Genomic DNA, 144,179 nt, shown 5'->3' on the forward strand with positions numbered 1-144,179 from the left:
ACATTAGAAATAAATTATGTCATATTATAGACTGATTTAAAATATTGTACAGTATTTTTAGAAATAAGATCTTAGCACTGTGAATTTAACAGAAGCATATAAGCTTCTATCTTAAGTCATAATTATTTTACTCAAAAAAAGTGAAGTTTCTAATAGATGCTCAGTAGAGGTCCAAACAGTAGTTTCTGTGGGGGAAGTAATGACCAGGAGGGGGCAGGAGGGGGCAGGAGGGGGCAGGAGGGGGCAGGAGGGGGCAGGAGGGAGCCAGGTGGAGCCGGAAGTGTTTTCTGTCTTGATCTGAGTGTATGTAGTTCATGTTGACACAGGTGGAGCGGTATGAAAAATTAATCAAGCCAAATTGCAAGATTTGAAAAGTTTATTATATGTAAGATATATGTTTATGGAAAAGAAAGCCTCTAAAAACATAAGACAATGGAGCTTTAAAAAAGGTTAGGTTTTACATCTTTAAAACTCATTAATAAGATACCAAATTCAAGAGATTATAGTTACATTGTAAAACATAATCCTCTTTGAATAAAAGCTAATAAGGACAAACTGATGAATTACAAATGCACTTATTTATTGGTGATTAAAAACAATACTTAAGAAGTTAAGCAGCTTGAGTAGTAGTTTAAGCTAGACAGAGCAAAGAAAATTCTTGTTTAATATATATATTTTTAATTCCAGTAATATTTTCTTATATTCCTGTTAAAAATATAATCAATATTATAGTCAGCAAAATGCCTTTGACTGACGCCTGGATTATTTTACCACTTAACCTGGTTACACAGTGATTTTTCTTTCTGTTAGATGTAGCTGACAACCAGTTTAGTCTTTAAGATAAATGAAGTGATAACTCACATTGCAGCATCTTGTGGAAAATATTCAAACTACATTTAAAATGCTTCTGTAAAATGGAGAACTCTATTGCTCCACAAGAAATTGTATATGTAAAACTACAGGTTGGCTATGGTAATAGCAACTAAACTACATCCAACCCTGAAGGTAGAAAAATCCCTGAAAAGAAATACACAGCCTAGTCATAATATATCATATAAAGGTTATTTTCTTATTTTTAAAATTCTCCCAGTTTGGAGAGATCCAAACCTTTCCATAGTTCCCTTACTAGGCAGTGCCACATAAAGTTATTTAGTTAACATTATGATCATGGCTTACGATTAAATTCCATATGACAAACACTTATATATAGCAGCCGTCATTTTGGATGTTGGTTATGACAATATTTGCAGTTTGATTACAGAACACGCGTTCATTAAATTTGGTACAAAGCATGAACACTCAGGACAGATTGGCACAATACATGCAGTTCGAGAATTCTCTTATCTCAAGCCAGTCATCACTGAATAAGCCATAGTCTCAGTTCCGTTTTCCAAATCTTTCTCATATTGTAACTGACATTTAAAATGCTTCTTAAAACATCTTCCAGAATACGAAAAATACACTTTAAAAATCATTTATCTGAATGCATGATGGAAATGAGGCAGGATGGCAGAGCCAGTGCCAGCTGAGAACACATGAGGGATGGGGGGCAGGGGGAGCTGGCCCAGGCTCACAGTGCCCATGGCAAGTGGGGGTTCTTGCTGCTGCTGCCCCAGACAGCTTAACCTGTGGGGCAGAGATTCCCCAGGCCCCAGGGCAAGAGTGCTATTCCCAAAGGTATTTTGGGTAGCAGGAGGGGGCAGCTGCCAGAAGCCCAACAGGGGGGACAGGTCCAGAGAGGCAGGTATTGTTAGGTTCACAGCATCTGCAGGCAGCTCCTTGGGCAGGTTTATTTTACCAGCATTTCCCTTAGCCAGATCAAAACCTGGGTTGAGCTTTTGAGGTGACTGAGGCTCTTGCAGAGGCAAGTCCTCAAACAAACTGATATTGCAAAAACCTTTAGTATCTGCTTTGAGAGGCAGGCTTGCAAGTGGGGAGTATGAGGTAGAAGTGGTGTTGTACTTGTGATTGGGAAGGGGTGGCGGAGGAGAGCTAGGGGATACCGAGGGGTGGAGGGAGGCCAGGGACTCTGGCAGCGGCTGCATAGGCTGCGCGGCTTGTTCTGGGGGACTGAGGGTGAGGCTATGGACCTCAGCTGGCAAGCTACTTGCAAGCCCGTTCTGGGCAGAAGCTCCTAAAGGGAAAGGAGGCAAGGCAGCAGCCTTCAGTTGGAATGAAGTCGAGATGGTGTGGAAGGTGCTCAGAAGGTCTCCGGTCTGCAAGCTCTCTTTCATCAGCTCTTGTGAGTGGGTCTTCTTGGTATGCCGGGTAAGGTGATCCTTGCGCCCAAATCTCTGGGCACAGAACTGGCACAGGAAGTCCTTGCATCCTGTGTGGACCACCAGGTGGCGTCGCACATCCTTCCGGGTGTAGAAGCATCTTTCACAGTGGTCGCACTGGTGCTTCTTTTCCTTGGTTGCGCTAGGGGGCTTCTCTTCCGCATGGGATTTGAGGTGATCCAGTAGCACCTCGGTGCTCCCTAGCTCCAGGGCACAGACCCCACAGGTGAGGTCCCCACTGCTGGCCGCATGGAGGGCCAGGTGCCTCTTATAGCCCAGCATGGTGTTGTACTTCTTCCCACACTCCTCACACCCAAAGGCCATTTTGTTGGGGTCGTGGGTCTGGAGGTGGTTTTTCAGGTGGTCTTTCCGGTTGAACGTCTTCTCACAGTGAGCACACTGGTGAGATTTCTGGGGAGAATGGGTAGCCATATGCCTAGGAGCAGAAGGAGAAATTTCACAATACAGAGTTGTTTTAAAGAGCTGAAGAAAGGTGTAGAAACAATATTATATCAAAATGTTAATAGTTTTCTCTGGGTCTTGGTATAATTTTCAAAATTCTTTCTTATATTTTCCAAATATATAAACTTTTATAATTAAAAAAGCAAGCAATACTAAAGCCATAATACATTTTTCACACCTATAAAACGTTTTATGAGACAGGATCTCACTCTTTTCCCCAGGCTGGAGTGTGGTGGTCCGATCATGGCTCACTGCAGCCTCAACCTCCTGGGCTCAAGCAGTCTTCCCACCTTAGCCTCTCAAATAGCTGGAACTACAGGCACACACCACCAGGCCTGGCCAATTTTTAAAATTTTTCATTTCTTATTTTTTTTGTAGAGACAAGGTCTCACTATGCCCATGCTGGTCTCAAACTCCTGGGCTCAAGTGATCCTCCCGCCTTGGCCTCCCAAAGTGTTGGGATTACAGACAAGAATCACCCTGCCTGGCCAGAATATTCTTTAAGAGAACATGTTTTTTAAATGTATACAGATTTCTAAACAAAGTATGCAAGTATTTAAAAATATGTGACCATGAAAAATCTTTTTCAGGAAGGGGTTAAAGGGGTCTTTTGTACTCTGGAAATTCAAGTGACTCAATTTGCCTGCTACCCAGAACCACATAAAGCCCCAGTTTTAGGTTATCACTCCTAGTTCCTATGTTTCTGTTGTTTGAGACAGAAAGTTCAGGCCATGGACAGGTAACTCTTAGGAGCCTCTTAAAAAGTCCATCCTTAAGCTCAGAAAAGTGTCTAATAGGACTGTGAACATCAGCCTGCTGCCTGTGCTTTCAGCCTCAGCCTCTGCCCACCGTGAGATCTCACCACTGTCTTGATTTCCTTCATTCAAAGCTTGCCTATCAGCTCTTATCTCTGATGCTGCTGCCTGTCTCCATTACTTCAAATTTTCCCTCTAAGACACCTTCGACTTACTTCTTAAAGGTCACTGGTAATTTAATTGGCAAAATTCAAAAAGACTTTCTTCTTTAAATATGAAGCTGCTACTCCTAATAAGAGTTGTAAGTCTGTCTTCAACAATGGCTCAGGGACAAGCCATAGTCCATCTAGTCAATTTGGAATTTCAAAATAGCTATTTTATGTTTGTGAAGAAGAAATTGTTATGGAAAGCCACCACAATTCCATCTTTTTCACAGTTCCACTGAATTGCTAACATCTAAACTCAACATTGGCTTTTAAAAGCTCAGTGCATAAGGAAACCCTGAGTTTGTCATCCTTGAGCTTTAAAAGGGTTCATTTTAATAACTAAAACACAGAGCACTATATGTTAGCATCTCCTATAAAACAATCCTTCATTACAACTTGTAGCTTCATATCCCTCAGGGTTACCTCCTTTACAGGTTTTGTCTTGAGAGGCTAAAGCTTGTCCTGACTGACAATTTAAGTGCAGTTGTACCCTGTGAGCTTTCACGTTAGATACAAAAGAATTTCTAACAACTCATTCCGTAAAAGAGATAGGATCTCTTTAAGACAGTATGTTTAAGTCAAAAGTATGCTTAATTACACCTTTCAGCCAACATCTGCCCTATACTGTTTATTCCTGCTCCTCTTGTGGAGCCAGAATTGGTGAGGGGTCTACAACAGCAGCTGTTGAGTGGAGGCCCCCACCTAGAGGCCGACTGGAAGCCAGTTCAAAAAATATAAAGCTAATCTGAATCAAACTGTCATTTTCTTAAAAAATAAAGTACAACCTCATGCCTCCCTCCTGTCTCTCATTAAAAATAAAAAATAAAAAAGCCTGCTGTGTGCATCCCTTCCCTTCCCTCCAGGACACCACGGCTGGTTCGCACATAAATGATAACATGGTGGGTACTGTAAGGCAGGGACAGGAACCAACACTATGGGCATCTGAGAAATCAGATTGTGCTAGTGTCTCCACGTTCTAGGTCTATCTAAATAAATGCACAGGTTGGAGAAAGGGTTTTTAGAGCATGTTAGAGGGCAAATAGCCATGTTGTTCTACAAGATATCTATATGTATATATATATCGCAGGAATAAATATGAAGTGGGGCTGGCTTACACACTTGGTATTTAAACCTTTTTTTTTTTTTTTCTTGGCCCAGTACTGGTGACCCACAGCTCTCGAGTCAGTTTGTACCTCTCTCTTTTCTTTCATTATAGAGGATTTTCATTTGATTTGATTTCATTTATCACCCATGGGTAGATCAATACCAGGTTAATGACTTCACCTGGTTATCTCCTACCCACTCTTTCCTGTCCTGCACCTGTACTACCTGTAAGTGGGGTGCAAGCTGACACCCCAGTAGTACTTGAACAAGACCACTGCCTTCCAAACTTCACTAGCTCCCACACTTCTGAATTTCTTGACTCTTTCCCTTGCCTGGCATCTACTTCTTTCCCTTTTAATTTATCCCTTACTTACTTATGCAACAATCCTGATCTAGAACATTCTCATCCTGTAGCTGAAATTACTTCAACGACTTGTTTCTTTCCCTCAGTTTTTCATCTTACCTTATAACCCATGAAAACAGCTTTAGTATGTCCTAGAGTCAGTACCCAATGCCACCATATTTGGGTATCATCTGGATCATATCAGTGATCTCAGAATTATTTAGAGGTTGATTGCTCACATTAGGACCTCCAACCTTGCCAAATCATCTTTTCTTGCCTGTTGCTGTCTCTAACTGGTTTCATTATTTGCTGCACTGGAACCCACATTATGTTTTCTGGTTAATCAAGTCAGTTATTTTTTCCTTCAACCTCTGTTGCCCCATCTTTTTTTCTTTTTTTTGAGATGGAGTCTCGCCCTGTCATCAGGCCGGAAAGTGCAGTGGCTCGATGTCAGCTCACTGCAACCTCCGCCTCCCAGGTTTAAGTGATCCTCCTGCCTCAGCCTCCCGAGTAGTCGGGACTACAGGCGTGCACCACCACGCCCAGCTAATTTTTTATATTTTTAGTAGAGACAGGGTTTCACCATGTTGACCAGGATGGTCTCTATCTGTTGACCTCATAATCCACCCACCTCGGTCTCCCAAAGTACTGGGATTACAGGTATCATCCTTTTTTTAAAAGCAAAACCGAAAGCATCCTGCCATCTCACACTCTTCCAGTCCTTTATTATATCACTGCTTCAGGCAAGAGAGGCAAGACATGCTGGGGGCTGAGGTAGGGAAGGCAGTTCGTACATAAAGTACACTGACAGCTCCCCTTTTTGCCTCTCTTTACGCCCTTAACTGAACAAGCCATTTTCCTTGCTCAGAACAACTACCTTCTAAACATGACTTAAGACTTCTTTTTCAGTGCAGTTTACCATAGTAAATTATTTCTCGGAACATGCAGGATACTGATTCTACCTGTCATACCCAAATACACGTATACTCAAGTCCTGCGGTCCACCCTGTGGACCACGTGTGTATGAAAAGTCAGCCTTCAGTATACACAGGTTTCACACCCTGCAAATACTGTACTTTCAATCTGCATTTGGTTGAAAAATATTTGTGTATAAGTGGACCTGCGCAGCTCAAACTCACGTTGTTCAAGGGTCAACTGTCATTCCAATAGTTCTACCCCACTAATGCTTCTTTTCTAAACATTGGTCTCTTGTATGTGTCTCAGTCTTTATCTACAGTTTTAGTGTCCTCACTGTGACTCAGCTACAGCCAGCGCTGCTCTCATGTTTGGATAAGGACCCTTACCCTACGCACACGCAAGAAGCTTCATGCAAAACAGGGAGCCTCTGCAACAAAATCATGCACATGATCGGCACTCAGTACTTCTGCTCGTGACAGCTAGAGGGGGGCCCATGTACAGAAGACATTTGAATTTTAAAATACGTAAGCATTTGCAGGCTAACTTTTAAAACCAACTTATTACATTACATTATGTATAACAGTGGTATTCTTAAGGGCCAGGAGCATAATTTCCATCTTTTCATTCTTTCAAGTGCCTTCCTCCAGGGTCACTCCAAGATTTCATAATGTCTATGGTAGTACCAGTCAGATGCAAAGTCTCACTTGCTAAAGCCTGGCTCTCTCCAGGCGTTTGTATGTGAACAGTCAAAGTTGAAACTTCAAAGTTTATTTCATGAAATTAAGGGCAAATGGTGCATTTTCCTTAACCAAGTATCAAAAGCAGCGCGTATGAGTGGGCGTGGTATGTGTGTGGCTCTGAGTGCACAGACACAACACACACCATGCTCATTACCAGTTCCGGTACTGTGCAGCACAGCCACTGCATGTACACGGAGCCTTCCTGTGATATTAAAAAGATCCTCTGGGGGCAGAAACTACATCAAATGTATTCATATCCCTCATGGAAGTAGGTACCTAACAGGCATTCAATAAATAACTTAGATTAAATGTGATTTTTTTTTTTAAAGACTCGTCCGCTAAAACAGTGCTTTTTATCCTTGGTGTGTCATGGATGCCTTTAAAACTTTGATTAGATGCACATGCTCCTCATCTGCATACCACCTGAACTCCACTTACTAGGGTGGCTTTCTACCCAAGCTGAGAAACTGTGTTCTAAACATTTAAACTTGGAGATGTCTCCTCCTAGCTTCACTCTCAGGACCCGGACCAGCTCCCTACATTTCATCCCTGGACTCTGAGAGCAGGTTTCAAATCAGCCTACCTGCCACTTCTTCAAATTATTATCAGAGTCCTCTTTCTAGGATACTAAACAAATCATATTACTTCACTACTTACACACTTGAATGAGACAAACCCTCTCAGACAGAGGTAAGGCCTGCTATATGTGGCTTCCTTCCTGCCTGCACTTTTAGCCTCATCTGCTCCTCCGCGGGTAGTACCCTCTGAACATGGGTGCTTTAAGGCCAAGACTTACGGCTTTCCCAGAACATCCTCTCTGCCTCCTCCTCTTTCATTGTGTCACAGCTTAAAGATTGTCCCCATCTGAGAAGCCTTCCCAGGTTTCATCAGGCAGTGAAGAACAACTTCTTCCACCTGTATAGCTCTGTCAGAGCAGTGAGGTTGTGTTTTAATTGCGTTGTCCTAGTTCTCCAGCCATGGGGAGAGGCCTGGTATATTGTAGGTGCATAAGAAATCTCTGTTGAAAGAATGAACTGACGCTACGTAACAAGACTGTCACATAAAACCACAGGAATCACTGGATGCAGATTTAAAGAATCCCTCAAAGGCTAAAATGCATCCGGATCCTGTGTCCCTTTCCCCTTGCATCGTGTGGTCTGAGGGCTAGAAAAGCCATTTAAACATACTTCTAAAAGTGCATACCTTTGCTAAAGCCTCTCACCTCATCAATTTATATCTGGAAACAAACGCTTTGCCACAGTCAGGCTGCACGCACTTGTACGGCCGCTCCCTGGAGTGGGAATAATTGTGAATCGTGAACTTCTCCAGGGTGAGGAACGTCTTGCCACATAATTGGCAGGGGAACGTGGCCATGGGCTTTGCTTCTCACACCTTCCTTTTCAGATGTGCTGACCAAATGCTGTGCCATTTAAGCACAAACAGAAGGATGGTGCTGGGCACATCAGCAGAGTCCCTGCAGCTGAACTCCAGACCACGGGAAAGGCAGCATCGTGGGCCTGGTTCTACCCAGACATGGGCCTCTCAGCTGTCACTAGCTTTGCTTCCTGCTTTCACACATCCCAGTTTACATGCAGTCTCAAGCTGGGGGGAGAAAGTCTGAGGCACAGGTGCGATTCAGGAGCAGAAAGGTAATCTGCATCACTATAGCTGGGGCATGTCCTGGGTCCCCGGATTGGCTGTGGAGAGAAGAGGAACAGTTTTCTTGCATTAGCCATTTGAAAACAATGCTTTTCCTCCCTGACCGCTTCAGAATCAACTACCCACAATCACCACGTTCCTTTAAATGGTGCTCATGGAACATAATTCTCCCTGCGAGAGGGCCGTCTGCATATAAATCTACACATCTGGCTTCTGAGAGTGTGAGGAGTCAAGCACTGATGGCCAGTGGAGCACACTTTTCCTCTCATAAGGACAGTTCTTTCCACAGATCCAGTATTGTCTATTTCAGGTCACTGTGAAGCTCAGTTGACCAAAGAGGAAAACAACAACAACAACAACAACAACAACAAAAACCTCCCTCAGTGTGTTCAAGTGTTTTTACTGGTCCATAAACAAAAATCACCCACGCTTATTCAAACCATGGGCTCTTCCTCGTCACTCATTGTTGGCATAACATTAGTTGCCTATCACACCTGTTTAAACTTCCAGAGGATAAGAAATAATTTGTATACACCTAAGTTAATTTGTTTGTAAGATTACTCTGCAGAAGGGCTGATATAAACAGAATGTGCATAAAGCTAGTCTAGTCTGTCTGGTTGCACTGATGTGGTGGCACAAAGCTGATAGCTCAGGAACCAGCTCAGGCCACATTCAGATTTGTAGGCACCATCCTCTAGTAAGTTCTACTAATCTCTTCCTCTTTTGTTTATGGACCTTTCTTCATTCCCTGGCCCTACCCTGGAGGGCCCATCCAGCTACCTGCTGGTAGGCCACTTCCAGGAGGTGGGCCTACTGCCTCCTCAAACCCAACTTGTCTCAAACCCAAATCATTATCACCCTTCTGACTCAGCCACAGTCACCAAAAACCATGTTCTTTTTCTACCAATTGGCCATCATTGGAGGAACCTGAAGTGTCTGAGGCTACATCATGAACAATACTTCACTTACTAGGGTGGCTTTCCAGCCTAGTAACTGTTCCAAAAACTTACACTTGGAGATGTCTCCTCCTAGCTGCACTCTCAGGACCTGGACTAGCCCCCTACATTTCATCCCTGGACTCTGACAGTAGGTTTCAAATTGGCCTCTACCTGCCACTACCTGCCAGTGTAAGGCCCTGGATCACTATCACCCTGTGCTATTCTAGAGAGAGATTCTCAGGTGGGTAAATGCTCACCTTTCAAGTGCCAATACTTAAAAAAATTAAGAGTACTGTATGCTTAGGTGAAGTACACTTGAGTAGCTTTTGTCCACAGGCCAGCATTTGCTGAACTTTGCCAGTAAGCAGAGCACTCATGGTAAGCTGACCAATTGCAGTGAGTCTTTAAAACCCTCCCTGCTCCTTGCAGTCATTTATTGCCATGTCTCTAGAGTTGCTCTTTATTGTTAAAAGTTAATTTTTACTTACCTTTTTGGTTACTTTCAGATCAGAAAGTATGAGTCTAACTAGATGAAACTTTATTGCAATAACAGTTTAAGCATGTTTAAATATAGTATTACGTAGTACACAGGCATAACCAAACACATACTCCTTTTCTAACCAGCAAAAATTCCAGGAAACTTGTAGAGTTCCTCATCTTCTGTTGTAGATGTTTTCAGTGTCTGGACAGAGTTCACAGTGCCAAGCAAATGCCCCTCACCATCCTGCCCCACCCACTTGGAAACTTGAAAGCTGACTTAGGCACCTTTGGTCAGCACTAATCCAAACCAGGGGACACACAGGCATCCTCGGCCAGCACCTTGGCACCACGCCTTCTTTCTGATGGCTTTGATTCTAGCAGCACGCACAACCTCTGCAATTATGTGTGACTTTAACTAACTACCTGTCTTGGCTCTGTCCAAACCCCTTTCCCCCAACCCTTGGTTCCCTTCCAGTATTCTAGTTCATGCCTAAGGCCCTACCTTGAGGAATCTTCAACAGCCCTGGTCACAAACAAAATAACTCCTTCTAGGAATTCTATTCCGCCTGCCGAGTTTGCTCTGCTAGGTATCATGATCTGTTCTACTTCTCATCCAGCCTAAGTCTGGCCATAATACCGGCCCAGCTATAAAACACACTCATTCACTTGGAATTGCTCTGTGTTCTTTTTTATTAAAAAAGACTAATACACACAGAGTATGAAGTTTGAAAATGCATCTTTTTCTCCTCACCTTTATAGCTGAACTCAAAATAGCCTTCATCCCACTTGCCCCTTCAGAGAAGGAGCTGGTTTGTTGGGGAAGGTTTTGTATTTCTCTCACCTACTTAAGGCCCTGCATATATACTTTTTCCAACTTATCTCAGTAAGCTGATTCTCCCCAACTCTTGCTTTGTGAGATGACCAGTATGTCCAACAGAACTTTCTGCAATATTGGAAATGTTACAGATGTGATGGCTACAGAACACTCAAAATGTGCCTCTGAGAAACTGAATTTTTTACTTTAACTTTAATTTAAATTGCTACATAGAGCCAGTGGCTCCTGTACTGGATGGCACAGGCAGACTCTTGGTATCCCCATGAAAGGAGATGAAGGCAAGGCTGTGTTTTCCTTGCACACGACTGTGCTACTGATTCAGCCTCAGGTGTTTACCTTGAAGCTGTAAATCCAGCCACTTGTTCTGTGAATCCAGTGGAAAGATTCCCCAGTTCAAATTCCAGCTTACCCATGTTATCTGTGTCCTGAGTTTTGGTTTCCTCAATTGTGATAGTTACCTGATGGATGTAAACAGGCTGCTGGGACAATTGACTGAAACAAAATGGATCTGAAAGCACACTGTAATCTAAATGAACACCCTACAAATATACAGTATTTATGAAACACTGGGATTAAAAGTACTGTAGAACCACGTGTCAATGTACAGCTCACGTTCTAACCATTTAGCTATGGATGTAACCGGAAAGAGACACATTCTCTCCCTATGGATACTATACTGTATCAATTGTACCGAAAGAAGCGGCAGTTTGGACAACACATGTGCAGAAAGGACACAAGAGGTGGCAAGTAAAACGCTGGCATTCTTTCTCAGCAGATGTAAACCTTGACTAATTGCTTACCAAACGCACTAGGAGTACAAAGAAAAAAATAAAGCTTATTCAATTGAAAAACTTGCCCTTTGGCACTGAATGAGGTTTTCCAGATCTCTTTCCAGCCACTTCTTCTCTAGATTCAAAACGCCAGCAGTCATGGACATCACCCATGCATACATTTCCCCTGAGCCCTCAAAGATGAAGGGGACAGTCTGAGCGTTAGACATGGCCATGGTTTATTTAAAGATGAGACACATTTCCTCCAACTTCAAGTTTCCCTCAAAGACCAAAACATTTCCCTCAAAGACTAAAACACAAAGCCTCTCGTTTTTATGCTTATTTCATGAATATCTTTTCCCAAGGCTTTATCTTGAGTTCCAGATTCGTGTGTTTAATATACCTAGCCTAACACTAAGTGCAAAGTTGGTCCTCAGAACTAAATTAGTTATATGATAGTGAACATTCTTTAATTTCTTCAGAGAGTCCTTATTGAACTCAAATTCATAGTAATTTTTAATCACTATAACTATGTATTTCTTCAATATGGGCCTTAGAATAAAATAAATATTTGTTTTCATGATATAATAATAAACTTCTGTAAAAATAAGACTGTCTTCCCCAACAGATTATAAACTCTTTGTGGCTGAGGGTCAAAGCTTAGTTATTAAAAAAAAAAAACTGTGTGGATATATACAACATCTCTCATCACCATGCACTTGATCGGCTCTGGCTGTTTACTGATGAGCCCAATCTTTGGTTGAAACCCGATGCACTTTCTGGCCACATCCTTAAAACAACTTAGGACAGCTTTCTATTATCTGGCAGACCACCATCGATCCTAACAGAACTGACAGAGCAGATAGTAAGTCTTACCCCAAAACGTCTCAGGACATAATTTTCAGTCCCCTTGATTCTAAAAATACTGAGTGAGTGATACAGATCTGCCAGTATGCCAAAGAAGGCTTGTGCCATCTGCTTCGTTGTGCTCATGTTGATTATTTTGGGGATGAGAGAGGATCAGACTGGAAGAAGAACATATATATATGGTAACAGCCAGGAAAGACTGTGTTCCCAGGGGACAGGGGTATACGAGGGTGGAGGGGGAAGTCAGAACACACGTGTAGTTCCAGGACTTCCCCAATGCTACATAACACAATCATCTAATGGGACACAACTGCTTTACAACATTCTTAAAATAAACTGTGACTTCTGGCTTCTATTTCTATTGTCCCCACTGACACAATCAATGCAAGACCCATTTCTGAGAGGAAATTGAATTTCCACTTTTGGTCTTCCAACACAGTTGTTTTTCTCAATATCAGTTCTTTGAAGGACTTTGGTAGCAGTCTCTATCAAATTTTTAAAAAGCTATTTAGAAATGTCATCAGTAGAAAGATGATGTCCAGAACCTCCAGGTAGTCATGGCTGCCATGTCTGCAGACCTCACTCCCATCATGGCCTAAAGGCAAGGCCAAAGATCTATCTACTTGTTGTTTCCTTCTAGTGCTACTTTCTCTCACGCTTCTGGCTTTCTCCCTCCTGGAATGTCCTGGGAACCCTTGTCTACCTGGCAAATTTCTACTTTTCTCTGTCACTCCCAGGCAGAGGCATGAGTTCCTCCTCCACACAGTGAGGCCCAGTAGAGATCTCCACCTTACTGTGTTTGAAGAGCTTTCATTCTAGCTTATCCTCATTGTAGGAGACACCACCTGCCCTTCTATTCTCTCTGAGAGAGCCACCTGCTGAGCCATCAGGCTTGTTGCCTATAGGTTCTTTTCAGCTGTCACCTTGAGACACTGAATTTTGTTAACCCAGTGACTAAGCTCTTACTTTCTAAGAAATGAGGCTTAAGATAAACAAGAAAGACAAAGTGAATTATTTCTTCAGTATTCAGGGAGAAAATTGAGAAAGCTGTCCAGATGATGATGCTACAGCTTTGGAACATCAAATCCACATCCTAGCCAGAACATCTGAAAAGGGACAGGGTGTGTTCTGTTTACAAATAGTGTAATATCTAGTTAAAGATGGCCAATTGAATAAAAGCATGTAGCTCTGGTCTCTCCAAAAATTCTACTAAAACAGTGATGGTGGGATTTTTCTAAAACACAGCCTAATATAAAAGGGGGAGAACAACAAATTTTGGAAGCTGAAAAGCAGGTAAACAAACAGTGATCGACTTGGTCATCCTAAGAAAGCTAAACTTTAAGCCAGCAATAAGAGGCAACAAAACAACCTGCTATACCCTGCAGCATCTACCATACGTCTCCGCAATTTGGTACAGTAAGTACCTCTGGAAGTGAGGATGGAAACAGGTAGGAAAGCAGCAGGTGAAAGTCTGTTAGTGAAGCACTGAGCCCTCCTGACCTCTCCTGGTGCCTGCAGTGGGGCACCTGCCCTTCCTTCCCCTAGCACAAGTGCTCGCTATGGAGAGTGTATGAAAGTGGGGGAGTATTCTGACACAGGGTGAATGTCCCCTCTCTCAGGCCAGGAGGATGGAGGAGTCTTCCCTGGGAAGCCGACGAGCCCAAGAGAAAAGAGCAAACCATAAGGACAAAGGGGGTTCCTCCAGGGGTCGCCACCTTACCCTATACAAGGCTCCAGCTGACAAGCCCCACCTAAGTATACAAAGCTCCCATCAGCTCTTTACTGGTTCGACTCACAAATTAGTAGGCCAAGAATCACCAGAAATCAGAGGAAGGCACTTAATAGGGAAAGCGGACACAAAAACTAACGGGGAAAAAAAGACTATGGAGGGAAGAAAACTTCAAAAAAAGAATCATGAATATCCTAGAGAGAACAGAGGTCCTTAAAAGAGCAGGATATTATTTTTTAAAGAGAACACCACCAACAAAAAGGCAGTGGCAGTGCAAGACCCCAGGGGCTGGGACAGGCATTTGAGTCAAACTTTCAAGGGGAACACTTGAGAACCCAGAGAGCATCTGAGAGTCAACACCATGAAGCAACCTGTTATAACTCAGCTAATATAATCCAGTGACTAACATTCATTGACGAAATGGTTAAAATATGTATCATTACACCAAAAAACATGAAAGGAGAGGGGATGATTTTTAAGGCAAGCCCCTGACTGCATCTACATGGAGATGGAGTGAGGTGGTAGAGGTAGGTAGAGGATGCCAATAAAACGTTCAAGAGGGAAGGGATGACTCCGATGAGCAGGGAGCTGGAATGTGACACCACAGAAGTGCTTCATCTCTCACAGATCTGGGGCCACTTCCACCACTGGCCTTCCTCATTCGTACAGCATGGAAGCAAGGGGCTGGGACAGCCAGGATCCCCATAAAAGGGCCAAAGGCCTTCTTCCAGATGGGTCATCCAGTATAGTACCCACCAGGGGGAAAAGAGGAAAAGAAATACTGTTGCAGACTCTTGGATCTTTAACACACCTCCTCACCTCTCCCTACCATATGCATTGTATTTTTAAATAGAAACATTCACAAAAAAAAAAAAAAAATAGACAAATGTCCACAAGTAAGTAAAATAGATGTGTGCATTGAGAAAGGCAAGGGTTAAGCCCAGGCCTGGTTCTCAAGCTGAGATGGGACTGCCTTGTTTGAAGAGGACTATTTATTAAAGAAGACTCTCAGTAGCCTGGTGGGGGGTGAGGGGTGGAGAGCAAGTCCCAAAATCCAGACAAGAGCCTTTGGTATTAGGGGAAGATTTTCTAATCATTATAGTCAGGAACGGGGATCATTCCTTTATGACAGCTGAAAATATATCCCCCTCCTCCCTCCCTAGAAACACTTGAGTCTCACCTTTAGGCCCTTTTAGGGTCTAGTCTACTTCTATCGCTGATGGCGGTGATCTCTTTTCCTGGGACTCTAAGTATAGGACATGGAGGAACTGCAGCTCTAATTAGCAGCAGGACCTATTATTTTTCCAATAAGGTTACCATTCAAGGGAAAGAAAAGCCTGTTTCTTTCTCAGGAAGTATGTGAAAATATAGGCTCACATTGAGAAGAGAAATGTGAAAAGCATATTAGTTACATTGCCCATGGGATGCCCGGTTTGTGCGTTAAAATGACCTGAATGACCTTGAAGGATCTGAGATCTAGAAAGGATGCTCAAGACTTGGGTGGACTGTTTGATCCTAAAATAACATTCACTAAATAAACAGAAAAAGGCCTTGAAGTGCAGATAACTACATGGCAGCAGGGCATCTTGACAGTGGAATTATAGATGACCTCATTTTTTATTTTTATTTTTTGAATATCTGCACTTTCTAAAGTTTAATAATGACTATTTAGGCTGAGTCTAGGAGTATACCAGGGAGGAGGTATATTGCAGATGCAGAGGGGAGAATAGAGAAGAAGAGCTCGGAGTCAGGAGCAGTATGGGGCATTGTGGAACATGTGGTGCAGACTGGCTGGGATCAACAGGAGAAGGGCCCGTGTCAGAAAACCAATAACAGGGATAGCGCACCTGGCAGGGGACATTGGGTTTATCCTATAGGGAACTGGGAGCCAGTGAAAGTGAGGATGTCCCATCTACAGATGAATTGCAGAGAGGAAAATGTTACATATAATCACTTATCCTTCCCACATGGTAATTCAGTTACCTGGAGAGAACAGCAGATTGAAAGGTACTATTCTGAAATGCTAACTGGTTCTTTTTACATGAGATGAACCCAAGACCAAATCGGATTACCCTAGACACAAATGTGATGGACAGTTTTAAAGTAACATGCAGTATTTTTTTTTCAAGCTCGATGTAGAACTATCCAGAACTTATAGTAAACTGTGTACATGCATGGTTATGTGAGAAAAGTGAAGCTGCTGCACCTGTTCCAAAGCTCACTCGGCTTCCTCCAGAAGCATGCCCGTCTGCCTCTCGGGACACAGGCCATATTTTATTAGACACAATTATTGCCAGAAGCTTGAGAATTTTCTTTTTGCCTTTCCGTGTCATGTCCAATAAATTCAAAGGATGCAAAGCAAATTGTTCATCCAGGAATACTTAATTTGAGAAATAAAAATATTTATCACTAGTCCTTTAAGATTATCCTGGTTCTTGATTTTTTCTTTTTAAACTGATTAACATTTCATCAGGTTTCCATTTTAAAAGAAAATGGCACTGAAGGGACAAGGCAAGTTTTCCAAGCGACAACACTGGCTTTTCTGAAAGGGGAAAGGAATGTTAAGGAAATGGGGGAGAAAGCTTAAAAAGAGTGGAACACTAGCAAGCAGGGCCTCTTCTCCTTTTCACCTTAAGTCTTTTTTCTCTCCCATTCACAGCTTTAGGTCCTTTGTTTGTTTAACAAACCATTACAATCATACCCAGTTCACTGGGGGAGGAATGTGAACTCTCTGAGTAGCTGTCCTTGCAATCCACATGTGTGGTCCATCTTCCGGCTCATCCGCAGGCGGCTTTCATGTGCTGCTCTGCGCTCCCCGTCACCCTGGAGGCCAGCACCTTGCTCACAATAAGCCTCAATTTCCCACCGCTGCCTGCTCGCAGCTCCTCCCCAGCAGCCGAGAGCAGTGTCTCAAGTGGCTCTTCCTCCCCTGCTTGCCTTGCAATCATACTGTCCACCCTGCTTTGGCTGGCCCCCTTCAGCTCCTGAGACAGACAAGGCCTGCTGTGTTAGCCACCCCCCACCTGTTCGCAGCCCGTGGACTCGCCACTGAATACTGGGCAGACACATTCCAGGATCTTCCTGGCTAGCACTCCTAGTCTTCTAATGTCAGGCGCACTGTAAACAGAAGATACAGTCAAGACTCTCCCCCACTTCACCCCAACTCCCAGCCCTAACTAGAACTGCTAGTGCCTCTCTCAGGTCCTAGTAGATATGTTGGCCCTGTTGGGATTAATTTCAATTTCTTGGTCAATAAATCAAAATATTTAGTGACAATATTGTATTTCAGTAGGAGTCAGAATACTATTTAATAAACTGTTTCAGTTGAGCTCATAAAGCTTTCTCATGCTATTCTAATAATTCCCATCTCACAGCCCTAAGAGATAGGTAGAAAAGCATCATTGTCCCCATTTGACAAATGAGGAAACTGAGGCTCAGAGGATTTAAGTTTACTGCCCATAAGCATGGACTAATGAGATACTGCAAGTAATACACTATCCCAAGCAAAGCGCCTAGCACAGAGTGAGTGCCCCAAAGGCATTAGCTTCCATTAATATCATTATTGGATGATCATGATGATGAACAGAGGTTGCTCTCAGGTGTTCTGAACTAAGCCAAGTGCTCTTTCAACTTATGCTTTGCCATCCCTTCTAGCCACGCTGTCTACATGAGCAGTGAAGTTCAGCAACAGCTTTTACAACAGTGTTTTCAAATAAAGCCTCAGGAAGTATGACTGGATTGCCTTGTGTGGCTGGGATGTGACCAGCATCTTTCCCAGGCTTATCTTTCAGTCTACATCTGCCACAAAGAGAGGACAACCTCTTACAAATCCTATGTATACAAGTTAGGAGTGTTGGCAGGGGCAGCTTTCTTCTTTTGAACTGATGGGGTTGTCAGCAGAAAATTCCATAGATCTATGTGTATTACTAGGCTGTGGATGTGGGACAGCAGAGGTAATGAAAAGTTGCTAACTGCATCATCAAATTCCCTGAAACGCATGTGCACTGAGCTTTAAAAAATGAAAGGGCTAAAAGAACCCTGTTCTCGGGTATTTTGCAGTTTGTGGAGGAAATGTGTTTATTTTCTACTAGAACCTTTTTGAAGTACCCTGAACCTCCAGCATGTTCTTGCCTATGATGTGTTTCCAAGCAATCATTAATAAACATGCCCAACTAGAAATAATCTTAAAACATGCGCACCTACTGAGTGACAGGAAACATCTGCTGCGAGGCAGGGACTGAGTCCTCCCAGAAGTTTGTCTGAAGATTCAAACCTGTGAGAAAAGACCTTGTACATCGTCAGGGAATGAAGCTAGGAAAACATTCCTCCATTATGCTACCCCCGAGCTTCACTTCTAGAGCACACACACGACTGGCGACGTGCAGAGGAGATTTTCTAGTGTGTTTTCATGCATTTTAATAGATGATCTTTAAGTACTTATATCCTTTGTCCTACTTGCAACTGGATTAAGAAAAACTCTCAACTTTTCCCCTGCTTTCTGCAAGTGGAACAAAAAGAACACATGAAATTGCTTACATAAAATATTCAAAAGAGCACTCAGAGGAAATGGTATTTTTTTAAACCAACAGTATTAAAATACCATAAAACAGGTATGCAAATCTATGCAATAACAGAACCTAAAACAAATTCTGAATTGAAAGAAAGTCAGCAAATAACCAGTTGGCACTCAACAAAGGGGCTTCATATAAATAAAGATTTATCAAATTTGCAGCGCAAGAAGGTTGAAGTCTCCACATTGAATATTTAATTAAATGGTTACTAAACCTGGCTATGCATTAGAATCAGCAAGGAAAACTTCTAAAAATACAGATTCCTGGGTGGCCACAGGGCAAATCAGTGCAGACTAAAACAGCATCACTGGGACCCCAAGAATTTATGTTTTTACCAAATCTACAGAAGCCAAGTCTACAGCCAGCTTTGTGCCACTGAACCCTGATGAGCATTTGGAAACCAGCATTTCTGTTCACCAAGTAATTATCAAACTTGGTTTCTTCCTTCCAAGACTATTCCAATCAATTGCTCCTCTTACAGGAAAGCTTTTCAGGATTTTCTTCACTAGTACAAAGGCAAATCTGTTATGGAACGAAGCCAATTAATATCTCACCTAAGTGATTTATTCACTTGCCTATTTTCTTCTGTGAATTTGATCAAAAAGGCTATGTCCATTTATTTTGTATGATAACATCCTTTGAAGTTAAAAATGGAAAAATCAAGGCCATTTTTGGACAACTGTTTTAAAAATAATGCATCACAATACAGGAAAAAACTGGAGGTGAGCAGGTTATTTGTCTGAGTCATTTAGGGAAATTGTTTCCAACGTATTCCTTGTTTTGCTTGTATAAACACTTTACAAATCATCTTCATGGTCCATCTCTTTTCTCAAAATGCTCAACATTTATTGTGGTGGTTTAATTGGGTGGTCTCCAAAGGCTTGTATAAAAATTTTTTTGAAAGAGCTTTAAAAAGACATTAAAGCAAAAGAGTAAAATTCTTCCAGATGATTCTTCCTTTGCGCCTACCCATCTCACAAACGAACAATACCAATTTATGTATTCAAAGAGGCAGGGGTTCTTCTGCTTCCCAGGAAAGGGTGCACATAACGTGAGGTACGCAAACCAGGCAGTGAAGTAGCTTAGCTTCATTGTGAAAATATTCAAATTATCACAAAAAGAAAGCGATTCCTTTCTGAATTCAACAATACTCCTTGGCCTCCGAGGGCTCACACAGGAGCTTATTCTTAAGCTGTTCAATGTAAGCAGCACTCGTGAAAGAGGAGAACTCTGGCAGGGAGGAGATCAAGTCCCTCAGCTTTTCCCACCTGCCATCTCTGCGCCAGTCTAATGCTTAAATAGTTAACAATACAACAGAGAGCCCGAGGCAGGCCCGACCTGCGGGGAAAATCATGTGCAGTATATGACGATTTAATAAAGCAGAGAAGAGACAGGAAAAATAACACATCTTAGTTTGACAGGATGCTACTTGCAGACTGCTTTTCAGGTCAGAATTTAATTTCTAAAGCAGAGGGAAAAAAGGGTTTTCATAACGTCAATTATTCTTTTTTAAGTATGTGGTTAAAAATGACCCTATAAAATTAAACAATCCTACAGATAAATGTTTCCGAGTTCCAGAGTAACAAGAATCACATTTTTCTAGGAGTGAAGACTGGCAGATGCTAAACAGATTAGTTAATTGTTTTAAATGAAGGGGGAAATATTTTTTGGTAAGTTTATTTATTCGTTGATGACAAAAACCAAAGTTTCACAGATCTAGGGTTTATGAGTTCCAGGATGTGTTTTTGCTGTCACAGTATGTTTTTCTAGGCATTTGCTTCTGAGAACAGCATTTAAGAACATGTCTTTTTCTCTCTTAATGAACTGGTTTAGCCGCCTGCTGGGCATTCACTGAAACCCACATTGAACAAAGGGATTTCCTTCCAGTTTCAGCTCATTCACTTCTAGCGACTCCTGATTTTACTTAAGCAAATTCTCCAAACTGACTTTTTTATTTCTAATGATTTGAGTGGGAAAGAATTGGGCAACCCTCAAACACTGGGAAGTCTGCCCTGGTTCTCAGTGAAAGAATCCTCTAGACTGACCATGTACAAGGTTTGTTTTTGTAAAGTCTCTCGAATGTGTTTTAGTTTCCAGATGGAAAGGAGCCCACCCGGTTTGATGGATTACAGACAACTAAATTTTATTTCAGCAAGACGGATCATGGTGAACAATGAGACTGTATCTTTGAAATGAAGACCCTGAGTGGGATATTCAGATTCACCTCCAAGCAATGATGTCATTTTAAAGGTGACACTGAGGGGCATGGTATTAAGGGGTCACTCGACGTTGGAACAGATTTGTGGGCCTGGCAGCTGGTCTTCTACCTTCTCCCATTATACATGATCTCCCTGGGGGACCCCATGCATAACCCAAGGTTACCATTACTCCTTGAAGTCAGAAGCCTCCCAAATCTCTATCTTCAATCCCGAACTTTCTTTCAAATTCCAGACTAATACATCTGCCTCCCTCCTGCAACTCTTGGATACCTTGCAGTGCCCCTTCAAGGTCACATGGTGGGCTTCAAACGTTAACCCGCAGACTTGCTCCTCCTCCAGCACTGCCTGTTCTAATGGCACCGTTATGCAATAGCCATCAGGGCTCCCGGATCCTCACCAGGTGATGGCTACTGTTTTACGAACTTTACTTAATACCCTTAACAACCACATGAGTAAGTAGCATTAACCCTATTTGACTAATGGGGAAACTAAGTCTTAGAAGTTGTGCTGATTTGCCCATGATCCTACAGCCAGCAAGCAGTTAAGCTGGGCTGTGAATCCAGGGTGCATGTCAAAAGTCTACCTCTTCCCATGTCACTTTCCAGCCTCTCCAAACTTAGAAGCTCTGCAGTCTAGATTGTTCTCAGAGATTAAGCTTTACAACCTTATTGTCTCTCAAATCTGTTTCCTTCTCTTAATTCCCATAGCTACCTACTGTTCGAGTGATGTTTTGCCTTTATTAGGGCCTCCAAATTGGGATAGCACGACAACTTTGGAATTTTACTTTGTTTGAATTCCCAGTGATTTTCCTTTCTAGCTCATTTAAAACAGGTGGCAGCCTTTGTAATCCCTTGTATTTTCATCCAGCTGGAGACAGAAGCATCCTGAAGAAGTCTGTCTTTGTTAACAATATCTAAACCTAGAGAAGAAATTCTGCTGGACTTCTGGGAGGGGAGAAGGAAAAGCAGAGGAGAAGCTGCCAAAATGACACTCTCCCTACCATCTCCCCATGGCCAACCCCCCCATCCCAGGGCCTGATAAGGAGATATGTCAGCCCCCAGCAAGAGAGGCCCTTGCAACCCTCTGTTCCCTAAGGCAATGAGTAGAATCCTTGAGAAGACAGCTACGTGAAGAGTGTGCCTCGGGAGGCCAGAGCTGAGGCAGGAGGTTTCCAGCCCTCACTGGCGACCCTGAGGCAGACAGCTACAAGGATTCAATAAATCACTACTTTGATAAACTGAAGGTCAGAGGTGGGTTCCTCATCTTCCAGAGGCCATGAAAATCTCCAGGTCCTAGGACACACTCCATGGGGGAAGGGGAAGCACCTAAAACTTACTGACATGAAATTTCCTCTAGGTTGGCAGAATGCGAACTGGAGTCCGTTTTCATTATGGTGAATGAAAACAGTAATGCTCCTTGCATACTTGACGATCTGAGGTGAAATGCAGACTTGTGGGGTGCCTCAATAAAGTGCAGAATCTTAGAACAGCACATATCTGTGCTATAGACTAGCTGCAACTGCTGGAACTGGAGCTGATCTAGTTTTCAAAAAAAGCCACCGCTCGGTTAGAGAGACGAGCACGGACTCTGCTTAGGCTCTGGTGACCTAGGGCAGAGGGGTGGGGTGGCGGGGAGGGCAGCAGGCTTATGCTTTAAAACCCTGAGGCAGATAGAGAAGGAAGGAAGGAAACAAGGGCAGATGTTAGAGTATACTCACAAGATTAACTCCTCTGATTCCTATGCAAATACCTAGAAAGGGAGAGACACACAAAGTTATCTTTAAGGTCTTTATCATCAACTCTGAATTGCTAAAATAAACAAAAACACCCAAGTAGCAGGGGGAGGGGGGAACGGAAGTCGACTTGGAAGAGGAAAGAGAGCAGCTGGTGCTGCTGAAGTCATGAGATCCAGGACACCCCTGTTTCCCAAGCCTGGACGTGCCTCCCAGCGTAGCATGCTGGCACGGAGCGGGAGGGATGATTTCCATAAGATGGAAATGATTGCGTGCTGGAAAATGAGGTGCTTTAGGGGAGAGAAGATTCCTAACCCAGAGGAAAGGATATAAATCTTTAATATGTCACATTTGTTGACTGTAAGATGTTGCAGTAATGGTCGGTACTTGCAGCACCAAATGGGCACGTCTAAGGGGTCCGGGCTTTGAAATCAGTCATGTTATCCAAACAAATTCCACTTGAGCTCCATGGCTGAATGTCTGAGACCTTCAGAAGAAGCTTATAAAGGCCCTGGTGGAAACTGAAGAGGATTTTAGATACGCCAAAGATGTGCTGGCCATTACACAGAGACTAGAACTTTTAGTGGCGAGAGCTCTGGCTGGGAGAACCTCACATTCCTAAGAATCAGCAACCAGGGACCCCATTTTCCTGCCAAGTAGGCACACTATTAAATCTGATGGGCATGTCCAGGGGAAAGATGACCTGGGAAAGGAGTTGCTCGGGGAGCAAGTGCCCTGTCGCAGAGGCAGAGATTGCCAAGATGGTCTGCTAGGGATTGAGGCACAAAGCCCCCTCTATCTACTTTAGTTATAAGGAGGTGGGAATGCTGTGTTAAATTGTACCCAAGAAGATAACTCATAAGGCAAGGAACATGGAAACTAGGGTGTGTTGGGCAAGTAAGCAGAGGTCGCTTGCTTTACTGAAAGTGGGGCTGCTCTGGTCTCTCAAGGGTCTAGCCTTGGTTGGCACATGCTTCCTTTGTCACACCAGACAGGTGAGACCAAGAAGGGAAGACAGAAAGAGACAGTCAGTGAACACCTGCATGGCCCAGCCCCAACCCCACCACTTAACATGGCAACTACGTACAGGAGGCTACTTTCCAATCTGTGGTGCCCAGAAACTTGGCAGGGATAGGGGGTTTGCATGGGGAGGGATGCTAGAGAATGGAGAACAAGCTCACTCTATTGTCCCAAACTCAATTTTCGTGTGGCTTCCTTTAAACAAGCCACAAGCTCAATGTGTCAGTTAGGTCAGTGGAGAGAGAGATTTCTGCATGCTAGAGGCAGATCCATATTGCTTCCCCAGTCTCTCTGTTTTTGGATGGTTCCCCTTCATTCTAATCACAATGCTGCTGCCAAGGTGATTCTTCTAACATGCAGATATTTTCCTGTCACTTGCCTGTTTGGAATTCTTCAATGGTCCCCTTAGGTTTCTGTCGACTGCAACGAAAAGTCTTGTCTAATCAGAACCACTGAAAGTTTTTAATCAAGAGAGCAATATGTTCAGGCTTGTGTTATAGAAAGAAACTGAGAGAGCAGACATACAGATTATCCTCCTGGATTTATCAGTTATATACATTAAAATGGCCAAACAGTAATTCACATAGCAAAACAAACAAAAAACCCAACTGTGCAGACACACATACACACACACAAGTGCAATAACTGAACTCTGAAGTTCAGTATACAGCTGTTCACAAAGCATTCTAAATCTTCCCTGACTCAGAACAACATCTTCGTGCACTCTGATTTGAATATGTGGTGCAAATGAGAACCATTTTAGGGAAACAACATAAGATGACTATGATCTTAAGGTGGTTTCAATTTACATGGTGATTGTGAGTTTTATGAACCACCTCTAATTCCTACTCCTGGAACAAAAAGTGAAAAATTAACTTGGTAAACGCCACATCATGGATCAATTAAGTTATTCCCCAAATAAAGTATCCTTTGTTATAGTATAAGCCTGCATAATTTCTAGCATTTTAAACATTGATAGAGAAATGTACTTTTTTTCTAATTTTAATGTTTAACACTCCTATGTTATGATCCCCAACTCCCTTCATCCCACCACTGATTTCATTTTAACTTTTGTTTGTTCATGGAGGGAAGTAAGGAAATTTTAATGATATTCCTTAGATAACACATTTTCTTACCTAAAAGTAGTACAATAATGAGTTTTATTCTACCTCAGTCCACTATGCGGCATGCACACTCTACTTAATACTAGGTTGTGTTCCTACAGTTAGTTAAAAAAACCAACTAGCTGGTAGAAAGACGGTGTGGTCTAGTGTACAGGAAACTGGCTTTGGAGTTGGATGGATCTAAGTTCGAATGCTGGCTCTGCTACTTGGAAGGTGTGTAACCTTAGGTAAGTTGCATAACTTCTCTAAGCCTCAGTCTCCATCACCATAAAATGGGTATATCTATATATCTTGCAGAGCTGCTCTACAATTATGCATAACACATGTATATTTAGAGGCACAATGACTGGTACCGAGTCCAAAGTACATGTACGAAGTAGATGTGGCCTGTGAATAAAAAGTGTTAGGGCTGATTTTACACGATGGGTAAGCTCACAACTAGGAAACATGAATAACTTTTTTTGGAGTAACATATATATATATAATAGAAAGTCAGAGTATACATGATGGATTCGCTTCAATCATGTTTCTTTAATGTGGATCATCATGACACAATTCCATCTCCTGGCATGTGTTTATAAAATAAATTTCTACTATCCCTGTGCTTTCACATTTTCTCACATATTTGAGAAATTCCTAGATTCTTAAGCAGTGTAATCCTATTTACTGAGATTTTAATGGCAATATCATGTTTAACTAGAGAAAACAGTTACAAATGGGCCTGGCATGAACTGGTCCTACAGGTGCCATAAAGTTACCCAAATGGTATAATGAAGTGATTGAGGGCGTTTGGGGATTTTGCTACATTTTTTTCCTTCTGAACATATTGGTGGGGGTAGTGGACTAGTTTTAATTAGAATCGTTTGGAGAACAGGAATCCAAACACACGACCTAATATTCTCCTAGTTAGCCTTCCGCCTGAGGCAGCTGTGGACAGCCTTCCTAGAAGTCAGCCTCACGATAAAGAATAGAGCGAGAAGTGGTTTATCTAGTGGGAGGTTTGTGGGGGAATCGAATGTAAGATGGGATATAAGAAAACTTACAAAGACAACTGGAATTTTTAAAAAATACACCATTATGACCTTCAAGGACATTTTGCAAAGAAAAAAAGAAAGTCTGGAGAGAGGCCAAGAGTTATGGTTAAGCAACAGCACTGCAGCTGCAAAACAAGTGAGGGCTGCTTTAGGGTGACATGGCCTTGAACCTAGAATTAATGTATATGACAGGGAAAAACAACAACCATGTTAGATATGAAATTTAAGGCTGGGATTTGGAATCATTATCTTGAAATAGGCGGTTAAAACAAATCCTAATCTTTACATGAGTGGTAGAAAATAAGAAATAAAAGCTTCTGACATATAATGGGCCCCTGGCAACCATGAATTCCCTCAAATAAACACTGGATTGAGCGACATAACCTATTTTATAACTCTAGAAAATTTGGCAAGCTGAGAATCATCTCACATTATGATTTTAGAAGAGTGGTTTAGAGACTCTGAATTGTAACATATGTTACATTCTGGATATCTGATTCTAAATGGTGGACCCTATCTCAGTTTTTTTTCCTAATATTTCCTTAAGATAAAACCATTTAAAAAACACCTTTTTAAAATATAACAGAAAGAGAACAAGAAGTTTCTAGTGAGCAAGTCATGATAAGTAAAAATCAACTGTACAATGCCCATGATTTCTAATTTAAGACAAATAAATAGCAATGATCATTCTTAGCGTGTCCTCTTGATTTTTTTAGAGTGAAAAACAGGCTTTCATTTAAGACCACATCTTAATCCGCCAACCTTATTTTCCCCTCAAAGCCTGAAGTTCCTCAAATGTAAATTCTCTCACAGAGTCTCTTCTGGGACATAAGCCCCTCTCCTGTGGAGGAGGCCAGGGCTCTGGTTTGTGCTGCAATGCGAGGAGAGAATGAGAACAGAGCCATGACTGATGGTGGGAGTGCTGGGGGGCAGGAGTTGGAGGGTTCGGCACAGACATATTTACCTTTCTAAGTGAGGTACAGATGAGTTTCAGATGTGACACGAGACAGAAGCCACATTAGACGTGACAGCAATCCTAAAGAAAAAAACAATATCAAAAGTTTTTTTTTTTTAAAGCATCAAGAAAAAAACACATTGGTACTGTGAATACTGAAATTTACCTAATCAGAATATGAGTTCAAGGATACCAGGGGTCAAAGATCTCTCTCCATCAATATGCTGTGCTATAATGCCATATCCAAGCATTCCAGAGGCACACATTTAACTCCTTAAGGGATCTTTAGTTTTAGAGAGGCTATACAGTGATGTGGTTAAGACCACAGTATGGTGCCAGAAAGCTTAGATTCCAATCTTGGTGCCACCTGGAGCCACTTAGAGACCTCATGCAATTGGTTTTCTCTCTCTACCTCAGCTTCCTCTCCTGTAAAATGGCAATAATGATTACACCCACATCACAAGACCCTTTTGAGAATTAAATAAGCTAATTTGAGATAAATGCTTGACACTGTCTGGTAAGCAGGGAGTATTCATGTATTTGTATTTATTTTTCAGAGACCCCACGTAAAAATACCTCACAGCTTCAAGCAGAAATTACAAGATAATCATGGCTGGGCACAGTGGCTCACGCCTGTAATCCCAGCATTTTGAGAGGCCAAGGCAGGAGGATTGCTTGAGGGCAGAAGTTTGAGACCAGCCTGGGCCACATAACAGGACTCAGTCTCTACCAAAAAAAAATTTTAAAGATAATCAGAACCTTTTTAAGAGTGTCAACTAACCTTTTTAAGAGTGTCAACTAAGAAGAACACTATTCCTTTGGGTAAGGGAAACAAGAACCTCAGCAGGGATGAGGGTGAAGAGGGGGAGGGAAGTAAACACCACTAAAAGACAAAATATGGGGGAAAAAAACACCCCACTTTGGCTTGACTTCAATTTTTTTAAAAAGTCAAGACCACTATTATCAGCAGAGGCCTGGAGACAAGAATTTGCTGTGCAGACCCAATCATTCACCTTGAGATAAGGAAAAGGACAGAAACTGGACAGCAAATGATGAGAGGGCAGCAGCGAAATGTTTACAGACTGAAAAGAGATGGAAATATAGCTTTCAGTGAAAATAATGAAGACAGGAAATAGATCAATAACTTAAACCCATCAACCCTCACCTCCACAGATATAAATTCATTACTGATTAGCAGTGTAATCCAATTGGATGAATACTTGAGCACCAACCCTAAGTAACCTCCTTCTCTGAGTAGCCCACATTTATGCCTTGAACAAAAAGGCTGCTGTTGTATGTGTTTTTAAAATAACAAAACGATATGAATTTGAATCTTACTAATGCAAAAGGCATAAACTTTTAGGTATAAGCTGAGTTGGGATTTTTCCTCCTGAATTGAGGTTTTTCTTTCAGAAAAATGTCTCACTAAAGGAGACAATACGTAATGTTGCAAAGTAAACATTTAAACTACTTAAAATGTACTAAGTATTTTAACAACCTCATTAATATACAAATGATTCATTACAAATGATTAGGTATCTAATTATTACAGATGATCTTTATAATAGTCATATCTGATCTTATACAACTGACACATTAATTTTAAATAGTTCTGTATTTCAGAATAGCTTTCTTGCAACTAAATCTAGTGGTAAGGAGGATATCTTGTTTTCAACGGCTAGATAAATGTTTATTAGGGCTGCTTTATTTGGTCAGTCTGGGTGGATGGGAAACTGTCTAAGAGGGAAATATCTGGTATTTTTCTACTAGGAAGTTAGCTTACATAGATTAACACACATGTAAACAAACAGACATAACATATGTCCATTCCCAAACTTATTTTGAGGGTTTGACTCTTAAGTTACTTGAAATTATTCTTCTGGGATATTACAGCAGTCTTCAGTCTAAAGAAAAAGGCTCTTTTCTGAAGAATCACATAGTTGAAGTTATCTGATTCTACAAGCAGAGCAAGAACAAAATTTTTAACTGCAGTTACTTCCCTGGCCTGTCTGTAGTTCTTTTTTTATTAATGTAGACAAAGATATGCCTCACTGCTGAAAGCTGAAACATCAAATGGAAAAGATGCAGTTTGATTTCCTACATTCCCTCCACTCTCTGCCTCTCCCTACTTCGGTATAAGTCACACAAAATTACTTCCAGAAACTAGGAGGATTGAGCAGCCAAGTTATGAAGCCTAAAGTGCTATGCTTAATGCTTTTTTTTTTTTTATCTTCAAGTTAATACTTATCAGGGTGACAGTCTACCAATGATCAAAGTCATGGTAATTTTTCTGTTTCATGAGAAATCTAAAATCTCAGAATCACAACCCGCTGACTCGATCTTATTTGTAACAACCCACATAAGTGCCTCTTCCTCTAGGAGATTCCTCCTGCAATTCACAAATGTGAATTTCACCTCTACTATTAATCAAAACAGAAATGCAAATAAGTTTCTTTAAAAATAATCTTGGTAGTGAACATAAAACAAAAATAACATGGAGAGTAAAGTATTAGCCCGTTCCTGTACTTGTCTGCTTACTTACTCCCTCCTACAACACTTTCTAAAAATTTCCATTTGATTTTAAGACGTTATTTTCCCAAAAAATGTTGACAATAATTTCCCACTTCAAGCTCTGGCTTTAAAAAGAAATAGGTTATAAGTTGAGAATAGCTAAAAAAAATTGGGTTCGTCCTAGGGTTCTGTGACATCAGACTAGTCAGTGCTTTAGAATCAAAATTTCCCTTAGACTTTTCACTAAGAAGCAAAGCTGTTTGTTTGCTTTATCTGATAAGGAATTCAAAACATGCAGTGGTAGTAAATCTGGTTAAAGAAATTGTCAAGGGAGGTTTTGAGTTTTGCCATTATTTAACATTACATCATAGAATTAAATCATGTAAAATGGCAGCCTTATCCATCTCAATCACTAAATTTGGTCAAGTGAAAGTCTACAAAATTCTAAATGAAAAGCTTTTTCATCTTCTTAATGGAAATATCTAAACATTATATTGAGGTTTATTTTTAGGAAAGAATAACAGAGAAGAGAGCTTGGATCTGAAAAAGAAAAATGCCACACACTGGTGATGCTTCCTTCTAGAGGCTGTGAACTGCCTGACAAACTTGCTAAAGCAAAAAAGGGCGTAATAGTTCTCCACAGAGGGAGAATTTTAAAAAGCAGTAGCAACAATCAGGTAACAACAGACCAATCAGGTCTTCCCAAAATTTAGTATTTGCAGTTGAAACTGGGATAAATAATTACTTTCTAAGGAATGTAGAGAGAGCCAGCAATCCCCATTCATTCAGCCCGCATTTACTGAGCCAAGAGCTCTGCTAGGCTTGAGATATAAAAATGAATACAACACAGCTGCTTTACTTCCAGCTAAAAGAATACACCTAAATAAAGAGCTACAGGGCCATGTGTTAAGTGCTATAATAGAGGTGTACACAAAGGGCTGGGGGCCAAAGGAAGAAGCCATAAATTCTTCCTGGGAAATCAAGCAAGTGAGGGGAGATGTGAAAGAAGGTATCTCAGAGATGTTTCCTTGTGATAAACTCAAGACTTTTTCTTTAGTGTGTACTATAAAGGTGGTAATTTTAAGACTGATCAACTATTGCAATGCCAGGCGCTAATCTTGGTCTACAAGCCAGTTTGTGTTTGATACACACTTCCAGTTACAATATCTCAGGAATATAAATATTTTAAAATAAATATATATTGTAATATTCCCATGCAATGCACACAATCCAGAATGGCATGAATCACTGGCTTGAGTGGCACATAGCTTCCAAGTTCAAAGATGTTTTAAAATATAATGAATGAAAGATGAATTTTAGAGAGTTTCCATATAATATCAATAATGCTTACTGTATCACTGTTTTCTTTTCTCTCAAGGCAAAAATAAAAGAATCACCTGATTATATCATGGTTAATATTTGTTTTTCTCTACTTCTGTGTTTAAAAAAAGAGGGAGGGTAGAGAATCAACTTCTACTTAACATTATTTATTATGCAGACCATATTCCTACTTATAACATAGTTGTGACAAAACCTCCATTGTTCATTACACACTAGCCCCAAACTTGAGTAATTCTAATGTAAGCATGAGAAACTCCCGTCTCCTTTGGGGTGAATTTCCCAATTCCTCTGTGTTAAATTGAGGTCTAATTTTCCCTGTGCCTGGTTTTCACAAGAAGGTCCATTCCACCCCATGTGCTCCTTTTCAGCTGTCAATAAACAGAGGCAGTGAATTCCCCACGGCTTCACAAAGCTAGTTAGGCAGAGCCATTCATTCCTTCAGGAAAACAGGGCATTGATTTCAGCGAGTTCCCAGGGAGCAGCTGCAACAAAGAGATCAAAGGCCCACCTCTCTTTCCCTCCATTGCTTTCATTAGGCCCAGCCCAGACAAACAGCGACAGGTTTCCTTGAGACAAGGAGAGGGCCCAGCAGACCACCTCATGGTTCAATTCAAATTCATCCGTTTCCTACATTCCAGTGACAGTCCAGAATGCTAACCATGACAAACCAGCACAATCACCCGGCATAATATACTGCTCGCTAGTTCATCCAAGGTCAGAGGGAGAAAACAAGCACGGGGGGGAAGTCCTCTGCTTCTAGGGCCTGCTGAGCTTCAATGGCCCCCTGACATTCCATAAATAAACTTCTCCCTCTCACTCTCCCTTTCTTCCTCCATCCTACAACCCTACAAGCGACGGTCTCACTGAATAATCTGCAACTTCTTTCATGTCACCATATCCAAACTATATGGAAACTTTATTCTCAGTTGAATAGTTCGTTCTAATAGTCAGAGGAAGATGGCTATACATGCAGCCTCTATTAGTTCACTGCTGTGCTAAAGCCAGTCTGCTACACCTAGTAAGCTACTACAACGTGATGAATTCAGAGCTGCAGTTTCTAGGGTTACCTTAGTAAGGGTTGATCTCCAGAGGTGCAGTTTCTAGGATTACCCAAGGGGTGATCTCCAGGGAAGGCAACACAACTTAAAGATGGAGTTAGTTTGCATAAATTCTGTTTGTACAACAAAAGTGTGAACAGAGATATAACAGTTTTTTTTTTTTTTAATTGGATCCAGGTAATCACCCAAACTGGTTAATCCAAGCTCCTGTGTATAAATGAGTTGTGTGTTTGTTGGGGTGAGGATGGTTAGTCAAGGGGAGAGGAGAGAGCAAGAGGGACTATGAAAGAAAATGAATTATTCTGACTGGTTTACCTACACGGAACAAATATAATTAAGAGGTTTCCAAATTCACCATTCATTTCTGAATTGCTTATTTCACACCTTCATGGAAGTCTATGACAAAATGCCTTTATTTCATTGTGCTCATTCCATTTGTCACTAATCCTGAGTATACATGGGAATCGGTGGGTTAAGTTTCAAAATTGTGAAACCAAAAATAAAATAAACAATATTGGAATGAAAGGCATGAACCCACTGGGTGAGGCAGAACACAACCTTCCCACGTGCCCACAGGCGTCAGTACTGACCTCGGTAGTGGGGTGGAGGGGAGGTCACCAGTGACCTCCAGGGCCATCTATTCACCAATTACTCACCTTGAACTGTCAAAGATGCTATTTTGTATAGAGAGCTGAACAGCCCTCAAGGAGTAAAGACATTCCTTATATTCAAATTAGGACAGAAATGGACTTTGCATATACAGAACTCTCAACTGCACAGGAAAGGTAGCTTTGACAAAAATGGTGTGACAATTAATTAGGAACCTTAAAGCTAACTCTGGCAATGACTTGCTTTGGGCCTAGGGGACACCTTTAATCCCTCTGTCTTCCCACTCTTCCCAAATGATGACAGAAATATCTGTGAAGAATTCTTTGTGGCAGTCCAATGAAATAACCATTCCTCAAAAACTATGTATCTTGTCAAAGAAACCGGCTTATGAGTAGAACTTCCTTATATAATGATCACTCTGTAACTCAGTAGAGATTCTCTGGAAACTCGCTACATTTCTCTAAATCAAATTGTTTTTTGTAAAGCACTCAGGAAAAATACTACTGAAAGAAAGTCTATGGCAAATGACCAAAACCACTTATCAATCCATTTATGTATCTTTCAAAAGCATTTACAAAACACTGAGAAATATTATCCACTGGATCTCTGCCTCAACCACCTGAGAGAGATGGTTTTATTAATCTATTTTTGAATGAGGAGATATTAGGCTCAAGAGAGGTAAACTGACTTGCCAAAGTCATGGAACTAATAATCAGCAGTTAAAACTTTAAATTCAAGTATTCTATCTTTGAGTCTCATGCTGTTTCCATTATACCAGCTACCATGTACTGGGGATACAATTATTCACTGAAGTTCTCTTACCAAGGCTATATTAAATAAGTCATCCTGGTTTTTGAGGCCAATGCATTGTACCACTTCCATTCAACGAGATAGTTGCTTAAGCGTATGGACTCCGGAGTCAGATCTGTATTTAAATTTTAGTGTCACTTTGTAATAAGTTCATAAATTAAACAATTAACAATATATTTGGAACCTTAGTTTCCCTATTTGTAAAAGAGGACTAATAACCTCACAGGGTTTGTGGAGGATCAAATTAGATAACTTATATAAAGCTCCTAAAACAGTGTTGACATACAACAAAAGATCAACAATTATAGCTATTATCAATGCTGAAAATCAAAACAGTGTAAAGCTTGTTAAAAGGAAAAATTTCTTTTAAAGAAAAAGACATAAAATTTAACATCCAGTCTCTAGATTGCATGATTCCTTGCATTAAAAGTTTAGCTTTCAAATCTAGGATTTTATGGGGGGCAACTAATGAACTAAGATCAAACTATTATAAAAGAGAAAGAAACTACTATACAAAACAGAAACACTAATTGAAGTGTCGTTTTAAAAGGCTAATTGAGGCAAATCCTTGCTACTATAAAGCAGCAGTGTGGTTTTTCTGCACAATTCAGCTTTACTTCTTGCCACTTAGCCATTTCAAGTAGAAATGTATTGGTAACAGGAAGATATTCACAGACTGTTACCACTTGAAGAGAAAAATACACACAGGGATATTTGTTGTCTGTAGACAGTGCTTTCATGTTTTTAAAGAACTAACACACATCTTACTTCATTGACCCTCACATTACTAAGAGAAAACAGATTAATTTTCTAGCACAAGAGAAGACTGCCAGTGGTAAACAGCAAACCTTATTTTTTATTCCTTGTCTCATTTTTCATGACACCCTATTACTGGGTGGTGGCATAGAGATGCCACAGTACAGGGTGTACAGAATACTGTGGGAAGACAGAGGCCACTAAAACTGGGAGAACCAGAAAAGGTTTTGCAGAGAAGGTGACATTTATCCAACCTTTTATCTAGTACAGACATACTTCTGGAATATTCCTGGTCGCCCTTGAGCCTGAGATTTCTTTTTTTTGTTTGTTTTGGTGAATTCTGAATATCTCATTCAGTGATTTAGTTCTCCTTATACTGCTTTTTGTTCATTTGAAAACTTAAATGGATGCCCTCACCCCCTTTTAAAAATTTCATCCAAGGCCTTGATATTAAAGAGGCCAGGAGCTGAAGCCACTATTGTTTGACTTAATAATATTAATATGTAAGGCACCTTTTGATTCTACAGTTCTGTGACTTTTAAAATGACTGCTTGTTCTGTAATAAGTAGTAGGTATACTGCATTCTGTAAGTAGGTATATTGCATTACCTACTATACAACACATCACTTGAAATGTGCAATTTACTTCCTGTTAATATTTTAGAATATTTTCTTTATTACCATTTATATCAGAAACAGTTTAAAAGAACTCTTATGAACATCTAAAGGACTATGTCTAGCTAAAGAAACTCAGCCCAGAGTTAGTGAAGTATGACAACTGTTTCTGTCCTAAGAGCCGAGTTCCTTTTTGTAGGTAACCACCCCTAATTCTATCTTCTCTCACAACATGAAAGAAACATATTTTTTTAATGAAAGACATTCAGACGTTTGAAGATGATTATGACAATCCCTGATGAGTTATTAATTTGAGACCATTCTTCTTTTCGAACATAGGCATGTAGTGCTACAAATTCCTCTCTGAGCCTTGCTATAAGTTGCATCTTAGTCACTTGAAAATTTGGTTTCATTTTCATTCAGTTCAAAATATTTTCTAAATTCCTTTTTGATTTTTTTAAAAAATAGGCTACTTTTTAGAGAAGTTTATGTTCACAGCAAAATTGAGCCTGTTACAGGAATTTCGCATATACTCCCTTCCCTCCCAACACACTTAGCCTCCTCCATTATCGACATCCCCCACTAGAGTGGTACATTTGTTACAACTGATAAACCTCCATTGACACATCATTATCACCCAGAATCCATGGTTTAGAGGTCACTCTTGGTGTTGTATATTCTATGGGTTTGAAAAAATTTATGACAGTTCTCCATCATTATAACATCATACAGAGAAGTTTTGCTGATCTTTTTCCTGTCTAATTCTGCATTTTCTAAAATGTCATATAGTTGAAATTATATAGTATGCAGCCTTTTGAGACTGGCTTCTTTTACTTTAGTAATATACATTTAATTTTCTTCCATGCCTTTTCATGGCTTGATAGCTCATTTCTTTTTCTTTTTTCTTTTTCTTTCTGAGACAGAATCTGGCTCAGTCACCCAGGCTGGGGTGCAGTGGGGCAATCTCGGCTCACCGCAACATCCAGCTCCCAGGTTCAAGCAATTCTCCACCTCAGCCTCCCGAGTAGCTGGGACTACAGGTATAGTCTGTATACCTGAGATTACAGGTGCCCACCACCATGCCAGGCTAATTTTTGTATTTTTAGTAGAGACACAGTTTCACCATGTTGGCCAGGCTGATCTCGAACTCCCAACTTTCAGGGATCCACCTGTCTCGGCCTCCCAACGTGCTGGGGTTACAGGCGTGAGCCACTGCACCCAGCCAGCTCATTTCTTTATGGTGCTGATTGATTTCGTTTGTGTCACACTTGTTGGCTAGTAGAGTTCACCAGTACAACCATCTGGGTCTGCTGTCTAGAAGGTGTTTTAGTTTATATGTGTATTTCAAGGAACTAGTCTATTTTATCTAATTTATCAAATATGTGGGTGAGAGCTTATTTATACTTTTCTCTTACTAATCCTGTATTTTATCCACGGGATTAGCAGAATAACACCTCTTTCATTCCTAATATTGGTTATTGGTGTACTCTTTTTTTCTTTGGTTGCCTGGCTAGAGATTTATCATTTTACTGATCATTTCAAAGAACCAGCTTTTTATTTTGTTGATTTTCTCCATTGTTTTCCTGTTTTCAACTTTGTTGATTTCTGCTCTAATTTTCAGTATTTACCTTCTTCTGCTCACTGCAGGTTTAATTTGTTCTTCTTTTTCTAGTTTCCAAAGGTGGAAACTGAGGTTATTGATTTTAGGTTCTTTTTCTTTTCTAATACATCATTTAATGCTGCAAATTCTGAAGCACTGTTTTAGCTGTATCCCACATGCTTTCATAAACTGTATTTTCATTTTCAGTTAACTTAAAATATTTAAACATTTTTTCTTGAGATTTTTCTTTGATCCGTGGGTTATTTGGAAGTATACTGTTTAATTTCCAAATATTTGGAAAATTTCCAGCACTTTTTCTGATATTAACTTCTAGTTTAATTCTGTAGTCTGAGAAGGTATTTTGTATGGTTTCTATTCTTTTAAATTTGTTACGATGTTTTTAATGTCTCAGGATGTGTCCCTGGGTTATTTGGAGGTGTGATGTTCAGGTACAAGATATTTTTCCAGATTCCTTTCTAATTAAATTCCATTATGGTCAGTGAACACTCTTTGTATGATTTAAATCCTTTAAAATTAATTGACTTATTTTCCCACCCAGAATATGGTCTATCTTGATAAGTGTTCTGGCTATGCTTGGAAAAAATGTGCAGTTTGCTGTTGAGTAGTGTTCTATAAATGCCAATTAAGTCAATGTGGTTGATAGTGTTGTTCAAGCCTTCTATAGCCTTATTGGTTTTCCAACTACTTGCTCTATTATCTATTGAAGGAAGGGTGCTGAAATCTGACCATAGTTGTGAATTTGTCTATTTCTTCCCATGTATACTGAAATTATTTTACTAGGTGCATAAACATTTAAGATCATTTCTTCTTGATGAATTCACCACTTTATCATTATGAAATAACCCTATTTATCCCGGTAATATTCTTTGTTCTAATTTCTACTATGTTTAATATGAATATAGTCACTGCAGTTTTAAAAAATTAGTACTAAAAATGATTTTTTTTCATCCTTTAGCTTATAATATATTTGTGTCTTTACATATGAAGTGCATTTTTTCTGTAGGCAGCATAGAGTTAGTTCTCAGGGGGTTTTATATGTATTAAATCTGACTGTGAACAATCAATTGAGATAACTCACTACCTTCGGACTGGCCAATGTGTATATTAAATCTGACATTCTTTGCCTTTTAATTATGATAGTTAGACCATTTATGCTTACTTAATGTGCTTACTGATGTGATTAGGCTGAAATGCACCATCTTGTTATTTGTTGTCTAACGGTCTCAATTATTCTTTGTTCCTTTTCTTTCTTCTTTTGGATTGATTATCTTTCTCTAATTTTATCTTCTTTGGCTTATAACTATGTTTTGATATCTTAGTGGTTGCTGTAGAGTTTATAGTTATATCTTTAACTTACCATGGTGTACTTTCAAGGGATATTATACCAGCTCATGTAGAGTACAAAAATTTTATCTTTTCCCTCACCTGACCTTTGTGCAATTATTGTTGTACCTTTTGCTTTTATAAGTTATACACCCCATTTGCTACTATTTTTGTTTAAACCATCTTTTTAAAAATAATAATCATCATCATATGTATTTACCTAGGTGGTTGCCATTTCTGGTGCTCTTTACTGCTACCTGGCATTATTTTCCTTCTTTATTAAATCATAATAATAAATGTGAGAGTTTTTAAAAAAAAGATTTCCTTTAGTATTTCTTACACTGTGGGTCTACTGGTGATTAATTCTTTCAGCTTTAGTACATCTGAAAAAGTCTTTATTTCACCTGTTATTTTCCTACCAAAGAAAGTGCTTGCATGTTTCACCTTTTTAAAAATATGTTGTCACAACTCTAGATTTCTAGATGAACAGTTTTAGCTTTCGGTACTTGGAAGATGTTTTCCACTGTTTTCTGGATTACATTCCTTCTGACAGGAAGCCTTCTGTCATGCTTGCTCCTCTGAATGTATAGTCTTTTTTCTCTGCTTTAAAATCTGTCTTTACTACTGGTTTTAAACTATTTGATTACCGTGTCCCTTGGTGTAGTTTTCTTCGTGTTATTGTGTTTGCTTGATATTTAACTTAGATTTGTGGATTTATTGTTTTCATCAAATTTGGCAAGTCTTCAGCCATTATATCTTTATTTTCTGTCCTCTCCCTCCTTTGGGGACTCCAGTTACATACATATTTGGTCATTTCAAGTTGTCCCACAGCTCACTGATGTGCTATTCAATTTTTTCTAGTTTTTTTTTTTTTCCATTCAGTATCTCATTTGGTATAATTTTAATTGCTATCCAGTGTATTTTAGGATTTTAATCCTATCCAGTGTATTTTTCACCTCAGGTGTTATCTCTAGAAGTCTAGAAGTTCAATTTAGGTCTTTTTATAGCTTCCATCTTTTCTTAACAACCCTATGCTTTCCACTACCATCTTGAGTATATAGAACATAGTAACAATAACTATTTGAATATTCTTATTAAATCTATTTAATTTATTTTAGTATCTCCACTTATTAGATGTCTGTCAATTCTGGGTCTATTTCTATTGAGTTTTCTCTTCACTATTGAATTTTCCTGGTTCTCTGCATGTTGGTAAATTCTGATTGAGTGCTACATATTGCATACTTTATTAATGGGTGCTGGATATTTTGTATTTCCTTAAATATCCTTGAGCTTTGTTCTGGGATACAGTTAAGCTACTTGAAACAATTTGATCCTTCAAACCAAGTGTCTGCAAACTAGGCCCACAGGCCAAATCTGGCCCACTGCCTATTTCTATAAATAAAATTTTATTGGAATACATTCTGATACATGTAAATACATTTGCTTACAAATTGTTTATGGCTGTTTTAACAGTAGAAGGGCAGAAGTGAGTAGTTACAACAGAGACCACATGGCTCACATATCCTAAAATATTTTCCATCTGGCCCTTTACAAAACAGTTTTATGACCTGTCTTGAACGGCTTAATTTTAAGATTTTTTAGGCAGGATCAGATTAGACTAGTCTAGGGCTAATTTTGCCTCATCGCGGAAGCATTAGTCTTCTGAGTACTACATCTAATCCCACTTATATACAAGGTTTTTCTACTATGAATGGTGGGAGGGTGGGAAGGGGCACACTCTTCTCTGCCCTACATGAGCTACTTTTTTCTTCCCAGTGGCTCTTTCCTCATCCATGGGTAGTTCTCTTACGCATATGCACTAATCAGCACTCGGCCGAAGCCTACAGGAGAGCCCTCTGAAGATCTCTGGAGCTCACTCTCTGTGTAACCAACTCTCTCTTCTCTGGTACTCTGTCCTTCAAATTCTAGCTGCCTCCGCCTCCCAGAATTCCGAACTCTATCATCTCAACCTAGGATAAGCTGTGTTTGGGTTCTGCTTTCCTGCATTGCAGCCTGGGGCAAATCATTTGTTTTTTCCTTCTCTCAGGGTTCACTGTCTTGTGCCACTTGTCCAATGTCAGAATGCCTTTGTTTCATATATTTTATGGGCTTTTTGTGTGTGTCTGTTTGTTAGGCTATTTTAGGCGACAGAATAACTCCAGTTCCTGTTATTGCAAGATGGCTGGAAGCAGAAGTCCTCTCAGTACGAAGTTCCAATTCTTTATATTTGCCTTAGTGCTTTATAGTTACAATAAACTGTCCCAGCTCAAGCCATTTACCCAATTCTATGGTCAGTCAGCAACTAGAGAAGGGTGTAATAAGCAAAGTCAGTAACTAGTATAGCATCCCTTTACCCCAATCCCACTTTCCTATCTTTGTGGGATGTATATTGTGGGATATATATCACGGACTATATATTACAGTAAAACTTGGTTTTTAAGATTTATCTTTTCATTGAACCAGTATTTATTGAGTGGTTGTTTTTCCTGGCGTTGTTCTAGGTGCTGGGGATTCACCACTGTGAACAAAACACGCAAAAATTCCTACCCTTGTGAAACATACCTATGAATTAAGCTTATCTTTGAATTAATTGTTTCTAGTAGCTTAACTGTATCCCATAACAAAGCTCAAGTAAGATATGTATCAGATGGTGATTAAAAAAATAAAAGTAATGAAGAGACAGGAAGTGCTAAGATATTTGGCAGGGAAAACAGTGTCAATTTAAAACAGGCTGGTCGGGGACAAAGGCATGGGTGAGAAGATGACAATTTAGTGAAGATCTGAAGGAGGTAAGGATGTAAGTCATGTGGCTATTTCTGGGTACAATAACTGCAAAACTGACGCAGAAACAAGAAAACTGGTATGGCTAAAGCAGTCAGTGAAGGGAAGCGGTAAAAGATTAGGCCAAAGGTAATGGGACCCATAGCACACAGGAGCTGATAAGCCTCTGTAAGTGAGACGGGAGGGACTGGAGACACTGGAGCAGGAAAGTAACATGATCAGACTTAACAGTTTTAAATCATTTATCAGGCTGTTGTGTGGAGAGTGAATTCTAGGGGAGAAAGTATGAAACCAAGGAGACCAGTTAGAAAGCTACTGTTATAAAGAGATGATGAAGGTGTGCACCAGTGCAGTAGCAGAAGAGGTGGGGAGAAGTGGCCACCTTCTGGATTTAGGCGGGGCTGACAGTATCTCCTGACAGCTGGCTGTGTAGAGGGTGAGACAGACGAAATGAGGATGCTGCAAAGGCACCTGGCCTGTGCAACTGGAAGAAAAGTCTTCCTCATCTAGGTAAATGGCTACTTAGCATGAAGGAAGTTTGGTTGGGAATAGAGAAGAACTCAGGAGCTCAGGTGCAGACACATTAGGTTTGATATGCCTATCAGACATCCAGCAATTGGATATTTGAATCTGAGTTTAGAGAAGAAGTCTACACTGGAGACAATTTGGTAGCTGCCAGCATATATGTATTTAAAGCCATGAAAATGAATGGGAACAGCTAGGGAGTGAGAATCGACAGAGGACAAGTACAGAGACTGTGCCCTGGGACAGCCAATGTTTGGAGGTCAGGACAATGAGGAAGTATCTGCAAGAAGGATAAGAGTAGTCACATGCAATAGGAAAGCAGTTGGGAAAGTGTGGAGACTCAGAAGACAAGGGAAGAACATACTTCACAGAGCAGCATGATCAATGGGGTTAGTGCTTCTGACAGGTCAAGGAAGATAAGGACTGAGAATTAATGGTTGGGTTTGCAATATGAGGGTCGTTGGTGACACTCGAGAACTTTGGTGGAATGCCCAGAAAGAACTGAGAAATTGTGTAAAAGGAAGCAGGGACATTAAATGGAGCAGTAATTAGAGAGGAATGGGAGTTAAAATTTTTTTTTTTAAGTAAAGCAAGGAGGCGGGAATGCATGATGCAGGAGAGAGAAGGGACAACTACTGTAGTTATATCCTTGAGCAGGTGAGAGGAGATGGGACTAAGAATATAAGTGCAAGGGTAAGCTTTAAATTGACCATGGCTGGGTATCTTTCTCCAACTATGTTCAGCTGCACTGCTGCGTGCATGGAATCAGCAGACCAAAGCACCTGGATATAGATGGCTAAGTACAACGGAGCAAAGGGGAGGGACAGAGAAGATGAGTGGATGAGTGATTTTAATGAGAGGGTAGGCTATTGACATTGAATAAGGAAGGATGTGAGATATGAAGGAAGTGTGCTGCAGTGTAAAAGTTGTATGTCTAGATGGAGTTAAAAATGTGTTGGAGTGGGAAGACAGATGGAGAATAGGGTGCTGGGACTCAAGGTCATGGAGTGAGAGCAGTTCTTATTAATGACTAGGCCCACAGTATGACTATGGGTGCAAGTTGCTAATGTAGTTTGGAAGACAAGGTCATTGAAGGAGAGGAAATCAAGAAACTGAGAAGCCAGGATGTTAGGACTCTACAAAGCCTGAAAATCACCAAGAATTAGGACACATTAGTGTTACAGGGAAGGACGGATCCTGAATCTTCAAGGAATAATGAACAATGATGTATTTTAATTTCCAGATTTTAAATTTTTATGTTGTCTTATAACTATATTTATAATAATGACTTAGGCCTTACTCCAAGTCAGCTGTTTTAAGCTAATCCAACTGTCCTTTTATGGTCCAACTTGCATTCTGTTCAAATGTCCTTCTTTTCTTTCGCTATCATTCTGAAAAATGTACAATTAATTCTGTCATTTAAATCAGTTTTCTAAATTCTAAAGCAAAATTTCTCAAACTTTTCCATGGAGCACCAGTTCGATGGTATATTTGGTGAGGTAGGGGTTGTATGGTGAAATATGTTTGAGAAACACCACAGACCAAAGGCCATCGATAATCACTTGTTGGAAATAAACAAGTCTAATTTGATTTTAACTCAGCTTTTTCCACAAATTTAAATGACCATAGGCTCATTTTCTGTATAATATCAGTTAACATCCTAAGGAATGAATATACCAAGGTAGGTACTATCGGGAAGGCTGTATTAGAGGTGTGTGTCTTCTTGGTGACTTCAAAAGAGGTGAAACAGAACCTGCTAGAACAAGATTCAAGATACAGACTTAGAATCTGTCAGAGAATACAAATCTTTGTTAAGTTACTTTGTAACAATATTCTTCTCGCCTGCTAACATGATGAAAAACAAAACCATCTCAGAAAATAAATTCTCAAAGATATATTTAAAATTGGTTTAGTATATTTCAATTCTCCTCCATAAAAACGACACTTCATAGACTATTTAAAAACAAAGATACATAAATATGTTTTGGAGGAAGACTAATGCCCAACAGGATGTCTGCATCTATATACAACCTCAGTTCTGCCCTTTGCTCCCACTAACCATAAATCTGATAAGAAGTCACTATAAGGAAACAAATGCCCCAGGCCAAGACATGTACTTCAAAAATCACTATCAAAATAACTATCATCTAAGAGGACCAGAAAAAGTGTGACAGACTTTAAAATAATGTAAGAACCAAATAACAAAAAAGTTTTGCTCCAATTTTTGCTCTAGGAGCTCTAAAAAACCATTATCAAGTTATTAGAGAAGAGAAGGTATTGGGAGAAGAGGATAAAAAAAATTGAAATACCAGCTTACAAAAGCCAATCACGATGTTTATGAATCAGGCAGGAACAATCTGAAAACAAAAATAAAAATTACTAGTTTTATATAATATTTGCACATGCATTTATTAATTATAATTTTGAGATCATTGTATGTTCATACGCAGTTTTAAAAGAGCCTTTACTCAGTTTCCCACAATAGTAACATTTCACAAAACAACAGTACAATATTACAACCGGCATGTTTATACTAATACCATCTACTAGTCTATTGCGATTTCCTGTTTAATTGTATTGGCGTGTGTGTGTTTTATACAGTTTGAGCACATGTGTAGGCTCACATATCTACCACTAGTCAAAATATCGAACAGTTCCATCACAAGGATCCATCATGTTGCCCTTTGACAAACACATACCACCTCCTTTGCCACAATCCCTCTCTGCCCCTGACCCACTGCACATCTATTTTTAACACTAAAATAATAACAGCCATTTACAAAAAGTATTTCACTCCTTGTCCATAGTTGAATGTTGTCTACTACTACTACCACCACTGCTACTACTACTACTACTTCTTCCTAGTTATATGTCAAATCTTGAATGAATACTTTTAGTTTTCTGCATTAAAGTTTTAGTTTAAGGAATAAATTCTCCAGAGAGAAGTCTTTCTCATTGTTAGCATGGCATAGATCACTCATTTCAAAAATCAAAACGCAAAAAGTAAGGGAGCCAGAGGTGGTGTCTGCACTCACAGATTCCGTATTTTCAATATATTATTAACGAGAAACACTGAGTGCTTACTGTGGGCCAAGCTACATATTATATATGTATGTATGTGTATGTGTATGTGTGTGTGTATATATACAGACACACACACACATATACATATATTCCATATACCAAGCCTTGATGTATGCACATTGACCCTGTTTGGCCCAGGAGAAAACTGAGGCACCAAGAGGTTTACAAGTTGCCTAAAGTCAAATAAGTAGCAAGTGGCAAATCCTGGAACCTGGGACCAGACTCTGGGCACCCAGACTCTACCATCCCTCAAGGAAACCATGATAAAGTCAAGATGTTTTGGTGTAACCATTCATTGCTAAGACAAATAAATCACCCGATTATTGGTAAGCTTCACTTTAACATAACGGAATTCAACAACGAAAATGTCCAAAACAACGATGTGTAAAATGGAAGAGGTATTTTATTCAAATACAAAATGATAGGAAATTGCCAAAAACAAAGGTTGGAACATGCAGAAAAGATTTTATATTATGGCAACAAACTGTTCACCAGCCCTGAACAGATAGTCTTAACATTCATTGGGGACTGTCAGGCAGCAGTTTATACATAGCCAAGATTACTCTTGAAAAAGACATATTCAATTGAGCAGAGATGATGATGGGAGAACTGAAATTTCTGAGCAGATAAAAGCTTCAAAATTAGGCTCTTCAGCCAATAGAGACATCTAAAACTCCAAAGATAATGTTCGGGTTATAGTAATTTAACAGACACCCATTGTGACAAACTTTCTGTAGGTTTATTAGATTAATAATATAGCATTATTACTGAGGACTAGTAGATATTCTCTTATGTGAAACTACACAGGACATTTATGCATAGCTGTGACAGTTTTGCCTATCATTCAACAGTACTTAAAAGGTGCCTACTCAATAAGCCATTGATATGCTGCACCAAATACCCTGGTGAGGCTTTCTTTACAGTGCTAATTTTACAGACATCTCCTGGATGATCTAAGTTCAAGAGGCAGCCGGGGAGGAGAATGCATTATTAGCATGGTTTGGTGTGCATATAACTGAGTTATACATAGGAACTAGGGAAATGGAGCTCTGAAGTTCATCTTCCAAATGAAGATATATGCTATTAGTCTCGACTTTCTGGGAGGGAAGTTAATTCATTACTTCATTAACACTGAAATATATTAAAAACATTTTCAGTTAAAAGAAAAAAACCTTTAAATTAAAATGCTTACATGTTATGAGATTTCTAGAAATCACTATTAATTGGTTTTAACTAGTTTTATAATCTCCCCCAGTTACTTAAGGCTTTTATTTATTTATTTTTTGAGACAGGGTCTCTGTCACGCAGACTGAAGTGTGGTGACGTGATCAAGGCTCACTGCAACCTTGATCTCCGGGGCTTAATTGATCCTCACACCTCAGCCTCCCAAGTAGCTGGGACTATAGGCATGTGCTACCACACCTGGCTATTTTTTTTTTTTTGGTAGAGACAAGGTCTCACTATATTGCCCAGGCTAGTCTTGAACTCCTGGGCCCAAGTGATCCTCCCACCTTGACCTCCCAAAGTAAAAACTCACATTTTCTTAAAGGTGGGTAAGCAAAGGATCAGGGTGAAGGAAACCCTCTCCTCCTTTTCAGACACCACCCTGTTTGCCCTTCTTCACCAAGAAGCCAGCTGTCTGTGGCTGGGCCAGCGTGACAGACTCAGGGGACATTGGATACAGCTCTCTTTTCCATGTCTCCTAAAGTTAAGACTTCTATAAGCATTATTATTTCAAGAAAACACTGTGTCCTGTTCTTCTTGAGTAAATACAAGGCAGATGGTAACCTTAATTTTCTCTGAAAACTCTATGTCTAAAACATGGGAAACATTTATCTCCAATTCTTTTCCCAGGGAGACACATACACAAAGCACCCTTTAAGTTGAACACGACATGTTTCTCATATCTTCCTAAAAGTATGTTGTTTATTTAGAATAAGCTTTCTATCTTGCCTGCTAAGCTTTTCCCATACATATAAGATAAAAACTGAGAAACACTTTTCCATTCCCAGTGATGTTTGCCCAGTAAGTCTTGGTAAATAATAATGATTATGCCTAAACTAACATCACTCTTTCTCTGCTGCTAAACACAGTCACCTGGCGGTGTGATGTGCATGGTTCCTCAGTGGTTCATCATTCTAGAACATCCTACAAGATTAACTAAATTTTTCAAGTTTGTCTATCACCTCAGCTATAACATTTATGTTTATGTCACTGTTTTTAAGTTGTTAAATTCTTACAGGATACAGACTATATCTGTATAACTTAGTTTACAAAGAATAGCCATGCACGAACATCCCATAAATGCCCTTGGCAGTGATGACCACAATCACAGCAGAGTTAATGGCAGGTTTACTCCACTTCATCAGAGGTTCTGAAGGAGGAAACCAAGATCTTCCCTGAAAGGCAAGACCTGGCATCAGGGGCTACTGTGGGCACTTTCCTTTGAATTGCATTTATCTGCCAGGAAGATGATATCCTTTATCGTTTTACATGAAAGCATTAGAAAATTCTAAAAACTGACCATGCCTGTCTTGGTCAGTTCAGGCTGCAATAACAAAGTGCCATAGACTGGATGGCTGACAAAACATTTATTTCTCACAGTTCTGGAGGGGAGAAGTCTGAGATCATGGTGCCAGCATGGGCAGGTTCTGGTGATGAACCTCCTCCAACTGTCTACTGCTGACTCTCCTATCTTCACAAGGTGGGAAGAAAAGCCAGCTAGTTCTCTGCCCTCTTCTTATAAAGGCACTAATCCCATTCCTGAGGGCTCCACCTTTATGGCCTAATTTCATCCCTAAGGCCCACCTTCAAATACCATTTCATTAGAATTAAGGTTTCAACTCATGGCTTCTGGGGGGACACACACATTCAGTTCATTGCAATGCCCTTACATAGACATGAAGACAGGTCAGGTATGTTTGAAATAACTCATGATCTGCAAAATCTCACACCAAAAATAACAGAGGGGGAAAAATTCAGAGTAGACCACTCAAAACCTATCACAGCACTAACCAAATAATAATGCATACCTCAGGTATAACTTGGAAAGCCCAGATAGTCAGCTCAGTGTGACTGAGGGTACCCCAGGGGACATTAAAATGCACAGAAACAATAGAATGGGAAGGCTACTACAGTAGAAATGCACGGAGGATTCAGAGATGAGTTCTCATCGCTGGAGAGTGTGATATGACAGTGAATTGTGTCAACGTGACTGTGCCACAGGTGCCAGGTTAAACATTATTTCCGGCTGTGTCCATGCAGGTATTTCTGGATGAAATCAGCACTTGTGTTGGTGGAGCTGGGAGCATACCACCCTCCCCAATATGGGCTAGCATCATCTAATGCATTGAGGGCCCAAATAGAACAAAAAGGTGGAAGAGGAAGAATGCACCCCCTTTTCTTCCTGCCTGCTTGAGCTGGGACATCAGTCTCCTCCTGTCCTTGGACTGGGATTTACACCCCCGGCTCCTCTGCTTCTCAGGCGTTCAGACTCGGACTAGAATCACACCACCAGCTTTCCCAAGTCTCCAGCTTGCAGACAGTTGACTGTGGGATTTCTCAGCCTCCATAATCATCAGGGTCAGTTCTTTGTAATCAATCTCTCTTTCTGTCTCCATATATGTATCCATGGGTAAACATACATGCACTCTAACTCTGCCAACTCAGATTCACTTGGGTTCTAGAGACTGCCCAACAATTATGCAACGTTTCCCTAATCTTTGGTCATTTCATTTCACACCTTCTCTCTTATCTTCCAATTGCCTTCCCCACTCCTAATACTTACATATAACATCTCTCTGTTAACATCCCTACTTCATGCTTCTGTGAGAAAACAAAAGCTGTTGGATAGGGCATCTCTGCTTTCTATCTCTAAACTCACAAACTTCCCTATATCCACAGGAGGATGCACCCTCCCTAGAACCAGAGGCCAACTCCACCTCTCTATTCAAAATTTCTTCCTCATTATCTTCTCCCTTTCTACTAAAGATACTTGTCATCGACACACACTATGCTCTGATAGTCCCAATTTTTTATTTTTTTATTTTTTGAGACGGAGTCTCACTCTGTTGCCAGGCTGGAGTGCAGTGGCGTGATCTCAACTCACTGCAACCTCCACCTACCGGGTTCAAGCGATTCTCTTGCCTCAGCTTCCCAAGTAGGTGGGACTACAGGCATATGCCATCACGCCCAGCTAATTTTTGTATTTTTATTAGAGACGAGGTTTCAACATGTTGGCCAGGATGGTCTCGATCTCCTGACCTCAGGATCTGCCTGCCTTGGCCTCCCAAAGTGCTGGGATTACAGGTGTGAGCCACCGTGCCCGGCCAATATTCCTCAATTTTTAAAGAACAAAATGGTCATTCAGCTCCAGGTCCCACTATACTCCCACCTTTTCTCAGACAAACTTCTGAAAAGAACAGAAAACTTAGATAATCCCCGTTTCCTTACCTCCTACTCACTTTCCAACCCATTCCCCAGGCTCTTATCTCTACCACTGTATCAAAAGATCCTTATCAAGGTCATCAAAGCAATTCTTATTATCCTCATTTTAAAAACCAGGACACTGAGGCTCAAGAGAGATTACTAGGTTGAGATAGTAAAAACATACCTTGCCTTCAAGATATGCAAGAGCCCAGGGCTGCCCCAAAGCACTCTTTTCAGGATATTAAAGACTTCATCTTCCAGGGACCCAACCCCTCTTTCCTCCCTTATGTCAAGCCACTGCATTATGTATCAGACACACTCCTTAGAATATCTCATTGTTTTTCATTATTTTTAGTTGAGAAAAAGGACCTTGCTTTGCCTATGAATGTTTTCTGTGTTGACCACTTGGTGTAAATTATTTAATTGTTCCAACCACATGAGAATAGGTGGCTTTAGCCCCTTTGTACAAATAAGAAAGTTGTGGCTGAGAAAGAATAAAACCTTTCCCAACATCAGACAGATAATAAGCATTTCATTATTTCTTAGTTGTTTCCATTAGATGATGGCAAGATAGGGGCATCACTTTGACAGATGTGACATTGTCCCATTATGTCCATGAGGTTGGAAAACCTAGAACTGATGCAAATTTGCTATGAGGAAACACCTCAGAATCTGAATTATATATCATAATGGAACTTTATAATGAGGATTTTAATTTACCATACATCTAAATATTTATAAGTTATAAATTATGAAGACCAACAAAGCTAACCAACCAAGTCCAAAATATATCTTTCCTTGACCAATTTACCTCATATTTCCTGGAAAACCATGTTTGAATGTGGACTTCTTGGAGCCTGTACCTCTAGAACATGGCACTAGGGGGACATGATACTGAATTTTGCTGATTAGGGCATCTTCCCTCCCTAGTTCTACCATGGAAGCCAATTGGTGAGCATGAGGTGTGGAACAGGGATATGTGCTCATCCCATAACCTGTCTGGTTTTCTAGGTATTCAGACATTGCACTCGCTCAGTACTGCCCTTAACCCGGGCGAGTGGAGCTCTGCCTTAGGATCTATGCTCCATTCTGGCCTTTCTCTAGCTTCACCATTTCCTTTATTGTGAGGAGTCCAAAGGCCTAAGGGGAAGGTGCCCACCCAGGCCTACATTCCCTCTCGTAGGCTATGCTCCTGGTTCCTAGAACCATGGAATTCTTTGTTCAAAGAGCTTCAAGTCTGCTAACCAGGGACTGCACAGGTTCTTTCCTAGATTTGTGTTTTTAAGGGCAGACTGTGCCCCTGTTACATGCAGCCCCTAGACCCAGGGGGTGGCCAAGGGGTGGCTGTTTGCAGGAGATGGGGACATAGTGGGTAGAGTGATCCCAGAACATTAAGAGGAGGGAAGACAGGCCGGGGCCTAGTAGCCACTTTGCACCCCAGTGCCATGTTCTAGAGGTACAGGCTCCAAGAAGTCCACATTCAAACATGGTTTTCCAGGAAATATGAGGTAAGTTGGTCAAGGAAAGATATATTTTGGACTTGGTTGGTTAGCTTTGAACTTAGTTGGTCTGCATAATTTACAACTTATATTTAGATGTGTAGTAAAAGTGTTTCTATTTATATTCTGACTTGAACTCTACCCCCGTATAGTTAGGAGGGGCATGAGATTAGTTCTAGACTTTAATACAAAGTTGATTACTGAGGGAAAACCATTGAACATTCTCTTTCTGAACCCCAGAGGCTGAGAAAGCCAAGTGTTCCAGAAAGTGTACAATGACAAAGGTGGTACACTCACAGGCTTGAGTCTTCCTGTGTGAAGCAGAGTCTTCTGCAAATCCACAGTGGATGTTTATCGTAAGCAAAAAGTAAACTGTTTTTGAATGAAGCCACTGAGGTTTGGGGATGGCTTGTTAGCACAATATAATGTTAACCCATCCTGACTACATAGAAATTGGTACCAGAAGTAGGATGTTGTTTTAGCAAAATCCTAAAATACATGACCTTGGTTTAGTGGTCAGCAAGTCGTGAGGAAACTGATCCTAAGGGCCAGAAAGATAGTGATGTGTTTTATACAGTGGCAGCATATCTGGTAAAACATTTGCCTCTGTCAGTTCAGGAGGCAGATCTGCTGCCAAATTTACTTGTAGCTCTAGGAGAAGAGGTAAGAAAAAACAATTGAAATATGGTTGGATGAGGCGGCTCACAGCACCTTTGGAGGCCAAGGCAGGTGGATCACTTGAGGTCAGGAGTTAGAGACCAGCCTGGCAAACATGGTGAAACCTCATCACTACTAAAAATACAAAAATTAGCTGGATGTGGTGGTGTGTGCCTGTAATCCCAGCTACTCGGGAAGCTGAGGCAGAAGAATCGCTTGAACCTGGGAGGTGGAGGTTGCAGTGAGCCGAGATCTTGCCACTGCACTCCAGCCTGGGTGACAGAGTGCGTGAGACTCCGTCTCAAACAAACAAACAAACAACAACAAAAAACCAGAAAATGGCTGGGTGCGGTGGCTCACACTTGTAATCCCAGCACTTTGGGAGGCCGAGGCGGGAGGATCATGAGGTCAGGAGTTCGAGACCAGCCTGGCCATCACAGTGAAACCCCGTCTATACTAAAAATAGAAAAATTAGCTGGGTGTGGTGGCAGGCACCTGTAATCCAAGCTACTCAGGAGGCTGGGGCAGGCGAATTGCTAGGACCCAGGAGGCAGAGTTTGCAGTGAGCCAAGATCATGCCACTGCACTCCAGCCTGGGTGACAGAGCTAGATTCTGTCTCAAAAAACAAACACACACACACACACACAAACACACACACAATGGAAATGTGTATTGGTTATTATTGGCTTCATTTGACAAAGTATTTCAAGAAAGAGCTGAGCTTAGAAAAGAACTATCCGGTTTCCAGGAAGTGAAAGGGAATGAGGAGACAGCAGACATTTCAGATTTTGCAACTACAAAAACTAACTTCTTCTCCACCCCTACACTAACAGTTAACAGTAAGGCTTTGAAGATCATAAGCCCAGGAAAACTTTTTTTTTTTAAACTAATTTGTCTCAGTTCAAGGATAGATAATATATCCATTAAATCTTTTCATGTGGATAAAATGACTGAGAGAATAGATCAGATTAAAAGTAAAGCTTTCCAATAGAAGCCAGCCAGTCCCAAGATAACTTCCTTTAGGACCAGAAAGACAGCTATGGGAGTGAGAATGCAAATCAGTGTAGCAAATCTGAGAGCCAGGACTCATGCATAAGAAAATTCTAGGGCTGTGTTTACTACCACACAGAATTGATTGGAGACAAACAGATAAGAAACCTTCCAAATTTTGTAGAGCACTGTGCTGCCAAAAAGAATAAGCCTATCAGCTGAAGTGTTAAAATGATCCTTTGGTCCCCAACACTCTATATGCAGGAAGTGGATAGAAAGAGTTGCTCAGTTCCCAACTAGGGCAGATTCTCAAATGTCCACTTCATATGTGGCTAAGGAAAAAAAAAATAAATAAAATAAAAGAACTCCTTAGTGGGCAGGGCCAGTGCTTCTGAAAATGATGAACAAGGAGGGCCTAATCAGTGCCTAATCAAGAAGCATTTTACTCCCCAGGCTTCCTGGAATCTGGTGAAGGATTTCAAAATTGTTATGGACCAGGAACTCCCTAAAGTATACTGGTGAAATTTATAACTTACAATGTGGGAAAGACTAGGTTTGGATCTGTATTATTTTGATAATCTCAGAAAGGTATCAGAAAAATGAGGAATTTTCCTATATATTGTAAATTTTAAAACCTCACAGTGCATGGGATGTCCACATGTTCCACATCGTGTCCTCTGAGAATATGAACATCTTTCCCCCGCTGTTTAAAAGCAATTTTCTAGATTGCAGTTTTAAACATCTCTGAATGTGACAAGGTATTACCATTAAAGCGTATGACACTGATTTTACACTCCACAAAAGTGCAGACAGATTTAACAAGGCAGCCCTACTTCACACTAGCTCTTGAAACCTCAAGTAGGAATGAAATGAAACTAATGACATTATAACTACTACTATTATTCACAAAAAAAAAAATATGTGGAAGATGATGAGAGACAGCAGTGTGACCACTGGAGCAGCTCATATTCGGTCCCAACATTTTATTCCTGCTTGCGTTTCTGGAAAATCCACCGTTACAGATTCAAATGTGTCCTCAAAATTCAAATGTTGAAAACCCAACCCCTAATGTGACTGTATTTGGAGATAGGACCATCAGGGAGGTAATTAAGGTTAAATGATGCCTTAAGAGTGGGGCTCTAATCCAATTAAAAGTCTCATTATAAAGTCTCATTATAATACATGTCAGTTTCTGATGTGTTTGCTCATAGCAAATTTGCATTAATTTCAGATTTTCTCACCTCATGGAGGTAATTGGACTATGTCACATTTCTCAAAGTGATGCCCCTATCTTGTCATCATCTAATGGGAACAATTAAGAAACAGTAAGATAGAACCATCACAAAAGAACAGGCCTCCTGTGCTCAGAATCCAAGTGATCAGAGGTCAGATGCTTGCTGTATTACTTATTAACTGTCTGATATTGGGAAAGGCTTCATTGTTTCTCAGCCAAAATTTTCTTATTTGTACAAAGGAGATAAAACTATCTATTCTCAGGTTGTTGGAACAATTAAATAAAATGATTCACAACAAGTGGTCAACACAGAAAATACTCACAGTAAAGTAGGGTCCCTTTCAATTTATCCTTAAAGTTAATTAACAAAAAACTTCAATTTCAGTATTATACAGATATTTGTATGCATGTATCGAGCTACCTTTTCATATCATTCAATAAACAATGCATAATTTTTGGCTTTTGCTTTTTTGTTGTTACGGTTTTTGGGTTTTTTTTTTCTTTTTTGTTTTTGCTTTGCTTTGGGAAAGGGGATAAATGTTAAACTAATTTGAGGAGTAAGTTAAGCCAAGGAAACATGACTCTAAGCTACATAATTTAAACATATTTCTATACTTTGTATTTATGTGTGAACCACTTTGGTCAAAGTTTGAAATTATGTTTACTTCCTATAAATATTTGTTGAATAAATTTATGAATGTTTTCTAAGTTAAATATCTTTAAAAGCTATACTGTCATAAGATACTCATACCACTTAAAATTCAAACACTGTTATGATATATATGCTTATACAAAATGTTTCAAATCTGAAATATAAGGATTTCTTTTGCCTGAAGACTAAAGGAAGAAAGATCACCCTTTCTATAAATTTCATAATATATTTTCCAGGGATGAAAGAGAAAAGAAAATTTAACACTTGATGGGCTCAAATCTTAATTATAAAACAGAAGCTCTTGTTTCAAAGCCGAGTAATAATAAGTATTTCCATAAAATACCTACATTACTGGCTATATTAATGGTGGCCAGCCATAAAATTAAAGCAAAGAGAAGAACTGAAATCTAGACCTCTAATCTTTTTTCCAAAAATATCAAGGATAAAGGATGGTCAGGAGTTAACCAAAACCAAAAACTGTTTAACCTGGTCACCCTCCCACCATCGTTCACTCTATTTTGAGACCTGCTGAGCCACATTGTGCTTTAAATTTTCTTGATTTAGGGTCTCATTTTCTCCGAACTGCTATGATCACAATAGTGACACATAAAGAAGAAACACTGGGTGATTTGAGAGAACTTTAACAAGGTCTGGACATTTCTCTCACTAGGAAGTAGCTGACCCCATTACTACAGGGCACACTTCTTATTAGGTGGATCTGGGAGAGTCCTATCACAGAGCTGCAATGTCTGCATGCATGATTACAAGCAAAAGTTGACCAAGAAGGCTTCAATGAGAAGTAGATGAAATTGAATCAAATGAATGTTTATTAAGCACCTACAAAGTGCTCGTAAACAAAAAGTATGGCAAAGACTGCCAATTTTCTCTGATATTCATTCTTCCCTTCTTTCTTTGTAATATAATCTCTGAATTTTATATGGGCACATGACTCCCCAGAATAAAAACATTTCTCAATGTCCCTTGAAGATAAAGGTTGTCACGTTACTGACACGATATAGGCACAAATGTCATGTGCAAATTCTGGTTATTGTCCTGAAGCAGGAGCAGAGTCTTATTTATTCCATTTTTTTTTTTTTTTTTTTTTTTGCTGACTGAAATACAGACATCATAGCTAGAACTTGGCTAGCCATCTTCGATCATGAGGTAGACAAACAGAACAAGGACACAGACCTTAGAGTTCAGAAACAGACGCACATACTCAGGCATTTGATTTTCAACAAGGGTACCATGCAATTCAATGGAGGGAAAGAAAAATTCCTCAAAAGATTCCAGAGCAATTAAATTTTGATCCTGAAAAAATTAACCTTGACCCTTATCTCACATCATACAGAAATTAATTTGAGATAGATGATGGAATGGGTCACAGATATAAATGTAAAAAAAAAAAATGGATATCTTCTTGATTGAGGGATAGACAAAGATTTCTTAAATAGGACAAAAAACAAACTATTAAAAAACTGATAAACTGGATTTCATTAAAACACCACAAGACAGCATTAAAAGATAAACAGAAAAGTAATGAAATCATCAAGGAAATGCACATGAAAACCATGAGACCATGAAGCCATGAGATATCACCTCAAACCCACCAGAGGGCTTAAAGTGAAAAAGACTAACAATATCAGGTGCTGATGAAAATGCGCACTACAACTACAACTCTATTGCTAGCAAAAGTGTACACATATGCATTCAGTTTTGTAAACTGTTTGGCTCCCCTATGGCCTAACAATTCTAGTTTCAGATTTGTTCCTTGGTGAAATACTGCAAATGTCCACCAAAAGACTTGTGAATGAGTATTCACAGCAGGTCTATTTGTAAGAACCCAAACTAGAACACACCCACATAGCTATTAACAGAATGGATAAACGAATTGTGGTAATGGATTCCTACTCAGAAAAAATACAAAAAGAACCACCTATTGATAGATGCATCAGCACAGATAACTCTCAAAAATTTATGCCGAATTAAAGCCAGACACAAAAAAGTACATCTTATTTGGTTATACTTAAAATTCAATAATAGACAAAACAGGGAGGCTCAGGTGGGAGGATTGCTTGAGCCTGGGAGGTTGAGGCTGCTGTGAACTGTCATCCTGTCATCATGCAACCACACTCTAGCCTGGCTGGCAGAGTGAGATACCATCTCGGGGAAGGGGGAGGAGGGGAAGGAATAGACAAAACTAATCTACAGTGATGGACATCAGAAGAGTGTGATCCACAGGGGAGGTGTTGGCCAGGAGGTAGATGAGAGAATTTTCTCCTCGATGGATGTAATATTGTCTATCTTGGTCTTGGTTGTGATTACACAGGTGTGTGAATGTGTATGTGTGTGTGTGTATATATATATAAACTCATCAAGCTATATACTTAAGAATGGCAGAGTTCATATGTTTTTCTTCCCCAAGTATTTCATGCCTCAACAGAAGCAGAGAAAAAGTACTTTATGAAAGATAAGTAGACTCTTTTTACCTTATCCATTGCCCAGCAAAGGTTATTAGGCAAATGTAAAAATTTTCTACTTAAAATAAAACAAACACCAAGCAAAGTGTGACTAAACTTTACTTTTTTTCTTACCCCCAAATAAGCCAAAATTAGAATATTCAAACCTTATTCATTAGTATCAACAAAAACTTAGAAGGAAATTCCAAAGAAAGTAGGAGTACACCAGTTAGTCCATAGCAACTATCATGGTCACCAAAGTGAAGATTCTATAGTATAATGGCAATGAAAGCAAAGTTTTCATTGTATATGCCATTTTCAGTGTGTGTTTTACCATAAATGCTTCTGTTCTTGATTTTAATTATTTCTTTATTTTTAACACAAAGGCAGTATGGCATAGAAGAAAGAGCAAGAGCCCTGATTCAGACAAACCTGTTTTGCCACTTACTAACTATATAGTGTTAGGCAAGTTTCCTAATCTCTTTGATACTAAGTTTCTTCACAATTTAAGAGAGATAATAATACTTACTTTGCAAAATTGTAGCACAATTATAGTAGGTACTTAGTAGTGGTAGCTATTTGGCAATAGCTCTTTGTATGCAAAGTATCATGTCAGCCACTTGAACCCTATCTAAGAACCTGACCATCTGGAAATTTAGATATAAAGATTGGTGACGAAAGGTAAGAATTTAACATGGGTTACAGATTATAAATTATAGGGTTTCTATGTAGCTAGTAGGGTTGTAGAGTGAGTATTCTCTGAACAGAGCTTGAAAAAAAATGGTTGAAAATTAGTTGGGGAGAAAACATTTAAGGCAGAGGAACTGGCACAAATAAGAACACAGCTGCAAAAGCAGGAGAGTGAATCCTTTAGGGGCTGATGAGTGGTTAGGACCACTTGTATTACTGGATTAGTTCTGAGAAATCAGAGAAGAAGGCCAGCAAAGTAAGTTAGGAACAGGCAAAAAAGGACCATTGTCTTGCTAAGAAGCAAGAACCTTGCAAGTATTGGGATGCCACTAAAGGACTTTTTTCAGGGAACTGACCCCAGTGGTCATTACACATGATAGGAAGGGAAGAAGTCAATACAGGGAAAAATAGCATAGGGTGACAAGGGCCTAAACCAAGATGCTGAGGGGAGTGAAAGAAACAGGAAGGAAAGATATTAGAAAGTTCATTTTTTTTCCTGTGTTTCAGAATGCAAATGGAAGAGAAAGTTCAATTTTATTATTTTAAAAAATGATCATTGAGTTTCCCTGAATGATACAAATAGGCCTGCCTTCAACTTCAAGATTGATCCTAATTGACCCCTAAGTTCCTCAAGAGCAAAGATATGCCCCCAAGCCAACAAAACACATTGTCTGGCACAAAGAAAGTGCTCGGTACATCACTGGTGAATGAATCTTTCCAAATATTCCAAATATGGAAATCTCCATATGCAAATAATACAATGTATTAATGATGTAATGTGAAACACAGAGAAAAGCTAGAATCACTTTTCCTTTTTGTTTAGTGATGATTTTCCAAAATATATGCCAACTTCTGAATTTGGTCATGCAAGAGCTATCTCTATCTCCAGCTTATCAAAAGACTCAGATATAAATCACTCCAGAAAGTTAGGAATGTTGCCACCTCAGTTGCTAAGCTCTTGTGTAATGTTGTTCTAGGAATCCATCATTCTTTATGTCCTTTGCTATAGCAAAAGAACAGTCACTTTATGACTCATGAATATTACATCGAAAAATTAAAACAGTAAATTAAATCCAAATTATGTAAACAAATATGTGTAAGGTTACTTAAGAGTGCAAGATGATTTAGTAATTAATTTGCTTATTACAATAATTTAAATTAAAATAACCTAACACTAAGAAATGAAGAAAAAAAATGAGTACTTCCTAGGGATAAGCACAATTCTTACCCTATTTTATGTATTAACTCATTGAATCCTCTCAACAACCTTATATGGTAGACAGTTTTACCTAAATTTAAAGATGAGAAAATTGAGATACAGAGAAGTAACTGCCCAAGGTTACACTACATGGCAGCAGAGCAGCAGAAGTAGGAATTGAATGCAAGCAATCTGGCTTCACAGTCCAATAGATTCAGAAAAAAACACTTAATAAATCCAATATGATTCATGATATAAAACTCTTAGAGAACTAGAAGAAGAGAACTTTAAATATTCAGCTACAACATCACACTAAGCTTCAGTGCTACAGAAGTATTCTCATGTAAGTCAGGAACAAAATAAGAATGTTCATGATCAGTACCACTATTCTTTATTGCACTGGGGGTCCTAGCCAGTGAAAGTAGACAAAAACAAAAGAATAAGAGATATGAAGATCAGAAGGAAAAGAAAAAAATTATTTCTTGCAAATTATGTATTTATGTAAATGGAAATATAATATTATTTATGAAGTAATAACTAGCTGGTTAGAAAATAGGAAACTAAGAGAACCTATTCACAGTAGCAACAAAAATCATCAGGATTTAGAAATAAATGTAAAAAAAAATGTGCAAGTCCTTTGTTTGTATCATATCATTGAAGGACACAAAAAGGACATGACAAAGAAAAAACTGAATATTGCAAATATGCCCATTCTTCTCATATTGATCTATAAATTCAAAGCCATTTCTATAAAAATCCCAATAGGACTTTTCAAGAAACTTCATAAACAGGTACTAAAACTCATATGGAATGGGAAAGGTCCAAAATAGCCAAACAATTCAGCAGAAAAACAAAAGAAGGTTTCTCCTCTATGACATATCAAAATCATGAGAGTTATCTTAGGAAGATTTGTTCAGGCAATATGGAGAGCTAGACATTCTAAAACAAACCTTTTAATACTTGCAAAGTTCTAAGGAATACTGGAAAAACATCCTTTAAAATGTCAGATATTTGTAATTCTTCATGTCATCAAACTAAGAAAAGTCATAATCTCAATAGATGCAGAAAAAGATTTTGACAAAATTAAAAATTGAGTATACATACAAATAACTCCTAGCTCTGTCCACAGAGGGCCAAGAAACAGTAACATCTCAGTAGCAGCAAGGACACATAGCACACAGATCTTGGTTTCTAATACCATCGTCCAGTAAAAGGAATCAAGACATTTTGGAGAAATGGCTGATTCTAAGGTTGGGGAAGGGAAAATACTAAATGAGCCTGGAGCATCTCATAGTGCCAGACAGTAAGGAAATGATAAAAAAAATAAAAATTTTTAATGGCGACATTTTAAAGGACAAAAGAGCCAACCTGAAAAAATCCCAATGCCAAAGCTGGAACAATTTAAGCAATATAAAAATGATATTAGATAATAGCTCAAAGACTAAAATAAATATCCATCAATATACATGGACATAAATAACTGACTGAATAATAAATCAATGGGAGAAAAGGGACCAATCTTTCTTAGAGAAGAATTCCTATTAATAAATGTAAAAAAAAGGAAGAAAATGGAAAATCACCATTAGAATACCACAATAATAATTGTTGCAGGCAAGATCCACTGAATACTAAAATTATTGGACAAAATTTTAAAGAGAAATAGAATATTTGTACTACCTCAAAATATTTATTAATCACTGTGGTGGTTTTAACATATGTCCACAAATTATTTGATACCTTTCCTTCCCTTGACTGTCGACTTTCTCCTAACAAATAGACTACGGAAAGGGGGAAAAAGGAACATTACAATAAGAAACCTTGCCAGACACCATCTGGCCATGTGATCAAAGTTATCATCAGTCGATGTGATTATCATATGCTGCCATATGTGATACAATGAGAAGGGCACAACAGCTCTGCGATATTCTTCTCTCAAAATCCATAACCTCAGTCTAATTGTCAGAAAACATCGGATAAATCCAAATTGAGATGCATTTTACAAAACACATACCAGTACTCTTCAAAAGTGACAAGATATGAAAGACTGATAAATTGTCACAGATCGGAGTAAACGAGGGAGACATGAAAACTAAACACCATGTGGTATATGGGTTGGATCCTGAAATTTAAAAAAAGAATATTAGAGGGAAAACAGTGGTAATCTGAATAAAGTGTATAGTTTCATTAATACTATTGTGCCAATGTTAATTTCTTAACTTTGGTACTTTACAACGGTTATGTAAGATGTTCACATGAGAGGAAGTTGGTGAAGGGTATACAAAAACACTGCACTATCTCTGCAATTCTTGTAAATTTAAAATTATTTCAGAATAAAATGAATTTTAAAATTCAATACTCATTTGTGAAAGCAATTCTCAGTGAACTAGAAACAGAAGAAAATTTCCTCAATCTGGTAAAGAACATCTACCAAAAAAAAGTACAGTAAACATCACCCTTAATAGTGAAATGTAGAGGCATTCTCCCCTTAAGATGAGGAAAAAGCAAGGATATACATTGTTAATACTGCTGTTAAATATTGTTCTAGAGGTCCCAGCCAGTGCAATAAGGCAAGAAAAGGAGAAAAAGATAATAGAATTGTAAAGGCATATTTAAACCATTTTTTTTCCAGATGGCATGACAGCACATTAAAAAAAAAAAAAAAAAAAGAATCTGCATACTACCAGAACTAAAAGTGAATTTAGCAAGGGTACAAAATACAAGATCAATATATAAAAATAAATTTTGTTTCCATACACTAGGCAAGATGTTTGGAAAATAAAACTGGGGGAAAAAAAAAAACACGCCACCACCTGCAACAGCATCAAAAATCATTAAATGTCTAGAAATAAACTGAATAATGTGTAAGTCCTCTACACTGAATACACAGAACATGTTGAAAGTAACTGTAGAAGAATTTATTCAATGAAGGGAAAGACTCAATTCTGTTAAAATGTTCACTTTCCCAAAGTTGCTCTGCAGAGTCAATGCAATCCCAGTCAAAAGTCTGGTAGACCTTTTTTTTTTATTATTAATGGACATTGACAAGCACATTTGAAAATTTATATGGAAATATAAAGCACTTAAATAATCAAAACATTTGTTTAAAAGAACAAAACTGGACGGTTTACAATACCATGTCAAGACTTACCATAAATGACAGTAATTAAAAAAGTATGGTACTGATGCAAGAATGGATAATTAGTCCAAGTGGAACAGAATAGAGTCCATAAACAGACCCAAATATATGACCATTCATTTATCAACAAAGTCCCCATGCAATTCAATGGGAAAAGAAAAGTGCTGTTTTTTTCAGTAAATGTGTAGAGTAGATGAATGTCCATACAGAAAATAAATCTTGAGGCTGGGCATGGTAGCTCACTCCTGTAATCCCAGCACTTTGGGAGGCCGAGGCGGGAGGATCATGAGGTCAGGAGATTGAGACCATCCTGGCTCACACGGTGAAACCCTGTCTCTACTAAACATACAAAAAATTAGTCGGGCATGGTTAATGTGGGCGCCTGTAGTCCCAGCTACTCAGGAGGCTGAGGCAGGAGAATGGCATGAACCCGAGAGGCGGAGCTCGCAGTGAGCCGAGATCACACCACTGCACTCCAGCCTGGGTAACAGAGTGAGACTCCGTCTTAAAAAAAAAAAAAAAAAAAGAAATCTTGATCCCTACCTCACACCATACACGAAAATCAACTGGTGATAATCACAGACCCAACAGCTAAAACTGTAAAGTTTCTGGAGGAAAACAAAGGCAAATGTCTTCAAAACCTTGAGAGTGGGCAAATTTGAGGGTAGGAAGAAAATTTTACAGGTAGGATGCAAAAAAGCACTAACTTCCACTCCCTTCCCCTTTTTACCCACTCCCAAATCCTGATAAACCAAACTTCAAAGGAATAATTCTGCTCATCAAAAGGTACTATTAAGAGAATAAACAGGCAAACTTCAGGGTAGGAAATACTTGCAAACATGTACCCAACAAAGATTCCCTATCCAGATTATATTAGGAACTAAAAATCATTAATAAAAAGATAACCTATATTTTTTTTAAATGGGCAAAATATTTCAATAGGCAGGTCACAAAGGAAATCGAAATGGCTGATTAAGATATTTTAAGATGTTCAACATTATTAGTGTTTATGGAAATGCAACCAACCTACCAAAGACCATCAATTCAACTCCTTGGTATATAGCTGAGAGATGTATGTCTACCAAAGGATGTTGGAAGAACATTCTTCACAATTTAATTCTTAACGGCCCAACAAGAAAATGAATAAGTAAATTGCTTATATTATAGATCCACATAATGTAATACCATAGAAGAGGGGTCAATAATTTTTTTTCTGTAAATGGTCACTTGGTAAATAGTTTAGACTTTGTGGGCCATATGGCCTCTGTAATAACTACTCAACTCTGCCAAATGGGCATAACTATGTCCCAGTAATTTTCTTTTTTTTTTTTAAGATGGGGTCATCTTACTGTCACCCAGGCTGCAGTGCAGTGGCATGATCACAGTTCATTGTAAGCTCAAACTCTTGAGCTCAAGAGATTCTCCTGCCTCAGCCTCTTGAGTGGCTGGGATTATAGACAGGAGCCATGGAAACCAGCCCAATAAAATTTTATAAACAAAAATATGCAGTGGGTTGGAATTGGCCCACAGGCCACAGTTTGCCAACCCTTGATATAAAGCAAAAAAAAAAACAAACAAAAATACTTATACATGCAACATGGATGAATACAATGTGAACAAAAGAATAAACTCTATGACTCCATTTATATGAAGTTTTAAAAAACACTTGAAAATAATCCATGATCACAGAAATCAGGACAGTAGTTGACTGGGGGAAGCGAGTGGCTCCATTGACAGGAAGGGGCAGAAGGAATGAACATGTTTTATATGTTTATCTGGGTAGTAATCACAAAGGTATACACATATGTAAATTTCATCAAGCTACACGCTTTTTTTGTTGTACATAAATTATAGAACTAAAAAATGTACGTAGAATTCAACATGGATAAAAAATATATTAAATACATTAAATGTACCTTAAAAGATGTGGGTGACAGAGTGAGGAAGTCTAACAGAAGTCTAATCATAGCTCCTAAAGGAAAGAATAGGATAAAAACAGGTGAAAATAAAGAGATAAAAGACAAAATTTTCCTGAATTGATGAAACATAAACCTTAGAGACAGGAGATTTTATTTATATATATAAATTTATACAAATATATTTAATTTTTATATAAATTCTACAGTGAGATATACATATAATCTATATATAAAGTGCGTATGTATATACATTATGTATATACACACACCTACATACCTTGCCTCAAAAGTCTGTGACTACAAATTATTCTTGATGATACAAGGAGCAGTGAAAACCATAAAGCAATTCTCGAATTTCAAAGAATTAGTGGCCTTGACATGTATGCTGACTACAGGGCAAATTAGAAATCAGTAACAAAAGGATAACTCACAAAACCTTCCACATTGGAACTAGACTACTTTCTACAAATCTGTTAGGGGAAGAAAAAATATCACAATGAAAAAATTTTTAATTCTTAGAACTGAACAATATACTACATAGAAAACAACAGTAAATGAAAATCAGCAGTATTTTCAGATGACAAATAAACAAACCAGGATTAACAGCCTGGAAATAAGCCCAAGCATATCTGGGTACTGTATGTGACAGAAGCGGCACTGCTAATCACTGATATTGGAACAATTACCTTTTCACATGGGAATCTGAAAATGAATTAAGCTTGATTTCATAACATAAAATATATACATCTAAACATATACATGTTTCAGGTAAATTAAAGAACAAAATGTGGACAAAACATAATTGTTAGAAAAATATTCAGAATACATTTCATTAATAGTAGAGTATCTTAAGACAAAAAGCATACAGATTAATGTCTATAGTTTAATATCTCCAAGTGTATAACAAATATTTGTATCCAGAATGTTTTCCAAGAGAAATTTCTGCAATGATGGGAATATTCTGTTCTATAACATATTATAATATAAAATATATCACAAAATAAAATATAAAAGTAATATGTGGCTACTGAGCACTAAAAATGTGGCCTAAAAGAACTGAGGAACAGAAATTATTGCAGTAAATACATGTTAGCATTTTAAAACCCTGAAAGTCTGTAAAGTTCTGTGATTTTTATATACTTTTTAGTTTTCATTTTTCATAACAAAATTTGATTTTAGCTAAAATTACTACATAAAATATTCCAGTTGTGTATAAAATATGTAAATGTGACTTTTGGGAAAGCAAACACCCCAAATGATATTTTCTCCTAAATGCTTTTTGAAATATTATAAATTAAGTTATAAGAATAAAGAATAATTTAATAAATACTGATACGTCTACCATGGAATTTATGAAATAAAACATTATTGATAAGTTCCCTAGGTACTCCTCCCTGAGCAAGATTTTTTTTTTTTCTAAAAAGAAGCCAAGCAATAACAGTAACAGACGTAGAGCCCTAGACTCACGCTTCTTCAGTTTGTGACACCCATGTTTTAATATATTTGGGGAGAAATGTGACATTCAAACTTAGTGTGTATCATTTAACAAAGAGTTACAAAGCAAACACCCATGTAACCATTGCACAGGTCAGGCGATAAAGCATTTCCAGCATCTCTGAACCCCAGACCCTCTCCTCCCCACCAGGAGGTGACCATTAGCTTGACCTTTTTTCTTTACTACTTTTAATGCCTATATATGCATCCCTAAACAATAGCTTTGCTCCATCAGGTTCTGAATTTTACATAGATGATATCACACAACATTCTCTGGCAACTTTTTTTTTTTTTTTTTTTGGTTCAACACTGAAAGGCATTTGTGTTGAAACACAAAAATATTTCGTTGGCCACTGTACAGTGTGCCCTTTTTATGACTGGTGTATAATTTATCTTTCTCCTTCAGGTGGGCATAAAGGTGGCTTCCAGTTTTCTGCTATTACAGTCAACCTTCTTGTACACGTCTGCTTGTGGACATGTATTAAAATTTATCTAGGGCAGTGGCTTTCAAACTTTTTTGTCCATGACTCATACTAAGGAATGACGTTTTACATCATGACACACATTTGTGTATGTATGAAACTGAGGAGAGGAGGAAAGATTCATAAAGCGAACACCTCTATGACCTGAGAGACACTGACGTTCTATTCTCTGTGTTTTACAAATTCTGATCATCCACTTAAATGACTTTACGACCCACTAAAATGGACTTCAAATTCTGAAAAACATTGTTGTTAAGGATGAATACCCAGGCGTGCAACTGCTGGATCAGGAAACACGGACATCGGACGTCGTCAACTTTTCCAGATCCTTAACTGTTAAATGTTCTTATCTAAGCGCATATAAATTTACCACTATTTAACTTCAGATTGAAAAGCGTGAAACATCAGAGAACATTTTATCTTTTCCCTCGGTCATTAAACAGTATTAATCACTTACCATGTGCCAAGTAAGCAATCTCTGGGCCCAGCGCGACCCATGGGTTAATATGCGGAGGGGCTGCGGGGGAGCACTTAGGGGACCAGGACCTCAGTGAGGCCCCAGAAAGCACCCGGGAGGGGCCTCCGATCCTGCCTGGGAGGGAGGGGTTAGAGGAGGATTCCTGGAAGAAGGAGGACCTAGGCTGGGTGTTTCTATTTTTGATTTTTATTGGTTTCCTAAAACATGAAAGTAACACATTTGATGAGAAAAAATATTCAAAATTACAGGAGTATATTCAGTAAAAGGTAGAAATCCCCACTCCGCCCTGAAAGTTGGATGCGGAGACTAACCGAAGTTGCATTATCAGCTGTCCCGATCTAGGAAATTTTTAGGACCCCACATTTTAAAATACTTTTAAGAGTATGTCTGATACAGTCTGTAATACTAAAGCGTCAAAATAATCATATTTTCCATAAGAGACTAAAGCACAAACAGTTACTGTCTAGTTCCATTATCACTTTCAACAGACTTTTTCTTCTTTTCCTTGTTCTGTTTTTTTCCTGGCCCGTTGGCGAGGTTAGAGCGCCAGGCTGTAAGAATCTGGTCTATGGACCGCATACCAGATAGGCGCGAACGCCTCTGGCAGCGGCGTCCGGGGGGCTGGCGGCACTCGCCGTGGGGCGGCCTGGGTTGCGGGTGACGATCTGCGGGGTCCCGCACCCGGGCCCGTGGAGCCCGGACCTGCACGTAGGCAGCGCGGCAAAGGCACACCCTCCTTGCGGCCGCGAACCCAGCGCCGTCCTCGCAGCGCGGCAATGCACGGCCACAGCTGCCCCCAGCCCGCCCACCGCGGCCGCGAGTACCCAGACACCTACCCTGCGGGGCAACGACCCCCGGAGCTCAGGCGAGGCTGCTGGGGCGTGCCACCTCTGCGGCCATGACGGCGACCGGGGGAAGCACCCCGCGCGCCAAGGCCCCGCGCAGCTGGGCTGTGAGTGCTGCTGCCCCGTCCGTCCGTCCAGCACCCGCCCGGAGAGTGAGGCCAGAGCACGCCCCAGCCGTGTCTAAATCAAGGCTCGGGGCGGTACCGACGGGCTGAATGACAAATGGCAGATGCCGTGGGCTTTGCCGCCCGCGGCAGCCAAGAGGATGGCTGAGCCGAGGAGGCCGCGCGCAGGCGGGGCTCAGGAGCCGGAACGGCAAGGCTGCGAGGAGGGCGCTGGGGCCCCTGGCGGGGGCGTCACGTGGCAGGAGGAGGCCCCGCCGGGGAGCTGGGGGTCGGCGGCCGAGGCGGGGGGAGCGGAGCGGCACCCACACGACCGGCGGGCCGGGTCACTGGTGGGGGCAAAGCCAAGGTCGCCCAGGTACAGCGCTGGCGCAGGTAGACCCGAGCCGGCCCGGAGTCCGCAGTGGGGCCTGCTAGATCAAGTCACCGCCAGGATGGGCTGCCTAAGCCTGATCACACACGAGAAACGCGACAGATGCTAGGACGCTGCAATAGGCCAAACTAACTTACCTCCTGTGCCAGCAGCGCCCAAGTGCAGCTGCCCAAATGTGAGCACTGACCGTGAGCCAGGCACTGTCCTAAGTACTTTGCAGGTAAATACGTGTAATCCTCACAGCAATGTTGGCAGAAATAACCGTCTCACAGCTGAAGAAACGAAGACGCAGAAAGCGTAGACAGAAATAATTTTATAATTATGGGATCACACTATGTCTGCTTCACACAATTTCAAATTTTTCAATGTTACTGGAATTTAAGAAAAATAAACTGAAAGGAATCTCTATTGCTTTCTTCCCTAAAAGACGTGCTTTTTAAAAGGCCTATCAGCATTACGTAAAAAGATTAAGAGAGGTGTAAGGAGCTCACTACATGTTTGGGTTTAGACAGTTTCATAGCTCTGAAAGATGAAGTTAATTAGCATCATACACCTCCGCCTACCTTTACCCCCTGCCTCTCAATTTCCATTACTTCTATTACTTTCAGCTTACTAGCAATGAGAACATTTGCAATTGCTCTGCAACTTTATTTTTCCAGATGTTGTCTTAATTCTCTCTTTAAATGAATTTGATGTTCACTATAACTTATCCATCCCTGAATTTTTATTTTTATTTAGTTCTTGATGGACTGCCTTCTTTTTCAAGTCATATTCCTAAGGAGGGTTTATAGAGTGCTGCCATGGTTGAGAAAATCTGGTATTTTTCTCTATACATAAATAAAAACTGAGTTGGGTATTTTCAATTCATACCTTTCTTCAAAACCTAACAGAACAAGATGGCAATTGCTTTATTTATTTTTTTATTATACTTTTAAGTTTTGGGATACATGTACAGAACATGCAGGTTTGTTACACAGGTATACACATCCCATGGTGGTTTGCTGCACCCATCAACCCATCATCTATATTAGATATTTCTCCTAATGCTATCCCTCCCCTGCTAGCCCCCACCCCTCCCTGTGTCCATGTGTTCTCATTTTTCAACTCCCACTTATGAGTGAGAACATGCAGTGTTTAGTTTTCTGTTCCTATGTTAGTTTGCTGAGAACGATGGTTTCCAGCTTCATCTATGTCCCTACAAAGGACACGATCTCATCCATTTTTATGGCTGCATAGTATTCCATGGTGTATATGTGCCACATTTTCTTAATCCAGTCTATCACTAATGGTTTCAAGTTGGTTTCAAGTCTTTGCTATTGTGAATAGTGCTGCAATAAACATACATGTGCACGTGTCTTTAGAGTAGAATGATTTATAATTCTTTGGGTATATACCCAGTAATGGGATTGCTGGATCAAATGTTATTTCTGGTTCTAGATCCTTGAGGAATTGCCACACTGTCTTCCACAATGGTTGAACTAATTTACACTCCCACCAACAGTGTAAAAGCATTCCTATTTTTCCACATCCTCTCCAGCATCTGTTGTTTCCTGGCTTTTTAATGATTATCATTCTAACTGGCATGTTATTTGATAAGCAACTTCAGCAAAGTCTCAGGATACAAAATCAATGTGCAAAAATCACAAGCATTACTATATACCAATAATAGACAAACAGAGAGCCAACACATCAGTGAACTCTGATTCACAGTGGAGACAAAGAGAATAAAATGCCTAGGAACACAACTTACAAGGGATCTGAAGGACCTCTTCAAGGTGAACTACAAATCACTGCTCAAGGAAATTAGAGAGGACACAAACAAATGGAAAAACATTCCATGCTTATGGGTAGGAAGAATCAATATCATGAAAATGGCCATACTGTCCAAAGTAATTTATAGACTCAATGCTATCCCCATCAAGCTACCATTGACTTTCTTCACAGAATTAGAAAAAACTACTTTAAATTTCATATGGAACCAAAAAAGAGCCTGTATAGCCAAGGCAATCCTAAACAAAAAGAACAAAGCTGGAAGCATTACACTACCTGACTTCAAACTATACTACAAGGCTACAGTAACCAAAACTGCATGGTACTGGTACCAAAACAGATATATAGACCAATGGAATAGAACAGAGTCATCAGAAATAACACCACACATCTACAACCATCTGATCTTTGACAAACCTGACAAAAACAATCAATAGGTAAAAGATTCCCTGTTTAATAAATAGTGTTGGGAAAAACTGACTAGCCATATGCAGAAAACTGACACTAGACTGCTTCATTACACCTTATACAAAAATTAACTCAAGATGGATTAAACACTTAAACCTCAGACCTAAAACCATAAAAAGCCTAGAAGAAAACCTAGGCAAAACCATTTAGGACATAGGCATGGGCAAAGACTTCATGACTAAAACAACAAAAGCAATGGCAACAAAAGCCAAAATTGACAAATGGGATCTAATTAAACTAAAGAGCTTCTGCACAGCAAAAGAAACTATCATCAGAGTGAACAGGCCACCTACAGAATGGGAGAAAATTTTTGTAATCTATCCATCTGACAAAGGGCTAATATCCTGAATCTACAAGGAACTTAAACAAATTTACAAGAAAAAATCAAACAACTCCATCAAAAAGTGGGCAAAGGGTATGAACAGACACTTCTCTCTTTTTTTTTTTTTTTTTTTTTTTTTTGAGACGGAGTCTCGCTCTGTCGCCCAGGCTGGAGTGCGGTGGCACGATCTCAGCTCACTGCAAGCTCCGCCTCCCGGGTTCACGCCATTCTCCTGCCTCAGCCTCCCGAGTAGCTGGGACTACAGGCGCCCACAACCGCGCCCTGCTAATTTGTTGCATTTTTAGTAGAGACGGGGTTTCACCATGGTCTCGATCTCCTGACCTTGTGATCCGCCCGCCTCGGCCTCCCAAAGTGCTGGGATTACAGGCGTGAGCCACTGCGCCCGGCCGAGACACTTCTCAAAAGAAGACATTTATGTGGCCAACAAACATATGAAAAAAGCTCATCATTACTGGTCATTAGAGAAATGCTTCACTGATTTTTGACACAGAAGATTTCTGTGGAAAGATCTTAATCCCATGTAATTTTCCTGTTGGAGGTGGCTTGATTTTTCTGCTCGGACACCTGAAAAATTCTTTATCATTAATATACCTCTTAATATTCCTATCTGGGCTATGCTTCTGTGTCAGTTATTCTAGATCAATTTTTCCCCCAGCATACAGTATGATCTTCCAATTTATAGATTATGTTCTTTTATAATATCCCATGCATATTATATATCTGAATAAACTGCATTTTCAGGGCTGAGTGTTGTTTTTATCTACTTGTTCTGTGAATCGAGGTTTTTCAGACAAGGAGAGGTGGGGGAAAAGGGGATGTGTGGAATTCAGCTCAGACAGAGTATAAAGCTTGCTGGGGGAACTCAACCTTCACATCTGAGATTCCTTTAAGTCCTCTGGCAGCTGGACTTCAAGCTAGCCAAGGGAATATCCCATGCCTCAGAGCTTCAGTTCATTTGCTCAGTTCAGCACTGTAACCCAGAAAGCGGGAAACCTTCCTGCTTCCGGCAAGATCCAACAGTGGTATGCAAAGGTTCCTCAACATTTCACAGGTGTGCCACTGCCTTTCCACATTGGAGGACATTTGTGAGAATTCTTAGGATTTGGTCTGATCATCTTTTTCCTCAACATGTCTTGCAGCGGTGGGTGGAGGGCTGGGCAGACATAGGTTCATCAATACACAAATCACGCCTCCATAGAATCTTCTGTTCTCTTTGCTTTTGCCATCAATTTTCAAAGTTTACATTATAAGGTTGTACTTTTTTCTTCTTTGGTTGCAGCATGTAAGTTTTTTGTTGCTTTCTTTCCTTTGGGAGATTTAGTGTTTTGTTTTGTTTTTGAAACAGAGTCTCGCTCTGTCACCCAGACTGGAGTACAGTTGCGTGATCTCGGCTTACCGCAACCTCTGCCTCCCGGGTTCAAACAATTCTCCTGTCTCAGTCTCCTGAGTAGCTGGGACTACAGGCATGCACCATCATGCCCAGCTAATTTTTGTATTTTTAGTAGAGGCTGGTATGGGGGTGTTGGGTGGGGGGAAGTTCACCATGTTGGCCAGGCTGGTCTCAAACACCTGACCTCAGTTGATCTGCCTGTCTCAGCCTCCCAAAATGCTAGGATTACAGGCATGAGCCACCCTGCCTGGCTGATTTAGTGTTTTAATTTTGATTTTTTTAGTGCTTTCTTGTGTCGTCTTTATCCAGAAGTCAGTCAAGCAGTCTTTCTTTCTCACTGGTAATGAATTACGTGAAATCCTTTTTTATCTTTAGGTTATTTCCACAGTGGTCTCTTTGAACATGACTATGTTGACCTGGTAGCTGTGATGCACTCTTTTTCCCCTAAGCTTTCCCTCGATGACACATGCTTTGGCATTACAGCATGCCCCAGCAAAGTTTCTGGAGCAGGGGTTGCAAACTCAAATCTCTACAAAGTTTAAAACAGTGAGGAACAATGGGACTGTGGTAAAGTGAAAAGGACATTATTTATGTAAGGGGCAGATGCTCAGCTCAGGCCAATGGCTGCCATGTTTGAATTCAGGGCAGGGTTGCCACATCTGCATAATTTTCAAGGGAAGTATGCTAGCTAACATTTTAATATAAAATCTCCTAATTTTAGAAACACTGTAGAGGCCACATGAAGTATTTATCCAGGTCAAACTGGACCCAAGGGTTGCCAGCGTGGTCCCTGTTGTAGAGAGAATCCCTCAGGACAAATTCCGTAATCACACTTTTTCTTTAAGTATTTGGAGATTCCATTTTATTCTGCAGACTATTGAATGACTTCTTAAAATTTCTTTAGCAAATGCAGAACAAGAAAATTCATCTGACACATCTGTAAGTTGATACAATGTGTCAAGACCCAACACTTTCAGGAACAGGTGTTACCAGGGGTGGCAGCTATGATGGGGCTAAAATTAATAACACATAGGCAGATAGTCATACAGATTATGCCCACATTAACAAAATAATGGAGAGAGGAATGTTATTTTCAATTGATGCAAAAAGAACATTTGACAACCACACCCCATCCTAAACCAACTAGGAATGGAATGAAACTTCCTTAGCCTGATAGTGGCTGTATTTTATCCTATAGCTGCCATAACAAATTACCACAAACTGGTGGCATAAAACATGAAATGTATTTTCTGAGTCCCAGAGGCCAGAAGGCTGAAATCAAGATATCAGCAAAGGCCGCAGGCGCCATCTAGTGGCTCTAGTGGAGATTCCTTCCTCACTTCTTCCAGCTTTTAGTGACCATTGGCATTCCCTGGCTTCCTCGGCTTCCTTGGCTTGCGGCCACAGCATGCCAATCTCTGCCTCCATCTTCACAACGCCTTCTCTGTGCGTGTCATGTGGTTTCTCCTGTGTGTGTCTCTCTTATAGGGATAGATGTCACTGTACTTAGGACTCACTGAAATAACTGAAGGTGGTCTCCTCATTTCAAGATCCTTAACTTAGTCACATCTGCAAAGACCCTTTTATTCAACTCAGGTTACATTCTGAGATTCCAGAGATTAGGACACAAACAAATATTTTTGAGGGTCATCAGTCAGTCCTCATGTCAAAGTTGATGTGGGCAAAATCCATGTCAGCTTTGCTGTTGAAATTGACAAGCTGATTCTAAACTTTATATGGAAATGAAAAGAACCTAGAAGAGAAAAAATCATCTTAAAAAGAAAAACAAAGTTGGAAGGCTAATTCTATCTGATTTTTAGGCCTACTATAAAGCTAGACTAATCAAGACAATGGGGTACTGGCTGGGTGCGGTGGCTCACACCTGTAATCCCAGCACTTTGGGAGGTCGAGGCAGGCAGATCACTTGAGGTCAGGAGTTCAAGACCAGCCTGGCCAACATGGCAAAACCCTATCTCTACTAAAAATGCAAAATTTGCCAGGCATGGTGGTGCACACCTGTAATCCCAACTACTCAGGAGGCTAAGGCAGGAGAATTGCTTTAACCTCAAGGTGGAGGTTGCAGTGAGCCAAGATTGCACCACTGCACTCCAGTCTAGGCAACAGAGCAAGACTCTGTCTCAAAAAAAAAAAAAAAAAAAAAAAAAAAAAAAGACATAAGGGTACTGACAGTAGGGTACTGACAAAAGACAGCAGGGTACTGACATAAGAAAAAACAATATTGTATTGAGTCCAGAAATAGACACACACATAAGATCTATTGGGTTTTGTTTGTATGTTTGTTTGTTTGTTTTGAGACACAGTCTGGCTCTGTTGCCCAGGCTGGAGTACAGTGACTCGGCTCACTGCAGCCTCTGCCTTCCAGTTTCAAACGATTCTCCTGCCTCAGCCTCCAGAATAGCTGGGACTACAGACAGGTGCCACTGCACCCAGCTGATTTTTGTATTTTTAGTAGAGATAGGGTTTTGCCACATTGCCCAGGCTGGTTTCAAACTCCTGGGCTCAAGTGATCTGAGCACCTCGGCCTCCCAAGGTGCTGAAATTACAGATGTGAGCCACCGCCCCCAGCCTAGATCTATTGGTATTTTGACAGAGGTATAACGTAATTGCATTGGAAAGAGATAAATGGTGTGGGAACTGGTTACCTATATAGAGAAAAAAATAAACTTCCACATTCATTTCATACCCTTCCCCCCCCAAAAAAAAAAATCAAGTGAAATCTCAGACCTAAATAAAAAGCAGGAACTATAAAACTTCTAGAATCACCCTAGAATCACTTCTAGAATTCAATACAGTACCCATTAGCCATGTATGGCTATTACATAGCTAGTCCAAACTGAAATTTGCTATAAGCGTAAAATATACTCTGGTTTTCCAAGATATGGTATTTTTTAAAAATGTAAAATATCCCATTAATTTTTATATTGATTACATGTTGAAATAATATTTTAGATACATTGCATATAATTCAAATTAACTTAAACTATTTTTAAAACATGGCTATTGGAACATTTTAAATTACCTATGTAGCTCACATGATATTTCTGTTTGACAACACTGTTTCAGAAGAAAACCTAGGGATAGGCAGAGACTGACTGGGCAGGACACAAGAAGCAATGACCCTTAAAGATTAAACTGGCAATTGGATTTTACTAAAAATAAAACGTGATCTTTAAAAGAGACTATTAAGGAAAAAAATCCAAGCCACATGGGAAAAAATCTTCACAATGCATATACATGACATAGGACTTGCACTAAAATATTTGAAGGACTCAATAATACAATAAACAATACACTTCACTAAATGAGACGTGTGAAGGGCCAAGAAGCCCAAGAATGACATTAAACGTCATTTCCCCAATGATTAATGCAAATCAAAACTATAGTGAAATACCACTACATACCCACTGGAAAGGCTGAACTTGAAAAGACTGACAATACCAAGGGTAGGTGACAATGTGGGAAAACTGGAACGCTCACACATTGCTAGAAGAAATATAAAATGATACAGCCACTTTAGAAAACAGTTTGAAAGTTTCTTATAAAGTTAAACATACTCTTATTATATGACCCAGCAATCCCAGTCTTAGATATTTTATCCAAGAGAAATGATAACATGTCTGTGGAAAGATTTAAATGCAAATATTCATATTCTCTCCAAACTGATAACAACTCAATTGTCAGTAATAAAATGGGCAAACTGCTGATACTGTCAACACAGATGAATTAAGACAATAGCAACAGTGTGCGGAGTCAAAGAAATCATATTGTATCATATCAGGGTTCTCTAGAGGAACAGAACTAATAAGATATATATATATGTATATATACACTCACACACATATACATACATATATATATTATATATATATGAGTTTATTAAGTATTAATTTACATGATCACAAGGTCCCACAATAGGCCGTCTGCAAGCTGAGGAGCAAGGAGAGCCAGTCCGAGTCCCAAAACTGAAGAACTTGGAGTCTGATGTTAGAGGGCAGGAAGCATCCAGCATGGGAGAAAGATGTAGGCTGGGAGGCTAGGCCAGTCTCTCCTTTTCACATTTTTCTGCCTGCCTTATGTTCATTGGCAGCTGATTAGATTATGCCCTCCAGATTAAGAGTGGATCTGCCTTCTGCCTTCCCCAGACCACTGACTCAAATATTAATCTCTTTTGGCAACACTCTCACAGACACACCCAGGATCAATACATTGTATCTTTCAATCCAATCAAGTTGACGTTTAGTATTAACCATCATAATATGTAAACAACACATGGTCCCATTCATATGAAATTTTAGAAACACAAATTTATAGTCTTTCTAAAGCAGATCAATAGTTTTCTACAGTGGAAGGAGGGGAGGTGTTGGGGAATTTTACAAGGTGATAGAAACACTCCACCTCTTGCTTAGTAAGAAGATTACATTGGGGCTATGTATTTGTCATACTGCACTGAATGATACACCTAAAATGCATCCATTAGATTACATGCAAATCATCCTTCAATAAATGTCATGAAATTATTTCCTTTCTGACTTGGATAGGATGAGGAGAAATCACATGAGATTGGTTTTATCTCTATTACCAGCAATTTGAATTAGAATTGACCTTCTGCTACTTTTTTGTTGTGAGCTTTTTCATTAGCACTCCCTTGTGCATTATTAGTCTGTTTTCTAACCTGCGAGTGTGTCAGTGGCAGTGACCTAGAGCCTTCTCTTGGACTCCTAATCCAGTGTTCTTTTACAATAACAAGCAGCCACAGAGCCTCATTATGGCATTTACAGTCTGCTAAACAGATTATGCACCATAAAAACTCAAAAAAATCTCTTAGTGTGTTCAACTCAACAGATATTCACCAAGCGCCTAGATTTAATTTTCTCTAATCACAATATAAATAACCCCTAAAAACCTATATACATGTGTAGTTTTTTTTTTTAAGGCTCATCACTTCTGGCCAAACTACCTCTCGCTGGTCTTAATGCTGGCCAATCTCAAGCTTCAAATCGCTTTTCCTTTTTTTTTGAAATGGTAATCTTGGCTCAGAGGATTCCTACCCCCTTCCCTCCTCTTGCCACTATTTGCAATGACTTCTCTATCTAGGTATCACTTCCCCACCAGGGCTCCCATGAGAACATCTTAAAATTTTTCCCCAAGCAAAACTGACTAATGCCCATTTCTATCTTCAAGTGACTGACATTCAGTGAACATAGAAGACCCACAAGGTGAAGTTTGGCGCCTCTACTAAAATGTCCTACTTTACGTGATACAGTTTTTCCATAGACTCATTATCGAGCCTGCTCAAGGGATGATTTTGGCACCTGCTGGTTAAATGTCCCCGCTAGTTGCCCTATCATCCCGGGCCAATTAGACAACCATGTGAATTATTTATTCAATAGCCTAGTCTTAGAATTCCTTCACTTCCTCCTAATGGAAAACTTCCTCTCCATTCAAACAGTTCCCTGAATCCATGGCAACCCCCTAGACTTCAACAACCAGGATCTGCTCTCCCCTAGAAATCTTCCAACTCCAAAATTCCCACCACTGATCATAACTTCCAGCTCTTCCTGGTTTCTCACTCTCTTACTCACAGAATGTTTACTCTGACTGCAGTGAGACTCTCCAGTCTCCACTGGACTCCCTCCTGGTTTCCACACCTTCCCTAGCCAGCCTACACCACAAGGTTCAAGACTGTAATCATTTTCTCACCACTGTCCAGATCTTGATATCCTGTCCTTGCACCAAACCAAACTCCAAAGCTGCAGCCCCACTAGTGAATGAGCACAGAAGGAATAATTTAGAAAAGTTACATTTTGTAACCATTATAATAATAATGAATACACGGATTATCAATGGATGCTAAAACTACTGGGGGGAACATTGAAGAGGAATAGGATATCTACATAGTCTCTATAGTCTCAAAAAATTAAAGAAATTCTATCGTTTACAACAACATGCATGAGCCTGGAGGACATTATGTTAAGTGAAATAAGTCAGACACAAAGACAAATACAGCATGATCTTTCTTACATGTAGAGTATAAAAAAGTGAAACTCATAGAAGTAGACAGAGAGTAGAATGGTGGTTACCAGAGAGTAGAATGGTGGTTACCAGCTTTTGAAGCTATAAGAGAAGATAGCTTCAAAAGAAGTGATCCAACTCTCCTACCTTAGGCAGGTGTAGGGCTTTGAACGAGAGGCTGAGAATCACCAAAAGAATTTTTTCAAAACCCACATTCCAAAGACAAACCACAGATTGGGAGAAATATTTGCAAATCACATATCTGAGAAATAACTTATATTAAATATACAAATAGCACTTAAAACTAACAAATAAAAACAATCAACCTAATTAAAAGATGGGTAAAGATCTGAACAGACAACTCACCAGAGGAGATATCTAGATGGCATGTAAGCATATGAAAAGATGTTCAGCATCATTTGTCTTTAGGGAAATGCAAATTAAAACAAGATACCACTACGTACTTACTAGAATGGCTAAATTTGTTTTCAAAAGTTGACAATACAAAATGCTAACAAGGATGCAGAGCAACAACCCATCATTGGTGATGGGAATGCAAAATGGTACTGCCACTTTGGAAGACAGTTTGGCAGTTTATTACAAAGCTAAACATAGTGATATGGTTTGACTGTGTTCCCATCCAAATCTCACCTTGAATTGTAGCTCCCATATTCAATTCAATCCAAATCTCACCTTGAATTGTAGCTCCCATGTGTTGTGGGAGGGATCTGGTGCTGGTAATGGAATCATGGGGACAGGTCTTTCCCATGCTATTCTCATGATAGTGAATAAATTTCACAAGATTTGATGGTTTTATAAAGGGGAGTTCCTTTGCACAAGCTCTCCTGCTTGCCACCATATAAGATGTCCCTTGCTCTTCCACCATGATTGTGAGGCCTCCCCAGCCATGTGAAACTGTGAGTCAATTAAACCTCTTTCCTTTATAAATTACTCAGTCTCAGGTTTGTCTTTATTGCAGCATGAGAACAGACTAATACACACAGACTTCCCATACTACCCAGCAATCACACTCCTTGGTATTTACCCAATTGATTTGAAAACATATCCATAGAAAAACCTGCACGTGAATATTTATAACAGCTTTACTCATAATTGCCCAAAACTGGGAGCAACCACAATGTCCCTCAATAGATGAATGGAAAAACTATGATATATCCATAATGCGGAATATTATTCAGCAATCTAAAGGAATGAGCTATTAATTCATGCAACATCATGGAAGAACCTTAGTGTGTACTGCTAAGAAAAAGGAGCAAGTTTGAAAAGACTACATACTGTATGATTCCATTCACATAATATTTTTAAAAAGAGAAAATTATGAACATGAAAAACAATTCAAACTCACCAGGAGTTTGTGGAAGGAAGTAGATTGACTGGGTGAACAGAGGGGATTTGGGGATTATTTTTTAGGACAGTGAAGCTATTATGTATGATAACGTAGTGGTGGATACATAACAGTATGCATTTGACAAATCCCACAGAATTTTATAGCACAAAGGGTAAACCTTACCATAGGCAAATCCCAGGATGGAATGCAGACGGCGACAAAAGAATCTCACTGTAATACTAATATGTATAGCATAAACTCATTGAAGGGGGGCTGGAGAAAAAAAGGTGCTGATTTAAGTAACTTTGGAAATAATTAAAGACAAAAAGGAACTGTACAAAAAATAAGCACTGCACTCTAGTTGGTAAAGTTGTTTCGCATGAGGGTACAGATGAACAGTTCCAAAACCACAGTCCATGCACAATGGGAATGGCCAAGTAAGTAATTAGATGGTAGGTGGTGGGAGCTAGGTTTCTCTGTTAGGGGAATTACAGATAAGCAAGAGGGGAAAGCTAGAATAAGCCAGGTAGGACTGGATTAGAGTTGGACATCATTATGAATTCATATTTAGCTTTTTTTTATTTTTTATTTTATTTTTTATTTTTTATTTTTTGAGGCCACAAAGAAATTAAAGACTCTCATTGTCTGGACCACACAGTTCTTTTCCTTTGTGAAAGCAATTAGAATGGTAAGGAGAGCTAACTATATATTGGTAGCATTCCAGGAAGGTTTCAAATGGTCAGGTAGTCACGGAATCATAAAACTGAAAGATACTGGCTCTCTGGGAGGTAACTTACTATTCCTATTTTATAATGAGGCAACAAGAGTCTTGCTCTATTGCCCAGACTGGAGTACAGTGGTTCAATCTTGGCTCACTGCAACCTCCGCTCCCAGGCTCAAGTGATTGTTGTGCCTCAGCCTCCGGAGTAGCTGGGATTACAGGCACGCACAACCATGCCCAGCTAATTTTTGTATTTTTAGTAGACACGGGGTTTCATCATGTTGACCAGGCTGGTCTCAAACCCCTGGCCTCAAGCAATCCACCCACCTCAGCCTCCCAAAGTGCTAAGATTACAGGCCTGAGCCACTGTACCTGACCAGCTTTAGAAAGACATATGTGGATATATAAATATAATTGTAGCTATGTGTGTATGCATAGGTTAGTATCCACCCCTATATTTCCTAGCTCTGTCTACTGAGAAGGCCTACATACAGTGACACCCTGCTGATGATGAACATACATGGTCAGATTTCTATGTCTAATATTATTCTCCAATAAGAGGAACCACGCCGCTTGGAGAAAGCATTCATGTGAGGGGTGGGCAGGGAATATACAAGATGTACCTTGATGATATGGTTTGGCTGTGTCCCCACCCAAATCTCACCTTGAATTGTAATAATCCCCATGTGTCAAGGGCCGGGCCAGGTGGAGATAGTTGAATCATGGGGGCAGTTCCCCCAAACTGTTCTTGTGTGTAGTGAATAAGTCTCACAAGATCTGATGGTTTTATAAATGGGAGTTCTCTGCACAAGCTCTCTGGCCTGCCACCAAGAAAGACGCTCCATGCTCTTCCACCATGATTGTGAGGCCTCCTTAGCCATGTGGAACTGTGAGTCAATTAAACCTCTTTCCTTTATAAATTAAGCAGTCTTACATATGTCTTTATTAGCAGCACGAGAACAGTCTAATACACTTGAGCATCCTGAATACCAGAAAGTAAGGAAGTGCTCAAAAATAAAAACAATAATGGTGGTATGTCAAAGGGACACAAGAGCCAACCTGAAAGAGTTCCTAATGACCAAAACTGAAATCATCTGAGCAAACAAATAATTCATGTAGTATTGAATTATAATCCAAAGTATAAAATAAACATCCATGTATATCAGTATGATCTCATACTGATATAAATAATTGAATGAATAAGTAAATAAATGAGGGGGAAGAGACAAATCCTATGCAGGAGAATTTCAAATGATTTATGTAGATACTCCGTTCTCAAGGAGATGAGGCATAACTCCCCATTCCTTAAGCATAGGCTGCATGTACAGCCCTCCTTACATTATTATACAGCATGTACATTATGGAGTGGGGAGGGGTGACTTTGCCAATGGAGAAACCAGACAAACATCACCTCAGCCAGGTGACCAAGGTCAATCTCAGCAGCGACAAGTCATAGTCACAGCTGTACCCTTTTCCTTTCTTTTGTAGTCTTCCCCCAAACTCCAGTCTAACCATGAGAAAAAACATTAAACACACCCAAATTGAGGGACTTTATACAAAATACTTGATCACTACTCTTGAAAACTGTCAGGGTTGTCAAAAGAAAAAAGGAAAATGTGAGAGACTGTCACAGCCAAGAAGTCCCTAAGGAGACTTTGTGACTAAATGTAATGAGGAATCCTGGAATAGAAAAAGGACTTAGGGGAAAATGAGTGGAATCCATCCAAAGTATGAGGTTTACTTAATAATATGTATCACTATTGGTTCATTAATTGTGACAAATGTACCATAGAAATGTAAGATGTTAATGCTCGGGGAAACTGGGTGCTAGGTATCTGGAAACTCTCTGTACTGCCTTTGCAACTTTTTTGTAAATCTGAAACTATTTTAAAGTAAAAAGGATACTTTTAAAAAACACCTACTAGATGGGCACAGTGGCTCACACCTGTAATCCTAGCACTTTGGGAGGCCGAGGCCGTTGGATAACTTGAGGTCAGGAGTTTGAGACCAGCCTGGCCAACATGGTGAAACCCTGTCTCTACCTAAAAATACAAAACATTAACTGGATGTGGTGGCATGCACCTGTAATCCCAACTACTCAGGAGGCTGAGGCAGGAGAATCACTTGAATCTGGGAGGTGGAGGTTGCAGTGGGCCGAGATCATGCCATTGCACTCCAGCCTGGGTGACACAATGAGACTCCATCTCGAATAAATAAATAAATAACACCTCCTTGCCCAAGTTCTACCTGAGAGATTTGGATTCAGTCAGTCTGGGAACACTGCCACATATATGAATACTAAGTGACAACCAACAATGGACAAAATCTACCTCTAAAGAATTTCTCTGGTTTATCCCAGCTCCTTATTACTTTCCCGACTTATTCATTCATTCTTATATTTGATAAGCATTTATAGAGGACCTAACATATCCTAGGGACTCTATAAGGTACTGGGAATTAAACACCAATAAACCACTGTTTTGTAAGGAGCAGGTCACAACCCATTAGGAGGTCATGAAATCAAGCTGGTAAGTCATGACTAGCATCTTCTTCCTACTAAAAGAATAAAACGTATCAGAATCCAACTTATATAATAAAAGACTGGGTTGGAAAATTATTTGTTTTGTGTATGTTTGTGTGTCCTGGATATAAAACACAATTCTTAATATAGATTTAAAGCCAAAAGAGTTTGAAATCTACCATAATAAATTATGTTCCTGGCCTCAAGGAGTTTCGGTTTGGCAGAGGAAAAAAGACAAGTAAATCTTAGAAAAAAGAGTTTGCTTTAACAATAGCAAAATAGAACTGTTTTCTACAGTTTATACAAAAAAATAGTACTGCGTTAACTAGTTCACAAAATCTTAGCCAAAGAAGTATCACGGCATATTTATACTTATTCATTTATAATTTATTTCACTATATCTCCAGAAAGAATTTACAGCAGCTGTCTAGTTAAGATAGTCATCCCTGGCTATGAAATTTAGAGACCTGGGGTTCAACTGCCACATAAATCTTCTATACAAATAGCCTAACAAATTTCTGATGGTATATTCTTACAGAAACCCATGTTTTCCAATAATTCATCTATACCCAAGCCAGACTTGTCCAAATTTCTTTGCTTGTTGTTTCAAGTTAGAATAAATACGTATTTTCAATCTCTAGATTACATTCACAAGAATACTGTCGTGCTCAAGCTTAGTTAGTGCTTAATCCTTTGGATGCCCTGCAAACCACTGTAACTACTGGCAAAGCAGATAGGAACATTTATTTCTAAAGACAAAAAAAAAAAAAAAAGGTAGCTTTTCAATTTCAGACTTCCAGGTTAGATCAACTTGCTTAGACTTCTCAGTGCAAATTAAGCTTATCAATAAAACTTAGTATTAGCATTATTTTGTCCAGATGCAGTGGCTCACACCTGTAATCACAGCACTCTGGGAGGCCGAGGCAGGAGGATCACTTGTGTCCAGGAGTTTGAGACCAGTGTGGGCAACAAAGTAAGACCCCCGACTCTAGAAAAACAGTATTAAAAAATTAGTCAGCCGCAGTGGCATGCATCTGTGATCCCAGTTACTCAGGAGGCTGAGGTGGGAGGATCACTTGAGCCCAGGAGTTTGAGGCTGTGCGGAGCCATGATCATGCCACTTCACTCCAGCCTGGGTGACAGAGAAAGACTCCAACTCAAAAAACGAACGAACGAACGAATGAGAGAAAGAAAGAAAGAGAGAGAGAGAGAGAAAGAAATGAAGAGAAGAAAGAAAGAAAGAAAGAAAGAAAGAAAGAGAGAGAAAGAAAGAAGTAGAAAAAAATTTATTTGATCTGCAGTACAATGTCTTTAAGAAGTGAAATCTGTAAGTATTCAGAATAAAAAGGAAAATTGCAGGTGAGGATCTTTTTGTTTCTTCCACGATCCCATGAGAAACAGCTAGAGAAGAAGAGAAAACAGGATAAACTAGTAGGAAGAAATAGAGAAGTAGTTAATAGGAGAAATAGAAGAATGCAAATACCACTCAAGAGTGAGGGAGTAGAACAAAAACAGCTAATATAACAACACTGACCTCCACCTCCCACCATCCTTCAGCACCAACTGCACCCATGGAAAAGGCCCTATAAAAGCACCACAGTAAAATTCTAAGACTGTACAGTGCTTTGATTTACATAAATATAACCTCTTGCTCCAACAGATGAAAGCTCCTTTAAGTGTTCTTGTTTTGAAATAAGGTTAGATATTTTAAATAGTCTCTACTAGGAAACACTTCGCTCTGTCAGGGAAATGTTAATCGTATTTGCTCAACTTACTATTATATATCCATTCTAATAATCTCCATTTCTCCAGTCTTGCAAATATGTACACAGATTCACATATAAGATCCTAAAGAAAGGATTTTGCTGATGCTTCCCCATTTTCTCAGAGTGTCTTTCATTTTGATATAAGAATATACAGATGCCTGGCAGCATTTGTCTTTGAAAAAAGAGAGAACAAGGAAATATAAAGTATTCAAAACTCCAAAAATGCACAGGATTGTCCCTTTGAAGTCTCAGCACCTCAAACAATTTAAATAATGGCTCATATGGTTCCTTACCACTCTTACTTATTATAATTTTATGCTATAACCAAAGCAGGCTTTCTTGGTGAAGTTAATTATTTAACTGTATGCAGTTACTATATAAGCCATTAACTTTTCAAACATTTATTCCTTTAGAATACTCTATCTAAAATTAACTATTACTCTTGTAAATGTTCCAAAGTATATTAGTATATTAGTATAAAACACATTATATCTTTTAAATTATGTATTTTAAAAGTCAGTTCTCTGTAGTCCCGTGAAAATGTTCTATCTTAATTGCAGTCACAGCTCCAAGGGTAAACACATTTGTCAAAATTCAAGCTGTGCATTGAGACTGGTTGCATTTTACTGTGTGTAAACTGTAACTCAGTAAAGCTGATGAGGAAAAAAGACTCTATCAAGTGTGATGAAGATGTGATGGGAGGGGAGCAGGGAAAAGTGCCTAATTTTAAAAGAAAGTCAAATCATCAAGAATTTTAAAGGGAGAAATAAAGATTTACTGTTAAGTGCTAATTTTAGGGTATGGCTGTAAAGTGAGCTGCATCTTCTCTCAGTGAAATACATAAAAGAGCACATTCCCTGCAATCCTGACATCCGTCTATAAAAGAAGAAAATCTGGATAAACTAACTATATTCAGGACAAAACAATGATCAGTTTTCTTTGCTCTACTTTTGGCTGCAGAGGGTGTAGAGAATGTCAAATACCCAAAGTGAGTGGATCCAAAGCAAATGCGTGTTATCTGCGTGCTGAGACTACAATACCAACCATGACGCTGTGTTTTTTTATTATAAAAATACATGCTTGTTTTAGAAGTTTTCAGAGACCGTAGAAACATTTTAAATAAAATAATATCACTACCAAATTACAGTAATTAATCTGCCTTCCATTTTTTTCTCCTCTTTTTTTATATAATTGAGATGATCTGGAATAATTAGTCTTGATTCTGGTCTCAAAACTTGTACAACCATAATTCCATGACCTTCATTTGTAAACATTTTATTACTGTATGTTTTGAGGAACTTCCTGTAAATATTATTTATACAAGTTGCATAATAATCTATTGTGTAGCCATATCACAAGTAAAGCACTATTCTTCAGTTGTTGAACTTCTAATTACCTTTTTTAATTTATAAAGAATGGAATGAACATTTTTACATATAAATCTTTCAACATATTTAAAATTATCTCCTGTGGTAAGGAAGGCATTCCCAAGTTTGACACAAACCCCAACAGTCACGGAAAAATTAATAAATTCAACCATGTAACAAAATCAAATTCTCTGTATAAAACATACCATAAACAAAGTCAAAAGACAACAACAACCTGATGGGGTGGGAGCGGGGTAACTGTGATTCACAATAAAGGGCTAATTTTCTTAATATAGAGAAAGCTTCTGCAGATAAGTAAGGAAAAAATTAACTCAATAGAATAATGAACAAAGAATAGGAAAAGACAGCTCATTTCGTGAAGAATAGAAAGATAGCTCTTAAGTCTATCAAAAGATGCTCCTCATCCTAAGAGAAATGCAAATTAAAATTATGCTGAGATTTTCCACTTATCAGATTGGCAGTGATTCAAAAATCTTAACACATACTATGCTGTCTAGCATTTGGAGAAAGGCACTCTCATCTCTCACATATTGCTAATGGCAGTAGAAACTGGTACAGCCTTATGGAAGGCAACCGGGTAATATCTATCAAAGGTATAAACACGTGCACTGTTTGATCTCACATTTTCACTTTTAAGAATATATTCCGTTGATAAACTAACATGCTCAATATGATGGAAGAACAAGGTTAGGCAATAAAGCTGTATTTCTAATAGCAAAGTTCAATAATAGAAGACATAAATTTTAATACAATGGATATAAGTTCATACAATGGAATAAGGTACAGCTTTTTTATTTTAATTTTTTTATTTCAATAGGTTTTTGGGAAACAGGTGGTGTTTGGTTGCAGGAATAAATTCTTTAGTGGTGATTTCTGAAATTTTGGTGCACCCATCACCTGAGTAGTGTACACTTTACCCAATGTGTAGTCTTTTATCCCTCACCAACCCCCAACCCATTCCCCCCAAGTCCCCAAAGTCCAATGTATCATTCTTAGGCCTTTGTGTCCTCATATCTTAGCTTCCACATATAAGTGAGAACATACGATGTTTGTTTTTCCATTCCTGAGTTACTTCACTTAGAATAATTGTCTCCAATTCCATCCAGGTTGCTGTGAATGCCATTATTTCATTCCTTTTTATGGCTGAGTAGTAGTCCATGGTATATATATACCACATTTGCTTTATCCACTTGTTGACTGATGGGCATTTGGGCTGGTTCCATGTTTTTGCAATTGTGCTGCTATAAACATGAGTGTACAAGTATCTTTATCATATAATGACTTCTTTTCATCTGGGTAGATACCCAGTAGTGGAATTACTGGATCAAATGGTAGACCTACTTTTAGTTCTTTAAGGAATCTCCACGGTGTTTTCCATAGTGGTTGTACTAGTTTACATTTCTGCCAACAATTTATAAGTGTTCCCTTTCCACTGCATCCACACCAACATCTGTATTTTTTTATTTTTATTTTTATTATGGCCATTCTTGCAGAAGTGAGGTGGTATCGCATTGTGGTTTTGATTTGCATTTCTCTGATAGTGATGTTGACTTGTTGGCCATTTGTATATCTTCTTTTGAGAATTGTCTATTGATGTCCTTAGCCCACTTTTTGATGGAAGTGTTTGTTTTATTCTTGCTGACTTGTTTGAGCTATTTGTAGATTCTGGATATTATTCTTTGTCAGATATATAGATTGTGAAAATTTTGTCCCACTCTGTGGGTTGCCTGTTAACTCTGCTGATTGTTTCTTTTGCTGTGCAGAAGTTTTTCAGTTTAATTAAGTCCCATCTATTTATATTCGTTTTTGTTGTTTTTGCTCTTGGATTCTTGGTCATGAAGTCTTTGCTTAAGCCAAGGTCTAGAAGGATTTTTCTGATGTTATCTTCTAGAATTTTTACAGTTTCAGGTCTTAGATTTAAGTCTTTGATCCATCTTGAGTTGATTTTTGTATAAGAAAAGAGATGAGGATCCAATTTCAATCTCATACACGTGGCTTGCAAATTATCCCAGCACCATTTGTTGAATAGGGTGTCTTTCCCCACTTTATGTTTTTGTTTGCTTTGTCGATGATCAGTTGACTGTAAGTATTTGACTTTATTTCTGGGTTCTTTAGTCTTTTCCATTGGTCTATGTACCTATTTTTATACCAGTATCATGCTGTTTCAGTGACTATGGCCTTACAGTATAGTTTGACGTTGAGTAATGTGATGTCTCTAGATTTGTTCTTTTTGCTTAGTCTCGCCTTGGCTATGCAGGCTCTTTTCTGGTTCCATACGAATTTTAGGATTGTTTTTTCTAGTTCTGTGAAGAATGATGGTGGTATTTTAACAGGAATTACATTGAATTTGTAGACTGCTTTTGGTGGTATGGTCAATTTCACAATATTAATTCTACCCATGCATGAGCATGGGATGTGTTTCCATTTCTTTGTGTCATCTATGATTTCTTTCAGCTGTTTTGTAGTTTTCCTTAAAGAGCTCTTTCACATCCTTGGTTAGGTATATTCCTAAGTATTTTGTTGTATTTTTTTTTTTGCAGTTAATGTGAAAGTGGTTGAGTTCTTGTTTCTCAGCTGTTCAATGTTAGTGTATAGCAGAGCTACTGATTTGTGTACATTAATTTTGTATACTGGAACTTTGCTGAATTCATATACCAGTTCTAGGAACTTCATGGATGTCTTGAGGGTATTCTGGGTATACAATCATATCATCAGCAAACAGTGACAGTTTGACTTCCTCTTTACCAATTTTAATGCCCTTTATTTCTTTCTCTTGTCTGATTGCTCTGGCTAGGACTTCCAGTACTTTGTTGAATAGAAGTGGTGAAAGTGGGCATTTTTGTCTTGTTCCAGTTCTCAGGGGGAATACTTTCAATATTTCCTCATTCAGGAAATTTTTCCTCATTCAAGAAATTGGTATTAGGGTGATAGTGGCTTCATAGAACGACTTGGGGAGGATTCTCGCAAGATCTTCATTATTTCCTTTCTTTTGCTAGGTTTGGGTTTGGATTGTTCTCATTTCTCCATTTCCATGAGGTGTGACCTTAGATTGCCTATTTGTGTTCTTTCAGACTTTTCGATATAGGCATATAATGCTCTGAACTTTCCTCTTAGAAACACTTTTGCTGTAACCCAGAGGCTTTGATATATCATATTATCATTCAATTCAAATAATTTTTCAATTTCCATCTTGATTTTATTGTTAACTCAACTATCATTCAGGAGCAGGTTACTTAATTTCCATGTATTTGAATGGTTTTGAGGGTTCCTTTTGAAGTTGATTTCCAATTTTATTCCACTGTTGTCTGGGAGAGTACTAATTTTGATTTTCTTAAATTTACTGAGACTTGTTTTGTGGCCTATCATATGGTCTATCTTGGAGAATGTTCTGTGAGCTGATGAATAGAATGTATGTTCTGCAGTTACTGGGTAGAATTCTCTGAAAATATCTGTTAAGTCTATTTATTGACTTTCTGTCTTGATGACCAGTCTAGTGCTGTCAGTGGAGTATTCAAGTCCCCCACCATTACTGTGTTGCCATCTATCTCATTTATTAGGTCTAGTAGTAATTGTTTTATAAATTTGGGAGCTCCGGTGTTAGGTGTGTACATGTTTAGAATTGTGATATTTTCCTGTTGGACTAGCCTTTTTATCATTATATAATGTCCCACTTTGTCTTTTTAAACTGCTGTTGCTTTAAAGTTTGTTTTGTTTGATACAAGAATAGTCACTCCTACTTGCTTTTAGCATCCATTTGCATGGAATATATTTTTCCAGCTCTTTACCTTAAGTTTACGTGAGTATGTGTTAGGCGAGTTTCCTGAAGACAGCAGAAACTTGGTTGGTGAATTATTATCCATTCTGTCATTTTGTATCTTTTAAGTGGAGCATTTAGGCCATTTACATTCAATGTTAGTATTGAGATGTCGGTACTACCCTATTATTTGTGCTATTTGTTACCTGAATAGCTCGTTTGTTTGTTTTCATTGTGTTTTTGTTATATAGGTCCTGTGAGATTCATGTTTTAAGGAGGTTCTATTTTGGTGTATTTTGAGGATTTGTTTCAAGATTTAGAGCTCCCTTTAGCAGCTCTTGTAGTGCTGGCTTGGTAGCAGTGAATTCTCTCAGCATTTGTTTATCTGGAAAAGACTATCTTTCCTTCATTTATGAAGCTTGCTTCACTGGATACAAAATTCTTGGCTGATAATATTATTTTGTTTAAGAAGGCTATAAATAGGACTCCAATCCCTTCTAACTTGTAGGGTTTTTGCTGAGAAATCTGTTGTTAATCTGATAGGTTTTTCTTTACAGGTTACCTAATGCTTTTGCCTCACAGCTCTTAAGAGTCTTCCCTTTGTAGTGACTTTTAGATAACCTGATGACTATGTGCCTAGGCGATGATCTTTTTGCATGAATTTCTCAGGTGTCCTTTGAGCTTCTCGTATTTAGATGTCTAGATCTCTAGCAAGGCTGGGGAAGTTTTCCTCGATTGTTGCCTCAAATATGTTTTCCAAACTTTTACATTTCTCTTCTTTCTCAGGAACACCAATTATTCTTAGGTTTTGGATGTTTAACATAGTCCCAAACTTCTTGGAGGCTTTATTCATTTTTTAAAATTCTTTTTTGTCTTTGACGGATTGGGTTAATTTAAAAGCCTTGTCTTCGAGCTCTGAAGTTCTTTCTTCTGTTTGTTTGATTCTACTGCTGAGACTTTCCAAGGCATTTCATATTCACTAAGCGTGTCCTTGATTTCCAGAAGTTGTGATTGTTTTTTATTTATGCTATTTCACTGAAGAATTTTCCTTTCATATCCTGTGTCATGATTTTGGTTTCTTTAAGTTGGACTTCACCTTTCTCTGGTGCCTCCTTTACTAGCTTAATAATCAACCATCTGAATTCTTTTTCTGGCAATTCAGAGATTTTATCTTGGTTGGGATCCATTGCTGGTGAGCTGGTATGATCTTTTGGGGGTGCTAAAGAACCTTGTTTTGTCGTATTTCCAGAATTGTTTTTCTGGTTCCTTCTCATTTGGATAGAGGGAAGATCTGGGACTCAATGGCTGCTGTTCCGATTATTTTGTCCCACCAGGTGCTCCCTTGATGTGTTGCTCTCCTCCTTCTCCTAGAGATGGGGCTTCCTGAGAGATGAACTGCAGTGACTGTTTTTGCTCTTCTGGGTCTAGCCACCCAGAGGAGCTACTGGGCTCCAGGCTGTTATTGGGGAGTGTCTGCAAAGAGTCCTGCAATGTGATCCATCATCACGTCTTGCAGCCGTGGATACTAGTACCTGCTCCAGTGGAGGTAGCGGGGGAGTGAATTAGACTCTGTGAAGGTCCTTGGTTGTGTTTTTGTTTAGTGTGCTGGTTTTGTGTTGGTTGGCCTCCAGCCAGGACGTAGTGCTTTCAAGGGTGCATCAGCTGCAGGAGTATAGGGAGGATACAAGCTCACCTCCTGCTGTGCAGCCCAGTTCCTAACAGGCCACAGATCCGTAATGGTCCTGGGAGTTGGGGACCCCTGCTTTATGAGACTCTAATGCCTGATGATCCGAGGTTGGACAGTTTCTTCCCAAAACCACCTGCGCCCACCCCCAACCACTCCATGGAAAAAATGCCTTCCACAAAACTGGTCCCTGGTGGTGCCAAAAAGGTTGAAAACTGCTGATCTAGTCAGAAGGTCTAAAGGTTGTAAGACATTTAACTGTGAAACTGCTTTCTGAAAGAGTTCCTCAAATTATATTTCTGGTAGTAGTATGTGAACATCTTTCCCAGGCATTACAGAGAACATAAGATCCTTATATTTGATAACATGATTAAAAAGAGGTGGCATTATTTTGACTTGCATATACTGATTACTAGTGAGTTTAAGCATTTTCTCAAATTTTGTTAGTTCTTTATATTTGCTCTTTTGTGAGCTACCTAGTCATGATGACCTTTTCACCTTTACCTATTGGGCACAATGGTTTTTATAAAATATATTATATGTTATATCAAGCTTCTCCCTACACCTTACTGCAATGTTTTTTTTTTTTTTTTTTTTTTTTGAGACAGAGTATCTCTCTGTTGCCCAGGCTGGAGTGCAGTGACACAATCATAGCTCACTGCAGCCTCAACTTCCTGGGCTCAAGCGATCCTCCTGCCCCAGCCTCCTGAGTAGCTGAGACTCCAGGCATGTGCCACCACACCTGGCTTTTTGTTTGTTTGTTTGTTTTGGTGGAGATGAGGTTTCACTATTTTTCCCAGGCTGGTCTCAAAGTCCTGGGTTCAAGTGATCCTCCCATCTCAGCCCCACAGAGTACTGGGATTTCAGGTGTGAACCACCATGCCCAGCTACTTATTGCAATTTTTAAGCCAGTTTTTATCTGCCTTTTAATTTTTAGCTTCTAGGCAGAAGTTTTAAGTTCTATGTGGTAAAATAGTGTCATAATTTCTTCTACCTCCTAGTTCAGTTTTGATTGTGTTTTTCAGGGTTTTTTGTTTTGTTTTGTTTTGTTTTTTGAGAAGGAGTCTTGGTTTGTCACTTAGGCTGGAGTGCAATGGCACAATCTCAGCTCACTGCAACCTCCGCCTCCTGGGTTCTAGCAATTCTCCTGCCTCAGCCTTCCAAGTAGCTGGGATTACAGGCATGTGCCACCATGCCTGGCTAATTTTTGATTTTTAGTAGAGACAGGGTTTCACCATGTTGGCCAGGCTGGTCTCAAACTCCTGACCTCAAGAGATCCAACGTGCTGGGATTACAGGCATGAACCACCATACCCAGCCTACCTAGTTCAGTTCTAAGCATTCTTTGGTTGCTACTATGTTCCAGGCAATTACTAAGTAAACCCTGAGAGGTAAGAGATTAAGAGGGATACCATATTGGGGGCAATAGACATGTGATAGATAATTCTCTATGGCATGATAAGTGAACATGAAGGACCACATGCTACTATGGACACACAGATTTGGGCCACTTAGCAGAACTCAGTAGCAGAGCCCACATTTCTAGAAGAAATTATTCATTAGATGAATTTTAGAAGGCAGGACACCAGCCAATAAACAAAATGGGAAGAGCATGCTAGGTAAAGGGCATACCACAAGAAGTGCACAGATATGTGAGTGACATGAGGACTACTGCCTGTAATTGCTAAAGCCTGGAATATACAAAGAATGGTGAGAGATGATGTCAGAGCTATTGCAGGGTCATCTTGGACTTTTTATCTACAGACCTAGGACATAATAAATACTGGGTTTAAGCCACTAAGTTTGTGGCAATTGGTCAGGGCAGCAATAGAAAACTAATACGAATTTTGTTGCCTGGAAGTGGTGTGTTGTAACAAATATCTAAAAATGTGGAAAGCCTTGGAATTGGGGAGTGGGTAGAAGCTGGAAGAATTTTGAGAAACATGATGGAAAAACCTAGATTGTCTTCAGCAGACTGAAACACAGACAGGAAAGGTGGTACCAGTGAGAGTTCAGAAGGAAACGAGGAACACATTACTAGAAACTGCAGAAAGGATGATCTTTGTTATATACTAGTAGAATGCTTAGTGAAATGTGTCCTGTAGTTATGTGGAAAGCCAGAAGTGTAAATGGTGGACTGAGATATTTAGCTAAAGAGATGAACAAGTTTAGAACTGATCAGGTAACTTAACTGCATGCCAGAACAAAGTCCAACACTATTCAAAGGAATAAAACAAAATCCAGCATAAAACAATGTAAAATCACAAGGTCTACCTTCACATCAAAAAATTATCGGCATGCAAAAAAGCAGGAAGATAAGATCCATAACTAGAAAAAAAAATCTGTCAAAAGAAATGGTCATTTCTAAGTCTGAGGTAATGAAACTTGAACATAAAAACCGCTATTATAAATATGCTCCAAACACTCAAGAATGTAGAAGAACCCAGATAGAATTGCTAGAGATGAAAGATACACTATCCAAAATCAAAAACACATGGATGCTTTTACTACACTACAGGACATGGTCTCCATGTAGTACATACAAAACTGCAGATTTCAATTTTCATGGAGTGTTTTATACTGTCAATTACATCTCCATGCAGGGCTGAAAAGAATGACCTATGTTTACATGTAAAATCATGTTGTTGGAGGAGGGGGTGCCCCAGCTTAATGAACCCCAGCCTCCCTCCTGGGGTGCCTCACTCCAGGGCTCTTCCATCTTTCTTCAGCTGCCAAGGCCCAGGCTGACGACCCCCCATCCCCACCACACCCCTCTGGGCTAAAACCTCTAGGCCCAGGATTGCTGACTCAGGCTGCTGGGCACACAACCCCCAGGCTGACTAGAAGATGAGGCTCACTGACACTCATCTCAAGGGCAGCAATGAAGGACTCTCCAGTTTTCCTGTTAACTAAGTAAGCCTCAAGTCCTTTTAGTGTTTGTTTCTCTTCGAGAAAATAAAAGACTTATTTGTTTCCTTTGTATCCTCCTCTCATTCAGGGGGTTCAAGAAATTATATGCCAGAAAGGAAGTATGGAGCTGATTCAGTCCTCCAGCAAAGAAAAGTGGGGGGCCCCGAGGAACTGTCATTATGCAATAATGAACCTTGAACAGCCAAAATTTCATCTACAATATCAAACATGGAACTTAACTTTGGAGTTTATTTTATGCTAAAAATCAGGATTTCCCCCTAGCTTTTAAGATTGAAACAAATCTTCCTTGGAGGTGATTGTCATCTTACATAGCCGACAGTAATTTTCAGATTTGTGGAGTTTTGCAAGCTTTAAGCAAAGTAGATGAACCAGGCCCAATGCATCAGCTTTGTTTAACATCACTGAGTAAACTAATACTCCTCCCAGAGCCTGATCTAGGACTTCAGCTGAAGTCTTTCAGGTTTGGACAAAAATCTTTGAGTATTAACTTGGAAATAAGGTAAATTGATGGATGGGTATGTAATACATTGAGAACAGTTAAATGTTAATAATAGAATCTAATGGTAGGTATAAGGGCATTCACTATAAAATTCAACTTTCCTGTACATTTCAAAGTTTTTCATACTAAAATGTTTCGGGGGTTGGGGGGTATATTAGGGTTATCTAGATGCACATAACTAATAGGATAGTTGTATATATGAGAGGGAGTTTATTAAGGAGAATTGACTCACACAGTCACAAGGTAGTCACACAATAGGCTGCTTGCAAGCTGAGTAGCAAGGAAGCCAGTGGTAGATCAATACAAGCACCAAAAACTCAAAAATAGGGAAGCTCACAGTGCAGCCTTCAGTCTATGGCCAAAGGCCTGAGAGCCCCTGGAAAACCACTGGTGTAAGTCCAAGAGTCCAAAAACTCAAGTACTTGGAGTCTGATGTTCGAGGGCAGGAAGCATCTAGCACAGGAGAAGGATGAAGGCAGGAAAACTCAGCAAATCTGCTCTTCCATCTTCTCCTGTCTGCTTTATTCTAGCTGTGCTGGCAGCTGATTAGATGGTGCCCAACCAGACTGAGGGTGGATCTCCTTTCCTAGTCCACTGACTCAAATGTTAATCGAATTTGGCAACACTCTCACAGACACGCCCAGGAACAGTACTTTGCATCCTTCAATCCAATCAAGTTGACATTCAATATTAACCACTACGGGGGCAAGAGGCTTTGTGTCAAATCCTTGTTGCTATGAGTGGTAAGACTAGAACAAAATGCCCAATACTCAAATTACCTTATTTTCTTATTTTTGCCTCTAGATATGATACCTTGTTTTTTTATATGTGTAATGTAGATCATTACTGATCTCACATGGTTGATGAGAAAAATGACAACGTCAAGAGCATTTCTGGCACTACTAGAGGCCCTCAAATCAAGGGTAGCCAACTGATGGGGCAAAGAAATTCAGGGATCACTGGAGTGGGCTGGTGAGAAACTTCTTTAAGGAGGTGGAGGAGCAGGGGCATTTCTGGGTTTTATTGTGCCCAGATTGCCATCTGATTATGTGTGGCTTAGCCTGGAAACCCTCAACGCAGGACTCCAACCCCAAGAAAGTGCTTCAAGGACACCCCAGATGGATCCAGAGGGCAGCTGCAAGCCGACTTTTATGCTCTGCCTCCAGAATGCCTCCTTCCAATGCTCACTAATGCTTAGGGACCTGAGGAGAAGTCTTTTATGCCCAGAAATGACAACCACTTCCTCTGACTCTAAGAACAGTCCATTTAGGCTATTTCATCTTTGCCAGTTTCATTTTAGTAAACGCAAGCCTTATAACAAAATCCCGAGGAAACCAGCTGTGAAATACACAGACTTTGTGCGGAGAAGTGGTACAAGTGTGCACTGCTTCAGTCTTAGTGACTGAGGACAGCCAGCCCACATGCCCAGTACCAAAGGGGCACATGCTCCGAACCAAAAAATTCCACAGCTGAGATTGCCCAGAGAAGGGGACCTGCTACACAATTCCTCACCCTTAGCACTTTGTGACATAGGACAATTCCTGCCACGTGACAGGACTCCAGTCCTGGGGCTGCTACCGGGTGCAAGTGGCGCACTGGAAAGAGCGTGGTGGACATCTAGGGGCCAACTCTAGGAACATGCATTTCTGATTCAGAATAGCTTTTTGGTTTTTGTTTGTTCGTTTGTTTGTTTGTTTTAACTTATGAGGCTTCTTCACTACTCAGGGACAAAAGAAAGCGGAAAGAATGGAAAAAGTGAAAATACAGAAGTTGTGCAACTTCCAGAAAACTGCTCTAAGACAAGCAAAAAGGGAGACGTGTTAAATGCCCATTATGAGACTATTTAACTAAACAGGTTTGAAATACTCTGTCGTAAAATGAAGGCCAACCTTAATGGTTTGTTCTTGGTGTTGGGCAAATCATAAAAGGACCAGACATTGCTGTGATGAATTATATGCCCTGGAGACAGGCAGAAAGTGAATGTACCACCTTCATTTGCACATGGAAAGGAAAACTAAAGGTAGTACCTTAACTCTTTCCTCTGCACTATCTGCTTGCCTCTTATCACAGACCACTCCTGCATGTCTTTAAAAGCATGTAATATTTTAGTGCTTTAATTAAGGACACATGTAAAGGCAAGATTCCACCTGATACAACACTGATTTTTGAGACTGAACTTTATGCTGTGATCAGAGGACCACTGAACCATTTAAACAGAAAGACACCATGACAGACAGCTCTCTAAAACAGAGCTAATCATTACCTAAAAGAGAAGTTTTAAAAAGATGAGAAGCCATGTGATAAGTAAGTCATATCAGAATGCAGTTTTAGGCCAGGCACAGTGGCTCACGTCTGTAATCCCAACATTTTGGGAGGCCAAGGTAGGACAATAACTTGAGCCCAGGAATTCCAGACCAGCCTGGGCAACACAGCAAAGCCCCATCTCTACCAAAAAAAAAAAAAAAAAAAAAATTAGCTGGGTGTGGCAGTGTGCACCTGTAGTCCCAGCTACTTAGGAGACTGAGATGGTAGGAGTGCTTAAACCCAGGAGTTTGAGACTGCAGTGTGCTCTGATATGACTGTGCCACTGCACTCCAGCCTGGGTGACAGAGCGAGACTCCATTTATTTATTTATTTATTTATTTATTTATTTATTTGAGACGGAGTCTCACTGTGCCGCCCAGGCTGGAGTGCAGTGGCCGGATCTCAGCTCACTGCAAGCTCTGCCTCCTGGGTTTATGCCATTCTCCTGCCTCAGCTTCCCGAGTAGCTGAGACTACAGGCGCCCGCCACCTCGCCCGGCTAGTTTTTTGTTTTGTTTTTTTTTTTTTAGTAGAGACGCAGTTTCACCGTATTAGCCAGGATGGTCTCGATCTCCTGACCTCGTGATCCGCCCGTCTCGGCCTCCCAAGACTTCATTTTTTAAAAAAGCAAAAACAATGCAATTTTAGAAGATATTTTAAAGGAAAATGATCACGATGGTGATAGTTTTCTTTCAAGGAATACAATGCATATCAATATTATGAACTATAGTATATTTTTATTTCTATATTTTCTTAGCTATTTACTGTCTTTGTTTATAAAATAAAGTCACTTTCATAAGAAAACCCAAACCCAAACTACTGCTTTTGATGTTGTGCTATTGTACATAGAAATGTACACCTCAAGGTTCTGCAATGAAAAGCACAGTACTCTTGAGACTTAGTACTGCTTTGATTCATTGTTCAGGCTACAATCTCCCCCCTTAGAATGTAAGTAAAACTTAGTGCTTGTCACCAATAAACGGTAATACTAAAATGAACTAACTCCCACCTATGCAAAGAGAAAAATAATTGAAAAAATAAGCAAAGTCTCTGAGATCTGTGGGAACAGTATCAAGTTGTCTAACAGATAGTAGTTGGAGTCTCAGATGGAGGATAGTAATAGCATTTGACAAAATAATGGCTGAAAATGCTACACATCTGATGAAAATGATAAGCCCACACAGATCTATGAATCTTAATAAACCCCAAAGCACAAAAAATAAAGCCATATGTGTTAAGATGGTAATACGACTGAAACTTACCTTCTTATTGTTTGTTTGTTTGAACTTGTGAGGCTTCTTCACTACACTAGGTTGCCCTATCAAGATTTTGGTTAATGTCTTTGTAGAAACTGACAAGCTGTTCATAAAATTCATATGGAAATTCAAGGGAATCAGAATTACCAAAAAATATTGAAAGAGCAGAACAAAGTTAAGGGGTCACCCTTCCTAATTTCAAAAGTTACTACAAAGCTACAGTAATCAAGACAATGAGGTACTGGCATTAAGGCTAGTTATAGATCAATGAATAGAATCAAGCATCCATAAATAAACCCATATGTCTGTACCCAGTAGATTTCTGACAAGAAGGCCAAGACAATTCAATGAGGAAAGAATAGTATTTTTTTAATGAATAGATAAATAAAGTGATATATCCATACAAAGAAATTCATTTGGCAATAAAAAGAAATGAAGTACTGATACATGCTACAACATGAGTGGCCTTTGAAAACATTATACTGTGTGAAGAAATCAATCACAAAGAACCACATATTGTATGATCCCATTTATATGAAATGCCCAGAGTAGCCAAATCTAGAGAGACAGAAAATAGATTAGTGACTGCCTAGAGCTAAAAGTGATGAAAGATGTGGGGATGATGACTAAAGGGTAAAGGTTTCTTCTTTGGGTAATGAAAAAGTCATAAACTTGATTATGGTGGAAAATGCACAACTCTATGAATATACTAAAAGCCATTAAAAATGGGTGAATTGTATGATATGTGAACTATATCTCAGTAAGTTGTTTTTTTACAAAAAGAAAACCACACCAAGATATATCATAAAATTTCTGAGAGCCAGTGATATTAAAAAATATATCAAAAGTAGCTCAGGGATAGGGGAAAGACATAAAGTAAAAACACGACCCACAAATTTTGGAGATAGGTTTGCTATTCCAGAATTACAAAAAGTTATTACAAATAAATAAGGAAGAGACAATCCAAAAGAAAAACGTGCAAGGCATATAAACAGGTGTTTTACTGAAGAATAAACAGAAATGGCTGTGAAACAAATGAAAAGATGGTTGACTTCATTAGTCATCAGATAATGAAATTTTAAAATATCACATGCTGGCCAGATGCAGTGGCTCACACCTGTAATCCCAACACTTTGGGAGGCAGAAGCGGGTGGATCACTAGAGGCCCAAAGTTTGAAACCAGCCTGGCCAACATGGCAAAACCCCTTCCCTACAAAAAAACATAAAAATTAACTGGGCATGTTGGCACACATTTGTAATCCCAGCTACTCAGGAGGCTGAGACATGACAATTGCTTGAACCTGGGAGGTGGAGGTTGCAGTGAGCCGAGATCGTGCCACTTCACTCTAGCCTGGGTGACAGAGTGAGACTGTGTCTCAAAAATAAAATCAAATAAAATATCACATGCCATTTTACACTCCCGAAATGAAAAGGCTGACAAGAAGAGATTTACATTTCTGGTAGGGGTATTAAATAGCACAACAACAAATTATACAACAATTTGTAATAGTCAGCGAATACAAAGGGGTATATACTAAATGCTACAGAAATTCCATTCCTGGGTATAAATCCTAGAAACATTTACACATATATACACCAGGATATATGTGCAAGAAAGTTTATAGCAAATCTGTTTGTAGTAGCAAAAGGCCAAAAGGTCCATCCACAAGAAAATTAATAAATTGTGGCACATAATGGCATTCTTTATGCCAATAAAAATGGATGAAATTATAGTTAGGTTCAAAAGGCAAGCCTCCAGATAATTTATATCATATAATTCCACATACAACATTCAACAACAAGCAAAACTAAACATATACATATGTTAAGGAAAATGATGAACAGGGTTAGAAAATGATTAATATAAAATTACTATACAGTGATAACATTTAATGAGAAAAAAGAAGGAAGGACTTAGGGAGTGACCTACAGGGAACTCCAAAGTTCATGGTAAGTAGTAAATACATAATCAAAGTACTCAAAATAGAAAATATTTTAGTAATGTTTAGTCAATATCTTATTTAAAACAAGGTCTAGGCCAGGCGCGGTGGCTCACACCTGTAATCCCAACACTTTGGGAGGCTGAGGCGAGTGGATCGCTTAAACCCAGGAGTTCAAGACCAGCCTGGGCAACATAGTGAAACCCTGGCTCTATTAAAAAAAACAAAAATTAGCTGGGCATGGTGGCACATGCTTGTAATCCCAGCTACTCAGGATGCTGAGGCAGGCAAATCATTTGAACCCAGGAGGCAGAGGTTGTAGGATCACACCACTGCACTCTACCCTGGGTGACAGAGGGAGACTCAGTCTCAAAAAATAAATAAATATAAAAATAAATAAAACAATGTCTAAAAAATACTAAAAGCTACTAGGAGGTAGCCAGGCACAGTGGCTCACACCTGTAATCCCAGCACTTTGGGAGGCCAAGGCAGGCAGATCACTTGAGGCCGGGAGTTTGCGACCAATCTGGTCAACATGGCAAAACTCTGTTTCTACTAAAAATACAAAAAAAAAAAAAAATTTGTGTGGTGGCACATGCCTGTAATCCAAGCTACTTGGGAGGCTGAGACATGAGAATTGCTTGAACCTGGGAGTGGAGGTTGCGGTGAGCTGAGATCACGCCACTGCACTCCAGCTCAGGTGACAGAGTGAGACTCTGTCTCAAAAACAAACAAACAAACAAAAAACTAATAGGAGATGAAGAAGTAAAGATAGCTAATCTTGAATAATCTTTAAAACCCTTAGGTGGGAAAAAGAGAGAATATATTAGTCAGAAAGGGATCTGTGGTCAAGAGACAGTTTGACTTTATTCTTTTCCTGAACAGGAAATGCTTTGCAGACATATGAGCTGTGGGTTGAAGACCAATGAAGAGTAGCAAGTTAACAGTAGTAGAAGCAGTAGTAATAGGAAGAGTAAAAGCTAATATTTATTGAGAGTTTGTGGCAGATACTATTCTAACTTTATTTTTTTTTGGTATATACTTTAAGTTCTAGGGTACATGTACACAATGTGCAAGTTTGTTACATACGTATACATGTGCCGTGTTGGTTTGCTGCACCCATTAACTCGTCATTTACATTAGGTATTTCTCCTAAGGCTATCCTCCCCCACACCCCCACCCCACGCCAGGCCCCGGTGTGTGATATTCCCCACCCTGTGTCCAAGTGTTCTCATTGTTCAATTCCCACCTATGAGTGAGAACATGCAGTGTTTGGTTTTTTGTCCATGAGAGTTTGCTCAGAATGATGGTTTCCAGCTTCATCCATGTCCCTACAAAGGATAGGAACTCATCCTTTTTTATGGCTGCATAGTGCTCCATGGTGTATATGTGCCACAGTTTCTTAATCCAGTCTATCATTGATGGACTAAGTCTCTTTGTAGGTCTCTAAGGACTTGCTTTATGAATCTGGGTGCTCCTGTATTGGGTGCATATATATTTAGGATAGTTAGTTTTTCTTGTTGAATTGATCCCTTTACCATTATGTAATGGCCTTCTTGTCTCTTTTGATCTTTCTTGGTTTAAAGTCTGTTTTATCAGAGACTAGGATTGCAACCCCTGCTTTTTTTTTCTTTCCATTTGCTTGGTAGATCTTCCTCCATTCCTTTATTTTGATCCTATGTGTGTCTCTGCACGTGAGATGGGTATCCTGAATACAGCACACTGATGGGTATTGACTCTTTATCCAATTTGCCAGTCTGTGTCTTTTAATGGGGGCATTTAGTCCATTTACATTTAAGGTTAATATTGTTATATGTGAATTTGATCCTGTAGTTATGATGTTAGCTGGTTGTTTTGCCCATTAATTGATGCAGTTTCTTCCTAGCATCAATGGTCTTTACATTTTGGCATGTTTCTGCAGTGGCTAGTACCGGTTGTTCCTTTCCATGTCTAGTGTTTCCTTCAGGAGCTCTTGTAGGGCAGGCCTGGTGGTGACAAAAGCTCTAAGCATTTGCTTGTCTGTAAAGGATTTTATTTCTCCTTCACTTATGAAGCTTAGCCTGGCTGGATATGAAATTCTGGGTTGAAAATTCTTTCCTTTAAGAATGTTGAATATTGGCCCCCACTCTCTTCTGACTTGTAGAGTTTCTGCCAAGAGATCCACTGTCAGTCTGATGGGCTTCCCTTTATGGGTAACCCGACCTTTCTCTCTGGCTGCCCTTAATACTTTTTCCTTCATTTCAACCTTGGTGAATCTGACAATTGTGTGTCTTGGCATTGCTCTTCTCGAGGAGTATCTTTGTGGTGTTCTCTGTATTTCCTGAATTTGAATGTTGGCCTGCCTTGCTAGGTTGGGGAAGTTCTGGATAATATCCTGAAGAGTGTTTTCCAGCTTGGTTCCATTCTTCCCACCACTTTCAGGTACACCAATCAAATGTAGATTTGGTTTTTTCACATAGTCCCATATTTCTTGGAGGCTTTGTTTGTTTCTTTTCACTCTTTTTTCTCTAAACTTCTCTTCTCACTTCATTTCATTAATTTGATCTTCGATCACTGATACCCTTTCTTTCACTTGATCGAATTGGCTACTGAAGCTTGTGCATGCATCACGTAGTTCTTGTACCATGGTTTTCAGTTCCATCAGGTCATTTAAGGTCTTCTCTATACTGTTTATTATAGTTAGCTATCATCTAATCTTTTTTCAAGGTTTCTGGCTTCCTTGCGATGGGTTCGAACATCCCCCTTTAACTCAGAGAAGTCTGTTATTACCGACCTTCTGAAGCCTACTTCTGTCCACTCGTCAAAGTCATTCTCCGTCCAGCTTTGTTCCGTTGCTGGCTAGGATCTGCAAACCTTTGGAGGAGAAGAGGCACTCTGGTTTTTAGAATTTTCAGCTTTTCTGCTCTGGTTTCTCCCCATCTTTGTGGTTTTATCTACCTTTGGTCTTTGATGATGGTGACCTACAGATGGAGTTTTGGTGTGGATGTCCTTTTAGTTGAGGTTGATACTATTCCTTTCTGTTTGTTAGTTTTCCTTCTAACAGTCAGGTCTCTCAGTTGCAGGTCTGTTGAAGTTTGCTGGAGGTCCACTCCAGACCCTGTTTGCCTGGGTGTCACCAGCAGAAGCTGCAGAAGAGCAAATATTGCTGGCTGATTCTTCCTCTGTATGTTATTCTCTTTTCTTCTGTCTGAGGAGAGAAAAATTCTTCTATACTCTTTTAAGGCTGTCCCTTCTTATATGTTTATGTCTCTATGATTACATTATAGGCCTATTCTATGGAATAAATATCTTATTCCTGCCTTGCAAAGAATAAGCACATGATATTTATACACATCTCTGGGTCAGGTGCAGTGGCTCACGTCTAAAATCCCAGCACTTTGGGAGACCAATGCAGGAGGATCGCTTGAGGCCAGGAGTTTGAGACTAGCCTGGGAAACATAGTGAGACCCTGTTTCTACAAAAAAAAATTTTTTTTTTTTAAGTAAATCAGGTGTGGTGGCACATGCCTGTTGTCCCAGCTACTCAGGAGGCTGAGGTGGTAGGATCACTCGTCTGGGAGTTTCAGGCTGTAGTAAACTACAATTGTGCCACTGCACTCCAACCTAGATGACAAAGCAAGACCCTGTCTCAAAAACAAAACAAAGCCAAAAACCTTAGGGAACTATATCTGTTACTCTTTTATTACAAATGGTATCTTCAGGCAAAATCTACTGACAAACATTTATCAATTAAATGTAAAAATAAAATCTTAAATCAGCTTTAAAATAATTTGGTATATGATATGTAACAACTCTAAATCAATTTTAACAGTTTGTAATATGTAACAACTTAAAATCTAGACACCTTCACACTATCAGATAATGTCTAGGAAATCACCTCAATTACATACTTTCTCTAAGTTTTCTATATATCACACAACGAAATTACAATAAATTTCAGAAAACGATGAATCAACTCAATACAGGAAACCACAATCAGCAAAAGTACAGGACACAGGGAAACCAAAAACTGCAACATGTATGTGCTTAATGAAAAAAGATCCATTTAGGCATATATTCAGATGCCAAATAGCTTCTACTAGTACTTTCCTCACACTAATTCTACTTTACTGCTTTGAATCCTTTTGGTAAACAATACTCACCATGCATGAGGCACACACACAATTAAATAATAACTAAGGACAGCCATTTACCCCTGTTTTTTTTCACAAATGTATCTCATTGGATGTGCTTTAAACCAATATGTTTCAAATGTTTTTACCACGACCAACACTAAGAAAAACATTTCATGTTGCAACCAAGTTCAAACATATTGTATTAGTCTGCTTTCATGCTGCTGATAAAGACATGTCATAACTATGATAGATAGTTAAGACTGGGAAGAAAGAAAGGTTTAATGGACTTACAGTTCCACATTGCTGGGGAGGCCTCACAATCGTGGTGGAAAGTGAGGAGGAGCAAGTCACGTCTTACATGAATGGCAGCAGGCAAGAGAGAGCTTGTGCAGGGGAACTCTCATTTTTAAAACCATCAGATCTCATGAGATTCATTCACTATCATGAGATTAGTGCAGCAAAGACCTTCCCCCATAATTTAATCACCTCCCACTGGGTTACTACCACGACACGTGAGAATTATGGGAGTTACAATTCAAGACGAAATTTGGGTGGGGACACAGCCAAACCATATCACATATATTTATGAATTACAGTTTAATCTAATAATATTTACCTTACTACTCATGATGTACTGTAACATTTATTTTTATTTTTACTAGTTTCATTTTACCAAATTAAAACTTAAGAGTTTGAAAAATCCTGCTCCAATTACTTTACTCAGATATTATTTTTAATGACATGATTATAGGTTGCTATTCAGAAAAATAAATATTTGTCCTAAGATCCTGACAGATAGCATATATGTCCTTCATTCAATATGGCAAGGAAAAGAGCAATGGCAAGGAAAAGACTACCACCAAAGAAGGGCAATTAGTCAATCAATCAATCAGTCAATCAACCAAGGCAGATAGAACATTTTTGCTGATATTCAATCAGGGTCCTTTAAAATTATGTGAGGCAGTGTGATACAAAGGATAGAGCACTGAATTTAAAATGTGTATACTTAGTTCAAGTCCCAGTTCTACCACTTTGGACAAGACATTTTGCAGAGATCTATTTTTTTCTCATTCATAATGAACATGGGGCAGGGACTCTATTTCCTGTCCAGCACTCTACTCCCAGAGCTTAAACAGTGCTTGACATTTAATAGATGTTGTTAAACAAATGAATAGATGAATACATATCTTGTTCATATGGTTGCAAACAGGATGTCAAACAAATGCTTGATTTTTAAAAATTCAGTCTGAAATAATTGGAAACTCAATATGCTGGCAGCTTCACACTATGCTGATTAAGCGCTTTTCTCTTTCCACAACTCCTAAACCAAAAAAAGAAAAAGAAAAAAAATGTGGGGAAGGGGTTGTGGAGGGACTGATTTTCTGTATTTTTCCTTTTCCAGCAACTAATCCTTAAGAAAATAAATTCTATCAACAATGTGTTTAAATTCTCCACATCCAGGATATATGAAACATTGGTGCCCTCTTAGACCAAAAATGTAAAAATTGTACTACTCCTTGTTTAAACATTTAAGCCATTTAATTCTTTCTTGGTGTCATGAACTGAGAAGATTGAAGGAGTCACAGAAAAATATTATAATCACAATACTATATTTTTTCAGGTTAGCATCAATACTTGTAAATGTTTTGATAAACAAGGATGAAATTATTTATTTTAACTGATGCTCATCTGTATTGGGTCATCCTAATTAGCTACAACCACACATTGCCAAAATAAATGAATCAATCTTTTTTTTAAGATGGTCTCGCTCTGTAGCCCAGGCTGGAGTGCAGTGGCGCAATTTTGGATCACTGCAACCTCTGCTTCCCGGCTTCAAGCAATTCTCCTGCCTCAGTCTCCTGAGTAGCTGGGATTACAGGCATGCACCACCACGCCAAGCTAATTTTTGTAATTTTAGTGGAGACGGGTTACACCTTGTTAGCCAGGCTGGTCTCAAACTCCCGACCTCAGGTGATCAGCCACCATGGCCTCCCAAAGTGCTGGGATTACAGGCATGAGTCACCACGCCTGGCCTAATTACTCATTAATTCTTGAGTAGTTCATTCAGGTATAACATCTTGCTACCATCTATGAGGGATACAAAAGGTCCCAGTGCTTGTCATCTTAACATGATTTGTCATGAAATTACTCAATAACTGTGCAAAATACTATTTGATTAAATACAATAGACAGTACATCCAATAAGCCCCTATGGGATTTGGATAAAAAGGAATATACTACCTTCATAAAGAAACTTACCACCTAAAAGTCTAGGCTTCAGGGATGGCAAATACATGGAAAATGATCAGCTATTTTCCTCATCCTCTACTAACTATGTCAGGCCAGTTACTGATCATGGTATTCTTGCCCAGTGAACATAGTTATAACCTCAAGATCCTTATCAGCACATCCTTCTAGGCAGCTACAATAAAATACAATGAAATCTATTAGTCATCTCTGGGCTCAGCCTCTTTAAGAAGCTGCAGGAAAGTCTTTGGTTATATTAATTATCACATGAATCCTGTCCAAGTACACACCAAGAAGAACACCATCAACTTCAAAATCCATCAGGAAAGGGATATTCATTTCTCTATATGGTCTAACAAAATGACACTATTTAACTTTAGGTCTTAACTTACTTATGTCAAATGACAATTGTACTTATAAATTCAAAAAAGTACTTTATAATTACAAAGTCTCATTCTATAATGAACCACATGCATGAAATTATAAAATATATGCCCATTTTAACAAACAATACAAAAGTATATAAAGTAAAAACTGAAAGTTTACCAGCCCCTACAATAGTCCATTCTTCAGAGATAACCAAGACTAAGTTTAGTATACATCTTTCCAAACTTACTTTTTACTTATGCAAGAAAACAATGTGTGCGTCGTATGTTTACTGCAGCACAATTTACAATAGCAAAGACATGGAACCAACCCAAATGTCCATTAATGATGGACTGGATAAAGAAAATGTGGTACATATATACCATGCAATACTATGCAGCCATGAAAAGGAATGATATCATGTCCCTTGCAGGGGCATGGAATGAAGCTGGAAGCCATCATCCTCAGCAAACTAACGCAGGAACAGAAAACCAAACACTGCATGTTCTCACTCATAAGTGGGAGCTGAACAATAAGAACACATGGACGGGTAGAGGGCAACAACACACACTGGGGCCTGTCGGGGGTGGGGGGTGAGGGGAGGGAGAGCATTAAGACAAATACCTAATGCATGCAGGGCTTAGAACCTAGATGACAGGTTGATGGGTGCAGCAAACCATGGCACACGTATACCTATGTAACAAACCTGCATGTTCTACACATGTATCCCAGAACTTAAAAGAAAAAAAAAACTAAAAAAGAGAGAGCGTGTGTGTGTGTGTGTGTGTGTGTGTGTGTGTGTGTGTTCATGTCTAAGGTGTACTAGAGCTAATTTCCTTACAAAATTATTTCTAGCAAAAGTATTTCTTTCCTAAACTTTAAATTTGTAAAAGAAATGCAACATGTAAATAATATAAATTTAATGCCATTTTATTCTGTACTTAACACAGGTCAGTGTTTGGACATGTACAAATTAAAACATGGGGAAAATGCATTAACCCAGCATTTGAAAAGGTTTCAACATGAATTGTCATAATAAAGGATTCCATCCAAGTGTTATTGAAGCTCAAAAAATAGAACTTTCTATTGAAAAACACCCTTTACGTATAGTAGTGCCATATATTTTGAAAGAGAAATGTCTAATGAGCCTGGAGAGGCACATCCACAGATATTCATATCCACAGATATTTATGAAAACACACTTACCCAGAAACACAGTGTGTTCAACAGAGAAGAAAGCTCACTGAGTACTTAGTTCAACACTTTCATTTTACATATAAGGAAGCAGACCCAAAGGTCACAAAGCCAAGAACAGAAGCAGCACCAGAACCACAACCCACCACAACTTGCTGTGCTTGTTATACAAAACCACACTGGCATTCTTTAACATGAGGAATTTTATTATACAGATGAGACTTATGGTTTAAACGGGGGTTCTTATCTGTACTAAATTGTTTTTGTCCCCAAATCTAGCTCCTTGATGCCCTGGGTGCCTCTATTGTAGGACCCCCAACTACCCTCAAGCCTGTGATTCTTTCTCCTCCCTCCAGTCTCATCTCAACAGTCTCTTCCATTGATGGCCCTTGTGCTGGTCTGCCCCTAACCCTGACCTTCAGTTTCATCCTTAGCAAAGTTTTGGGGCTTAATAAAGGGAAATGTGTATGTGCTCATCTCCAGATCCGGAACCACAGTTGTCAGAGATATAAATCATAACGATAGGTGCCTTTAGGAAAGTGAAAGCTACATTTACATTATTAATGATAACAAGGCCTGGAAGAAAGAACCTCATCCCCATGAAAGATTACACAGCCACTGTCTTTATTTGGGTACTACATTCACACACACACAGAGATTCATGTTCCAAATACATGATAGTCCTGTGATTCAGGCTAAAATTTAGCCTTCAAAAGCTCATAAAATAGTGGTGCTCTTACTTTTGAAAGCAGATACACCCTTTTCATAATGGTATATCAGAAGCTCAACATATAAGACAGAAGTGCCACACACAAGTTAAACATGGTAAAAGATTACTCACTTTTCTTTCCCCATCCCTTCCTCCACCCCACCCCTACCTCTGAAGAAATCTAGAGCTCCAAAGGATCAGTTTGAGAATCACTACTTTATATATTTTAACACGTTCACTTTTTTTTTTTTTTTTTTTTTTGAGACGGAGTCTCACGCTGTTGCCCAGGCTGGAGTGCAGTGGCGCGATCTCGGCTCACTGCAAGCTCCGCCTCCCGGGTTCCCGCCATTCTCCTGCCTCAGCCTCCTGAGTAGCTGGGACTACAGGCGCCCGCCACCGCGCCCGGCTAATTTTTTGTATTTTTAGTAGAGACGGGGTTTCACTGTGGTCTCGATCTCCTGACCTTGTGATCCGCCCGCCTCGGCCTCCCAAAGTGCTGGGATTACAGGCTTGAGCCACCGCGCCCGGCCAACACGTTCACTTTTTTAAAAGCCTATTTTTTAAAGCAGTTTTATGTTCACAGCAAAATTGAGAAGGAAAGAGACTTCTTACATGTCCCATCCCCCACACATGCACAGCCTCCCCTATTACCAGCATCCCCACCAGGGTGGCACATTTGTTCACACTGTTGAATCCACACTGACACACCATTATCATCCAGAATCCATGGTTTACATTCAGGCTCACCTTGATATTATACGTTCTATGTGTTTGGACAAATTTATAACAGCATATATCTACCAATATAGTGCCATACAGAGTAGTGTCACTGCTCTAAAAAAAAACTCCTCTGTGCTCCATCTGTTTCACCCTTTTTCACCGCTAACCCTTGATAGCCACTGATCTTTTTATTGCCTCCATAGTTCTGCCTTTTCTAGAATGTCATACAGTAGGTAGCCTTTTCAGGTTGGCTTCTTTCACTTAGTAATATGCATTTAAGGTTCCCCCATGTCTTTTCATGGCTGGATAGCTCTTTTTCTTTCTTTTAATTCAGACAGGGTATCGCTGCTGCCCAGGCCAGAGTTCAGTGGCACAATCACTACTCACTGTAGCTACTTTTTAAAAATTTTCTTTATGTTTCTTTATGTTGCCCAGATGTTGCCCAGACTGCTGTCAAACTCTTGGGCTCAAGTAATCCTCCTGCCTCAGCCTCCCAAACTGCTGAACCACTATGCCTGACTCTCATTTCTTTTTAGTGCTAAATAATGTCCTGTTGTCTGGATGAACCACAGTTTATTAATCCATTCACCTACGTATTGGTTGCTTTCAAGTTTTGGAAATTATGAATAAAGCTGCTATTAACATCCTCATACTGGTTTTTGTGTGGACTTCAGTTTTCAACCCCTTTGGGTACATACCAAGTAGTGCAATCACTGGATTATATGGTAAGAGTATGTATAGTTTTATAAAAAACTGCCCAAAGTTCCGCCAAAGACATGTTCACTTTTACTAAACAACAAGAAGACCTACATAAAGACAAGGCACACGGCACTTTGCAAGCTGCAAATCGTTAATAACCAGCAGTATTCTATTTATCCTTGCTTGATAAAATGTAATGCTTTTACTTCTCCTAAACAAGTTGTTTATAAATATGTTGCTCTGTATTGAGTAATATATTAAAAATCATCTTTCTTCTGACCAGAGGCACCCTACATGTATACCTGGCCAAGGGCTGGCCCATCAGTGGCAGGAGGAAGCATGTGCCAGCACCCACGCCACTGCGGCATGCTGCATACTGCATACAGTGCTCCAGAGAATCCCGCCCTTCCCTGCGCCGGCACCATTTCCCAATGTACTCGCAAGATTCCACACCCACAAGCTGATAAAAGATGCTACATTCCCTTCAATCTTTCTCTGAAAATGACACACCCATTAGCTTCATTGGCTCATGTCTCTTGCTCCTCTCCCCAAAAGCCCAGTCTAAGTAGCTGTGCCCCAAGAGAAAAGGAGGAAGTGGCAAATGCCATCCCATGCCTTCCACACCACCACTCATCTCCATTTTTTTAAAACTTCCACATGCTTCCTCTCTCTTCCTTCAGCCCAAAGCCCTCAGGTTCATGGACTCATGCAAATTAATGTCTGAAGGAACCTATTATTACTATTGCAGTTTTAACTTCGGCCAGATCCAAACCAAGATTAGGTGGAGCCAATGAATACTTGACCGTCTCTAATAAGATTGACTCCAAATTTATACACCTATACCAAAACTAAAATTGGTGTCATTTCCAAAATATCACTTGTGGTAGGCCATCTTTGCATCACTACACAGGAATAACTGAGACTGGTTAATTTACAAAGAAAAGAAGTTTAATTGGTTTATGTGTCTGTAGGCTGTACAAGAAGCATGGTGCTGACATACGCTCAGCTTCTGGTGAGGGCTCAAGGAGCTCTTACTCATGGCAGAAGGTGACAGGGAACCAGCATGTCACATGATTAAGAGCAAGGTAAGGTAGATGCCACAGTGCCATACACTTTTAACAACCAGATCTTGCATGAGCTCATTCATCACCAGGAAGATGGCACTAAGCCATTCCTGAGGGATCCATCCCTATGATCTCAACATCTCTCAGCAGGCCCCACATCCAACACTGAGGATTACATTTCAACATGAGATTTAGAGGGGACGAATTTTCAAACCACATAATTCTGCCCCTGCCCCCCCAAAATCTCATGTCCTTCTCACATTACAAAGTGCTATCATCTCTTCTCAACAGTTCATTAAAGTCTTAACTCATTCCAACATCGAGTCCAAAGTCCTAAGTCTCATCTGAGACTCATGACCTTCCATTTTTGGGCCTATAAAAGTAAAACAAATCATTTACTTCCAAAATACAATGGTAGTACAGATATTGGGTAAACATTCCCATTTCTAAAGGGAGATATTGGCCAAAAGAAAGGGGTAATTTTCATGCGAGTCTGAAACCCAGCAGGGCAGATATTAAATCTTAAAGCTCTGAAATAATCTTCTTTGACTCCATGTCCTGTATTCAGGACACATGGGTGCAAGGAGTGGAACCCCAAGGCCTTGGGAAGCTCTGCCCCTGTGGCTTTGCAAGGTACAGCCCCAGCAGCTGCTCTCACAGGCTGGATTGTGTTGCAGCTTTTCTAGGCAAGAGTGCAAGCTGCTGGTGGATCTATCATTCTGGGGTCTGGAAGGTGGTGGCCCCCTTCCCACAACTCCACTAGGCAGTGCCCTGGGGGTACTCTGTGTGGTGGCTCCAGCCACACATTTCCCCACCACACTGACCAAGTAGAGTTTCTCTTCAGGGACTCCACCCCTACAGCAGGCTTCTGCCTGTGCACTCAGGCTTTCTGATATGTCATTGGAAATATAGGGGGAAGCTGCCAAGCCTCCTTCATTCTTGCATTCCATGCACCCACAGGCTTAACACCACATGGAAGCTGCTAAGGCTTATGAAACCTTGTATTCCCCAAAGCCATAGCCAGAACTCTACCTGGGGCTCTTTGAACCAAGACTGGACTGCAGCAGTGGAATGTGAGAAACAGCTTCCCAGGGTGGTGCAGGGCAGCAGGGCCCTAGGCCTGGCCCTTTAAGCCATTCTTTCCTCCTAGGCCTCTGGGCCTACAATGTGACTCAGACCTATAGGTCTTTCTAAGGTTCCTCCACCAACTGGGCAGGATTCAAGGGCCTTTGTGTCTGTTAACAAAGCCTCAAAGTCCTCTCCAGATACCTCCTCTCAATTCCCTTTCCTGGGGATACTGTGACCTCCTGCTCTGTAACTGCCCTTCTCAATAATAGGGAAGAATCACATACATTTTGATAAATACTACTCACAGCCCTAACCCTAACTGTAACTTTCCCAGATATTTTTAATATATTGAGGAAATGTATTCAGCAAAATTATTCAGCAAATAGCTACCACCCATCGTAGCCACTCATGAAATCTATCACCTATTGTGAATTTAAGGGAATCTTGTCATTGGGTGCATTAAGCTTTGTCTTGCCATTAATAATATTTTCCATCCCTGAGGCTGCCCTGTAAGTAAACCTGCTTTAGTCTTTTGGGGTACCTGGGGCCATTTTGAGAGATCAGCCTTGAAGTCCATTTTGGGATATAACATCTCAAGGTTATTAGTACCTTTACTGTTTATTTCTCTATCCCTAATGCCACTTCACTGTCCCCAGGTGGCCAAGGGTCTGAAAGGTTATTTCCCCCCCTCTAGCCAGAGCAAGTCCTCTTTACTCCTTTACGAAGCTTTCTCAAATTTTATGAGAACCCTCTGATCTATCTGTGCAGCCTACCAAGTTCCACCAGGATCAAGTAAAGTGAGATAAGAACAAGAGAGCGGCCACTCCTGAATGTGGCCTTTTCATAGCCAGGTGCCTCTGAAACATCATAGCTGTTAATCCTCACAAGTCTCCTGTAGATCATATTATTATATCCCCATTGTACAAAGAGCAGACACAGCTGATTGAGGACCCTGTTCAAGGTCACCAGCCAGTAAGTTATTCAAACTTGTTTAGCCCATGTTTAACCTCCATACTATACTGTCTCCCTCTACATTTTCAAATAACTTTAAAACTACAAATCTACACAGTTCTATTAAAATATATATGAAAAAATGAGTCCCTGAGGAAGAAGTTGGCAGCCAGATTTGATTCACTTATTCCTTTTCTACTCCCCACCTCCCACCATCAATTTTATCAAGTTCCTTCCTCCTCCCAATCTCCCTCTTCTAGTTATTCCTTTTTATTCTTCTTACGATTTTCCTTTTGTGCACCTCTCCTCTGTTTTCATTCCACCCTTCTGTAATTAACATAATGAGACAAAAACGCCTACAACTTGAAAGTTCGTGCAATTAAAACAATGTATCAGTTATATTTACTATGAATGTAGGACACATTTTGAACTTTTTCTTTGTTTTTGTTTGTTTATTTGTTTTGTTTTTTAACCACCCCTTTATTGTGTTAACTTTTGACATAGCTGAGACTTTAACGAAGATGAAATGACAGAATGCTTAGAAAACTTTAAAAAGAGACATCACCGGCCGGGCGCGGTGACTCACGCCTGTAATCCCAGAACTATGGGAGGCAAAGGTGGGCAGATCACAAGGTCATGAGATTGAGACAATCCTGGCTAACATTGGAAACCCCGTCTCTACTAAAAATACAAAAACCTAGCCGGGTGTGGTGGCACACACTTGTACTCCCAGCTACTTGGGAGGCTGAGGCAGGAGAATCACTTGAACAGGGGAGGCAGAGGTTGCAGTGAGCTGAGATTGCGCCACTGCACTCCAGCCTGGATGACAGAGCAAGACTCTGTCTCAAAAAAAAAAAAAAAAAAAAAAAAAAAGACATCATGAAACAAAGTAATTTCCATTTTAGATGATCAGCACATAATTACACTAGAATGTTAGACTAAAACACACACACACACACACACAGATTTGACTACACAGTGAATCCTAAATTCTATATGTGGCTAGTACAGAAGGCCACTGTTTACCCATCCCTATTTTTGCCTCCCTTGGATGCTTTTCCCCCCAAACCCAAACCTAGGGAGTTGCCCCTCTCTCTGGGCCACGCAGCACTTTATTCATTTTCTACCTTAGTTATCATCATAGCTGGGTTATATTGCAGCCTGTTTTCACATTAGTCTCCCCAGCTTAACAGAGAGGGCTAGGGAAAAAACAGCATTTATTCATCTTTATATTCCAAGAATGCCTGGTACATGAAGATCCCCAATACATGTCTGTTGAATGATGGAACAGAAATTCACATTTAGCAGGAAAACATGCAGCCTTCAGACAGACTGGGGTTACCACAGGGCAGGACACATTGGCGATTACTGGTTCTTAATTTGCTTACAGGAAAATAATCTAAAGCCTTTGGTTCTTGAGAACAGGAAGCAGAAATGGTGCATTTTTCAAACCATCCTCCACAGGCTGGAGCTGGCTCACTTTTCAACCTGCTGACAATTTTCTGAGTTACAGTTTACACCAACATTGTCACAGAGCTGATCGCCTGAAAACCAGCCCTCCTTTCCTTCCCGTGGCAAGGGTATCCTGCCATACTCCTCTCAGCGGAAAGATCACTTGCAGAACCAAAGAATGAATTTATTTGTTGCAACCTGCACAGGAACTTTGTATTATTCCAATTTCTCCCTTTTTCACACACTTCCATAACCCTATTTCACCTCTATTACAAGTTCTCTGGGGCCACTTTACAGATGATAAAACTGGGCTGAAAATGTGTTTAAGGTCACATGAGTGGAACCCAGTTCTTCTCCTTCCTGATCCCTAACTAGGCGTCCCCAGCCACATCCCCGGGGCAGCTTTTACCAAAAGGCACAGGTCAGGGCTTTACCCCCTCATGTGATTCAGGACCTCTGGGGTAGGCCTAATAGGTGTGTTCTGAAAAGCTCTCCAGGTGCTACTGGGAGGCGCCTTGGGTTAGGCAGCGACGCACAAAACAACATAAACCCTGTCATATCATTATTTATTCCCTTAACACATCGGAGTTATGTCTTCTTTCAGTGGCCACAAAGATGCTCAATGTCACTACCTTTGAGTAACTGCCATAGTTGTCACTTCACTTCGCTTTTTCAATAAAATGAACAGCTCCCGCGCTCCCAGACCTCTGAACACTCGGGAAGCCCCAGGGGTATCGCTGTCCTCGACACAGCCCGGGCCCTACAAACCCAACACGGTTGTCCACCTGCCAAAGTCCCCACGCCCACCACGGCGGGGCGTGTCCTGCCTGCCCCCATCAGGGGAGTCCTGCCCCCGAAATTATCCCGCGCGCCGCCGGCAATCCGGGGGGAAGTCACGGCCCAGGTCTCTTTTCTCCCGAAGTCTGAGGGGACCTCCCCGCCGCCACTCGGTCACTTTCTTCCCATTAACTCAGTCTCTGGTGGACGGGCTAAGCTGGCACTTGAGATTCTCCCGTTGGGGTGGTTCAGCAATGACCAGCCCGCCGTCGGCGCAGACAGCCCCGCCCCCAGCCTCCGCAAGCACAGGACCCGGGAGGCGGCGACAAGCCTGGACGCGGGGACAGGGGACGGCGGGGCGGGCGCTAGATGGCGGCTGTTCAACTCCCACGTCACCCGGCCCGCCCTCCGCCCAGCGCAGAAGCGAATAGCTGCATACGACGGGGAAAAGGGAAGCGCGCCCCAAGTAGCACAAAGGTGGCTGCCGGTGTCCCAAGCACCGACCGCCATCCCCAGCAGGACGCAGGCAGGAGCCTCGGCCAGGCTGCCTCGCCGGGCCAGCGGGCTCCGCGCGGCACGTGGGCACCTGCGACCCGGGTTGGAGCCCCCGCCCCTCGCTCCTACCTGCACGCCGCGCCCCGGGCTTCCCGCCCCGCTGCCAGCCCGTTCTCTCGCTAGCCAGTGCCTCACCTGCCCTTCCTACCGACCCGCCGCCAAGTTTCCCCGTTTGGAAAGTTCTGGAGTCCGGAGCCCGTGGCCCACTGGGGCAGCTCCGAGGGCGGCGAGCGGGTCCGGGCGGCCACTGGGCGTGCGGCCCGGCTCCTACTCCGCGGCGCGGAAAAGGGGAAGGGGAGGAAGGGGCGGGAGCCTCGGCGGGGCGATCCCCCTCCGACCCCAGCCTGCCCGCGGTAGCCGCCCTGGGGACTTCTGCGCTATGATTATCCGCCCCCGCGTTGGGGACTTTGCCTCTCTTCCGTGAGACTCTTGTCATCGCCGCCCGCGGTTAAGAGTTGGGGCTCCGGGTCGGGCTGCTTCGGTTCAGATCTTGCTCCTCCACTTAGGAGGGTGTGATCTGAGGCAGCCTACTCTAACCCTCTGCAAAAGGAGGGAAATTAATAATAATAACAATAATAATAATTCCTATCCAGGGGCGAATCCACGTGTTGTGGGGCTTGAAACTGAAATAACTGTGAGTGGGGGTGGCGAATCCTCGAGGGAAGTATAAAATGAGATTCTGGGATTAGAAAGCATCTGTGCTCGTGAGGGGGCCCGAAGCTTAAGCTTCATTAGCTTCACGTCTCAAACTGCCTCTGCAATGTTCCTCATGAAATTAATTAAGTGCGAGAATTAAATGAGGTGAGCTGCGAACTGGGCCTAGCATAATGCGGGGCGCACTTAGCAGGTGTTGTTTATAGGGATCATTTCCCTGTAACTGGCCAGGTGGACCTGGGAGAGGAGGAAATAATGCTGATTGTCAGTTATGTGCCAGGTGTTAGAATACGTGTTAAACTCAATTCATATGCCAACGCGTGCGTAAGCAATATGCCAGTTTTATAGCCCAGAACACCGAGGCTCAAGAGAAGTCACGTAACTTGCTCATGGTTTTACTGAAAACCCAATTCTGCCACGTTGCAAGGACCCGCTTTTTCCACAGCCCCATCTCACAAATATGAATATGTAACTATGTTACTCTAACTTGTTGTTCGGGCAAGAGAAGAAGAAATTCCCCCATGAGAGAACTGTTAATGAATTTTCAGTGCGGAATTTCCCCAGCTCATGCAACGGCAAATGAAGACTTGCCCTGCATATGAAATACCCTCCTGGAAAATCAATAAATTTACTGAAATGGGTTCAGTTTACACATTTGCTTGCTCTGTTAGCACTTTGTAGTTTTTATATTGGTTATTAACACTACTGCATTTCAGATGAATGAGTTTATAAACTATCCTCAAAGGGCTTATAAACGAAGACAACAACATAAGGGAAGGAACTTTCCTTGTTCAAGGCACTTCGTTCTTTTTCTCATTGAATTTCAACATCTCTATACTGTAGTTGTAATACCCTCAATTAACTGATGAAAACTCAAAAGTAGATTAAGTTGTCTAAGTTCACACAGATAATCAGGATTTGAACTCACTTGATTTGCCTGAATTCTAAACCTTAGCTCTTTTTTTCTACACTCTGGGGTAGAAGAGAAGAAACTATTTTAAATACATGAAGTCAGGTCGGGCACAGTGGCTCACACCTGTAATCCCAGCACTTTCGGAGGCTGAGGCCGGCAAGTTTGAGACCAGCCTGGCCAATATGGTGAAACCCCTTCTCTACTAAAAATACAAAAAATTAGCCAGGCATGCTGGCAGGCTTCTGTAATTCCAGCTACAGGCTGAAGCAGGAGAAGCGCTTGAACCTGGGAGGCAGAGGTTGCAATGAGCCCAGATTGGGCCATTGCACTCCAGCCTGGGCAACAAGAGTGAGACTCCACCTCAAAATAAAATAAATAAATAAATAAATAAATAAATAAATAAATAAATAAATAAAATACACAAAGTCATTTATGTTTTGCAAAGTGGAAGAAAAAGAGTATATCAAATGCAAGTGGTTATTTTCTTAAGTTTCTATTGCAGGAGAACTATACAGAAAGCTTAGATCCACAACTTAGTTACTTAGGGTGAGGAAGGGAGAGTGCCTACTACAGTGCCAGGCACATTATAGGATATTTGCTGCAAGAATTAATGAATTCATAAAAGAATTAGTGAAATTCTTTTGGGTGCTTGGTTGTGCCTCTTAAGTCACAGCCTTTCAATATGTGCTTCTTATAAAATGCCAGTATAGTGAAGAGATTTTCCCCTCTACCTTTTTTCTCCCTCTTGGGTAATAAAAGGGACAAATCAAATTTTTAGGGTGAGCAAAAGGAGAGTGGAAGAAGGAAAGAACATAGAAGAATAAAAGGATCGTAGGAATAAGGAGAAGGAGAATGAGACATATCCTTTCTCTTGCCTCCTCAGAGTGAAAAGATTTTATATCTGTCAGAAACATGAATAAAACTGCAAAAGTGCATTAAATTTTCTAACTAAATTGTGAAATAGTTTGATTGTTATTGTATTATTGTAAAAGCAGCAATATTTTGTTAAGACCGAAAATAAACCTTGCACCCATGTGCACTCCCACCCCACAACATGTGAGTTCAGCTGTGGCTTGGATGGGGTAGCCGGATGGGAGGTTGCACATTTAGATAAAGAAGGCAAGTTCACTACCTCTCCCTCAGGCAGGTAGTGAACTTTCATACAGGAAGTGAACTTTCAAAAACTTTCAAAAACGAATTCAATAAAGGAAGTGAGAGAGGGAGGATACATACGACTTTCAAGGAATAGATGATTTTTCTGAAATTTAGAGGAGGGAAGGAAATGATGGCTCTAATGAAAGGAGTAAGAACTACCGTTCTAGTCCTTATCCAGGCAAGCTGACCCCAGAGCCCATGTTCTTTTGCCCATGCTGTTGGGCACTTTGCAGGAGAACAAGTTAGACCAACTGATCTAGAAATGGCAGGCTGGAGAATAGAAAGTGAGAGTGAGGAGGGAGGAGGAACTCTGGGTACTTTCTTTTTCTTTCTCTTTTTCTTTTTTTGAGTCAGAGTTTCACTTTTGTTACACAGGCTGGAGTGCAATGGTGCCATCTCGACTCACTGCAACCTGCACCTCGAGGGTTCAAGTGATTCTCCTGCCTCGGCCTCCTGAGTAGCTGGGATTACAGGCACCTGACACCACATTCGACAATTTTTTGTTTTTTGAAACGAAGTCTCATTCCGTCACTCAGGCTGGAGTGCGGTGGCACAATCCTGGCTCACTGCAACCTCTGCCTCTCAGGTTTAAGAGATTCTCCTGCCTCAGCCTCCTGAGTAGCTGGGTTTATAGGCACGTGCCACCATGCCAGCTAATTTTTGTATTTTCAGTAGAGATGGGATTTCACCATGTTGGCCAGGCTGGTCTCGAACTCCTGACCTCAGGTGATCTGTGCACCTCGGCCCCATAAAGTGCTTGGATTACAGGTGTGAGCCACCACGTTCAGTCTCTGAGTGCTTTCTTAAAAGACCTACAGAAGATGTGAGGCCCTTGAGCCTGAAGATTAAAGCAAAGTCATTCCCCAATCCCAGACTGAGAGTACAGCCTTCCTTACCTGCATACCTAGTCAGAACATCTCTCATTTGCAGATGTCAGTAGCACATCCAGCAGTCCTTAAGTTTCAAGTACAAGATCTTTGGTTATATACCATCAGTACAGCTGCACACTGTTTATTAATACACATCGCACCCCCTGCCCTATAACCTGCATCTATCTTTCATACACCGAACTCCATTTTGGGTCATCATCTGAGAGATGACACCAACCATTGAGTGATGGGTGTTGCTGTTAGCCACTCATCAAAAGGAGCACAGACGCCGGGGGTTTGTGGTCCCAATGCCCACCAGCCCGTGCCAAAGAACCGTGTTCTTGGACCTCTGCCTCCACACAGAGGGCACTCATGAAGGAGGCTCAGGGGTCATGTCCCAGTGCCTAAAACCTGCTCTCCTGGGTTGGGGAATGGGGTTGGTTCCAGCAGACACAGCCTCAATTCTTTGGTGAAATAATACAATCAAATCCTCTGTAGGTGCAGAAGATGAAGATCCTCACCCCCTACCCTGTTCCACCTAAACAATGGCATGATGTTGGTAGTTAGGTTTAATCCACCCAGGTGCCTGGGACATGGGTGGCCTGACCCCAGCAGCTATCTCCCTGCCTGGGGTTCCAGAGTGAGGGCTGACAGGCTAGAACTGTCAGTGGCACCCCTGGCCGTTCAAGCCTGAGGGAGCCAGGGCCTACAGAGACCATCATGAGAAATCTTCTAACATCTACATGTTTTTTTTGTTGTTGTTATTGTTTTGTTTTGTTTTTTTCTTTTTTGTCTTTAAACACATTTCCAGGAACTCACATTGGTTACCAATGTAAGGGACCGCCTTAATGAACATATTACTCCAAGGATATAGAATTCCCTTTCGTTGTCACAGCCTCTTTTTCTGCCCACCCTGTCTTGCTTCCTATTTCAAAAAATGTCTTTGTGACCTTTAATCCCTAGATCCTCTTCCTACTTTCTTAGTTCATTACCTCCATTCTGACTTGCCTTACCTCTCCACTCACTATAGGTCAGTTCTTGTTGCTGTGGTTTTGTGTGTACGTGTGTGCACTTATTTCCTTACCACCATAAGCATGACTCTTCATTTCTTTGACTTCCCTGCATTCCCAGTCAGAAATCTTCCCTCATTCACTTGTTTTGTTACTTTCTCAAATTGTTACATGCCACTGGGACATCAAAAGAGTATGCTGATTGGATCTACTATGAATATAATTTCAGAAGAGCACATACAGCTTTTTAGCATCTTTTTCATCATCTCTTGTATTAGTCCATTTTCATATTGCCATGAAGAAATATCCAAGACTGGGTAATTTCTAAAGGAAAAGAGGTTTAGGCCGGGTGCAGTGACTCATGCCTGTAATCCCAGCACTTTGGGAGGCCAAGGAGGGTGAATCACCCGAGTTCAGGAGTTTGAGACCAGCCTGGCCAACATGTACTAAAAGTACAAAAATTAACTGGGCATGGTGGTGGGCGCCTGTAATCTCAGCTACTCGGGAGGCTGAGGTAGGAGAATTGCTTGAACTCGGGAGGTGGAGGTTGCAGTGAGCCGTGATCGTGCCATTACACTCCAGCCTGGGCAACTGAGTGAGACTGTGTCTCAAAAAAAAAAAAAAAGAAAAGAAAAGAAAAAGAAAAAGACGTTTAATGGACTCACAGTTCCACATGATGGCTGGAAAGGCCTCACAATCATGGTGGGAGGCAAAGGAGGAGCAAAGTCATGTCTTACATGGTGGCAGGCAGGAGAAAGTGTGCAGGGAAACTGCCCTTTATAAAACCATCCGATCTTGTGAGACTTATTCACTACCATGAGAACAGCATGAGAAAAACCTGCCCCTATGATTCAATTACCTCTCACTGGGTCCCTCCCATGACACATGGGGTGTATGGGAGCTTCAATTCAAGATGAAATTTGGGTGGGTACACAGCAAGCCATATCATCTCTTTATTACATTTTCTACCTTTGCAATTCTAAACCTTTTCCATCCAAGATCTTAACTTTTCCTCCCCTTCATTCTCAACAGAGTGAGTTGCCTTCTTCTTCAAGTAGAAGTACTTCCCACTGGAGCTTCCACAAATATTTTTGCATTTTTCCATTATGTATTTTTCTTCTTTCTTCTCTGAGAAAATGGTTCTCCTTGCAAAAGCTAATCCCTGTGACTTCAACTCAAAACCCCGAACTTCTCCAGGATTAGACTATTGGTTGTCACATTTTACTTGCATTTTCAGAGTCCTCTACTGTGTTGACTCTTGGGCCTCTGCTTTCAAGCTTATGTCTTCATTATTCTTTAAATAATAATCATGAATATTAATATAAAATTTTCCAGCAGCTTTGCCACTTCCTGAAACTATTGACTTGTAGTTCAGTGCTCCCTTACTACCTGTGAAGTTTAATATTGAGTGTCAACTTGATTGGATTGAAGGATGCGAAGTATTGTTCCTGGATGTGTCTGTGAGGGCATTGCCAAAGGAGGTTAACATTTGATTCTGTGGACTGGGAAAGGCAGACCCACCCTCAATCTGGGTGGGCACCATCTAATCAGCTGCCAGTGCAGCTAGAATAAAAGCAGGCAGAAGAACGTGGAAAGACCAGACTGGTTTAATCTTCTGGCCTACATCTTTCTCCTGTGATGGATGCTTTCTGCACTTGAACATTAGACTCCAAGTTCTTCAGTTTTGGGACTCAGACTGGCTTCTTTGCTCCTCAGCTTGCTGACAGCCTATTGTGGGATCTCACCTTGTGATTGTGAGAGTCAATATTCCTTAGTAAACTCCTCTTATATATACATCTATCCTATTAGTTCTGTCTCTCTAGAGAACCCTGACTAATACACCACCAAACTTTGTCAATGCATGTCTCTGCCCATTACCATTGGTTCTTGTCCCTACTCACTGTGGAACCCCTTAGTATCCACACCTTGCAATCTGGCTTCCCCACCACTCTGCTTTAGCCATTCTTTGCAATCGACAGTGACGTCTTCTAACTGCCAAGCCACTGGGCTCAGTCTTTAGCATCCTCGACTTTTCCAAATGATTTACCATAAAAATGGTTCTGAACCATTTACCAGGTTAATCTGTGTCTCTCCCTTCACATTATCTTCCCAAAGGCTCTTTTATAAAAAAGGAAACGGGGGATTTTAAAATTAGCTACGTGATTTAAATTACTGTTATTACTTTTATTTAACGGTCTTAGTTCCTTTGACGGTCGACCAGTTTGAACACTTCAAAACAAGCCAGACACCTGAGCATCTCATGTCATGCATCAATAATCCCAAATTAGGTAGAATTGTTGCAGGCTGAATGTTTGTATCCCCCAAAATTTATAGGTTGAATCTTAATCCCCAAAGTGATGCTATTAGGAAGTGGGGGACTTTGGGAGGTAATTAGATCACGAGGATGCCACCTTCATGAATGGGCTTAGTGCCCTTCTAGAAGGGACTTCAGAGATCTCTTGCTCTCTTTCCTCCGTGTGAGGATACAATGAGAAGCCTGCTGTCTGGGACCTGGAAGAGGGCCCTCACCAGAACCCAGTCATGCTGGCACCCTGGTTTTGGAATTCCTGCCTCCAAAACTATGGGAAATAAATTTCCGTTGTCTATACGCTATGCAGTCTATGGCATTTTTGTTATAGCAGCCTGAACTGAGTAAGACAAATTTCATATACTCTCTCAATCTTTTCTGTCTATACATTTGCTTGAGGAAGGAGGACAGGGCTCTAACTAGCCCCAGGGAAATAGCTAATAACCCTAAGCAGAGGCAAAGCAATTATCAAGAAATTAAAGGAAATCCTACATGAAATTATCTGTCCATTCAAAGCTGTTATCTCTGCATTGAGGAAATAATGCCAGCCCTAGCAGAAAGTAATTCCTCCATTTGCTTCAGTGATTCTATATCTCCTGGCTCTCCTAACACTCAAAATATTTCTTTATCATCATTCTTTCCTCTTTTCCTTTCTTAAATGTGGTGGTCCTCCAATATTTTATCTTGAGACCTTTCCCTTTATCTTCGCTCATTCTCCTTTCCACTTATGTTCTTAGGAAGCACATAATAAATCACTTCCAGGCATACAGATTCCAAACTGCTAGCCCTGAAAGATCCCCAGTCATAAGATACCTGGTTTTTTTTTTTTATACTGCCTGCTGAACATCTTGCCCTGCAGTGCCCACCAGACTTTCTCACTCAACATTCCAAACTGATCTCAGCATCTTATCACTATAACTAGTTTCCTATTTCAATTTTCATAATTCCAGCAGCAGTGCCATTCTCCCAGATGCCTATATTTGAAAACTAACTTTCCTCCTCTGTTTCTTCTCTGTCCTTCCCTCCCTGTATTGTATGTCCCAAAGCTATCGAAAGTGCACTTAGACTAAGCTTGGCATGTGTATTCTTATGATACCTATCTTATTCTGTTGGGAATTATACAGATGTGACCATTTTAAGGAAAATCCATAAAAAGAAATGAAATTTAAATAGTAGTATTTAGATACTTAAGTTAATATCAATGGTATTATTCATTCTACAAAAAAAAAATACTTCTGTATAACCTCTTGACAAATATGAGATGTAAAATTCAACTTCTATGTCTAATAATTTAATTTTTACAGGCTAAAATTACATGCAGTTATAACATTTTTGCCTATTAGAGGAAAATAGTAACATTTAAAAACTATATATCTGTCATTTGTCAGAGTAATTTTATTTTAATATGAAAAGTTTAAGCATACAAAGAAGAGAAAGTAGTAAAATGAACTCTCATGACCATTGCTCAATTCAATAAATACCAATATTTTGCCATGTGTGCATAATATATTTTTTCTGTTCTTTTATTTGTTAAAGTATTTAAAGCAAAACCCAGACATCAGTTTACTACATTCCTGTTTACTTTGTTATGCTGTTATAATAGTGTTATATAATAGAAGCATATAAGCATATCCATTCTAGCACATAAAGCATGTAATAGTGTTATAATGTAATTATAACACTAGCAAAATTGATGGTCATAACTTGGTGTTGTATAAAACCCATACTGTATTCAAATTTTCTCTATTGTCTCAAAAATGTGTTCTTACAACTGTTTTTTTGGGGGGGACATTGTTTTGTTTTGTTTTAATCAGGGGCCACACAAGTTCTACCGAATGCATTTTGTTGTTATTGCTCATAATTCCTTTTTAGTCTTTTTATTTTCCATACCATTAACTTCTGGAAGAAACCAGATCCATAATATTCAAACATCCCACATTCTGCGTTTGTCTGTTTACTTCCTTGTGGTATAGTTTAACAACTTGTTCCTCTACTCTCATAGTTTCTGTAAACCGATGCCACTAGTTTTGTTTTTTGCATTTTGTATATTTTTCCCACTGCCTGTGGGCCACTCAAAAAAATACGTCTTTCAGTGATGCCTTTTTTTCCTGGATTCATCTAAGTTGAGTTTTGATCTTTCAATAGACACCAATTATGATGAATTAGTCATATTCTAGTCATTTTCCTAAGAATAGACTGATGCCTTAATGAGGGAACTGACAACACATAAACATGGGTTGAATAAAAGAAAATTATTTTAGAAGAATTCAGGAAATGACATTGTTTTATATAGCTGAGTTCTTTGATTCAATATGCTGTACTATAAGAACATTCTCTGTGGTGTTATTTTATATACATATATATATATATATATATTTGTTTTTGTCCACTGTTCTGGCTCATACCTCCCATAAGCCCTTGCTACAGTCTTTGTTATAATGTTGGGTGTATTTGGCTTCAGGGATAGGCCTCTGCCTTTCTCCTGCCTTCCTTTCACTCTCCTGTTTCCCTGCCTCTCTGATAGTGGGTGGGTCTTAAGACCCTCCCAGGAGAGGGTCCCACCCTAAACCCTGGGGGAAGGAAAGCTGATGTTATGAAGCTTTCATACAAAACCCAAGAGGATGCATTCAGAGAGCTTCTAAGTAGCTGAACACATTGAGGTGCCTGCAGGGTGGCCTCCAGGGAGGGCACGGAAGCTCCACGGCCCTTCCCCATAAGTCACCCTACATGCCTCTTCATCTATATTCTTTGCAGTATCCTTTATGATAAACTGGCAAGTGTAAATTAGTGTTTTCCTGAGTTCTGTGAGTGGCTCCAGCAAATTAATTGAACCCAAAGAAGGGGTCATGGGACTTGGGACTGATGTATGTGTAAAGGGAAGCAATCTTGAGACTGAGCCCTCAGCCTGTGGGATCTGAGATTATCTTAGGGTAAATGGTGTCAGAACTGGATTGGAGGACACCCAACTTGTGTCTGTTACTGGTGTGTGGGAAAAAAAATCCCACACATTTGATCACAGAGTCTTCTGTGTTGACTATTGTATAAGAGTGGAGGGAAAATGTGGTTAGAGAGAGTTTTCTCTACTACATTCTCTTTTTCAAAATTTACTCATTTAAAATAAATAAAACACCTTCACATATCAATTATCTTTTTTTTTTTTTTTTGAATCGGAGTCTTGCTGTGTCGCCCAGGCTGGAGTGCAGTGGCTCGATCTCGGCTCACTGCAAGCTCCACCTCCTGGGTTCACGCCATTCTCCCGCCTCAGCCTCCCGAGTAGCTGGGACTACAGGCACCCGCCACCACACCTGGCTAGTTTTTTATATTTTTAGTAGAGACGGGGTTTCACCGTGTTAGCCAGGATGGTCTCGATCTCCTGACCTCGTGATCCACCCGCCTCGGCCTCCCAAAGTGCTGGGATTACAGGCTTGAGCCACCGCGCCTGGCCTCAATTATCATTTTTTATAATGAGAGCTGGGTTTTGAAGTTTTTAGAAGTAAAGAAGCGCTAGGCCGGGCACAGTGGCTCACGCCTGTAATCCCACCACTTTGGGAGGCTGAGGCGGATGGATCACCTGAGGTCAGGAGTTAGAGACCAGCTTGGGCAACATGATGAAACCCCTGTCCCTACTAAAAATACAAACATTAGCTGGCGAGGTAGTGGGTGCCTATAATCCCAGCTACTCAGGAGGCTCAGGCAAGAGAATCGCTTGAATCTGGGAGGTGGAGGTTGCAGTGAGCCAAGATCATGCCACTGCACTCCAGCCTGGGCAACAGACGGAGGCTCTGTCTCAAAAAAAAAAAAAAAAAAAGGTAAAGAAACACTTATTTTTGAGTGATTGGAGGGATTTAACTTATGTCTGTGCAGACCTGTTATACTGAATAGTGTATGTGGGTAATCCTGTGTTTTATAAATAAAAACTGAAGCTCAACAAGGTGATTTATTTCCCAAGTATATATAGATATTATAGTCATATTTTTATCATAAATATATATAACTTGTTAATAAAGATACAGTTTCTAAATATTTTCTCTACACTCAAGAATATGAAAATTTCATAAAGGATATCATAATTACATTTATTGAGTACCTACAATATACCATTTATATGTTTACATTCTCTATATATGTAATAAGCCTTTTAGGCTTTACAAAAATCCTATGAAATAAGCTTTAGAATTATTCTCATTTAATAAGGAAGCAGAGGCAAAAATCAGTTAGGTCCCTTTTCCAAGGGCTTTCAGGTCCAGGATTTGAATCTAGGTAGCTTAGCCCTCTTTGCCCTTAATTTCCATGCTGTGCAAAGCTTGCATTAAAGTAGGCTAAGTGGGGAGGCGGGCAGAAGCAACTCATCACGTCTCAGCTTGTGTAGGCCAGAGTCCCCTTCCAGAGTGGCCCCAGGAAACTTCTCCAGTTACAGAGGGGCTTTAGGGAATCCCCGTCCAAATAGGGCAGTGTGGGATAGACCTGAGAAAACTGTTGAAGAACAGTGGAAATCCCCTGCCATCGAGAGATTTGAAAGAGTCTAGCATTTTCCTCTTTTGTCTCTTCAGATGGAACTAGTCCATTAGTTTATAGCAACTGCAGCAGGTCACAAAATAATGGGTATAAGTGCCCTTGGAGGAATCTAGACCAGCTCTGTGTAAGTTTAGCCACATTACCTTGGTCCACCATGCCTTTCAAAAACACTAAGGAGACTGGAGTTTGCATTTTGAAGACCAGCTTAGAGTGAAATGACTTAGGTAAAAAGTTGCTTGTTACACTTGGCCTTTTTGTCCTTCATGCTGAATGTTTCATTTTAGATCTTCAAAGACTTCTGTAAAGAAAGCTCTTCTAGATTAAGAAGACATTGTATTAAAGTTGTAATTGGATTGGTTGGGTTTTGTTTTGTTGCAAAAACACCTCTCTGTATCTGAAACCTCTTGACACCACCGGAAAACTGTTGCTGAGGTTGTTTGTAATAGTTTGCTAGGGCTGCTGGAACAAAGTCCTGGTGGTTTACATTAACCAACACTTACTGTCTCACAGTTCTGGAGGCTAGAAGCCTGAGATCAAGGTGTTGCCAGGGTTGGTTCTGTCTGAGGCCTGTGAGGAAGAATCTGTTCCACAGCTGCCTGTTAGCTTCTGATGGTTTGCTGGCAATCTTCGGTGTCCCTTGGGTGGTAGATGCATCACCTGATCTCTGTCTTCACGCTCACATAGTGTTCTTCCTATGTGCACGTCTGTTTCTGTGGCCAAATATTTCCTCTTTATAAAGGCACCAGTCATATTGTATTAAGATTCATCTTAATGACCTCAGTTTCAACTTGATTGCCTCTTAAAGACTGTTATATTTAGATTATTTGTCCCCTCCAAAACTCATGTTGAAACTTAATCCCCATGTGACAGTATTGAGAAGTGGGGACTATAAGAGGTGATTGGGTCATAAGGGCCATGCTCTCATGAATGGATTAATCAATTCACAGGTTAGAAGATTAATCCATTCATAGATTAATGGATTAATGGGTTATCATGAGAGTAGAACTGATGGCTTTATAAGAAGAGGAAGAGAGTCCTGAGGTAGCACAGTCAGTCCCCTCATCATGTGATGCCCTGTACTGCCTCAGGACTCTGCAGAGTCCCCACGAGCAAGAAGGTTCTTATCAAATGCAGCCCCTTGACTTTGAACTTCTCAGCCTCCATAACTATAAGAAATATTTCTTTCTTTGTAAGTTACCCAGTTTGAGGTATTCTGTAACAGAAAATGGATTAATACAAAGACCCTATTTCCAAATAGGGTCACATGCCGAGTGAGGTACTCTGGGTTAGGACTTCACACTATTTTCAGGGGGGCACAATTCAACCCATACCCATAACACTAGTATTTTTTTGTTGTTGAAATTAATGTTTTGTTTTTCTGTTTCCTTCTATTTTTTTTCCATAACAAATTTAACAGACATTTATTAAGTAGATTAAATGGGAACAGCTCCAGGCTAGATGGGGCTGGGCAATACAAAGGGAAGATGTAATCTGTGAAGGTCGTAGGGGCCAGTGAGGGATTGAAATCCCACGGATATGGGTTGTCATACACCCACTTCACACCAGTTGCTCTTATTCTATGCCATCATTTCACAGAAACCTCCCACAAATGCTGAGTGGAATGGCATGATTCTCCTTATTGCAAGATGAGGCTATCTGGAAGGATCCAGTGACTTCCCCAGTGAGTTGGGGGCTACCCAGGCTTTTGTCTCTAAGGGAAGAGCTGTCACTCACTGCACAGGAAGCAGCAGGAGAATAACCAAGTCACAGTCTAAAGTTGGGACACCCAACTGAGATACAGATTTCTGCCTGCACCCATGATACAGGAATTCAGAATAAGGGTGAGATCCTTGTGGGTTCGTGTGATGGTGGCACGGCGATTCATGCTTGATTGAGAAGACAGAACATGAACACTTCTTTAAGACAAAACATGAACACTTTAAGGGCTTCTTGCACAAGTGAAGTGGTTGTGGAAATGTTTTCAAGGAGCAAATGCCTTTTTAACAGAGAAATTTACTTGACTAGTTAGCAGAAGTTTTTCTTTCTTGGGTTAAAAGTAGTTGCTGCTATTATATCCTGAAGCATCTGGCTGTCCTGATGGGGACATATGAGCGCTGCCACAGGCCTGGAATATCCCAGGCGGGTAAGAATAGCCCACAATAAGAGATGACTGCTGCTTGCTCTGCTGGTCACTGCGGTTGTCAGGAATGTTTTGCCTCAGAGGCTGAGGGCTGTCTCAACCTGGAGACAGAAGAACCCGTTTCCTACTCCTGGCTCAAACCTTTGCTTTCTTATTTCCAGCTCACAGCTTTAAGTCTTTTGTAGTTAAAGGACACTTATCCAGGCAAGGATTTTTCCACCTCCTTGGAGAACACAGCCCTCCAGTGTCTCCTGCAGCCTGGAGCCTGTAACATTCTGGAAGCATGGAAGGCGTGGACTTGCTAGGGTTTCTCATCATCACACTAAATTGCAACGTGACCATGGTGGTTGAGTATTGGGACTGTCTCCAAACTCCTGCGCAGTTTTTGTTTCCATTGCCATGGTGGAATTGAGTCCTTCTTCTTTTTTTTTTTTAATTGTACTTTAAGTTCTAGGGTACATGTGCACAATGTGCAGGATTGTTACATACGTATACATGTGCCATGTTGGTGTGCTGCACCCATCAACTCCTCAGCACCCATCAACTCGTCATTTACATCAGGTATAACTCCCAATGCCATCCCTTCCCCCTCCCCCCTCTCCATAATAGGCCCTGGTGTGTGATGTTCCCCTTCCCGTGTCCAAGTGATCTTATTGTTCAATTTCCACCTGTGAGTGAGAACATGCAGTGTTTGATTTTCTGTTCTTGCGATAGTTTGCTGAGAATGATGGTTTCCAGCTGCATCCATGTCCCTACAAAGGACACAAACTCATCCTTTTTTATGGCTGCATAGTATTCCATGGTGTATATTTGCCACATTTTCTTAATCCAGTCTGTCACTGATGGACATTTGGGTTGATTCCAAGTCTTTGCTATTCCTTCTTTTATTTTTATTTCCATTTATTTCTCAGAGTATTGGCTGTGTTTTTATTTTTCAATGACAGAATTTTCTCCTCCATTCTGTCCCCTGTCCCCTCCACCACCCTTGCCCTTTCCTCTCTGTCCAGTTCTTTCTGCACATTGATTCTGGGTTAAACTCGTAGCGGCACAACTTAGAGCAAGTAAATCTCTGTGCAAAAATTCCCATTGCCCCCAGAATTGAGTTTTGGCTTCTTGGTTTGGCATTTTGGGCTCTTTTACAATCTGGCCTCCAACAGAACTTCCCTTAAGAATGCTCTGCTCTTGACTGGCTTTATTCTAAGATACATATTTATACTTCCACTTTTTCTTACCATCTATTCTCTTTTTTCTAGAATACCCTCTCTCTCATTTATCTTTGTTGACCTGAGCCATATCCTTACTTAAATGCCAAGTTCAAGACCTACTTCTTTCAGGAGAGAGTCCCTATTCATTTCTAGGGGTCTGCTCTCTGCCAGTTATCACTACCTCTTCAGAAACCTTGAATCACTCACTTGTCTTCTTTTACCTACTCTCTTGTAGTAAATGCTGTATATAAGACACAGCAAATAGATGCTGATATGGTTTGGCTGTGTCTCCCACCCCAAAGCTCATCCTAAATTGTAGCTCCCATAATTCCCACATGTTGTGGAAGGGATCCAGTGGGAGACAATTGAGTCATGGGGGCAGTTTCCCTGATACTGTTTTCATGGTAGCAAATAAGTCTCATGAGATCTGTTGATTTTATAAGGGGTTTCCCCTTTTCTTGGCTCTCTTTCTCTCTTGCTTGCTGCCATGTAAGATATGCCTTTCACCTTCCACCTTCCACCTTCCACCTTCCACCATGATTGTGAGGCCTCCCCAGCCACTTGGAACTGTGAGTTCATTAAACCTCTTTTTCTTTATAAATTACCCAGTCTCAGGTATGTCTTTATCATCAGTGTGAAAACAGACTAATACAGATGCCTTCACTTTTCAATTAGAGTATAAATTCCTTAAAGGCAAGGTTTATATCATTTACTTTTATGTTATTTTTTATTTTTGTATCCTTACCATCCTGACAAAAACTGGCACTTTATTTCATTGAGTCTAAAATGCTATCAGATGCAGGATGCACCATTATTTTATTTATCAGTAGGAGGAAAAAATGTGACTGCTTAACTGAGGGCACAATGCTTTCTTATGTTCTTTGAGGTATCAAGAGTGTTGATGACACAGCATTTCTTCAAAGACTTGATAAAAGAACTAAAAGCCATTGGTGCTGAGCTGTTCAGCTGACTGTGCAAGTATAGAGCAAGAGCTTTTTGACCCTTGCTTCAGAAATGTTGCTAAACATATCAGACTCACTACTTGTCCCTACCCCTCTTCCCATTACAATTTGAGTTCTGAGAGCTAAGAAAGTGATCCCATATTTGTCTCTGGATTTTTTCTCAAGCTGCTGACACCCCTTTGGACAGGTCTTGATTTTGGAGTTTTTGACATTTGGGTAAGCACAGTCAAGCCATGTCATGACTGCCATTGGGCCAACAGTGATTATATGATGCTGCCTGATTTTGGAGATATAAAGATGTAAAGAAAAAATATGTACATCTTAAAACACAGGAAATGCAGTATGTAGCATGTAGTTGACAGACTGAATGCTTAACAAATACTCTAAGTATCTTTAGGGGACAACTCTGGCTTAGTTTTGTCCAGCATCCATTCAGTCTTCTCCTGATAACTGTCCCCCTCTTTCTGTGAATGGGTCCAACCTCTTGTCTACTGTGGGCTTGGGTACCTCTGAAGGCATTGACTTTGCCTGTGATCCATGGGTGGAACATATGCCCATGGCTAAATTAATCAACGTGTTGATGTCCCCGGCCACAATGCTTGGTCCAGGGATCATCTTGGATTTGAACCTGAAGTATATAGCTCTTGGAGCTACTGTCAGCTTCAGGAAATGGCAACAATAGTGAGGAATCATAAATGAGAAATTAGCAGAGAACAACAAAGTTCCAGTCACATATTTGAACCGTGGATCTTAAAGCACCAAGACTGAAGCACCTGGATTCGTTGGTGACATGAGCCCTAAGCTCTTTTTGCCTCAGTCTGTGGATCTCAATGCCCTTCTTTTGCAACTTAAATTATCTTGAATCAGAAGAGGGAAGATGAATCGCTAGGCAGAGAAACACATTCAAGAAATATTTATTGCTTGTCTACTGCATACTGGCACTGTGTTACATCCTGGGCTATAAAAATGAATAAAATCGTTTCTCCATTGAGGTGCTTCCTAGGTTGGAAGATAAAAATCTTTCCACCAACCTTGACCAGGTTAGTTTGGCATTTTCCTTGAACTCTTTTGCACACCCTGAAAATGATAAATACTGTATTTTGTATTACTGGCTTCATTAGGAGGAATTTCCACAAGTCTGCAACATAACAGATAAATTTGGACTTTCCTTAACCACATTATTTGTGAGAAACTCCATGTTTTCCATAGCCATAATCTTTTTTTTTTTTAACAAAAAAATTAAGACATTATACCAATTTATCATGTGCAGCAGTGTGATCATGGCTCACTGCAGCCTCAACCTCCTGGGCTCAAGTGATCCTCCCACCTCAACCTCTAAAGTAGCTGGGACTATAGGCATACATCACCACATCCAGCTAATTTTTTTTTTTTTTTTTTTGAGACAGAGTCTCACTCTGTTGCCCAGGCTGGAGTGCAGTGGCGTGATCTCGGCTCACTGCAAGCTCCACCTCCTGGGTTCACGCCATTCTCCTGCCTCAGCCTCCTGAGTAGCTGGGACTACAGGTGCCCGCCACCACGCCTGGCTAATTTTTTTGTATTTTTAGTAGAGACAGGGTTTCACCGTGTTCGCCAGGATGGTCTCAATCTCCTGACCTTGTGATCTGCCCGCCTTGGCCTCCCAAAGTGCTGGGATTACAGGCGTGAGCCACTGTGCCTGGCCTGATTTTTGTATTTTTTGTAAAGATGAGGGTTTTGCCATGTTGCCCAGGCTGGTCTTGAACTTCTGGACTCAAGCAATCTCCCCCCCTCAGCCTCCCAAAGTGCTGGGATTACAGGTGTGAGCCAGCTCACCCGGCCTAATACTATCTTTTAAAATAAGCAGTGCTGTTTCAAGGAAACTGTTACTGAAGGTATGCACAGAGACTCCCAAAGTGCTGGGATTACAAGCATGAGCCACCTCACCCAGCCTAACGTTATCTTTCAAAATAAGCACCACTGTTCCAAGACAGTTGTTACATAAGATATCCACAGAGACAGTAGAGGGTAGTTTGAATTAAATCTTTTTTAGGTCTATGTACCATGCACTACCGATATTCAAGGTTCAGTTACTTGGTAAAATAGGAAATATTCTGCAGTTTAGGCTGAAGAATAAGAAACGATGTGTCACTTGAGAAATAACGCCTGCTGTACAAATAAATGCCATATTCCTTGCATTGCTTAACATGGCAGAGATAAGCCAACTGATGCTGCTTATTAACGTACTGGGTATTTGAAATTGCATTTTAGCATTCATATAACAGCCTGCCATTGAAAGATTTCAGTAATTTAGAACTGGTTGGAAGAAATTACACTACTTAAAACCCATAAAAATTAGTATCCTCAAGTGTATATTTGAAAAAATGAGTTAGTTAATATTAATACTAATGGGAATTAAAAAAATCAAATGCTAAGTGGGAACACAGGATTTTAGTAAGAGTCTTATATATGTGTAATATATTTGAATATTTGAAACCTAATAAATATGCGCATATGAAAGCCAATTTATATTATGCGAATTGTCTAGGACCTTGTGTCTGAGGCAAAAAACAGGCTCTTATACAAATTAGAAATGATATATTAGAATTGAGAGAGACTTAAAGACCATGTGGGTGCAGGGAAATCTTCATTTGTAGAGGAGGGCTAAATTGAATAGATCGAATATAATTTTCATGAAGGCGGGAGGTAGCCATTATCTCACAAAGAACAAATGTGAGGCAATTTTACAGGCTTTGACTATCAAAGAAACTTTCTGTATGGTGATAACTATGCATATATTATTGGCTCTTTTTTGAAAAATGGAAAGAGCTTTTCCAGAAATACAACAGTGACATGCACCATCCCCCAAATTTTATCTATTTACAGAATGAGTGTTAGGAGGTCACTCTGGCCTTGCAGTGCCCATGATGCTATCAGAAAGCTGTGCCCGTCTGGGTGCGGTGGCTCACGCCTGTAATCCCAGCACTTTGGAAGGCCGAGGCAGGCAGATCTCTCGAGGCCAGGAGTTCAAGACCAGCCTGGCCAACATGATGAAACCCCGTCTCTACTAGAAATACAAAAATTAGTCGGGTGTGGTAGTGCATGCCTGTAATCAGCTACTCCTGAAGCTGAAGCAAGAGAATCGCTTGAACCCTGGAGGCGGAGGTTGCAGTGAGTGGAGATTGTGCCATTACACTCTTTTGGAGCCAGAGCAAGACTCCATCTCCAAAAAACACAACCTTTGACTGGCTCTCTGTGAATAGCATCCTGAGAGCTCCATTTGCCTTCCCACTAGAAACATTCCAAGAGTCCTGGCCTGGATAGGGATGTTCTTTGAATCCTATAGAATTTGTAGTGAGCAGGCCAGGCACAGTGGCTCACACATGTAATCCCAGCACTTTGGGAGGCTGAGGTGGGCAGATCACTTGAGGTCAGTAGCTCAAGGCCAGTGCAGCCAACAGGGCGAAACCCCATTTCTACCAAAAATACAAAAAAATTAGCCAGGCTTTGTGGCATGTGCCTGTAATCCCAGCTACTCAGGAGGCTGAGACAGGAGAATTACCTGAACCCGGAAGGTGGAGTTGCAGTGAGCCAAGATCAAGCCACTGTACTCCGGCCTGGGCAACAGAGCAACACTGTCTAAAAAAAAAAAAGAATTTGGAGTGATAAAAGTTGCTAACTTAAAGAGTGAATAAACCCACAAATATGGTCTCTTTTTTTTTCTCTCTCTTTTGAAAAATACTTTTCTTGGCCGGGTGTGGTGGCTCACGCCTGTAATCCCAGCACTTTGGGAGGCCCAGGCAGGTGGATCAGGAGGTCAGGAGATCGAGACCATCCTGGCTAACACGGTGAAACCCCGTCTCTACCAAAAATACAAAAAATTAGCCGGGCGTTGTGGCGGGTGCCTGTAGTCCCAGCTACTTGGGAGGCTGAGGCAGGAGAACAGCATGAACCCGGGAGGCGGAGCTTGCAGTGAGCCAAGATCGAGTCGCTGCACTGCAGCCCCAGTGACAGAAAGAGACTCCGTCTCAAAAATAAACAAACAAACAAAAACCCAAAAAACAAAACAAAACAAAAACAAAAACAAAAAACCTTTTCTTTCGTTCGTTCGTTCGTTCTTTCTTTCTTCTTCTTTTTTTTTTTGACAGAGTTTCTGCTCTTGTTCCCCATGCCGGAATGCAGTGGTGCGACCTCGGCTCACCACAAGGTCCGTTCCCAGGTTCAAGCGATTCTCCTGCTTCAGCCTTCCGAGTAGCTGGGATTACAGGCATGTGCCACCACGCCTGGCTAATTTTCGTGTTTTTAGTAGCGACAGGGTTTCACCATGTTAGGCTGCTCTCGAATTCCTGACCTCAGGTGATCTGCCCACCTCAGCCTCCCAAAGTGCTGGAATTATAGGCATGAGCCACCGCTTCCGGCCTTAAAAATACTTTTCATTAAATAAATTCACCACCTTTAAACTTTTTTTTCCAGATTTTTGATACAGAAGCCTGAATAACCAGCTCAAATACAGTTCATACATTAGGCATTCTCAGGTGCTCCTACGACAAATGAATAACGTCTACAATCTTTTTCTACTGTACCGGTAACAGTATATACATATTATTTAGCATTCAGTTTCCCATTAGTAATGTGTGTTTTATCAAAATAAACTTGTGTTATCAAACGAAGAACTCCTTCATGCACATATGCCTTATTTACCATCTTAAAAATTTCTGTCTGCATGACACAATCTTTGAGGTGTGTGAAATGCAATTAGCACTGCATGTCTTAGCATATGAATTTTCAAGAAGTTCTAGGGCTGAGAGAAAAGGGTTAAAGATGTATTGGCTTCACTACACTAATAATCTGTTGTTTCTTATCACAGAACAGCAAGAAAGAGATAAGTGGGAAGAGAGAGAGAACAAAAGCCGGAGAACATGCTGAAGCGCTAGAGGAAAAAAATGAATGTCTAATCAGTTTTCATCCTCATGAGTGTGAATATGTTGGCTTCCCATAATTTGCCTTCCATGAATTTTAAGTCTATTTAAATTAACTGAAAGACAAGGTGCATATTTAGTCCTGTGCTCCCATGTTATAGTCATCGCCTCCAAAGTCCTTACTGACATGTATTTACCTCAGATTTCACCTTCCATAAATCAGTAATCGTTTTCTTCTGCATATGGGAAACATTTTGGTTTTAGCAATATATTTTTTCTTCAAGAAACTAAAAGAATTTTCATGTGATCCTATAAAAATGGGTATTGTGTCACTTCTTATTCAATCAAATATGTATTTTGAGATTTACTTGGCTTGAGACTTTCATTTTATTATGTGGAATTATCTTATAAGTACTGCGCGCTAACCGATTGCGCCACTGGAGCCACTTATTATGTGGAATTATCAAGTTATTTGAACATTTGGTATTTTCCACACATGCTTATTTATATGCTGACAATAGAAACAAGTGTGTATTTCTTTGAAAGATGTTGATGTTAGAAAAAAAAAAAAAACCCAAAACCTATGGTGCTTGTCAGACTTGATAAAACTAAAATCACTGAGGTGAGGTTGTTAACACATCAGAAAACATCAGAGTTCCACGTTGAACGTAAAAGGTAGAAAGATTCATAATCAATCCATGTTTAGCATTTTTCTGTGTCCTATCTCAACTTTACCCCATCCTCATTGTTCCTCATGAATTTGTTTGTTCATTTGTTTATTTATTCACTTACTCATCATTCAACAACTAGTTATTGTGTCCACTCTGTGTTGTGCACTACTCTAGAATCTGGAGATGCATTGGTGCACTACATTTTTCTTTTTTTTTTTTGAGACAGAGTCTCGCTGTGTTGCCCAGACTGGAGTGCAGTGGCATGATCTTAGCTCACTGCAACCTCCACCTCCCAAGTTCAACTGGTCCTCCTACCTCATCCTCCCAAGTAGCTGGGAATACAGGCACACACCACCGTGCCTGGCTAATTTTTTATTTTTAGTAGAGACGGGGTTTCACCATGTTGGCCAGGCTGGTCTCAAACTCCTGACCTGAAGTGATCTGCTTGCCTTGGCCTCCCAAAGTGCTGGGATTACAGGCATAAGCCACCCTGCCCGGCCTATTACTTTTTTTTTTTCTTTTTTTTTTTTTTTTTTTTGAGGAAGGGTCTCATTCTGTCGCCCAGGCTAAAGTGCAGTGGTGGCACAATCATGGCTCACTGCAGCCTTGACTTCCTGGACTCAACTGAGCCTCCCACCTCAACCTCCTCAGCAGCTGGTACCACAGGTGCGCACCCTCACACCTAGCTAATTTTTGTTTTTGTTTTTGTTTTTTTTTTGTAGAGACGGAATTTTGACATGTTGCCCAGGCTGGACTTAAGCTCCAGAGCTGAAGCTATTTGCCTGCCTTGGCCTCCGATAGTGCTGGCATTACAGGCATGAGCCACCATGCCCAGCCTCATTTTCTTTATTAATTGTGAGTGCAGGACCTTGTTTTCATAATCTTTGTATCACTCTTTAGTGCTTAGGACTGTGCATTACATGGTCTGACTAGTATTGTCAGTCAAATATTTTTATAGTGTCTATAGTGCATTAAATGCTAAGCTACATAATGAATAGCATCAGCTAAAATTGTTGTTCTTGCTTCATGAGATTTTATCATTTAAAGCAGGGGTCCCAAACCCCTGCTGCAGACCGGTACTCGTCTGTGGCCTGTTAGGAACTGGGTAGCATAGCAGGAGGTGAGCGGTGGGTGAGTGAGCATTACTGCCTCAGCTCCGCCTCCTGTCAGGTCAGTGACAGCATTAGACTGTCATAGCAGCTTGAACCCTATTGTGAACTGTGCATGTGAGGGATCTAGGTTGCACACTCCTGATGAGACTCATGTGGAACAGTTTCATCCCGAACCTCCCACACTCACCCCCTCAACCCTCCAATCTCCCAATTCCCCAACCCTGGTTCATGGAAAAATTGTCTTCCACGAAACTGGTCCTTGGGGCCAAAAAGTTTGGGGACTGCTGATACAAAGTCCAAGTTAACCTAGCAGAAAAACACAAGAAATAAGACATGTCCAGCTCCTAAATTTCACAGGAAAATACACATTTTGCTCTTTCTTTTAAACTGATTTTTAGAAAAATTTATTCTAAGGCTGATACACTTTTTTTGCAAGGTGAGATGGATGCAGTAAGGTTAAAGGACCTCTCTTGAAAGAGAGGCTGAGAAAATTAGAAGACTGGTTGAGGAATTTAGATAACAACTGGAAATGGTGGGAGGAAAAGGGGTCAAGCAGAGGAAAGGAAACGGGAGAAGCTGAGGTGGGTCCAGATGAAAAACAGACTGGAAGGAGCTGCTTTGTAGAGATTGAAGTGTTCAAGAGTCCCACCTCTTATTCTAACCAATTGATTACGTGCCTCCTTTGCTGCAGACTGTGAGATCCACAGAGGCCGTGACCCCGTTTGCCCCATTGCAGGTTCAATAAACGTGCGTTAAATAAATGGCTAAGAGTTAAGATTCTAAAAATAAGAAGCCTACATTCATATAATACATTAAAGCTTTGAAAACACATGACACACACCTATATACTGAGGACATTTTGCCTGCATCTGAGGAGACACATATGAGAATGTTCGTTGCAGCATTGTCTGAAATAATAAAATGGTGGAAACATTCTAAGTGCCCTTAATTAGAGAATGCATGTATAAATTGTGTAGTATATTCCTATGACATAACCTTAAAAAGGAATGAACTACACAACTATAGCTCTCAACTTGGATAGATCTCAAAAATATAATGTGTGGGCCAGGCACAGTGGCTCATGCCTGTAATCCCAGCACTTTGGGAGGCTGAGGTGGGAGAATCTCCTGAGCCCAGGAGTTTGGAATCAGCCTGTGTGACATATGGAGATCCTGGCTCTACCAGTAATAAAAAGAATTAGCCAGGTGTGGTGGCATGCATCTGTGTTCCCAGCTAAGTGAAAGGCTGAGTCAGGTGGATCGCTTGAACCCAGGAGGCTGACGCTATAGTGAGCTGTGGTTGCACTACTGCACTCCAGCCTGGGCGACAGAGTGAAACCCTGTCTCAAAACAAAAACCAAAAACTATATATATAAACTAAATTATGTGTGCAATACCATACTGTATAATACCATACCTTATAATACCATATATAATTCAATTATATATAATACCATATCTGTATATACCATAATGCAATTATATGTATAATATGTTGGCATATGTATAATACCAATTATATGTATAATACCATATATGTATATGTATACAACCCATACGTATATAATACCATATATATCTACTTTAAACAGCTTTATTGAGATATCATTTACATACCACACAATTCGCCCATTTGAAGTGAACAGTTCAGCTGGGCACAGTGGCACACACATGTAGTCCCAGCTACTCCAGAGGCTGAGGCAGGAGGATTGCTTGAGCCCAGAAGTTCAAGGCTGCAGTGTGCCATGACTGTGCCCATGAATAGCCACTGCACTCTGGCCTAGGCAAAACTTTGTCTCTAGGAAAATAAAATGAAATAAATTTAAAAACAAAATGAACAATTCAATGGGTTTTGGTAAATGTATTATTAATTTTTAAAATTGCAGTAAAAATATATAACACATAATTTGCCATTTTAATTAAGTTTACAATTAATTCTGTTTCATTAATTACATTCACAATATTGTACAACCATCACTACTATGTCATGATTATTTTGGAAATAATTTTCCATTACCCCTAAACAAAAATTCTGTAACCGTTTTCTTGGGGGGGCGGAGCAAGATGGCCGAATAGGAACAGCTCCAGTCTCCAACTCCCAGCGCGAGCGACACAGAAGACCGGTGATTTCTGCATTTTCAACTGAGGTACTGGGTTCATGTCACTGGGGAGTGCCGGACGATCGGTGCTGGTCAGCTGCTGCAGCCCGACCAGCGAGAGCTGAAGCAGGGGGAGGCATTGCCTCACCTGGGAAGCGCAAGGGGGAAGAGAATCCCTTTTCCTAGCCAGGGGAACTGAGACACACAACACCTGGAAAATCGGGTAACTCCCACCCCAATACTGCGCTTTAAGCAAACAGGCACACCAGGAGATCATATCCCACACCTGGCTGGGAGGGTCCCACACCCACAGAGCCTCCCTCATTGCTAGCACAGCAGTCTGTGATCTACCGGCAAGGCAGCAGTGAGGCTGGGGGAGGGGCACCCGCCATTGCGGAGGCTTAAGTAGGTAAACAAAGCTGCTGGGAAGCTCCAACTGGGTGGAGCTCACAGCAGCTCAAGGAAACCTGCCTGTCTCTGTAGACTCCACCTCTGGGGACAGGGCACAGTAAACAATAACAAACGCAGCAGAAACCTCTGCAGACGCAAACAACTCTGTCTGACAGCTTTGAAGAGAGCAGTGGATCTCCCAACACGGAGGTTGAGATCTAAGAAGGGACAGACTCCCTGCTCAAGTGGGTCCCTGACCCCTGAGTAGCCTAACTGGGAGACATCCCCCACTAGGGGCAGTCTGACACCCCACACCTCACAGGGTGGAGTACACCCCTGAGAGTAAGCTTCCAAAGCAAGAATCAGACAGGTACACTCGCTGTTCAGCAATATTCTACCTTCTGCAGCCTCTGCTGCTGATACCCAGGCAAACAGGGTCTGGAGTGGACCTCAAGCAATCTCCAACAGACCTACAGCTGAGGGTCCTGACTGTTAGAAGGAAAACTATCAAACAGGAAGGACACCTACACCAAAACCCCATCAGTACATCACCATCATCAAAGACCAGAGGCAGATAAAACCACAAAGATGGGGAAAAAGCAGGGCAGAAAAGCTGGAAATTCAAAAAATAAGAGCGCATCTCCCCCGGCAAAGGAGCGCAGCTCATCGCCAGCAACGGATCAAAGCTGGACGGAGAATGACTTTGACGAGATGAGAGAAGAAGGCTTCAGTCCATCAAATTTCTCAGAGCTAAAGGAGGAATTACGTACCCAGCGCAAAGAAACTAAAAATCTTGAAAAAAAAAGTGGAAGAATTGATGGCTAGAGTAATTAATGCAGAGAAGGTCATAAACGAAATGAAAGAGATGAAAACCATGACACGAGAAATATGTGACAAATGCACAAGCTTCAGTAACTGACTCAATCAACTGGAAGAAACAGTATCAGCGATTGAGGATCAAATGAACGAAATGAAGCGAGAAGAGAAACCAAAAGAAAAAAGAAGAAAAAGAAATGAACAAAGCCTGCAAGAAGTATGGGATTATGTAAAAAGACCAAATCTACGTCTGATTGGGGTGCCTGAAAGTGAGGCGGAAAATGGAACCAAGTTGGAAAACACTCTGCAGGATATCATCCAGGAGAACTTCCCCAACCTAGTAGGGCAGGCCAACATTCAAATCCAGGAAATACAGAGAACGTCACAAAGATACTCCTCGAGAAGAGCAACTCCAAGACACAGAATTGCCAGATTCACCAAAGTGGAAATGAAGGAAAAAATCTTAAGGGCAGCCAGAGAGAAAGGTCGGGTTACCCACAAAGGGAAGCCCATCAGACTAACAGCAGATCTCTCGGCAGAAACTCTACAAGCCAGAAGAGGGGGGGGCCAATATTCAACATTCTTAAAGAAAAGAATTTTAAACCCAGAATTTCATATCCAGCCAAACTAAGTTTCATAAGTGAAGGAGAAATAAAATACTTTACAGATAAGCAAAGGCTTAGAGATTTTGTCACCACTAGGCCTGCCTTACAAGAGACCCTGAAGGAAGCACTAAACATGGAAAGGAACAACCGGTACCAGCCATTGTAAAAACATGCAAAAATGTAAAGACCATCGAGGCTAGGAAGAAACTGCATCAACTAACGAGCAAAATAACCAGTTAATATCATAATGGCAGGATCAAGTTCACACATAACAATCTTAACCTTAAATGTAAATGGACTAAATGCTCCAATTAAAAGACACAGACTGGCAAACTGGATAAAGAGTCAAGACCCATCAGTCTGCTGTATTCAGGAGACCCATCTCACACGCAGAGACATACATAGGCTCAAAATAAAGGGATGGAGGAAGATTTACCAAGCAAATGGAGAACAAAAAAAAGCGGGGGTTGCAATACTAGTCTCTGATAAAACAGACTTTAAACCATCAAAGATCAAAAGAGACAAAGAAGGCCATTACATAATGGTAAAGGGATCAATTCAACAGGAAGAGCTAACTATCCTAAATATATATGCACCCAATACAGGAACACCCAGATTCATAAAGCAAGTCCTTAGAGACTTACAAAGAGACTTAGACTCCCATACAATAATAATGGGAGACTTCAACACTCCACTGTCAACATTAGACAGATCAACGAGACAGAAAGTTAACAAGGATATCCAGGAATTGAACTCATCTCTGCAGCAAGCAGACCTAATAGACATCTATAGAACTCTCCACCCCAAATCAACAGAATATACATTCTTCTCAGCACCACATCATACTTACTCCAAAATTGACCACGTAATTGGAAGTAAAGCACTCCTCAGCAAATGTACAAGAACAGAAATTATAACAAACTGTCTCTCAGACCACAGTGCAATCAAACTAGAACTCAGGACTAAGAAACTCAATCAAAACCGCTCAACTACATGGAAACTGAACAACCTGCTCCTGAATGACTACTGGGTACATAACGAAATGAAGGCAGAAATAAAGATGTTCTTTGAAACCAATGAGAACAAAGATACAACATACCAGAATCTCTGGGACACATTTAAAGCAGTGTGTAGAGGGAAATGTATAGCACTAAATGCCCACAAGAGAAAGCAGGAAAGATCTAAAATTGACACTCTAACATCACAATTAAAAGAACTAGAGAAGCAAGAGCAAACACATTCGAAAGCTAGCAGAAGGCAAGAAATAACTAAGATCAGAGCAGAACTGAAGGAGATAGAGACACAAAAAACCCTCCAAAAAATCAATGAATCCAGGAGTTGGTTTTTTGAAAAGATCAACAAAATTGACAGACCACTAGCAAGACTATTAAGAAGAAAAGAGAAGAATCAAATCGATGTAATTAAAAATGATTAAGGGTATATCACCACCGACCCCACAGAAATACAAACTACCATCAGAGAATACTATAAACACCTCTATGCAAATAAACTGGAAAATCTAGAAGAAATGGATAATTTCCTGGACACTTACACTCTTCCAAGACTAAACCAGGAAGAAGTTGAATCCCTGAATAGACCAATAGCAGGCTCTGAAATTGAGGCAACAATTAATAGCCTACCAACCAAAAAAAGTCCAGGACCAGATGGATTCACAGCCGAATTCTACCAGAGGTACAAGGAGGAGTTGGTACCATTCCTTCTGAAACTATTCCAATCAATAGAAAAAGAGGGAATCCTCCCTAACCCATTTTATGAGGCCAACATCATCCTGATACCAAAGCCTGGCAGAGACACAACAAAAAAAGAGAATTTTAGACCAATATCCCTGATGAACATCGATGCAAAAATCCTCAATAAAATACTGGCAAACCGGATTCAGCAACACATCAAAAAGCTTATCCACCATGATCAAGTGGGCTTCATCCCTGGGATGCAAGGCTGGTTCAACATTCGCAAATCAATAAACATAATCCAGCATATAAACAGAACCAAAGACAAGAACCACATGATTAACTCAATAGATGCAGAAAACGCTTTTGACAAAATTCAATAGCCCTTCATGCTAAAAACGCTCAATAAATTCTGTATTGATGGAACGTACCTCAAAATAATAAGAGCTATTTATGACAAACCTACAGCCAATATCATACTGAATGGGCAAAAACTGGAAAAATTCCCTTTGAAAACTGGCACAAGACAGGGATGCCCTCTCTCACCACTCCTATTCAACATAGTGCTGGAAGTTCTGGCTAGGGCAATTAGGCAAGAGAAAGAAATCAAGGGTATTCAGTTAGGAAAAGAAGAATTCAAAATGTCCCTCTTTGCAGATGACATGATTGTATATTTAGAAAACCCCATCGTCTCAGCCCAAAATCTCCTTAAGCTGATAAGCAACTTCAGCAAAGTCTCAGGATACAAAATTAATGTGCAAAAATCACAAGCATTCTTATACACCAGTAACAGACAAACAGAGAGCCAAATCAGGAATGAACTTCCATTCACAATTGCTTCAAAGAGAATAAAATACCTAGGAATCCAACTTACAAGGGATGTGAAGGACCTCTTCAAGGAGAACTACAAACCACTGCTCAGTGAAATCAAAGAGGACACAAATAAATGGAAGAACATACCATGCTCATGGATAGGAAGAATCAATATCGTGAAAATGGCCATACTGCCCAAGGTAATTTATAGATTCAATGCCATCCCCATCAAGCTACCAATGAGTTTCTTCACAGAATTGGAAAAAACTACTTTAAAGTTCATATGGAACCAAAAAAGAGCCCGCATCTCCAAGACAATCCTAAGTCAAAAGAACAAAGCAGGAGGCATCACACTACCTGACTTCAAACTATACTATAAGGCTACAGTAACCAAAACAGCATGATACTGGTACCAAAACAGAGATATAGACCAATGGAACAGAACAGAGTCCTCAGAAATAATACCACACATCTACAGTCATCTGATCTTTGACAAACCTGAGAGAAACAAGAAATGGGGAAAGGATTCCCTATTTAATAAATGGTGCTGGGAAAATTGGCTAGCCATAAGTAGAAAGCTGAAACTGGATCCTTTCCTTACTCCTTATACGAAAATTAATTCAAGATGGATTAGAGACTTAAATGTTAGACCTAATACCATAAAAACCCTAGAGGAAAACCTAGGTAGTACCATTCAGGACATAGGCATGGGCAAAGACTTCATGTCTAAAACACCAAAAGCAATGGCAACAAAAGCCAAAATTGACAAATGGGATCTCATTAAACTAAAGAGCTTCTGCACAGCAAAAGAAACTACCATCAGAGTGAACAGGCAACCTACAGAATGGGAGAAAATTTTTGCAATCTACTCATCTGACAAAGGGCTAATATCCAGAA

At 40.2% G+C, this 144,179-nt stretch overlaps 1 protein-coding gene across 38 annotated transcripts; it reads right to left on the reverse strand.

The window, feature by feature from the left end:
• Nucleotides 1–362: 362 nt before the first annotated feature.
• LOC105465763 (PLAG1 like zinc finger 1) lies at nt 363–114,749 on the reverse strand. Of its 38 annotated transcripts, none has more exons than XM_011714382.3 (8): nt 114,596–114,749; nt 43,007–43,046; nt 26,750–26,821; nt 24,007–24,079; nt 22,593–22,624; nt 18,285–18,358; nt 8,030–8,504; nt 363–2,715 (listed from the first exon to the last, which is right to left on the reverse strand). In XM_011714382.3, the coding sequence occupies exons 7-8, from the start codon at nt 8,179–8,181 to the stop codon at nt 1,476–1,478; spliced, it is 1,392 nt and encodes a 463-aa protein (XP_011712684.2). In that variant the 5' UTR covers nt 8,182–8,504; nt 18,285–18,358; nt 22,593–22,624; nt 24,007–24,079; nt 26,750–26,821; nt 43,007–43,046; nt 114,596–114,749; the 3' UTR covers nt 363–1,475. The 38 variants fall into 38 exon arrangements, with proteins under 38 accessions (XP_011712684.2, XP_011712681.2, XP_070952646.1 ...); XM_011714379.3 differs by lacking the exon at nt 114,596–114,749 and adding an exon at nt 65,927–66,187 and having other exon boundaries at nt 24,007–24,047; XM_071096545.1 differs by lacking the exon at nt 114,596–114,749 and adding an exon at nt 65,927–66,187 and having other exon boundaries at nt 18,285–18,583; nt 24,007–24,047.
• Between the last annotated feature and the right edge of the window lie 29,430 nt (nt 114,750–144,179).

This window comes from Macaca nemestrina, chromosome 5, assembly GCF_043159975.1.
Source record: "Macaca nemestrina isolate mMacNem1 chromosome 5, mMacNem.hap1, whole genome shotgun sequence".
Taxonomy (NCBI): Eukaryota; Metazoa; Chordata; class Mammalia; order Primates; family Cercopithecidae; genus Macaca; species Macaca nemestrina.

What these genes read in the sequence shown, in the direction of transcription:
- LOC105465763 (XM_011714382.3), bottom strand. Translation starts at nt 8,181, where the DNA reads ATGGCCACGTTCCCCTGCCAATTATGTGGCAAGACGTTCCTCACCCTG. An exon ending in TCCAGATATAAATTGATGAG is followed by an intron (nt 2,716 to 8,029) that starts GTGAGAGGCTTT and finishes TTCTGCTCCTAG; the next exon opens with GCATATGGCTACCCATTCTC.